Genomic DNA, 144,179 nt, shown 5'->3' on the forward strand with positions numbered 1-144,179 from the left:
AAAAAAGAATAAAAACTTTTAGAATTTTGGACAGTTCTCTGCATATTTGCTAAGAGCATTTGTCATGCATTTAGTCCTAATACTATAAATATGTTCATAGATTCTTTATCTTAACTGCCATTCTGTCTTTCCTATATAAAAACTCTGACAAGACAAGCAGATGATAAAGCATTGGTGGAGAAGTAGGATTATTGACTGAGATATTTAAGGAAAGGGGTACCCAAATGAGCTAGTAAATAATTTAGTAGTAGAGATTAAAAACTGAAGAGCATACAGATTTTCCTGTATCCTTTTACAACTAGATCCTTTAAAAAGAATTCTAAAAATAAAGGGATGATTAAATAGTATTAAATGCATCCGTGAGTGTGCCTTTTTTGTAGTAAAGAAATATTATGAGAAAGATAATTCAAAATAATTGTGACTTGCAGGAATAATTTATATTGACACGTTATTGATAACACCCTGCTGCTTGTGAATAAAAGACTGCTAACCTTAAGAACAGATTCAAATAAAAAATTCTGTGCCTTTCAGAAACAAAAACAAAAGGATGACCAAATGTGGAAGCTGTAATCATTTCTGGTTTATTAATGATACAACATGCATATTGTTTCCTGAACATGCAAGTAATATTGGTTGCACAGGTTATTATAATTTTACAACAAACTGTGTGTTCTAATTGTATACAAGGAACTATTGTGGTAACTTCATTTAAATGTGGGATTTTTTTTCCCATAATCAGTGACAACAAATTTATCAGTTGTTTCTTTAAGATGTATGCAACCAAATTATAGGATATATTAAATTTTTATGCCTTAGTAAGAAATGTTTTATGATGTAGTTTGTTCATGTATTTTTATTTGTTGGTTTTTTTGATTCATATGTTTTAGGGTGTATAAAGCACTGTGAGATTGGTTAAATTTCATTCTGATGAAATCAAAACAAAAGAAGCAATGAAAGAGCTCAATGGTTTGATGTGAGTTGGTCTATGTTTTTTTTCCTTCCTGTTGTGGATTTTGGTTATTAAAATGAAACCTGAGTGGGTACTGACAATGGAGGGTAGGGATTAAAATCCATTTCACAAATTGTCTGTTTAATTATATTTTTTTAACTGTGTGAGTAAGCTGCACCAAAGATAAATTTTCATTCTTTTTTTTAAAAACAATTTTATTAGAAGTACTGTTAAAATGCAATCCACATATAACAAATGAACCATTTTCAATTATATATAAAAGAATCATGTACATAATTAAACATTTTTAACTATATACAAATTGTTCACCATAACTGTTAAATATCAACTGAAATAGATTCTATATATACAATTTTAATGTAAAAATAAATTATTTTTGTAATAGTTCATAAACTTTGTTCCAACTTCTATATGTACAAGTATTCCTAGAACATCTGTTTTTGATGGTCAGTTTTTCCAAACAACAAATTTCAATAAGAACATTTTTAAATTCATGTAATGACAGAGAGGAGTGTTATTTCCAATTCCTCGTAATTATTTTTCTGGCTATAGATAATATTGACCAAACCAAAGGGTAGTTGGAGATTTTTATGCAATCTGGTACTGGAGTATTAAATAATATCAGAGATTTAGACAAGACAAAGTTATCTGTAAATATTGCCTGCATAAAATTATTTATGTCTTCCCAAATTTTTTTTAATTCAGTACAGTCAAAAAACATATGAGGCCAATCAGCATTCATTTGCTTATTACATCTCCAGTAATTTACATCTTTTTTTCAATTTTACTCATTATTAAAGGAGTAATAAAAGATCTATTCAAATATTTCCAAGTAAATATTTTCCATTTGAGATAAGACATAGCTAAACTTAATGATTTTAATATATTAGTTTTATCTTTATCTGTAGGAAGTTGGCCATTAATGGGATAGAAAGTATTCCAATAATTATCAGGAATAACATCTAAGTCAGACTTTATAGCCTTATATATATATGTGATAATTTGTTAGTTTTTGGTGAGATACTTTGAATTGATAAAATAATATATTGTATTAAATGGGGTATTACTTTCTTAGTTGTTGATGTCATTAATTCCATATTAATTAGAATAAATTTCCTTCCCTCTTGCAAATCTAGCCAAAAAAGTAAATCAAGTTGAAATTTAGTATTGAGAGAATCAGTTGATTTCAGTTCATTGTTAGACATCATTTGGTACCAAAAAGTTAAACTTTTCTGTTGGAAAGTTAACATTTTTATAGAATTAGAAGTAAAAAGAATTCCTTGTGTAACGGCTATGGGAAAAAATAAATGACCAATATTTATATATATTATGTTTAAATATAACATTTTAAAGGATTTTAATAGAAGTGTTAAATAATTACTTTTAATTTTTTTGAGAGGAGAAAACAGAAAGCTGATCTTTCAAAATCCAAATAGAGGGGTTATTTAAAGGTGATAATTTTTGTACATTAATATTTGATGTGTCCACCATTAAAATTTCTATTAATATTTTCCATTTAGTTTGATATTTAACATCTATTAAAAAGGATATTGTTTTAATCATGGATGCGATTGAGTAAAAGTCTATATTTGGCATAGCTATACCCCTTTTATCCCAACTTTTCATATGAAGTGTTAATGCAGTTCTGGGTTTCTTTGGGTACCATAAAAATTTATGAAACATTATGTTTATTTTTTTAATTACCAAATTAGGGGGGGTGGTAAAGAAATAGATTGAATAATATAGAGTATTTTCGGAAGTAAAATCATTTTAATAATAGTGAGCCTTTCATCCATGGAAAAGGGTATTTTATTTCATCTTTTAATCAAATCTTCTATTGTTGTTTGATTTTTATTATAATTAATTTGTATGATATCATTGATATTTTTTGCTATTTCAATACCTAGAGAATTTGATCAGATTGTGCTAAATAATCTTTATATTCAGCTTGGAGATTAAATTGCTTTGGTCCAATTAAGAGAATGTGTGTCTTATTATTGTTAAAAGTTAGACCTGATTTTATTTGGAATAGATTCATGTTTCTAAAAAGAGCTTGAATAGATGAATTTTCATCCGCCAAGGTTAGAAGAATATCATCAGCAAACATTTGTATTTTAGAAGATAGCTTGGAATTTAGGTTATAACCAATTATATCATTACCCCATCTAATTAAATTTGCCCATGCTTCCATAATTAAGGTAAATAATAAGGGGGATAGGGGGCAACCTTGTTTAGTGCCTTTAATTATTGGTATATTCTGAGAAATACTAGTTCCTATTTTAATGTAAGCTTGGCTACCTAAGTAAAGCTGAGAAATGAGATTTATAAAATTATGGGAGAAGTTTAGTTCTTCTAAAATAGTGAATAAGTAATGCCAATTAATTGAATCAAATACACAATTAATGTCTAAGCTAACTAGTGTTTTTTAAATGTTTGACCAATTTAATCAAACTTAATGTTCTTTTAACTTTATCATAAGAATTTCTATTCACCACAAATCCAGTTTGATCTTCATTTACCAAATTTGGTAAAATATATTTTAATCTATCTGCATATATGGACATGAACATTTTGTAATCAATATTAAGTAAAGAAATAGGTCTATATGAAGAACATTTGGTGGGGTCTTTGGTGGGTTTAAGTATGAGGGTAATAAAAGTATATTTCCAGGAGGGTGGGATTTTGTTAAGATTTTTTGAGATATTAAAAATTTCATGCAAAAAAATTTAAAGCTATACTAGATAATATTTTCTATATTTCAGGTATAATGCCATCATTACCTGGGGCTTTATTAAGTTTTAATTTATTAATTTGTGTTTGAATGTCTTTAAGAGATATAGATTTGTCATTTTTTTTGTACTATAGATAATCTTTTATCAGTATATTTATTAATAAAGGCTCTAATTTCTTCCTTTGGATCAATAGTATTAGAATGTTGATTAATATTATTAAAATACTTCCTAAATTCAGATAGAATATTATGTAAATTTGAGACCAACTTTTTTTTTCTGGGGAGGTGAAAATATTTTATTGATATGATTAATTTTATTTAATCTTTCAGTTTTGTTTGCTAGCAACTTTAATGAATTAGGATTCATAGTAAAATTTATTAATTTAAACTTTTATAGAATTATTTTTGTTTTATGATTTAGAATTTCTAAATATTTATTATTTAAAGAATTTATTTTTGATTGTCAGTTATATCTATTCCTTTGATTTGATTAAGCTTTATAGTATCTAATTTAAGTTGTATATCACAAAGTTCTGTGTCCCATAATTTCCTTTTATTTTGATACCAACTTATAATTTTCCCATATAAATTTGCTTTTAAAGCATCCCAAACATATATTTCAGATATGTTTTTGATATTAAGTTCTCTAAAGTTTTGAACTTCTAATGAAATAAACTCTTTAAATTCTTTTAATTTTGTAATATAAGCAGATATTCTTTTGATTTGAATACTATATTTATTATTATTGAGTATTTCAAAAATTATAGAATTATGGTCAGAAAGGGGACAAGATATTACTTTTGATTTGATTAGGGAGTCTTTTAAATCTTTAGAAACCAAAACTCTATCTATTCTAGACTGTGAGTTATGTCTGTAAGAATAAAAGGTGTAGAGTAACGAATTTGGGTCAGCAAAATTATTAATATCTTTTAGTAAGAATAAGTCAATAAAATCTTTTAATTTTTTTGCAGAAGCTAACATTTTCCTTTTACCTTTATTAGTAGAATCATTAGGATCAAGAATACAGTTAAAATCTCCTGCTAGTATTATGTTTCCTTTTGCAAAATGAACAATTTGGTCCAAATGCTGTCTGTGTTAGTTCCTATATCTGGGATCCAGTATATATTGATTAAAGTATAATTTTTTTGTATTTAGTTATATAATTATAGTACAAAACATTCCTTTAATATCCTTGTAAACATCAATTATTTTAGACAAGGGTATGGAATTATTCCAAACAATAGCCACTCCTCTTTTCTTTTGAGTGTGTTCTGAGCTAACCAAAACAGAATAAGATTTATTATTAAGTTTAGATATATCTGCAGATAATAAGTGGTTTTCTTGTAAAAATATTAGTTGTGATTTATGAACTTTAAGGTATTTAAATAAATTTCCTCTCTTACTTGGATTATTCAAATCATTGATGTTGATTGATATACCTTTTATTACTGACATCTTAGAATAAGTTATATGGAAATATATTGACCATCTAAATATATAATTATAATAATTTATCGGAATACTACACAGTATTTTCCATTTGGATGAAACAAAAATATTTATCTGATAGTTCTGAATAAATTTTATAGATCATGTTAATGGTGAAAATTAATAAAACAATTTAAAAACTTTTGTTATAACCAAACTTTAGAACAATATTTACAACCCAGTCCCTTCTGGAGTTTAAAACTTCTAATTTAGGTGACATCAGATCACCTAAATTAACCTCAAACTAGTAGCAACATATAACCAAATTCAGCCTTAATAAATTATGTTAATCTTCAAACAGAGAATGTTTTATCTTTATATTATTATTTATATGAGTAAAGATAGAACAATTACTTATACATCTATAATATTCTCCCTTTGTTTTTCCCCTTTTCTCTTTTCTTTTCCTTTTTCTTTTTTCCTCTCTTTTCCCCCTTCTCCCCCCTCCCTTTTTATGTTAACCAGAACACTAAAGTTTGTGAACTAAAATAACAGATATTACATAAAAGTAATTATGGTATTTTACACACTTCCAATTAGAAATAATGTAAGTAATCAAAATCAAAAAATTTCACTTGTAATTAACTAATGCATATTTCACTATAAAATAACCTTACTATTCCTTTACATCTATTTAAGAAGATTGCTTCTGATTTCACAACAGATTTTCATAGAAGTTGCTAATTGCTAATTATAATTATAGTCAATAAGAGTTTAATAATAAGAGTAAGCGTGATGTGAGAAGGCTGACTTAGGAGAAAAACATGTAAGATTCATAATTACTGTTAGATGCTTCCTTATATTACATGTCATGTAAACAGCAAACAAAAATGTATTAACCTGGCTATAATTTCTTTTACACTTATTGGTCAGACAACTAAGTAGTAAAGAGTCAAGATGTAACAATTCTTAGGGTAAGAAACAAGGAGGTGAATAGTAAAAACTAAAAAGCAATAATGACTGTTAAATGATCACTGAAACAGCTTGTGTGAACAACCAGCCCAGGTATATTAGAACAGCATGTTGAAATATGCTAGTTTAAATTATGATGAAAATAAAATAACATTCAAACACATTACATGCAGATGTTATTATTTCATTGTGTAGAGATGCATGTGAAAACATGGTACAGTAACATAACTCCTAAAAATGATCACTATAATGATGTGTTGAAGCAATGTGTATGCCTGAGAGGATGAGATGAAAATGCAATACAGAAACCATTGTTACTCTCTAGTTCCATTAGACCTAAGCATTACAAATGTTTGCAAAGTGACTGTCTCTGGATGGATAATAAGACTATGTGTAACTGCAAAAAGCAGATATATAACTACTATTGAAATATCATAGATATATCTTGATGGCATGCAGTACATGTGTTGACAAGCATTTTCTAAAGGATGTTATTTCCAAAAAGTAAGTAACTGTATTTATTTAGTGACTCCAGTTCTTAGTGACCCACTAGAAAATCACAAACTTCATAAGGAATAGACTAAACATGGGGCAAAAACCTGAGTTTCTGCAAGGATCTGAACAGTTGAGTGAAGTGTGTGTTAACCAACAAAGAATTTTATGTAATCAGAATATGAGTTTATTAATTTATTACTGTGACTCATTTTACGCTTAATAGCTTCTGCATATATATATATATATATATATATATATATATATATATATATATATTTTTTTTTCTTTTAAATATTGTTTAATTTGTGTATTAAAATATCTATATTATGGATACAGCAAATGCAGACTTTATTGGCTTTGTTTTACAATACTACCCCACCAGATGTACAGTAGCAAGGGTCGTCTAACACCCTGTACATAATGTTTTCCTTTCTACATGTGTAAATAAATATAAATAAATCTGCTTCCTCCTCATGTATGTTTATTTTGGTTTGCTGGTTATACTATTAATAGTAATTTATAAGTGGTATTTTGCTGAAAGAGTATGTTTATGAAATGAGATGCAAGTTGTACTTGCTGTGTTTTCATAACAAATGTTTACAATTTACTAGACATCCTTTTATAGTATTCTATGTCAGCCTAACATGTAACAATAAACAAAACTCTCTTCATAAATGGTATTTTCACATTAGTTTTCACATTGGTTACTTGATAGTATATATAAGAGTTTCAGTAACTGATTACAGGATACAAGATACCATTTCAAGATTCCAAGTCTACGTAGATTTTGAAAGCCAGGGTCAAATGTCATATGTAAATGCTGCTAGATGAGTCATGACTGCTTCTCACACACTTGGATTGTAGTTGCTGTGATGGGCTTCTTGAGCTTATTTTAAATGAAATGTTTAGTGCGTACTGGCAGGAAACTAACTTTATGTTTTAACACATTTTCTTCTTTTGAGCAACTTGTTCAGCTCGAGACTTGGCCAGCGCTTCTCAGCTGTAATTAAGGAGACTCATGTAATGTAAATAATCTGTTTTTACATAAAACCCATTTCACAGGCACAACTACTCAAAATCCTATCAAAACACCATTTCAACAACCACAGCATTCAAATACACATCAGTAGGACAATAAATCCCACCATTTTGGACCAGTAAACTTTCACCAACTCATTCACTTTACCGGTAGTTATCTAAAGTCCCAAAACAACGAAAATTAAGTTTGGTAAGCACAAACACACCCTGGAAACAAACTTTTTTATCATTATAAGAAAATTAAAACAAAACCCTACACATCTGCTCTTCACTCAAGCCTCACCATTTTACTACATTAATAGTAATTCAACAAGCCAAGCATACAGGTATATGAACTGAAATCTATCACTATAAACAGATCAGTGCACTGAGAACAGCATAGAGAGAGAAACAAAGTGTCTTAACTCAGTATCTATGAACTGACAACAGAAAATCATGCAGCACAAATCACTACAATACTTCCTTTTAAGACCTTATCAGTGAGAAGAATTCACAACTGTTACTTTTTTTTTGTTAGAGTTAAAACAATCATTAAGCAATACCCAGTTATTCCAGGCGAGCTATTTTTAACCCAATAAAAGAAAATCTGAACAGGCTATCTTTATAACTAATCCACCACTCAAGAACATAGCACCAAGACATCCAAAGATTGCTACAAATGATGCACTGAAGTAGTCAAACAACAATAAATAAATAAAAATCATAACCAACCAAGCATTTTAAGATAAACCCTAGAACAGAGGCATATTTCTGCACAAACTACAACCAACATTTAATCATAATTCTGATATAAGAAAGTGGCTTAACTTAACTATCAATATAATAATTAAATAATACAGCTCACCTGGATGTCTGGTTTCTTTTCCTCGAATTATAGGGTCATTCTAACTGAAAGTTTTAGATTCAATTAAGGTTTTTAGTACTGATTCATTGTTTTGATGTCAAGGGGCTTTAGAAGGGAGATATATTTTGTATCTATTACTGTTAGATAATTTTATGTAAATCTTTTTTGAGCTTCTTTTTAGGATCAAAGGTTTTCCAGGAATTGTTGTCTGCAATTCTTTTAAGGTGAGTATTTGCCCATTCAATGTCTTATAGGTTAATAGGTTGGTACTAGGCTATCAGCCCTAGGGCCTATACAAGCCTAGCCATAACAATTCCCTGGCTATTTCTTCCCACACTATTTACTTCCCTGGACCCCTGTCTAGCAGGGCGACTGACGTGATCCCCGGGGTGAATTTCCTTTCTTCCATCCAATAGTCAAGGTTCCTTTTAAAGAGGGCCAAAGAGGCACTCTGCTTGACATGTATGAGCAATCTATTCCAGAGTCTGGGGAGTCTCTGGGTCAGGAACCTATCCCACCAGCATGTTTTGTTTATTGTGATGACAAGGTTTAGATGCCTAGAGCGTGTGGCTCTGAGGGATTGGGATTTCTTTATGTGTAGCATGTCCAACAGCTCTGGGTTTGTCATGGTCTTGTAAGTTAAGCAGAGATCGCCTCTGAGTAGACGATATGCGACAGAGTATAGCTGGAGGTTTTTAAGGCGGTCAGCGTAGGGCATCTGCTTTAGGCCTATGATTCTTTTAGTGAGGTATTTCTGTGGCCTTTCCACTTGTTGCAGATGTCTTGAGAGGTACATACCAAACGGGGCATTGTATTCTATAATGGGTCTAATGACAGATGAGTACAGTGGGACAATGACCTCCTTTTTTCTGGATGAAAAGCCCTTAGTGATGAGGTGTGCCACATAGAAGGATTTCCTGACTGTTGTGGCGATGTGGTTATCGAAGGTGAGACCACTTTCCACCTGTGTCCCTAGGTTTCTTATCACACTTTCAGTGTTTAGTGTACTGCCACCTATATGGTAATTCACGTGTACATGTTTTTTCCCAAAGAGGATAACTATACATTTCTTGGCATTGAGCTTGAGCTCATGGCTCTGGCACCAAGCATCTGTCTTCAATTATTTCTATTATTTTGTTATTCTTAATGAATGAGATGGCAGAATCTAAATCTTCAAATATTTTATGTCCACTTTGATGGAAGATTTTTAGTTTTGCTGGGAATAGTAGATGTGTTTTTATTTGATTTTTCTTCAGTTCTTTAAGTAAAGGCAAAAGATCTTTCTTTTAGAAATCACAGCTGGATCAAATCTAATGACTTTGTCTTTTATTTTGATCGGTGATTTTTCCCATGCTGTTTTTAAAACCATCTCTTTGTCATGTGAAGAAAGAAATTTCACAATGACAGATTTAGTAAAATTAGATTTCTTATTTTTTAAAAAAAAATTTTTTTTAAGCCGCGGTGGTGCAGCGGTAGCATTGTTGCCTCACAGCAAGCAGTTCTTCTGTTTGATTCTTGGCTGGAGTGCCTTCTGTGTGGAGTCTGCATGTCCTCCCCGCGGTCGAGGGGCGTTCGAAAAACATGAGTGAATGGGCATGCCTTCATTGAAAGTTGGGTGTCGGGTGGCAACTCGGCACCATAAAAATCTACTGCCAATCATTACTGGACCGGAGTTCCACTGTGGTGACCCCTAACCGGGAAAAGCCAAAAAGACAAACAACAGATTTCTTATTTTTCGCTGTTACCAAGGATCTATGCACCCTTTCAATACCATATGAAAAAACCTCTGGAAGCTCCACAATTTCAGGAATCCAAGAAGAGAGAAATTTCACTATGTTGTCCTAGTAAGCCAAATATTCTTATGTTATTTCTTCGTGATCTATTTTCAAGATCATCCACTTTTGATTGAAGAAGGGTGTTCTGCTTTAATAGAAATTCAATGTTGTGCTCATTTTTTTTGTGTTCTGCTGTGTCATTCAATGCTGTTTCTGTTCCAGATATCTGCTTTTTCTTTTAAGTAAGGTCATCATGTATAGGATCCATTTGTTGTGTACATTTTTCCTTGAAGTTGTCTATTTTCATATCCATTTTATCTAGGTTTGTTGAAAGTTCTTGTAAGTTAGTTATTAAGGACTGAATTTATTTTTTAAAAGTAGATTCTTGATGTGCAGATTTATTGAAGCTCATGTTGTTCTGCTGCTGAAGATTTCTTGTAAGTTTTGACAGGAACATGTAATATTTATAAAAAAAAATTATATTATCCTAATATATTGTTTAAAAAATTAGTCTGACAAAAAATCCAATATTAGGATAAATATGATTTAAAATTCCTGTCAAGAAAAGGTCTGAAAGGCAGAGCTGGTAAAAAATGCTGCTACACCGTGGACATCTTGGCCAAACCCCCTGTCAATACATTTTCATTCTTGAATGAGACCAGTTAGGCAAGAAATTTCATGAGAAAATAGATATGACAGTACAACATGTATACACAAAATATAACACATTACTGGTATTTATAATACTTTGTACAGGTATGCAGTATCATGCTATATACAATTAAATTTAGATAAAAAGAGTTGCTCACAATGTATTAATCATATATAATATTAGGTATAGTTGATGTTATTTCAGTAATTTGCCTGGATCACTGAAACATTTGCATGTTGCATCATTACCAAAGTGTCTAAGTAATGAGTTCCTGCATGAATTGTACTGGGTATTGTTTTAATAAGTTGAAAAAGTGAGTTCCAAACTGCAAGTCTCAGATGTAACTAGGGAAAAGGAAAGTCCTTTTGTTGTCAGTTTTGACAACATTTTTTGATCTTCAAATACAATGATTGGTAATAATTGAGAGTTTCTTTGGATTTCTGCTGAAGTGGACAGGAATGGTAGTATGGGAGGTTGACTGTAAGATGGGATAACAGGAAAATTAGCTCAGAAGGCAATTTTCATCAACTAATCAAAGGTGTTGATGATGCCTTGGAAGAATAAGGGTGGTAAAAAAGATTTTTTGAAATAAAGTATTAAAAGGTGTGTATTTTAAGAGGATGACAATATAATTTGATTGCTAGTAGGAGACTCCACAAACTCAGTACATTCATTTGCTAAGAAGTAATGCATGTTCAACTAAATTAAATACCCTTTTAAAGTGGTAAACAGATGTCAAGTAAGTAAGCCATTATCAATGTTTGAATAAATTACATTATCTGTTGTGATGGCAGCTATTCTGGCACTAAATTTATGACAAAATCCATACTGGGAATGATGAAAGAGACCACTGTAAGGAATAAAGTCAGTGATCTGTTAAACAAGTTATCCAACGATCTTTACAGGTGGGTCAGTTTACTGATCAGTTTAGAATATGAAGGATCAATTGAGATACTGGTTTTGAGTATTCAAATTCAAATTTACATTCATATTTATCTAACTACATTTATCTGACCATTATTAGAAAGCATAAAAATAGTAAACATACATAAAGAGGAATGACATTGCAACAAACAAGTACAGCCCTAGCAGCTAGCTAGGCATTGCACTAGTCCCACCATGAAGAGACCAGAGATAAACCAGCTGATGGAATAAGATGCTTAATTTGGGAGATAGTCCTCATATGACAACATGATGATTTAATGATGGCAGACAAATGGGCCAGTCATTAAATATCAAATGCAAACTACACATCTTTGACACAAAATTCCAGTTTGTTACCATTGTAGGCTATATCTATGGACAAAACTGGGACTAAAGAATTATGCAACTGATGAGAAATGGACTTATGTTCTTGATATTAATTATTGGGTTACTATTAATAAGGTTTGTTGGCATCCTGGCACAGAAGCAAGGTGTCCATCTACAATGCTACTGACCTGGGTTCAAGAATGGAAGAGGGACTAATAGTGAGGGTTAGCCAGGAGAAAAACATAGAAATCTACTCGTGACTCTGCCATAAAAAGTCTATGGATAATTGGGGTAACTGGCAATAAAGTTGCAGAGTCAATCATGACTTGATGAAACTACACACACACACACACACACACACACACACACACACATGCAAGTGCGCCTGCACACACATTAGTAATGTTTGTTTATTTTGAAAGTAGTAAGATTTTATGTTTTTAATAGAGCATTGTGGCATAATCCAGAATGAAGACCTTAGAGAAACAAACACAGACTTTTTTCTCACTACTGCCTGGCAATCCAGACTAGACACACACACACACACACACACACACACACACACACACACACACACACACACACACACACACACACACACACACTTGCAACATTGTTGCTGTCATTTGCATTCCACACAGGTTATTCAGAATGTATCCTGACTGTTGCGACCATTGCTGCCATTGTTGCAAAGGCACACCAGGCGAAAGCAGGTACATAGTTTAGAAAGTCTTGACCCTGTTTAATTCAGGAAGAGGTTCAAAGAGCTAGAAGAATCATCTGCTCTAATGAAATAAGCTTCAGACATACCTTAAGATATTAGGCATTCTGTTTCCAGAACTACTAAATCTGGTAGAATGTTCACCATGAAGGAGCACACTCACCATTGTCTATAAAAGCAAAATAAAATCCTGAAAGAGGTTTAGCCTTAAAGAAGTAATGCTATGGAAATAGCTTGACTTTAAATACTATAATTTGGTGCTAGGCTTAGAATAAGGCATGCACTTCTTTGGATAAAGCCAGGCATGTACCTAGACAAAGCTGAAATATAACGTTGGCCATGCTGTCTGTTGTAAATATCTAAAAATGATCCTTTGTAGTAGCTTTATACATTGTATTCATTGTTAATCACTGTCTGGTTATTTTTCCTCGAGAAATGTAGTTCAAAAGACTTATATTTTAGCAATTTTACTTTGAAATATATTATGCTAGCAAATGTTTAATATGTTGCCTGACTGAGGACTCTGTATCATCTTTCTTCCCTTGTTAACTCTTCCTTTTTCTGTCCTGTTGTGTTCACAAATTTTTTTCTCATAAAGACTCTAAAAAGATATGTGTTTCCCGAGGTGCCAGACTTCCTCACTTTCCCTTAGTAGAGTTTTAGTTTAACTAGCAAATCATGGACATCTATCTTCATAAGTTAAATTGATTGATGTGGGAGAAAGAATGAGTTAATGGTAGGGAGTCTGTTTTTAAAAATTTCCAATGAAAATTGAACACTGGATATGGTGTAAAATGGGCTATAGTTAAGGGCAGAAGGATGCAGATGTCCTTGTGAGACAGTGAATGAGTTGTTGACAATGTGTATAGCTGGTGGTGTGAACAACAGAGTGCTGACACCAGATAGGTGTAATAATAAGCATAATATCAAAGACCTAACCATTTCCAGAGCTAGTGCTTGGTCTAGCAGGAAATGGAATCATCTAACTAAAGTTGGGGAAGTGCATACAGACATTAAGTTGCTTTTGAACTGGTTCTGGATACTAATATTCTAGAAGGATAAAAGTTGTTTTAGAGGTTTGCTGAGTTAAAGGTTTAATAGTGAATGCAGGATATTAATGGTAATGAGGATTACATATATACTGATGCTATGGAGAGCTTAATAGCTCCTCCTAGAAGAATTTGTATAAACAGCCAGATTGGAATAGAGGGTTTATGAGAAATATGCGGAGTGATAATGAAAGATGTTTTTATCCATAACTCTTACAGGTATGTGTTCTGCATGAAAAGTGTTAAAGTTCCTCATCTGTATTAATTTCAAGTACTGAATTTTTAAATGTGTTGTAGTTGATATTTATAGAGGCTGCTAGTGGGTATTCAGATTTCAGCTATATTTCTGACACTACTAATATAGCTGAAATTTCTAGTGAAATCCAACAACTGAAATGTTTAATATGTTGCCTGACTGAGGTCTCTGTATCATCTTTCTTCCCTTGTTAACTCTTCCTTTCTCTGTCCTGTTGTGTTCACAAATTTTTTCTCATAAAGACTCTAAAAAGATCCATGCTTCCCGAGGTGCCAGACTTCCTCACTTTCCCTTAGTAGAGTTTTAGTTTTATTGTTGAAGCTCACTGACTTTGTATGATGTATGTTTATACTCTGAACATGTAACTGAATAAGCCTGTTGATTGTTATGATCCATGGCCTTTCACAGGTGAGTTTGATTAGCTGAAATGAGTGTGCCTGCGGAGAAGAGGGATATTGGTTTGGTTATACAAGTAGTTAACTGGGTTTGTACTGAGTTTATTGGGTCAGGGTTGATATAAATATCTAGACACTGTAAGTTCAAAAGGTGTTGTTTCTAAAAGACACTTAAGGAATACCTGAAGTGTAGTACTTTGTTAAGAATAAACATACTATGAAGTACATTTCATTAGTGTCTAATTCAAGCAAGTTCTTTCCTTATGATAATTTTGATAACACTGCAAAGTTATATCTGGAAGTTTAGCAGACGCCATGAACATAGTTTGCTACAGTTGTTGTTATACTGAAGATAAAGCTTGTTATGAAAGTTGTCAGATCATTTTAAGGAGTTTAGACTTTATGCTGAATATCAAACACCTTGATTTTTAAATATGACAAAGTTTACAAGAATTAAAGAGTTCATCACTTGAATCAACACAATGAAGGGAAACTCAAAGCAGAAAATGGCAACTGAAGGTACCTTGGCTGCATTTAACCCCAGTCCTGAATAGACTGCTGCAAAATACTGGTGCTTTTTTTTAGCAAATGACATTAAGAAATGAAGAGAGAAAACAAAAGTGCAGTTGTGTAAGTAAACTTGCCATAGCAGTAGATGTTCATAAGATCACTGCTGCAGTAACCTAAGTGATATTGGTTATATTTTGCCAAAGATATAATGTCCAGCCAGCTTCCAAAACTTCAGGATAGCTTCTACTCACTCAGACCAGTAGTCTGCCCATGCTGAGATAACTAACAGGTTTGGACACAAAGCCCTTCAAAGTTTTCATGCCAACACAGAGAGAGAAGCTAAAGCCTGAGAAGAAGAATGCTAGGATAATAATATTAAAAATAATAGTAATAAATATCCACATCCTGGCAAAAAACATACTAAAACAAAGGTGGGGTTGGAGGGAGGGAGCATCTACTGCAGCAGTGGTCATTTGAACATCAACTGCTATGTGAAGTGCTTACACAACTGTACTATGTTCACCATATTGGTCACTGCTGCAGTAGCCTAAGCTGTATACGTAGATTGCCATAGATTAGATAGACTAGGGGGGTATGAGGGTCTATAAGCCCCCTGGAGAATAGTCCTAGCAAAGCCTGTCTTAGACTTAGAAAAGGAATCTAGTTTATAGTACTCTGTAAAAATATACACAGAGGACCAAGTCTGGAATACATCCAGAATCCAGCCCTTTCCAAAAAAGCCACAGAAGAAGCCAAGGCACTGGTAGAAGGAGCGGCGTCCCTGCCTGGAAGAGTTTTGTTGTGGTGTGAATAACAAAAAGTAATAGCATGACACAAACATTTGGGAATAGTCTGTTTTGATACTGTTTGTTCTTTCTTTTTACCTTACCAAGAAATGAACAACTGATCAGAGGTTATTAATCAGAGGTCTATTAAGACTGTACCCAAGTTGCCTGTGAACATACAAGGCATGAAGTAACCTTTCTCCCTTATTTTTAGGTTCTAGAAAGAAGAAATGGGCAATAGTTTGGCTTAAAGTAAACCCTAATACCACTTTAGGCACAAAAGAAAGATGTATTCTCAAAGAATCCCAGTCTTTCTGTAAAGTAAAATAAGGTTTGCCCCCTATGAGATCCTAAAGCTCACATACTCTTCTCTAGTTAGAGTGAGACTGTTTTCCATGTTAAGAACCTCAAGTCAGGCAGATGAGCTGGTTCAGATAGAGCAAGAGTTCATTTTTCTACAACAAAGGTAAGATCTCAAGGAAGAGCAAATTGTTTTTCTGTACATCACCCCTTTCAATAATATTTTCACAAGAGACTGTATTGAAGTAGGGGGATCTATGGGCAGACATACAGATATGGCCACCAGATGAAGCTTGTTTGAAGAGTAAGACAGGTCATAGACAGTAACTCACACAAATAATATAAAATCAGATAAACACAGGCCTTGAATTGGTGCTCATTATGTTGTTAGCAGCAAGTAGAAAACCCTTTCCATTTCTTAATATATGATTTTCTATTAGCAAATGGTTTTGCTTCCATTAATACCTGCTGAATGTCCTCATAATAAAGATGCCTAGAAGATATTAAGATGCTGTCATCCTGTCAGTCAGTTGCAGTTGTTGGGGTTGGAATGTATCAAACAGTCCCGGTCTTGTGTGAGTAAATCCAGTCTGTGAGGAAGCTTATGGTACTTGACCATGGCCATTGTTAGAAGAAGGGAGACTCACTCTTGCATGGGCCAGAGAGGAGTCACTGCAGTAATCTTTAGGTAGTCCTCCTGAATCTTCAGAAGTACCCTGGATATTAGCAGAAAGATGGAAATGCTTACGGGAACATTCCTGCCCAAGCAAAAGAAAATGTATCTGTCTTCCAGATCTTCTTGGATGGAGTCCTGGAGCAGAATTGTGCCAGTTGATTGTTTAGAGAGAAGACAAAACATCTATTTGAGGTGTTCCCCACAGATAGATCAAATAGATGAAGACCTCCTGATTCAGATTCCATTTGCATGAGTTTCCTGATCCAGCTCAACTTCTGCTCCAGTTTTGCTCTGATAGAATATAAGGTGCCTGGGGAGTGAGATTGTGCTGAAAAGATACATCCCAGGCTACCATGTCTAGTCTGTGCAGAGGTTAAAACCTGGTACCCTTGTTTGCTTATGTAGTACATTACTGTGGTGTATGTAAACACTTGTAGAGGTCCCAGGGACCACACATGATTTAGAGAGTTAAGACCATTTACAAGAGCTAACATCTGTCTTATGTTGATGTATTTTGGTCGGGCTCTTCTGTTCCAAAGACAGTACACTTTTCTCCCCATAGATACTGCTCCCCAAGTAAAGTCTGAGGTGTCAGTTGTAACTATGCTACAGCAATATGCGAGAATGGGAGACCTGGATCCTGAGAGATTTGGTGTCTCCCACCACATTAGTTCCCTTTTTACAAATCCTAGAATTGAAATTTAAAAGGTCAAGGAATGTTGGATTTCAGGTACCATTGTAACATTCTCATGTTTTGTCTTGCAGGAGGCATCATGAGTATCTTTGATGCCATGAGACTTAGAATTCCTTGCCAAGACAGACATCTGAGTGAAAACCCTCAGAAATAGATCTAAATACAGATCTATTTTTTTCTATAGAAGAAAAGCTGTTTGAACTAAGGACAGAATTTCCAGAAAAAAACAAACCTGTGAGAAGGAGTCAGAAAAGACTTCTGAATGTTCTATTGGAATCCCAGACTATGTAGTATATCCTTTACCAAAGTGAGAGATTCCTAACACTTTGAAAAATACTCTGCAAAGATAAGCAATCATTCAAATAAGAAAATGCAGATACCATGGGTTTTGCATAAGGGTTGTAGGTTTGGCATAATGACCAAGGTCTTCACCTCATAGATACAAGGTACAGGGTTTGATTCTGAGCTTGAGTTATTGGCTAGGTTTAAAATGGCCTCTCAGGTCAGTTAGACTAGTATTCACCTAGGAACCAGTCTACAGTAATCCATCGCAGGAGCTAGACACTTTGTAAACACACTTAGAGCAGTAGATGCCCCAAGACAAAAACTGATAATATGATACAGACATACAAAATGTTAAGAAATACCTGAAATACAGATCTGTAGAAATGTGATGAAATGCATCTTTTAAATCTAAAGTCACTAGGAAACTTAAATGGGGAATAAGGGGAATAAAGTGGTGAAGTGATAGTATTTTGAACTTGGGCATTATAACAAACTGGTTCAGAATGGAAAGGCCAAGAACTGGTCTCCATGAAGCTTCTTTCTTTGGTGCCAGAAACATCCTTGAATAATATTCTCCTCCTAACTGAGAAAAATGGACAGCTTAGGCGCCCCCTGAGCCAGCATATGCTGGATGACAGAAGTGAAAAGAAGAATTTCATCTGTTAGATGAGGAGGAATCCCTGAAAAGGAGTAAAAGACTCCCTCTGCCACCTGTAACCTTGATGGATTACACTCAAAGCCCTTCTTTTTGAGAAATCTGTTGCTGAAGAGACAAATGGAGATGTAGACTTCCTGTAAGAATTTAAGAACTACCAGAGTGAGGAAAGTCCATCATATAGTCATTCTGACTTACTAGACTGTCCTTTTGTGCTATGGGATTCCTGATTTCATTTTGCAGTGTTCCTGTCACTACCTTTTTAAACATCTGCTTACCAGCAGATTGCTGCAACAGTTTATTTTGATTTTTATTGAAACTGGACAAGGGAGCATAGAATCCCTTAGCAAACTTGAAGAATGAGAGCTGAGAGATCCCTTGAATCAGGTTTTCCCTCTTATCACAGTTTTTAATGACCTGTGTATCATGAGGTCCAAAGACTAGTTCTCTACTCAAGGGAGAATTCAAAATTTCATTTTTGACATCTTCTGTGAAGTTTTGTGAACACAGTCAGGAAAAACTCATAACAGTTCCAGTGGCGACAGGTCTGCAAGTGGCAGCAGTAGACTCATATGCACATTTTAGACAATGGGCAACATCTTGAGAAACAGTATAAGCCAAGTTGCAGAAAGCTGATTTTAATTCACAAGAGGAAACAGATGTCAAAGTGTTCCTCATTCTTACAAGTTATCAGGATAAACTCCAATGTATGAGCCAGACAGCTGAGAATTCTAAAAATCAAGAGTTGCACAACACATACACTTTTTTCCAAATATATCGAAACCTTTCCCATCCTAGTTAGGAGAATGAGTATTAAAAAAATGCATAGCAGCAGGTGAGTTTGCTAAAGCTACAGATGCTGAGTCAGATCTAGGCTTAGAGTATACAAACTTTAAAGACTAAAGAATCTTATATAATTTATCAGCTTTCTTGGGGGCAGCAGACTGAATGTCAGAGGAAATGGCAGGCTTTGATAAACAATAACTTTTTCCATGAAAAAAGCACAGAAACAAGCAATTTACAAAATTACCACAACCCCAAAAGCAGTACAAACAAAAAGCTTCCATGTAAATGTGAACAAAAGTCACATCGCAGTCAACAGAAACACTTCTTCCCATCAGCAGCGGCCTTTGGCCAGCTGGTGCCCTAGGCAAAAGGTCTCCATGGTGCCCCCACACCACACATATGCCCCCATCCTGGTCTACCTACACCAAATAAATATTGGAAAAGCGCCACTGCTACAGCAGTGCCCTAGGCGGCTGCCTAGATGGCCTATGCCTAAGGCCAGCTATGCTTCCCATCCAAATAAGTATATTTTACAGAAAAAGTAAGTTTTCTGTCACAAAAATAAAGTGGAAGTTTTTTCCCCTCATTGGGAAATTCTCTGCCCAGTAAAGGAGCAATTCTAGCTGACCTTGTATCCTCCAAAGCTCACAAAGAATGACTCTCATTGGTGACAGGAAAGTTCTGAAACACTTGTTGACATCTAAACCCAGCATTTAGTTAACTCAGCTCACGCAGACTCTTTGGGTGCATGGAAGGTGCCTTTTAACTTTGGAAGCTGGTTGGCCTTCATGTCCTTGGGAGAACATAACACATAAAGCCTAGGCTACTGCAGCAGATTTTAGATGAAGAACATCCACATTTCTTTGTGTTCATACAACTGAATATAGACAATAAAGAACAGCCTTTTAACAGCTGACAGAACCCTGAAGTTGCATCCATGTAGGTGATAAATGTATTATTGAATAATTTTAATCCTATAGATGGTGATACTGCAGCATTAAAAATTTCAGTCCTGGGCTTAATTAATCTGTATCTTAGAATATAGTGTCACCATGAAAGCTAGCCACAGACACTACTTGTGGTGGAAAGACATTGTAGTAGATGCTGAAAGAGAGGATTGTTTGTTGCAGGCATACTGAATACATTCAGAAAGGGCTATAGTTAGATGGTAAACTAATATTTAAAATCCTGCATCACTTTGACACGTGAAATGAGAAATAAGAATGTACAACATATGAAAGTTAAGCAGTTTGTTATATCATGAAGACAGAGGAATTGAGAAATAATGATTTACAACATTTGAAAGTTAAACAGTTGGAATATCATGTAACGAAGTAAAACTATAAATCTGTACAATGTATAGTCCCAAGAATATGGATTTCAGCAAAGCTGTAGTTGCATGGGTAAAATCAGTGTACATTCGGATATAAAGCAAGAGCTTGTAGAACAAAAATATATCCTTATATGAATTCTGTGTTAAAAGAGCTGAAATGCAAGTTACCACAATTATTCACATAGTTTTGCTAAGGAGGAAAGTACAGTGTCCAAAGCAAACACTTCCTTTTAGTACAGTGGATAAAGATAACCCTTCATGATTACAAATGAAGACAGAAGACATGCTGATAAATCTGGATGTAGATAATTGGAGAAGTGCAACCAAGATGTATGTGAACAGAACATTAGAAAAATTAGTAACAAGTATCTGCAGCCTAAACATCTTGTACTGAAAACAAATATACAGGATGCAAAAGTTGTTTATAAGTATCAGAAAGAAATAATGTCATTGTTGACAGTGAAAGGTACTGATGACATGAGCTTTCCTGGGAGAGGTTTCCTAAGTAAACTTAATTTAGAAAGGGGTGAATTAAAACACATACTTTCAGAAAGTGAAGTTTGAACTAAGATGCATTTAAAGAAGAAATGGCCATGCTTACAGGAGCCAAGATTAGAATCACAGAATATATACATAGAAACCTTAATGATGTCACTAAGGGCAATAATAGACATTGGTAAGATCCTGATATTGTATCTGATACTGGGTTAAGAGACATATTCAGTATTTTAAGTTGAAAAAAATATATAAGTAGTAAAAATGAAAATACTAGCTATTAAGATTATTAATAAAAAAAAATGCAGGAGCAAGACTTGGATAAAGTCCAGTACCATATCCTTGCTAGTTATACGTTCCCATCTATGACAGAGGATGACCATATAACATACTTGAAAGTACTGGTGTCACTTACAGCACAGCCTAACATCACAGTCACGAGTGATTTCAACTATCCTACAATTAACTGGACACATGCACAACCACTAATATGCAGGGTTAAAGATTCCTGAAGTTTGTCAATACAAACACCCTGGAACAGCTAGTCTGTACACCTGCTAGGTGTGCAAATATACTGGATCTGGTTCTCATAAGTATGACAGAACATTGCACCCCCCTTGTATAATGTCCTCACTGGTCAGATCAGATCATAAAGTGGTAACCCTTGAAATAAATATAAAAGATGAAGTACAAGCAAACCCCAGAACCTTTAAGAATGTTTCCTAGGCTAATTACCTCCTATTAAGTGAAGGCACAGCTACATTCCAAGGACCCCAAATTTAGAGAACATAGTGGCCTATGCAGAAGTATTTCCAGAAACCCCGTACCAGAATGTAAATAACTACATAACTGCATAGAAACAGCAGTTCCAAACCGAAGTAAACTTAGGACAAACACCTAAAACACGCTATCTTGGTGGACCCCCAGTATAAATAGGTTGTACAACAAAAGAAAGAAAATCCTGTCCAAAAAAATAGGAAGGACTATGCTCAAAATACAAAAAACTCCTGCATCCATCTCAACAAGCAACTCATGGGATTAATCAAGTCCCCCAAAGCCAACTTTGAGACAACGATAGCCTCCCAGGCTAAGGATAACCATAAAGCATGTTTCATTTGTATACGTAACCTTAAAGGGAAAACCCAGCAGTATGCTTAACTAATAGTAAATGGAACTTTTGATACTGAACCAGGGAATCTATAAAATTTTCTGGTTGATAAATTTAGCTCCATCTTCACCAACCATCACACTCAATTACCCCCAGGAAATACCTTCTATTTTTTATTGTACTGATAAACAAAGACATAGGAAATCTTCAAACACTAGACTCATCCCAGTTCAGTTTCATCAAGGGCAGGTAATGCCTACTAAAGATGTAGATATTCTCCAAGGAGGTCTGACATAGACAAATAACTGGTGCCAGAACCATTACCTAAATCACAATGCAAAAATGTATAATTATACCCTTTGAGAAGACGACTACTCCTGCAAATTACAACATTGATAACATTCTCTCATGGCAGAGATAGCCACCCTGCGGTGTGAACATTCGCTCTAGATGATTGTTACTGTTACAGTGACACACCAACCCTTGTGCAAATATGGGAAAAAGGAGTTGTGGATGGATGGATGGATAACACTCCCCTAAGAGTAGTCCCAGTGGTAATGGACTTGGGAACTCAGGTTGACAGTAAGCTGAACTTTATCATAAGAAACAGATAAGGCTCACCATGGCTGAAGTAAAAACATGTATTTAATGACTGCAGTAAAAGTAAGTGCTTTCACATTTTACCAACGCTTCCTCAGACTTCAAACAAATAACATTCAAACATTTTCCATTCAAATAGTGTTGTTAAATGAGATCAACCAATCACTGATATCACAATATTGTCACATGTTATCTCACATAAAATTCATTAAAAAACAAAATGGTTTACTACTGAAAATGCGAACAGCACTTGGGCGACAGTCGGATAGTCAAACGTATAAGGTCATAAACACGGATGTCGAACACATAATAATCAATCTAGGAATGGTTTTAACATGGGTCGAGGTAGGGAAGATGTTTGTAGTAGGGAATAATACTGAACACCTACCTCGACCCATGTTAAAACCGTTCCTAGATTGATTATTTTGTCTTCGACATCCTTGTTTACGACCTTATACGTTCGACTATCCGACTGTCGCCCAAGTGCCGTTCGCATTTTCAATAGTAAACCAAACAAAATACATACATATGTAAAAAAAACTACTACATGTATAAAAAACTACTGCAGCCATCACATAATGCATATATAAATGCGCTTGTATATAACCATAATCATAAAAATACTTTCATAAAGACCTAACACTAATGTTTATAGGGGCGTGCAGCTAGAAAAGGTTTCAAAGTAACCTTTCCATTCAGCCCACGTCCCTTGTATCCCTGAAGTCTGATAATCCACCTATTTTCACATTCTTCCATATGGTTCTTTACATTACCTAATCTATTTGTTCTTTTAATTAATTGTAGCACAGTGAACTTAAATTTATGTGATGTACCTACACTCAATACATGTCTAGCTAAGGCATTATGATCATCTTCCTTATTAATAGCATATACATGCTCCCTCACATGTTCCCTCAAACTTCTATTGGTTTTTCCTATGTAGAAACATAAGCATACCTGGCAAACAAGTCTCTGGATCTACAATCAGCATAAAAATTTAATTTAAATACATCTCCTGTATCCAGGCGTGTAAAGCAATTACTACCAGACATATAAATGCATTGATTGCAACCTCTACAAGGTAGAGTACCTTGTATATTTGATACAACTGTACCCTTCACGTCACTTTCATAACAAAGCAGCCTTTTCAAAGATTTTGAATTCTTATAGGCAAAGCTTGGTCTTCTTCCCACTATCCCCACAATTCTATCATTAGTAGTGAGAATACACCATTTTTTATTAATAACATCCTTGATCTTCAAATTCTTATTAGAGTAGGGAATCATTATTCTGTTCACATTGACCTGTTGCCCTCCATTGTTCACATGTGAATCATGGATCTCATGCTTAAATAAATAGGGCTTACCTTTCCCTTTTCTCATAGAATTATTTACTTGATATACGCCTTCCACTTCCTTTTTACTATATCCCCTTGCTAGAAAATTATCTACTAACATTTCTTGTTTAGCATTGTAATTCTCATCTTCAGTTGTGAGATGTGACACTCTAAGGGTCTGACTTTTCACTATATTTTCATAAATATGCTGTGGATGCATACTACTGCGATGTAAAATATTGTTCCTCCAACAAGGCTTTCTATATATTTCGGAGTGCACTGCATCACCTTTCATTAATATCTGAACATCTAAAAATTCTATCATAACATCTGAACTTTTATATTCAAAGTTCAGAAAATCGGTCATGCCATTTATATAATCAATAAATTCTACAAGTTCACTTGCTTTTCCATCCCATATAAAAAACACATCATCTACAAAACGTTTGTAGAATTTAATATTCTGACTATATAAGGTATTGGCCATAACATATGTGTTCTCCCAATATGCCAGCACCAGGTTGGCGTATGAATTTGCACAAGGGGTGCCCATGGCGACCCCTTTTCTTTGTAAATAGTATGTATTGCCATATATGAGCACATTGTTATTCAATACTAATTCTAGTAACGTTAGAATCCTAATAATCTGACCCCTTGGTACTCCTTTCTCAATTAAATAGAGTCTCACAAATTCCATCCCTGTGTCATTTGGAATTGTTGTGAATAAAGATACAACATCTAACGAAACTAATAAAATATCATTCACATCATTACTAGAAGAAAGATATTCACCATAACTTTCTAAAATCTCCTGGGTGTCTTTTAATATGGTTATAGTATTATCAACAACATGATGCTTCTCAATAAAAATGGATGCAGGTTCGGTGAGCCAGCCACCACCTGAGACGATGGGCCTCATGGGTGGATTTATGAGAGTTTTGTGTATCTTTGGAAGGCCCCTCAAAGTGGGGACCACCGTTGTTCAACCAAAAGATATTTATATACTTCACCATCTATAGTGCTACATAGAAATGAATCATACAATTCAGAATGCATATTTTTAATCAATCTATCTAACGACATGCTGTTTAGCATTAGGTAGGTGTCAGCATCCTCTAACATAGTCATCATAGTGTTTGAATATAAATCATAATCCAACACTACAATAGCTCCTCCCTTGTCGGCCTGTCTTATTACTATATCATTATTATCTTGTAGCTTCTTAATAGAAACAATATCATCATAAGTTAAATTATAATAGTCAGGTTTACTATTAGATTGATACAACTCAAATAAATCATGCTCACATGCCTTTTCAAAAGTGTCAAGCAGGGGGTGACTTTGAGGTATAAAAGTGGACGGTCTCTTGAAAATGTTTCTATTGTCACCATCACTATCACCAAATAACATCTTTAAATTCACATTCCTGATAAACATTTTAATATCCAATAGGACATCAGTAATATCAACAGATCTGGATGGTATAAACGAAAGGCCATGATTAAGCAAAGACCTTTCACTTCTTGCTAAAACATAACTAGATATATTGACTACTAAGTCCTCACTGTTGGTTTCAGTACTTTCCTTTGAAACTCGTACCTGTCCTCTGATGTTTTGCGCTTCCTGGTATGCTCCTGTGGCAACCAGTTGGCTTTGTCCATTTGGTGAATGGGTAAAGGGAAAGAAACTGATGTATTGGTGGCTCGTTGATCTTTAGATGCTGTTACTGAATTAGTGTCCACAGACATGCGGACTAACTTATTTGCCATTGTATCAGTCATCATATTAGCGATTATGCTATTGGTATATCCAGAAGAGCCTTCTCCTGTGTCTCATTCTGCATCACTCAAGGAGATAGTAGCAGTAGATGTAGAATCCATCTTTGCCGTTGTACGTGATGATATCACAGCAATGGGTGTCGCTGCTCGTATGATGTTTAAAGGTGTATCTGTTTCATTACAATTAGTGTGTACATTATGGGAATGGTTCATAGCCCTATAAACATTGTCCCTGGACTAAGAAAAGACCTGACCATTACAGAAATCATTTAAATCACGTTCTAGTTTCTTTTTTTTTTTTTGTCTAATAATTGTTTGTTATCAAAAACAGATAATCTGAGTGTGATATCTGCCACAAAAATGTATTTTTTCTTCAACACTCATAAGATCTTTAAGGTCGCTCTACATTGCCATAATGTCCTGGATTAATTGTATCTCTATACTATTATATTGCTCTACTAACCATATAACCAAATAACCAAATATAACCATAGCTGGTATCCAAATTTAATTTCTGCCACTTTGTCAATAAATCAGGCTAGGTAGTCCCAAACGTTGGCATCTTGAAAACTCTCAACCCTCTAGGTACTACCTTAAACATTAAGCATGCCTCCATATGTTGCCGTTGCCATTGAGTAACCCTCAGCTTCTGTAGAGTTTTTCCAGCTTGCGTGTCAGCTGGATAACCTCAATATTCCTTTCTGTATTCAATGTGCATTGCCCATCTCTGGTTAACTCCTGTGAAGTGAATTTAAGGACTGGATTATCAGACATCACAATAACTCCTTTTAACATACTGTAATCGCATATTCCACCATCCAATCATTCAGTCATGTCCCAGGAACCGTGAAGAACCAAATTGCCGTATAAAACACACCACTAAACAGTTCTGGATAAAGAGCCTCTTCAGAACAAGCAAATATATCATAAAAAAACAGATAAGGCTCACCACGGCTGAAATAAAAACAAGTATTTAATGACTGCAGTAAAAGTAAGCGCTTTCACATTTTACCAACGCTCCCTCAGACTTCAAACAAATAACATTCAAACATTTTCCATTCAAATAGTGTTGCTAAATGAGATCAACCAATCACTGATATCACAATATTGTCACATTATCTCACATAAAATTAATTAAAAAAACAAAATACATACATATGTAAAAAAAAAAACTACTACATGTATAAAAAACTACTGCATCCATCACATAATGCATATATAAATGTGCTTGTATATAACCATAATCATAAAAATACTTTCATAAAGACCTAACACTAATGTTTATAGGGGCGTGCAGCTAGAAAAGGTTTCAAAGTAACTTTTTCATTCAGTCCACGTCCCTTGTGTCCCTGAAGTCTGATAATCCACCTATTTTCACATTCTTCCATATGGTTCTTTACATTACCTAATATATTTGTTGTTTTAATTAATTGTAGCACAGTGAACTTAAATTTATGTGATGTACCTACACTCAATACATGTCTAGCTAAGGCATTATGATCATCTTCCTTATTAATAGCATAGACATGCTCCCTCACACGTTCCCTCAAACTTCTATTGGTTTTTCCTACGTAGAAACATAAGCATACCTGGCAAACAGACAGATATACTAAGTCTCTGGATCTACAATCAGCATAAAAATTAAATTTAAATACATCTCCTGTATCTGGGTGTGTAAAGCAATTACTACCAGACATATAAATGCTTTGACTGCAACCTCTACAAGGTAGAGTACTTTGTCTATTTGATACAATTGTAAGTAAGCTGAACTTTGATCACCATGTGTCCCTGGTAGTGAGAAAATCCATCTACATGGCACAGCTTATAAGTAAGGGCATGTCATCCAGATCTAAGGAGATCATAGTACTGTTATACTCAGTCATCATTAGACCAATAATTGGAGTGGCCACAGAGGTTCCTCACTAAAAAAAAAACACAGGGTGTACATAATATTTCCTATGCAGACCACCTCAAAGTCCTGTCCCTGTACTCAGTCTCCCACACACTACATAGAAGAGCTCTATGCCTAACCTACAAGGTATTCTTTGATCCAGCTCAGATGGATCTGATACACATTCTCAAAACAAGCAGCACTAGAATTACCCAATCTAAGGATCAAAACCTTGTTTGTGATATAAACAAAACATGTTGGAGGGATAGATATGTGTCTCAGACATTACCTGTTCTCTTGAACAGACTCCCCCCCATTCATGTGAAACAGAACTCTTCCCTAACCCTATTAAAATACATGGGAAATTGCAAATTCACCCCTTTCTTCTCACCCGTGTCAGTTTTGGACAGGTGCAGTTTGTAGATGCCCTAAGTCACAGGCCTATACCAAAGCTGTTCTAGCCAGTGGGCATTGATAATTGGGACATTTGAGGCATGAATGGCTAGGCTGAAAAAGACTCTAGGGCCATTAGCCTAGCAACCTCCTATGACCATATAAGACCAGGTTTGAAAGGCAGGATGGGAAAGAGTACTGAAGCCATTGTAAATAAAATAAAAGATAAAGATGCAAAAGTTGTAAATAATGTTGTACAAATATCCATGGATCTCAGTAAATATTTTACATCAGAACATACCATTACTGCAGATAAATTGCTGTATTTCAATGTGTAAAATTCCCAAACCACTCTGCATTTTTTAAATTAGAAAACATTTTTGATGGTATTTTATATAGTCTCACTAATTATTTGTCTCCATACAGCACTGATAATTAGGCATGGACTTTTTAGTCTAGCCTGTTGCACATTTTTAATTTATGCACATTAAGCAATAGATTTCCTACACTGTGAAATCTGACACAATTAGTACCTGTTCATATAGTTAAGAAGGGCCGACCCAGTACCAACCTATTATCTGGCTGATGTAACGTTTTCCAGAAAATGTCTTTAGGGCTCATAAGAACTCTAAACATGGCTTAGTACTGTTTATAGAGTTAACAAAAGCCTTTATATGTTTTCAGCACTTACATGTCATATGTGTTGCAGAAGATTTTGGAGGTAGGCCTCTGACCTCTCAGTGGGAATTGTCTTATCTTACACTTAGAACAACTGAAAATTTACTGGGGATTTTATTCCATGCACTTTTATGGAGAACAAAGGGAGCATTTTGGGCTTTTCGATCCTTCTGGTAATTATAAGTACCACTATGCACCAAGTACTGTAGTCCTTTACTACAGCATATGGCATAAATTACTTTAAATGCTCATAAACAATAGCATGAAATCCACTATCTCAAGTATAGTTATACTGTAGGACATGAACGCAGACTGTTGCAGATGTTGTGGAAAAATAATACCTAAAACATTAGCACAGACATTTCTGAATCACAGACTCAGTGCCTCACAGTGTTGGAAGCTTCTCTGGGCCAATAATCAAGGAGCCTTAATCCTCACCATTGATAATGGAGAGGGCTGCTAAAATGGATACAGTCAGTATTTCCAGATGCAGCCATCTCCATCAAGCACAATTTCCATTAAGAGCAGACAAGGAACACACTCGGCAGGGGTCTGGGTTTCTCTCTCTCACCAGGTCCCCAGTAAGGCTCCCCACGGGCACAGCTGTACAGTTAAGTTCTCAGCTGACTGTCCAAGCCAAGTCCTCCAGCATCCTCTCTGTGAAACCAGTGCTTAGCTGACGCACACACCCACTTTGAGATTTGATTTATGCACACACCTGGGAAATGCTGGCACAGATTTTCTAGTTATGCCCCCTTCTGCCCAGACTATAAGGTAGTTACACTGATATCAGACACCCCAAAGCCAGCTACTCTAAGGCTCTTGTAAGGGTACCTAATTTTACTAAGTAAAATTAATATTAATACAAATGGTAATGTTGACAAAACAGCCAGGTTTTCAGGAGTAGCCACAATATCACCAATAGATCTACATACTCACAAAGGTTAAAATATTCTCTAAAGGACCAGCCACAATGAGAAGTTTAAAAAATATTTAATAATTAATAAAATAGCATGAAAATTCTAAATATCTGTTTACAATAAACACCAGAGTTTCACTGACAGGAACTATTAAAAGTAACACAGATGAACAGGTTCACTAAGTTACAGAAAAACAATGCTTAACTAATCTCACTATATTTTCCTGACTGATCTAAAGACTTATTATCCCCTGGTTATCTACTAGAGCAAGGCAAGATGAAGTAGGTGAGAGATCTTTCTTTGTCAGCTTACAAAACAGTGCTATGAGACTTCAGTCTCACCTAGTATTAAACATTGAATGACATCACATACATCTGGTCATCTGACTTCTGATTCCTATGCAACCCCCCATTGCTAGAAACTGCCATGATTTAGCACCTATGTGTCAATAATACACACACACACACACACACACACACACACACACACACACACACACACACACACACACACACACACACACACACACACACACACACACACACACACACATGCACGCACACACACAGCCTTGATAATATCTGATGCAGCTCCTGGAAGTCATAAAGCAATTTCAAGAGTAACAATTAGTTCACCCTAATGACAATGCAGAAAGCTTCCTAATACAGACTTTTTGTCTCTGGCTACATCGAGAACTGTAAGATGATATATTTGTGGCTTAGGCCCAGTAATTTCATTTCTTACTATTTTACAATGTCAGGTGGATTGAGATTAACCTCTTCTCTTCCACTATCCTCTGTTAAAACATACAATTGAACAGTTCAATAATACATGTATATTTCTTTTTTCTGTCCAGAATGGCACACTGTTGGTGCATTTTTAACACAACCAGCTTTACAAATACATTTTTCAACACACGCATCTATACAAATGACGTATAATTCTTTACAAAATTCCAGCTAGCTGTAGTGGCATATGTTACACATCCACAGCCCTACTTCTCCTGGCTTAGCTGGCAATACTTCACTTCATCAGAGATGGATGGATGGATGGATGGATGGATGGATGGATGGATGGATGGACAGACTGGAAATAACCCAGTTTGGTTTTATCAGTGGCAAGTCATGTCTACTCAGTCTGCTGGACTTCTTTGAGAAGGTCACTAAAGTAATGAACTAGGGTAAAATGGTTCCCACTACCTTGACTTGGCCAAGATATTTGACAAAATACCCCATTTGGGCATTGTTAAAAAACTCAAGAGATTAGGTATAAACCCTTGTGTCACACAATGGACAGCCAGCTGGCTCTCAGACAGAACCCAGGAATTTACTTTTACCTCTACAAAGAGGCCATTCACAAGCAGAGTCCCTGAGGGTTCAAATCTGGGACTGCTCCTTTTTGGCATCTAGTTTTTGGAAGTCAAATCCGATGTCAGGGGTCTCTGGATGAATAATTTGCAGACAATTTTTAGTTAGGAGCAGGCATAGAATCCTCCATGGACACTAATGTTCTGCAAGGAATGACACAGACAAATAACTGCTGCCAGAGCCATGGACTTAAACAAAATGTCAAAAGTATATAATAGTATCCTTCAGAAGTCAACCACCCCAGTAACTATCATATTGACAACATACCCCTAAGAGGCGAACTAGCAATCAGAGACTAGGGAACACATGACAGTAATCTTCCCTTTGACTATCATGAGATTATTTGAATATACCAATTTTCATAATTTAAAGAACAGTGATATATGTTTCCTAATGGATATCTTACTTTCTAATATATTTTTAAATTCAATGGCTTATTATATGAACAAACTGGGGGGGGGGGTAGCTGTGGGGACTAGTGTAGCACCATCTTTTGTTAACATGGTAATGGTGTGGTTATTGACACAAAGTTTTAGTGGCTCACCTGTTGTTTTCTTTGGTTACACTATTTAGAAGATGTATTGATGATTTCATATTTCTATGAGATGGTATCAAAGAACGAAAGAGTTATTTATGGGCTCACACTAAGTAGTTTAGGGAAAGATTTATTTTTGGATATTAATATCAAATTAAATATTGGTTGCAATAGGTTTGTCAGTAACATCCTTAGAAAGGACACTTTTGTCAATAATTTAGTCTTGTAAGCAGGTCAGGCATATTTTCATCATCCAGAGGAGAAGATGTGGATACCAATTAATAAAGAGCTGAAGGACTTTATCTGGAAGGGGAAAATAGCAAGAGTCTAGTGGGATAAGCTGTTTCTTCCAGTAGATCAGGGTGGATTTGGATTACCTGATTTGATGTGTATTTCAGAGCTACACAGCTAAGGCTCCTATATAAAGCACAAGCAGAAACCTATAATTTGAAGTGGAAAGGGATGATGATTAAACAGGGGAAGCTCAATAAACAGAGAGAGACTGTGATTTTGGATGCAGATCTATAAGGAGAATAACAATACTAATATATAATATTATATTCATAAGATAGCAGAAAGTAGTCTAAGAACTAAGCCAACATGGGAATGGAGAAAGGAGATTCAGCTGATGACTACAATTAGGGATGCAGACAATGGGTAAGGGGGTGGAATTTATTGGAGAGAGCTGACAAAGGAACCAAGGTATTGAGAACAAATAACTAGAGATGGAAAGGTAATAGAATGGGAAGATGCCAAGGGGACTGCATGTTAGAGACTGCCTTCCTATCAAGGATTGATGTGAGAGTATAGCCAAAAGAAAAAAAATAGAAGGGTCCTAAATGAAATACCAGCACTTGTAGAGTTTTTAGTAGAATCTAGAACAGAAGCTGCTATTAAAAAGGAATAATTAGTAGAGCATATCAAATATTGCATGATAACTATAGAATTAATCAGAGGAGGTTAGAAAGGATTGGAAAGTGAGATTGGATAAGTGATTTACAAAGAAACAATGGGGAGATATATGTATATCTCCCAAATATGCAACAAACTCTAGAAGATTTAGAATTTTTGCTTGGAAATGTAGACATAGGTATTTTTATACCCTAAGTAGACTCCAGAGATTTTTTTCCTCCGGCACACAGCAAATGTTGGAAGTGTGATGAGAAAGAAAGAAGTAATTAGGAGCATATTTTGCATTAGTATAATGAGTAGACAGACACAGACTACTCTATCAGAGATACTAGTTGAGCAAATTGGTGTATCTATGGAAATTATTTTTCAGAGCTATAATACAAAATAAGAATTGCCTAGACATAGTAAGGCCTTGTTGAGTCAAACTATAGTGGCTGCCAGAAAACCAATTGCTAGAAAATGGAAATCAAAGTCTAAACCAATTGTATTAGAAGTAGTGAATATAGTAACATAGATAAAGCAATTGGAATTAGGATTTTAAGAAAGGATAGGGGCAAATTACAAAAATTAAATGGGAATTGTGGGAACAGTTCATACAGGGGAGGTATGAGGTTTAAAAGAAGGCAGGATTTGAATGAGCTATGTAATGTTTGACTGGCAGTGATTGGGTAGATTATAAGGGATGTATAATGTTTGCAACTATAGTTATGTCAATATGGTTTGTGATGTATAATGCTTGCGACTAAGATTATGTCAATGTAGTTTGTTTTCATTTTTATAAATACAATAATTTAATAAAGATGTTTCTTCTTTTAAAAAAAGTAATGATTATGCAGATTATCCTCACCAGTACAGTGCCTCTTTAAATGTCAATATCGTGAGGGGGCAACTTGTTAGACTTAGTAGACTAGTTAGCAAAGATCATGGTTTTTGACATGGTAATTCAGTTTTAATTCACTTGTTTATAGACAGAGGTTATCTGCCAGCTGAACCTGATGTTTTGGTGAAAGAAATTTTGGCCATTAAAAGGGATAAATTTATGCCCATTCATAGATTTGTTTTTTTAATCAAAAGTAACTGCCAAGTAGTATATTAGAACACAACCAAGTCCTTGCAGTTCCTAATTTGTAGAGTTTTAGGCTACATTAGGAAAACAATTAAGGGAAATTGGTAGATTATTCCAAGTAATAAAGAATTGTTTAAAATTTTAGGGAATACCCCAAGATTTACACATAAAGGAGGTATCAGTTCGATGTGGTTATTAGAACATCCTATGCAGAAGTTGAAAATAAAATGAATACATTCCCATGCATTGGATGCATAGACTGCAGATTCATTTATGCAGGGTTTTCTATTGTTTTACCACACAGCTGTAAGGAATATTTAACCAAAGGCTTTTACACTCACAACAGTACAGGAGTTGTTTATTTAGCCAGGTATGGAGTATGTAAGAATTTCTATACAGGCAAAACCACAAGGAAGTTCTCATATAGGATATATGAACGTAATCTGACTATTAAAATAGGGATATTAATAATGCTTTAGCAAAATGCACTTTTGCTTCAAAATAATATCACAAACATTTGTTTTTTATATTGAAGCAAGAGAAATTGGATTAAAAGGAAGGATTCTAGCATGACATTATTCATATCAAGTGCTTACTCAAAGAGCATCAGAATATTGACATTTAATGCATTTTAACACATTAAGTAACTCTATTTAATTTATGTTTATGTTATTTATGTTTATTTACAATACATTTTTCACATTTTTTTTCTCAATTTGTGTCATTTTTTTATGAATGGTTGTACCTAAATGTTATACGCAACAATGTATCAGCTGGATTTTGATCATGTTTTTTCTTCAAATGCTATTGAAGTTATTGGATAACTGCTCTTAGTATTCTGACAGAGTTCTAGTTATTAAAAGAACAAAAGCACTACAATTATTTGGTTTGTCCAGTGTTCTCATTCTGTAATTTGTTTTTCTTATTTTCCATTGACCACCATGTGTCTGTAGTAATGAGGAAATCATTCTGTGTTGTGCAATTTATAAACAAAGGCATGGCATCTAGGACTGAGGAGGTCATTGTTCCACTGTATTCGGCACTCATCAAACCTGGCATTAAGCACACATCCCACTTTGGTATGTACCAAACTAGGCACATGCAAAAATGTCAAAGTCCACAGAGGTTACTCACTAAAATAATACAGGGAGTAACTTGTCCTCTGCAGACAGCCTCAAAGCCCTATCCCTGTATTCTGTCTCTTGCAGGCTTTTGAATGGATATCTCTTCCTGGCATTCAAGGCATCACTGGAGTCCAATCTGGTGGACTTCCAAAATATCCACATAACAAACAGCACCAGAATTATCCATTCTAAAGACCTTGCATGTGATATAAATAGAACCTGCTGGAGAAACAGGCATGTATCTCAGAGACTACCTCTTCTCCAGAACAGGCTCCCCATCCATGTGAAGGAGAGTTCCTCCTTAGCCCAATTCAAGTTTGGACAATTGGATGAGGAACAAGAAATTTCTTTCCTGGTTTGACACCTATGTATATAATGAATGTAGGCAGCCTGTAACTAGTTAATCTCCCAGATCCTTGCTTGTAAATCTTTCATCCCTAAGGCCCTGCTTACACTTATCAAGGGTACCAGAACTTGTCAGAGATTTGGGGTGCATGGATAAACTTAAAAAGGCCTCAGTGGTCATTAGCCTAGTACACAACTTGAACCTTTGTACGAGAAAATGAATATGCATTCCATCATACTTTTATTTCCTGATTTTATTTCTTCTTTAAACACAGCTGATAACTGCATCTGTCTCATAGCTTATAAGAAGAAAACTAAATATTAGACATTTTCTTTAATGCCTTCATCCGTCTTTTTATGTAAAGACACATTTTGTTTTTCTTTAGTTATTTATTTGAACTAGTGCTAAAATTACAGTAAAACAATGTCTGTTTTGTTCACCTTTGTGTCAAATAAATATGTGTGCAATCTGCAGGATTAGAGTAAAGGACTGTATTCAAATCTGGTAGATATGCATTTCTTTCAAGATGTGTGTGTGTGTGTTTGTGTGTGTGTGTGTGTGTGTGTGTGTGTGTGTGTGTGTGTGTGTGTGTGTGTGTGTGTGTGTGTGTGTGTGTGTGTACCTGTGTTTCTGTATGTGCTTGATTCTCTGTGTGTTTTAAATTGAAAGGGTCAGTTGTTGAATTGCTAACATGGTTTGTTGTGGGTTATAGTACTTGCTGCCTAAATAATTGCAAACTCTGATATATTATATGTGCATTATACATGCCAAACTAGCTGTGTATTAGGTATAAATGTAATCGTCTTTGCCTAAAACAGCAAAGGAAATGTTGCCTGTCAGTATATGCCCGAAGTAAAGTTTCATATTCCACATTTCTAAACAATGTTTTCAAGACTGAGCCAAAAGTGGGGGAGAATACTTACTTGCTCTCTTCACTGTTCAAAGAATTTAAATGAGTAATACTCCAAGACAAATGATGGTGATACAGCGTAGGTATCTTCAACATGCGGATTCATGTTATATTTTAAAGGATTAAAAGAAAACCCTGTACGCACCTCTCTACCTAGTTCCACAAAAAATCTGGACAAAGCCAAAAATAATGGTATCTACTAATTTTTAATATTAACACCAGAAGTATCTGCAACAAACTCCCTGACCTTCATTTGTTTATAACCCACTACTCCCCTGACATACTTACTATTACCGAGTCATGGCTAAAACCAAATATCCCTAGCGAAGAAATCCTCCCAGCAGGTTACAATATCATAAGGTTAGGAACAGGTAGGAAGGGAGGTGGGGTAGCAATTCTATTCAAAGACACACTAAACCTCCAGTCACTCCGTACCCCTTTACCAATATTCCAAAATGCAGAAACCATAGGTTCTACCCTAGCACTAAATAATGACAAAAAATTAACATCCTCTGCAGCTACATTTCCCCTGGAAATAACACTCCTACCATAGAAGAAGTCCTTCAATGGCTTAGTCAGAATTCTCCTCAAGAAAAAAATTTATTAAGTGACCTAAATACCAACTGGTTAGCCTGTAACTCAAGCAACCCTGCCAACCAATTGAACCTCTGTGGATTTACCCAAATAATTCAAGAGCCCACCAGAATAGACAAAAAGACACAGAAACAAACCATTATTGATTGGACATTGGTGAACAGCCCCAAACATCACTATCAGACTGGTTGCTTACCAGACGGACTTAGTGATCATCACCCTACTTTCCTCCTAAGGAAATGTATCAATATTCCAAAGCCTATAATCTACAGACAAATCAAGGATGACCGCAATCTAAATCCAGAGGACCTAAACAACATTCCAAAGCAATGTAACTGGAAACATGTAAGAAATTTAGACCTAGATCTAGCAGTAGATTATTTCAACAACACGTTCATCGCAGTTCTAAATTCAGTGGCACCAATTAGGAAAGTAAAAGCCAAAGCAAATATACTCCAAGGTTGAGTAGGGACACAAGAGCCCTACTAAAAATAGAGACAAGGCATGCAAACAATGGAAAAAAGACAACTGCAATCTCACAAAACAATACTATAAGCAACTTAGGAATCGAGCCAAAAAACAAACCAGACTAGATAGACAAAATTTCGTTTAGGTCTCCAAAACAAATACTCCAAAAATCCCCAAAAATTCTGGCACCGCATCAACACCTTGCTAAAACCTGGCAAAATTACCACCCCTGCCCGCTCCAGCCCCAATAACAATAACAAAGATATAGCTTCCCATGTTAACTATCATTTTATTAACTCAATCCAAACTCTATCAACCCAAATGTCTAATACTGATAGACCCCCCCCACACTACAACTTCAGACAATTCTAGAAACAACTCTACCACACACCCAAATGAACCATCCTTCTCTCTCTCTCCCCTGTCCCTACAGCTAAAATTAAAAAACTCCTCTTTGGCCTAAAATCTAGCACTCTTGCAGCAGACAGTGTACCTGCTAACTTATGTTAATTGTGGAGCTTTTCTTCCCGGGCATCCACTGAAAATGAACTTGGTCCAGCTGAATTTTCCCAGTTAACAAATGTAAAATAAATACAATAAATAAATAAAGGCCCAAAACAGGGGCAATGTTTAAATATATTTCTTATTCTGTCACATTTCTAAGTTAAAACAGCTTTTGCATTAGCATGCAATTTCTGAAGGGTATGAAGTCTGAAATCCAAATGTTTGTCATTATTTAATTACTTCAATTCTCAATGATTTGCCAGAAAACCACAAATGTTATGAGGAACACACCAAAAAATGAAGCAAAAATCTGGACATTCTATGAAAATATCTTCATTTGAGAAATATGACACTGTATGGCATGTTTCTAACACCATTCTAATGCAAACAGTTGCCTTCATTAGTCCTTAAATTGCTGCTATTAAACTTGTGTATGATGATAAACTCAAGCCTTGCTCATGTCAATCCCCTTACATATTCTTCTTATACATCATTAAATCTTAAAACTTAGCTGATTAGAAGGTAAAGGCTATTTAAGAAATCACTGAAATACCACCTATAATAGAATTTAAGTAACTAGTCAGAAAGTTGCATCTGTCTGAACTCAGACTGTTGTTTGATACATATAGCAGACATGAGCAGACTTACAGATGATAATTTTAAGCTGGCTTTATTCATGCAACTTGTTAAAGCACATAATGTAAGGTTATGATGTATTAATAATCTACCTGCCTAGACATTCTTGGATTCTCAGTAATTAACATCATATCTTACTCTACAAATATTAGGAGCTTTCCCCAAATCTAAAAAAAAATCAGAGTTGTGTACAGAAATATGTAGGGATAACGATATGATAAATACATTTATCATATAAGACCTCCCTGAAGGTATAATGAAAGAAAAATTGTTCATATGTTTATTATCATATGCAATGCAACTAACTCATCACAATGTACCGCAACACGTCCGTTCATTAATGTTCTGCCACATGCACCATGTTGCACTGCACGCAGTGCTCAGCAACTTGAGTGGCCATGTTTTTAAAATCACGTGAAATATGATACAAGAACCTTTATTCCCAATATGTGTCTGATCTCACTCTGCCTATAAAAAGTGTCAGCTCTACAACTTTTCCATAATTTGTTGACAAGACATAATTAATTATTCAGACTTCAGGTACCTGGTATTGCTTCACAGTAGCAGCTGTCCACTGCCAAAACTGGCCTAGTATTTGTAATTTTTTTATATGCTGGCATACCCTATATAAAATGCTGTCCTTCAAGATATACAACTTTCACATGCTTCATAAAAGTCTGACTATTTTAAAACGCATCTAAGACAAATAAGCCAAGTTTATACTGATGTGACACATATTCGTGGTTTTATACTTCCCAGATATGCTCACCATTATTTCTTCTACTGTTATTTCCTTTCTATGACTCTTTTCTTAAAAGGGAAGCAGAAGCTGTATACATTATAAAACATGCAGTTTTTTGAAGCAGCACATTTATAAATGTGGCTTGCGGTTTCATTTATAGAAAAGCAGCGAAAGCTATTCCTAACTAGACTAAAAACATTGATCTTACTTTCCTACAACAGTTTTCATAACTCAGAAAATGTTAACGTGAGCTTAGAAATATATTATATAATTAAATCAAATAGAGTATGGTACAATTATTTTATGTGCTGATATGTTTATGACAAGTTGGGTATAATTTAAATCAAACAGATTATCTTTATATATATATATATATATATATATATATATATATATATATATATATATATATAAACATTGATCTGTATAGCAACTTTTAAAAGTAAGAATTAATGAAAACACATTTGTGCCTACAGCTTTGATTAAATGATCTGTAAGAACTCCATACGCATGCCTTCTAAACACAAATAAGACATGGGAAACAAATGTTGTTACTCTTACTTCAAAGGTGAACTTAAAACAGTTTTTTTTCCATTTGTAAGCATATCAACTCTCATGGCTTTAGAATTATCTTTATATGAATTGTTCCAGTATCTCTCTGTCTCTGTATCTATCTTTGTCTCTCTCTCTCTCTCTCTCTCTAGATATATATATATATATATATATATATATATATAGTGTGTGTGTATGTATGTATGTATATATCTAAATATCTATCTGTGTGTGTGTGTGTGTGTATATATATATATATATATATGTATATATATATATATATATATATATATATATATATATATATAAAATGCTCTGCATCAAATATCGACATTTTAAAGGTCAACATTTAAACGGTAAAAACATCAACAAGATACTGTGCATGCTCTGAGGATTAACTTCTGGACACGCAAAATAAAAGTCTTTTTTGCAGGGGGAGCAAGCTCCCCATGCACCCCAACATACTAGCTCCAAGATCACACAGTGTCTGGCGATTGTCGATCTTGCACACCTGTCAGTCATCTCTTTCTGTTGACCAAAGCATGCCAAGTAAACAGATGTGCACAAAAGAACCAAAAACTGAACGTTCAATGTTTAAAAGTTTTAATCCAAAATGAGCAGTTAAAGCAGGATAGCTTTCGAGTACAACTCTTTTTATAATACAGTCACTTGTACGCTTTCCATTTTATACTTAAACCAGCCTATCAAAATACAGTCATAAAACACAACTTAATTAGTAACGCCTAATAACATATATAAATAATTAAAACAATTGATTAATCATAGAACACAGCCCAATGATAACAGATACATATTTTTAATATATTGTATGCTCACCCTGATAATTAATGTTTAATTTTTAATACAGATTTTATAGTATTCATATTATTTAAAAATATCAGACGTATCAGCTCTAAGTGGTTAATCCACTTATATTCAATCATTTCAGTTCTAGTAGTTAAATCTCCACCTCTAATGCTTTGCAAAACTCTAAACTTACATTTGTGGTCTTTACCCATAGACATAATATGCTTACATAACGCATTAGTTTCAACCCCTCTACATATCTCCAATAAGTGTGAGCTAATACTCTCTTTTAACTCCTGGTTAATTTTTCCTACATAGAAGATTCAAAGAAACGTTATTGTCATTTAAGAAACACAAGTGCTACCTAAATTTAATTTTGAGTGTCAGCTCTTTTACAGGAGAACACAAACACAAAAAGACAGACATGATAGGTATTAAAGAATAAACAATAACTATAATACATAAGTAAATACCTAGGTAGCTGACCCACATGCTTGTACACTATTTATATACACTGGACAACACTGACTTCTAGATGATTAACACATGAAAAGAAAAGTACACTATACACAGGGGTGAGATTGCACATAAGTAAGTGATTGGAACTATTGCAGGCAACACAATTCGCAAGATAAACAACATTATGAGTATAGTAGGTGGCATAAGCCATAAAGGTAAATTCTTGCTTAGTAATCGGATGTATAAAATTAATAGCTGTATTGATTTTATTACAAAACACACAATTATAACATGGGTAGGTGCCTTTTTTCTCAAAAAGATGGATTTTGTGTGGCACCTACGTGTGGATCTTTATAACATAAATATTGTTTACAATTTTTTCTTTTTTAAATATAAATCTCGGTGCATTACCAACAATATTTTGAATATCTGTATTTGATTGCATTATTGCCCAATTGTTTTGTATAACTTATTTAATCAAATTAATATGCCCATTGTATTTTGTTATATAACCAACATGCCCAATATGAGGATTTCTAACTAACTTGTTGTTACTGACATTATCTTTACCATAAAGGTAGGGTAGTCAAAGTCCTTCATGTGCAATTGACACAGACTGTCTAGTTGTTTCAATTAATTATGTGCTATATCTTCCCCTCTATAACCACACTACCTTCTTGCAATCACTTCAAGATTGTACTAAAAACTCACTTAAAAAGTCTCTGGTTATGCCCATGCACTAATTCCAACTAGTAACCCTCCTTTTTACCTCCCCCTCCTCTCCCCTCCCCTAGCCACCCTGCCTCACACCATCTGATCATTGCATTCCTTTCTCTGCAGGCTCTGGCTCACCCTTTACCCTCCCCTTCCCTCCTCACTCAGTCTCTCAGACCTGTTATAACATGCTTAACTACCTCACTTCATCTCAAATCCAAATACCTATCCAACTGACTTACACCTGGCTTCCTCTCACTACCACATATACTACTCACTCAGTCACCTCTCTTACTTCTCTATCTTCCCCTTCCATCCCATTAGCCCTTCTAGCTTGTTCCACCTTCATGTGGAGCTTCTGCTTTATATCTGTTTCAGTTTAGTGCAATATTTGTATATAAGATTTGGATATATGAGTTTAGAACGGTATCCATTTGAGCTTAGTACTATCTGTACATATATCCTACCTATATTCCTAGCCTCTTGCTAGATATTGGTATATCTGTTCATTACTATGTTCCATATTGTATGCACAGCTAATGTTTGCTGTTGTATGTATTGTTTGCTATTGTATGTATATTCAACTGTTCTTCATGTACTCTGCTGCTCATTTATTGTTCTTTGGAGCTTTTATCCCCCGGCCTCCAATGAAAAAGGACCCGTGTCTAGTTGGAATTTCCCAGTAAATAAATAAATAAATAAATATCCCCTTGTATGAAAATCACTTGTCATGTTATCTAACTCCTGATGGAACTTATCTTCACATAATGTTAGTTTACTTGCTCTCAAAAATTGGCTTTTTACTACACTCCTATAAATATATATTTAGGTACCTACTGTCTGAATGCATATAACAAGTTGCCTGAACATCCGTTTTATGAATCATAGTTTCAAATTTCTTATTATTAACCATAATAGTTGTATCAAGAACATTTTTTTTCAATAGAGAAGTTTAGATCAAACACAAGAAAGTCAGTGGTACCTTGAAGGTAGGTTACAAACATTTAAAGAGTTTCTACATTGCCATTCCAAATGAAGAAATTGTCATCCACAAACCATTTAAAATATAACAGATTCTCATTTCTTAAGGGGGTTGTCACATCATTATTAAATATATACTTCCTTTCCCATCTGGACAATACTAAATTTGCATAAGTATTTGCAGTTGGGGTGCCCGTAACTACACCCAGTTTCTGATGAAAAAAAATTATTAGTACATATAAATATATTATTATTCAACACAACATCCAGCATGGAATGCAACATCTCTACTTTAGAAGATGGAAAATCACTATGTGAACATAAATATTCTCTTATAGATTGCAAACCATAATCATTTGGTATGACTGTGAAAATGGACTTTACATCCATTGTAACTAAAATAAGTTCATCATTAAAGTTAATATTATACTGTAACAGATCATTAAGAGACCTTAAAAAATCATTGGTGTCCTTTATAAAACTTTTACTGTAGCATAAAAGGGGGCTAAACTGCTTGTCTACATATTTAGATGCAGCTGTAGTTATTGATTTATTGCCATTTACAAAGGGTCTCATAGGTGGAATAGATAGGTTTTATGAACCTTAGGCAGACCATAAATAATTGGGATGGTAGGGTTGGCTATGTATAAATAATTATACATTTCAGGAGTAACAAATCCTTCCATTAATAAATCCTAAAAAAAATTTTTTTACATAACTAATAATTAAATTAACTGACAGTCTATCATCCTTTTTAAAAGTATATGTAGTCTCCAGTAGTAAATTACACATCATTCATTGTAGGAATTGACATCCTTAACCACAGATGTTCTTCATTCCACATTGCTGCAGTCCTAACCATTGGGTAGTCCGCTGTCCCAGTCGGCCCGAATACCAAAGTATATGGCTGACGTCGGTCACGGCACATTAGTCTGACGTCAGGATGTCAGGGTACTAATGCGCATGACCGACGTCATATCCTCAGTCTTTTTTGCCGCATGGTCCGATGCAGAAGCAGTTTTGCGAGTGCAGGTTGGCGTTCTGAAATTTTCTGAAGTCGGAGTTTCAGACCGAATCAAAGTTGGCTAAGTACCCCGTTGGGGAATATTTTGGTTTTTTCTTGCCTCAGTATTTAACCGGATGTCAGAAAAAGTGAATAACTGTATTTCTTGTGGGAAACAGATACCTCATAGGGATTACCATACTTTGTGTATACCTTGTTTAGGGCCTGAGCACGGCGTTGTTGGATGCCGCTCTTGTGCTAGATTTAACAAACGCACTATTAAGAGAAGGTTAGACTGTGCCAGGTTAGTTTTTGGGAAGCGTTGTAATTATAAAATGCCGTCGGATGCTCCGACGCCCGCTTCGTCCAAAAAGCGCAAGGACAAAGCAGCAAAGCCTAGAGGGGAAGAACCGACAGTCCCGGACGTCGGTTCTTTAGAAGGCTCAGTGGAGCCGGAGGTTCTGCCAGGACTTTCTTTGGAGTCTCAGGGAGAGACTTTACTGTTACAGGATGTGTCCTCTCAGGAGGTAGGCCAGGCTGAAGGGGCTTCTCAGGTGGCTGTTCTTCCCTCTCTTCCTAAGGTGGTTAGAGCCTCCCCTTCTGTTTCCAAGGCTTCTTTGAGAGGCAGGCCAGGTTTAACTTCAGTGGGGGTTTCTCCTAGCTCTTCAGGATCTTTGCCTAAGAAACATATGCTTAAAATGGCAGAGGATTTGATTACTATGATTAGAGGTTCTATGCCCCCTCCTGATAAGAGGCCTAGGGTGGAACCTGAGTTTGAGAGTTTTGAGCAGTGTTCGGAGGCTTCTGAGTCTTCGGCTGAAGACTTGCAGGAGTATCCTCCTTATTCTGATTCTGATGTGGATGACTCTACTCCTTCAGCTTCTCCTCCTGAGGATTTTTCATTTTCAGAGACTCTTCATTCCATGAGGGAGCATTTTAAATGGGAAGGTCAAGATTTCTCTGATTCCAGGAAGAGGCTTAGGGAATTCTTGTTTTTACCCCAGCATAGGCCTTTAGCTATCCCTCCTGTTCTGAATGTGGTGGAAGATGTTTTTGCAGAGGCTTCCCTGAACCCTGATTCTTTGCCTCCTGCCCCAGTTAAACCAGATAGGTACTATAGGGTGCCTGAAGCTCATAAATATCTTTTTAAGAGTCCTAGGGCAGACCCGGAAACTGTCTCTCAGGGGCCTAAAGGTGTTAAGGCTTCTGTTGTTAAAAATCCTGTTCCTCCTGATAAAGAGGCAAGGGCTTTGGATAGATGGGGAAAGAAAGTGTATACTTCTTCCACTTTAGCCATGAGGGCGTTGAATTGCCAGTTTCACATGTTAAAATATCAAAATTATCTCCTTTCACAATTGAAGTCTAAGGTGGATGCTCTGGCGGAAGGTATTGAGTGTAAAGAGTTGCAGGATTTAGTTCATGTGTCTGAACAGGTGGGTAAGCATTCCTTGCAATGTGGTTTTGATGCTGTGCAGGCCTCCTCGAGGGTGGCTGCCACTGGTTCTGTTCTTCATAGGCACGCTTGGTTGAGGGATCAGAATTTAGCTGAGCATGTTAAGACAAGGATTTTGGATGCTCCTTTACAGTCTGACGTGTTGTTTGGTTCGCCTGTGGAAGCAGTTTTAAAGAAAATGGAGGACAAGGCTAAGTCTATGCAAACTGTTAAAGATTTTTTGCAGGTGCAGCCTCCGAAGTTTAGTAGAAATTGGCCTACTAAGGGATGGACATATCCTGCTTATGATTCCCAGTCTAGGGGTAGGTCTAGGCGTGGTAGGGGCAGAGCTCAAGGTTCTTTTAGGCCTAGAACAGGGAGTTCACCTGCTCAGACTTCTGGTGAGGGCAGGGGTCAGTCCTTTCGTAAACAGACCCAATGACCTGCCTTTTCAGCTGCCAGAACGTTCTCGTCTGGCAGCACCTTTGGGAGGAAGGTTGGCTCTTTTCAAAGAAAATTGGGATTTAATTACCCAAGACAGATGGGTTTTGGATATCATTCACCACGGTTACAGGTTTTATTTCCATACCTTGCCTCCTTTCAAAGGCATGCCAGACATTCCTCCTCTACAAAGAAAAGAGGCTCACAAGCAAATTTCTCTGTTACTCCAAATAGGGGCCATTCAGCCAGTTCCTGTGCCAGAAAGGGGCCTAGGATTTTATTCTCGCCTGTTCCTAGTACCAAAGAAGGGGAACACATGGAGACCAATTTTGGATTTATCTATCCTCAACACTTATCTGGACATTCCCAAGTTCAAAATGTTGACGTTACAACAGCTTTTACCTCTGCTGGGCAAAGATCACTGGATGGTAACTTTAGATCTCAAGGAGGCTTACCTTCATGTGCCTATCAGACTAAGTTGCAGGAAGTATCTGCGTTTTCGAGCTGGAAATTCCCATTATCAGTTCTCTGCATTGCCCTTTGGCTTACCTACTGCGCCCAGAGTATTCACAAAGGTTCTGGCTCCAGTGATAGCTTACTTCAGGCTAAAAGGAATTCAAATCTATCCTTACTTGGACGACTGCCTGATTCTGGCTCAAGAAAAGGAAGACCTTTTACAGCATTTGGAATATGTGATAGCAGTGCTAAGATGCCTAGGGTATTCTGTGAACGAAATAAAGTCCAGTCTAGTACCCTCTCAAGACATGTGCTTTCTGGGTGTGAGACTGAATACAGCAGCCCAGATGGCCTTTTTAACCCCGGACAAACAAAAGAATCTTTCCATTTACTTCCATCAACTATCTCTTCAGTCCGGGCTGACTGCAAGGACAGTCCTTCAAGCCTTAGGGTTCATGGCATCTTGTATTCTGGTGCTTCCCAATGCCAAACTGCATATGAGGAAGCTGCAATGGTATCTCAAAATGTATGGACACAGCACTGCCAGGATTTGGACACTGTCATTCAAATAATACCTTGCATTCAGAAGGAATTTTTGTGGTGGGCTCAGGAATGTCACCTAAACAAGGGACTCTCTGTGACCCGGCCAGAGGCGAGTCAGATTCTAACGACAGATGCCTCAGACATTGCTTGGGGAGCTCATCTAAATGGAAAGTGGATACAAGACAAGTGGCCTGCCAGACTACAGCATCTACATATCAACATGAAGGAGATGTTAGCAGTCCAGTTTGCATTAATGGCTTTCAAGGAGTTACTTTTTCCAGGGCAGGTGTTGATTCTAACAGACAACACAACTGTCATGTGGTACATCAACAAACAAGGGGGAACACATTCTTACCCGTTGTGCAGGCAAGCAATGATTTTATGGGAGACTGCGCTCAGCTTGCATATAACTCTTCAGGCAAGGTTTCTGCCGAGCACAGAACTCCTTAGCAGATGTGTTAAGCAGACAAATCATGGATCCCCACGAGTGGAAACTGGATCTTCATGTATTTCGAAATTGACAGTGTCATGGGGAACTCCAGACATAGATCTGTTCGCTTCTCCACTAAACCACCAGCTGCCAAAGTTTTGCACAAAGAGGTTTCATCACACAGCTTGGAAGGTGGATGCTCTTTCTTTCAGTTGGAAAAATCTTCATGTGTATGCCTTTCCACCTCTGCCTCTTCTCCCAAAGGTGCTCCTAAAGGTCAGACAAGACAAGCCAAGGATGATTTTAATAGCTCCAGATTGGCCTCGACAACACTGGTACCCATTACTGAGGAGTCTGGTAAGGAAGCCTCCATGGCCTTTACCTTTGATTCCACACCTGTTGTCTCAGAGGGACGGTCACCTGCTCAATGTCAAGCTTCACTCTCTTCATCTAACAGCCTGGCATATTCTGTTTTGAAACACAGCAGGTCTCAACTTCCTCAACAAGTTTTAAATGTGATTATGGAAGCCAGAAGACCTAGTACAAGGAAAGTGTACGCAGAAAAATGGAAGAGATTTTTATTTTGGAGTGCAGCAAAGAATTTGGAGATTTCTGAGCCTAATTTGAGTGTGGCTCTTCAATATCTTACTGAGTTATTGGACAAAGGTTTGTCTTTCTCTTCCATTAAGATTCATGCTGCAGCAATTTCAGCTCACTATGATTGTGACCCACCTTTGTTTTCGCATCCTTTGTTCAAGCAATTTCTTAGAGGGGCAAAGAATATAAGACCCCACGTAGAGCTCCTACTCCTGCTTGGGATCTCAATTTTGTGTTGGAGAAACTTACTCTACAACCTTTTGAGCCTGCGGCTACTGCTGAATTGAAATACTTGTCATGGAAGACTGCTTTTTTGTTGGCCATTACTTCTGCAAGAAGGGTTTCTGAATTGCAGGCCCTTATGGCGGTAGAGCCTTTTTGATTTTCCATAAGGATAGGGTATCATTACGCACTAATCCTTCTTTTATGCCTAAGGTGGTTTCTAGTGTGGCTTTAAACCAAACTATTCATTTGCCTACTTTCTATGCAGATCCCCAAAATAAGGGGGAAAAGATTTTGCACACTTTAGATGTACACAGGCAGTTGCGTTACTATTTAAGCAGGACCAAGGATTTTAGGCAGTCTCAGCAGTTGTTTGTTTCTTTTGCTTTGAGTTCTCAGGGCAAGCCTGTGTCAAAACAAACTATTTCTAAGTGGATTGGGTTTTGCATTGCATTTTGTTATTCCCATCATGGCAAGGAGATTCCAGCTGGGATTAGGCCTCATTCCACTAGGGCTACTGCCACTTCAACAGCATTTCTAAGGGGGGTGGCAACTAAGGATATTTTGGAGGCAGCTACTTGGAGTTCAGTGCATACTTTCTCTAAGCATTACCACCTTCCTCTCTACTCTAAATCTAGGGCTGGTTTTGCCACAGCTATTTTGCAAGGCATGTTGACAGCTCCTGCTTCTTTATGATTTGCCAGCCTCCCTTACCTCTGCTTTGGGATTCTACCCAATGGTTAGGACTGCAGCAATGTGGAATGAAGAACATAGTACAGTTTTGTACCTACCATAAATGTAGATGTTCGAGGATCCACATTGCTGCAGTCCAATTTACCCTCCCTCCTTCCCCTCTGTGTTTAGGGGTGGTTGTGTGGGTGAGGTTGTACTCTTGTATTTTTGTATATATTGTACATATTTTTGGTGCAGGAGTGTTTGGTGTTTTTGGTTTTGGCCTTGTCTTTTTAGGGTCTTCTAACATCTGGGGCAAGAAAAGACTGAGGATATGATGTCGGTCATGCGCATTAGTACCCTGACATCCTGACGTCAGACTAATGTGCCGTGACCGACGTCAGCCATATACTTTGGTATTCGGGCCGACTGGGACAGCGGACTACCCAATGGTTAGGACTGCAGCAATGTGGATCTTCGGACATCTACATTTATGGTAGGTACAAAACTGTACTTTTTCCCTCCTTTATCTGCTTGCTTTATTATTATATCACTATTAGAACATAAATTATGCAAAGCTTTCCTTTCATTGTTTTTAAGATTATAAAATTTGCTACCATTCTTACATTTATAATAAAGGTCATAAATATCCTTTTCACACATACTTAAAAAAAGCTTTTACTGTTGGTGTGCTAATAGGAATAAATTTACTAGGTCTCTTTAGACACTGGCTAGTCATATGAGATTTATTCTTATACAACAATTTTAGATCAGTATTACATGCAAATAATCTAAGTTCAGTATAAAGTTAAGACCCTTATCCATTAAAGATACGATATTAGTGAGGGAACATTTAGATAAATTAATAATAGCGGAGCCAGGAATAATTATATTTTCTTGTGTTTGCGCCTTGTCATGGGTCCTATTTCTGTGAAGGCTGATAGCATTGTCCCTTCTTTTCCGTGATTCCTTCTTCTGGTCTTGCTTCGCCCCCTTGATTGTTGCCATATCTGTATTGGCAGTTGTAGATGAAGATGAGATGAACCCTATAAAACATTATTTAATCAACTTCCACTATCAGTTGCATTCATTAAAGGTAAATTATTTTCAACATTCCTTGTAGTTTGATTAGTGGCACTCACAGAGTGCTCTGTGTTTGTAGAACATGTAGCAAAACTGTCCAAATCGCTCACAGCTTTACTACATCTCGACACATTATTATTATTAATAGTGTTACTGTTGCTAATATTATTATCTAAATTGTAGCTACAGGCAGGTAATACAAATTTATTTATAGTAAATGTATCATTATCGAAGTTGCAAAGTTTGAAGATGGCAAGAGTGTAGCAGGGTCTATATTAGAACATCGAATGTTCTAAATAGCGAATGCTGACATGAGCGAAAATGCAGGGCCTCAAAGTTTTTTTTTTTAATCACAGTACAGTGAAGGTCGAAATATTTGCTCTTTCTTCACTGCAGTGCGATCCCAGAGTTTGAATATATGTTAGCGGAGGGTGTGGGGGGCACAGCCCCCCACAATAATGTTTTCAAGGTCCTGCATTTTCGCTCATGTCAGAGTTCGCTATTTAGAACATTCAGTGTTCTAATATAGACCCATGTAGCAGTAGATGGAATACCGGCTAATGACATCATCCACTTTGCTTCCCTAGGCAAAATCATTGAAATTGTATTTTATTTATTATTTATTTATTTGACATTTGTTGACCAGGTATGCCCATCTGGGCATGTGCCCTTTTTCAGCGGAGTCCCGTGGAGATATGCTCTAGAGTTAACATAAAACAGCAGTTAGACAATAAGTAATACAATAGGTAGATATCAGACTAACAAATAGTGCAAATTAAATATTTGCAAAACCAAAGTCAAACAATGATCCGCTTGACAAGTAATAAAGCATAAAACAAAGGGGCTTCCTAGTACAAATAGACCAAGTGAAGATATTCTAAATACAGATGATTAAGTCAGCACATACTATCAATGTTGTAGGGAATATTTCAGAGGAAGTATGGAGGCCAGTTATCAATGGAGAAGAAATATTAGTGAGGAAGAGAATTCAAATGAGAACAAGGTGTAATGAAGAATTGGGTTTGAGCAGGGTGAAAAAGCAGGCGGGTTTGGAATTAGTTAAAAGACAGTATGACTGAAGAAAGAGAGACAGAGAGGTTAAGGAGGAAAAGGAAGACTAAGAATTAGATGAATGAGCAGGAGTAGGAGGAGCGAGGTAGTGAGTAGGATGACGTTGGATGTTAGTAGGGAAGGAAGTGCAGAGAATAGTGTGGGAGAGGAAGAAAAACAGGTGGAGAAGGAGGAAAGGTGGGATTGGGGGAGAGGAGGGAATGTTTTTTTGAGGTGGTTACACTGACATTTCCTTGAGCTAAGTAGGTATTGTCGAAGAGCTGTTTTAAAAGCTTGGGCATGAGTGATATTTTTAAGAGCCAAAGAAAACATATTCCGTGAGAGAGATGGAAGGTAGCAGTAAAGGTTTTGTCCATAAGAATTTTTTGGCTTGTGAATCTGTAAGAGGCATTGGTCAGAACTTTTAAGGCAGTGGAATAGATTATAGAGAGAGAGACAAGAGAAGATAGACTGGGGCAAGAAGAGAAGATAGACTGGGGCAAGAAAAGGGCTTATTAAGGACGCTGTGGGTGAGAAGAAGTTGAGAGTAGCTGAGTTGGTTAGGAAATTCTAACCAGCTAAGATTCTGGACAGCAAGGCAGTGATGAGATTTAGGATTTAGGTAGCATGTTATCAGCAAATCTGGCAACTTTGTTATATGTAGTTTCTAATTTAGATAGAAGAGAGGACTGTAAGTTAGTTAGGACTTGGGAGCAATATAGGAGGTTAGGGAGCAAATAGGCTTGGCAAATGAAATTCTAGAGTTAGGGGTGAGGATTTTTTTGTTTCTATACAGTAGGCCAAGCTTTTGGTGGGTTTTCTTTATACAGTACCGTACATGGTGGGTAAATTTAAGTTGGTCATTAATGATTACACCAAGCAGCTTAGTGTAGGGTTCAGTTGACACGATGGTGTCGTTTAGAGAAGTAATGGTGAAAGATGATTTTAAATCATGTAGAGTTTTGGGTAGAAATAGAAGGAGTTTAGTATTTTTGGGGTTAAAGATGAGTTGGTTGTTAGAAAGCCAAGTCTCAGTGAGATTAAAGGTTTGAGTTGGGAAAGTAGATCAGATGGATTGTCAGCAGTGGTAAGGATGGTGGAGTCACATCTGCATATTGTATAAGGGAAGACTGAGGACAGGATGTATTAAGTTGGTTAGTAAATATGTTAAAAAGAAGAGGGCCCAAAATGGAACCATGAGGGACACCCATTTTAACTGGGAGATAGGGCTGTGATCCATTTGACTGATTGTTTTCTGTTAGTAAGGTAGCTGGTAAACCAGGAAATAGTGGAGGAGGAGAGGTTTAGTTGAGTTAGTTTAGTAAGGAAAACAGAATAGAAGACAGTGTCAAAGGGTTTGGAGAGGTCTAAAAAGAGGCAAGACAAGTTTATTATTGTCTCTAGCAAGGGAGATGAAGTTAGTAAAGGAGATATGAGCAGTAGTGGTGCTATGGTGAGGGAAAAAACCATGCTGAGTGGGGTAATGAGGTTTTTAAGCATGAGATAAGACAGGATTTGTTTATAAACACAGTGCTCAAGTTTTTTGAGAGACAGGAGATAGAATGGCAATTGGGCGGTAATTAGAGAGCTCTACTGAGTTGCCTCCCTTGTGGATTGGAATAGTGTAGAATGTTTTTCCAGAGAGTTGGGAGAAAGGATTCATGGATAGAATGGCTGATAAGGATGGATACAGGGTAAGCAATGGAGTCAGCTGCTAACTTTAAAAAAATGTGCAGAGCATGGTTTAAGTTTGTTAAGACGTTTTTTAATGTAGCTGGTGGGGATGGGACTCAATGAGAATGGAGAGTTTTGTTGTGGGTGTATGCTGAGAGGTGGGGGATTGGTAGTGTTGGGAGAAGGCATGAGTTATGGTATCAATAAAGTAAGTGTTAATGCAGCTTCTTGAGATGTGTTATTAGGCAGGGATTGGGTGTTGAGAGCTTGCCAGAGTGGAAAATATGGTTGACAGAATGCCAGAATTTTGAGAGTTTTTAGTTTGAGTGGTCAGGGGAACTTGAAAGAATGTTCTTTTGTCGACATTAATGTTTTTTGGCTAGGTTACGGAGTTCCCTATATTATTGGTAATGAATGGTGGATTTGATTTTTTGCCAGAGTTTCCATGCAGACTCTCTATTTAGAATGTGAAATCGAGTTGTCTTGGTGAGCCATGTTGAGGATCGTGATTTAACTCTGACTGTTCTGGGAGGGGCAAGGGAGTTAAAAGTGCTTAAGAAGATGCAGTTGATGTGATCAACATCATCATCTAGAAGGAGGTCAGAGAGAAAGGGACAGTTGATAGCAGAGAGATAACTATTGAAAGTAGCAGGGCTGAAGTTTGTTAATTTATGGCACTCTTCAAATTTGTGGGGTCTAGTGATATGGGAAGAGAATCTAAAGGCATGTTTTGGTGAGTGGTCACTGATTGCATCTGTTATGGATTCAGGGTTATGGTAAAGGTTGGGGTGGGAGAGTAGGATCCAGTCCAGTGTGGAACTGGTATTTGTAGATGTATGATAAAAAGTGGGAGAACAGATAAGCTGGGAAAAGCCATATAGATTAATGCAGGTGGAAGGGGAGTCAGAGCATAGAGTAAGCCAGTTAATATTGACATCTCCTAATATCATAGCTTTATTGGAGTGGTGTCAGCCATCCAGTGAAGGATCTGTTCAAGTGGGAGTATGTTGTCTCCGGGTAGAATGTAGATGGCAGCTATAGGTATCGTCTTGTGGTTATTTAGCTTGCAGTTAGCAAGGACAAGTTCTGATGAGTGAAAAAGGGAGGGAGGGTTGGTTGGGGGGGAGACAAGGTTAGGAGGTCAGAATACATAATTGCAACACCACCTTGTTTGTGTGTTCTATCAAGTCGTAAGATATTGTAGTCTGGGGGGAGAAACTCATTGTCAGTGTGTGTTTTTAGCCAAGTTTCAGAGAGTGAAATAATATTGGAGGAGTACTGAGATATCCATGAATGAAATTCAGTCATTTTCTTAATTATGCCGTAAATATTAATGGACTAAAAGGAGAGTTGCTTGAAATTAGGGTTTGGTAATTGCTGGAGAGTTGGAGTAATGTTATAATAGGAAGAGGAGATGTTGTGAGGGCCTGGGTTAGGGTGAATGTCTCCAGAGAGTAGAAGCGTGTTCCAGAGGTGGAGGAGGACTGATGAACTGGGGTGAGGAGTAACTAATTTCAGTTTAAATTTACGATATGGAGGTTTGTTTTTTTTTTGGAGGAGTTTAATTTTGGGGAGGGAGTGATTGATGCAGGAGAAGAGGGTGGGTGATATGGGGGAGGGGTTGAAGGCAAGGGTATCAGTTAAATAGGAGGAAGTTGGGGAGTTAGGGTGAAGATTGAGATGAGTGTGGTAAGATGTAAGGTGGGGATAGGATGGAAATAAGAAAGGTCAAGATGTAAAGGGTAATCATGGTAAGGAATAAGGAATAGGAAAAAGAAGGAGGTTTTTACGTAATGGGAGAAAGATAAAGTTAAAGTACTGGAGCAGGGAGAAATAATTAGAGAAAGTGACAGAGTGATAGAAGAAGTGTGTGGCAAAGGGATGAAGGGTGGAGTAGGATTTGACATTGTTAAAGTATGTGGGAGTGGTCTGGAAACAACGTTAGCTATAAAGGAAATTGATTCAGGGGTGTGTGAGAATGTCACAAAGTATCTTCCATTTTTCACAGCTAAAAGTTTTTAAGCTTTTTTACCATTTCATTGTATTCTTATATTATCAAGGAAAGATTTGCAGAATTACCTATCAAATCTTCAAAGATTCGATCTCTGCTGACAGCTCAGTCTCAATGTTTAAAAAGAAGTCATTAATAAAATGCATGTAATCAGCACTACATTTGAGATTTAACTCTTGCCATTGTTTTAGTAACTCTGGATATTTATTACCGTAAGTCGGCATTTTAGTAATCCTAAGCCCTCTTGTTACAATACCTAACTCAGTACAATACCTAACACATTGTAGCAACTTTAAAGCCGGTTTGCCTCACCCCGGCATGGAATCTGCACCCTCTCGGGCCTACTTTTAACAATATCACTTCACCTCTCGGTACGAAGACTAAGTTTCATCACCATAACTTCAGAGTTAGTATTGTGACAGGGTACAAGCAGCCCTGTATGATGATAGATATATACATTCCAAGCGTTTACAACATATGATGTATATGAGGGCCTGGGTTTCAGTTGAGCTAAAATAACTTAGTTGAGAGACCATTTAGCTAACTTCTAAAGGTCCCTTGTTCAGTCTTGGGTTTTGGCATTGAAAATGTTGTCTTCTTCGATAGCATAGTGGTGAGTATCCCTTCTGTCATGCGGGAGACCAGGGTTCCATTCCCCAGTGGGGAGTACATGGCCTTTCTCTTGGGTGAAAGGTTGGCATAATGGTTAAGCTGTTTACCTTAGAGACACAATGTGCAGGGTTTGATTCTCACATGGGGTAATTGGCTAGGCCCATAAGTGCAATTAGCCTAGTACTAATCAATGAACCTATGGTTGTGCTATCATGCCATAGAATGCAAGAGTACTTCTTTACTTTGCCCTATCCAGAGTGCATGCAGGTCCTTAAGATCAGGGCTACAAGAAAGACAGTTTTCATTGTGGGGTTATAAGGAGACAGCGTGCTGTGGATCTATGTGAAAAAAATTAGAAGAAAATGTGTTTTGGGGCAGAACTGAAAATTTTGTTTCTGCTTAAATGTTTGCATTCTGAAACTGTTGAGGACTATTACCTTGAGTCAGGGCTGCTTCTGCTGACTTGGACATGAGACAGAACGGATCATAGAATCATAGCAGGTTACTAGGCTGTTGGCCCTAATGCCTCTACAAGCCTAGCCATGTTATACCCTTGTTCCCTTATGGACCAAGATATATAGTGTATGTTTGTGTGTGAATCTAAGATCAGTACTGACTCCCCTGTCTAAGAATGACATCAGTGAACCCCCCCCCCCCCATGTGAAGTTATGGTTTCCCATCCAGTTTTCCAGTTTACACTTAAATAGGGTCATTGAGGAGCTTTGTTTTACATGAACTGGGAGTTTGTTCCAGAGGAGTGGCAACCACTGGGAGACGTATCTGTTTCTCCAGCATGACCTGTTAATATCGCAGGCTAGGTTAACATCCCTAGAGCGAGTAAATCTTGTCCCATAGGATTTGCAGATGTGCAGCAGCTTCATCAAGGCAGGGTCTGAGACTGCTGTGTAGGCCAGGTACAAGTCACCTCTAAGCAGTCTATATGATACTGGGTAAAGTGATAGGGCCTTCACTCTGTCCTTGTAGGTCATGTGCTGTAGGCCCTGAATTTTCTTGGTGAGAATCCTCTTGAGAACTCTCCGGTTGCTGCAGATGGCTTGTGAGGTACATACAGAATGGAGCACTGCACTCTGTTATTGATCTGATGAAAGCGGAGTACATGGGATTTATAACTTCCTTAGCTTTGGCTGCTATACCCTTGCTTATGAGGTGTGCAATGTAGAAGGCCTTTCATACTACTGTGGACACCTGCTGATCAAAATTAAGGCTACTATCAACTTGCATTCCTAAATCTCTCACCACTGTGTTTGAACATAGGGGGCTATTATTAATGTTGTAATTAGAAGGGGTTTCTCCATTGCCGAAGGGGATGAGAACGCATTTTTTTTGCATTTCTTTAAGTCTGTGACTTTAACACCAATCGTTTGTCTGTGTAAGCCCATTTTGTATTATGTTGACAGATTTGGGGGATTTAATGATTGCACCTAGTTTGCAGTAATCAACAAACCTGATAAGCCATAGGCCATCTATTTTTGCGTACACTTCTGAAAAATAGATACCAAGCAGTAGGGGTCTAGCATAGATCCCTGTGGAACACCACTGGTAACAAGTCTGCTAGTAGAGTTAGCATCCCCGATTTTGCCTGTATGTGTTCTGTCTGTGAGCCAGTTGGCAACCCCTCTAGCTATGACCTGCTCTCTGGAGATACTAGGCAGAAGTCTGGTGACAGCTATGTTATGCTGTATGATTGCTGAGGACAGGGGGGTGAAGTTTTCACCAAACCTATCCTTAAGCAGATTGGCGATGACCTCAGGTTCAGTATAAATGTTACCATCCACAGCTAGTTCGGCACAAAGCTGGGCCTTCTCTTTTAGATTTTGGACATAGCTAAGAATGCTTTGTGATTTTTCTTAGCTAGAGATGCTAACTTAGTTTTGTAATTAGCTTTAGAAGACTTTAGAATATGTCTATTCTTCTTGTTTATGCTTCCTTTGCTGGGACCATTCTCTCTTGTTTTTTGACCGCAGTTTCTTTCTGTTATTGTATAACCTATTTATGCTGGATTTCTACCAGGGTGGTGTATTTTTTCATGAGGATCTTGATTTGATCCATTCTAGTACGCCTGAGTCTATACAGTGCAATGGAAAAGTATTTGCTCCCTTCCTGATTTCTTATTTTTTTACATGTTTGTCACTCTTAAATGTTTCAGATCATCAAACAAATACAAATTTTAGACAAAGATAACCCAAGTAAACACAAAATGCAGTTTTTAAGTGATGATTTTAATTATTAAGGAAAAAACTATCCAAACCTACATGGCCCTATGTGAAAAAGTAATTGGCCCCTAAACCTAATAACTGGTTGGGCCACCCATAGCAGCAACAATCATGCCTTTGCGATAACTAGCAATGAGTCTTTCACATCGCTGTTGAGGAATTGTGGCCTACTCTTCTTTGCAGAATTGTTTTAATTCAGCCATATTGGAGGGTTTCCAAGCATGAACTGCCTTTTTAAGGTCATGCCACAGCATCTCAGTTAGAGTCAAGCTGGACTTTGACTAGGCCACTCCAAAACCTTAATTTTGTTTTTATTTAAGCCATTCAGAGGTGGACTTGCTGATGTGTTTTGGATCATTGTCCTGCTGCAGAACCCAAGTACGCTTCAGCTTGAGGTCACGAACTGATGGCCAGACATTCTCCTTCAGGATTTTTTGGTAGAGAGCAGAATTCATGTTTCCATCAATCAGAGCAAGTCGTCCAGGTCCAGAAGCAGCAAAGCAGCCCTAGACCATCACACTACCACCACCATGTTTGACTGTTGGCATGATGTTCTTTTTCTGAAATGCTGTGTTACTTTTACACTAGATGTAATGGGACACACACCTCCCAAAAAGTTCAACTTTTGTTTCATCAGTCCACAGAATATTTTCCCAAAAGTCTTGGGGATCATCAAGATTTTTTTTGGCAAAAGTGAGATGAACCTTTATGTTCTTTTTGGTCAGCAGTGGTTTTTGCCTTGGAACTCTGCCGTGCATGCCATTTTTTCCCAGTCTCTTTCTTATGGTTGAGTCATGAACACTGACATTAACTGAGGCAAGTGAGGCCTGCAATTTTCTAGATGTTGTTCTGGGTTGTTTTGTGACCTCTTGGCTGAGTCGTCCCTGCACTCTTGGGGTAATTTTTGTAGGCCGGCCACTCCTGGGAAGGTTCACCACTGTTCCATGTTTTTTTCTATTTATGGGCAATGGCTCTCACCATGGTTCACTGGAGTCCCAAAGCTTTAGAAATGGCTTTGTAACCTTTTCCAAACTGATAAATGTCAATTACTTTGTTTCTCATCTGTTCTGGAATTTCTTTAGATCGCAGCATAATGTCTTCCTTTTCTGGATCTTTTGGCCTACTTCACTTTCTCTGACAGGTTCTATTTAAGTGATCTCTTGATTCAACATGTCTGGCAGTAATCAGAACTCAGCTTTCCCAAAAATGTGATTAACCACAGTTACTTCATGATTTAACAAGAGGGGACAATTACTTTTCACATAGGACCATGCAAGATTGGATAGTTTTTTTCCTTAATAAATAAAATCATCACTTAAAAACTGCATTTTGTGTTTACTTGGGTTATCTTTGTTTAATATTTAAATCTGTTTGATGATCTGAAACATTTAAATGTGACAAACTTGCAAAGGAATAAGAAATCAGGAAGGGGGCAGATACATTTTAATTGCACTGTACATGTATATAGGTGTTTATACAGGACATTTGTGTACACCTCAGTAAAAGGGATCATTGCTGTCAATACTGGCTGGGGGTCTGAAACTACTGATTCCATCACCCAGTAGGCTAAGGTTTGCTTTGGAGAAATTTTTTAAACTTTTTGCTAACAATTTTTACTTCAAACAAGACTGATTTATGATCAAACTCTACCAGGGAGGCCCCCACACATGGGGTGGTGTAGCGATCCCCCATGTTGGTGAGCACTATGTCAAAGATGATAGAGCCCCTTGTGGGGGTGCTGATATTCTGGAACCTTTGGATGAGCATGTTTGTGCTTATATATATTACCCAGTCGATGGAAGGATAGTTAAAGTCCCATGACCAGGATATTCGGCTGTACTGACAGTGACATAAGTAGGTCCAGGTAGGCTGTATGGTTTTCATGGTTCATGGTGGAAGACCTATAGCTAACAATGACATGGAGGGGGTCTTTCCTACTGTTAGCTGAACTTGGAGTAATGCTAGGGAGGTGTACTGTTTAACCAGTCTAGAGGTGTATTTGTCATTAATGAAGATGGATACGCCTCCTCCCTTGTGTTTTTACATTCATTGTGCAGTCTGAATATGTACTAGGCATTATAGCCCTGCATGGTTGGGGTACTCTCTGAGGCCATAAACCATGTCTCTGTGGCTGTGCAGACATTAGCATCTCCCAAGATGAGAAGTGCTTCAAGTGAGTGCAGTTTCTAATTTAGACTCTTAGCATTAAGTAGCATAGCCCTGAGTTTGTTTCTGGAGGATATTTTTACATCAGGAATTTTGTTCTTATGACATTCCCTAAAAAAAGACACTTTGGGGGAGGTAAGTACCTTTGCCAGCATCCTAAAGCCTAGAGGCAACAGGTGAAGACCATCTCAGGCAAAGCAGTGTGGTCTGTCGACCAAATCATCCCAGGTGGTCAGATACTGGATCTCCCTGGACTGACACCAGAAGCTAAGACAATTGTTGAAATCACTCATTTTTTGTTTGCATTGTGGCATCATCCTTGGTGAGGAGAAGTATGCTGCTTAGGGCTAGGGACATACCTGCCTGTGACGGGTTCACTTTATAATCTCGAAATACTGAAATATCGAATTTCAGTATGTCGAGACTATAAAGTTGAATGTTCATAATAGCGAAAGTGCATAACCGCGAATCCGGAAATGTCAGATTCACTGTTATGATTTTACAGTACATGACGTGGAATGTATTGTGTGGATGGTGTATAGTATAGTGTGTGGATTTAGGTGGAATTTAAGGTAAGTGACTATTTTGTAAGGGTTTTGGGTAGGTGTTTGAGTGTATGTGAGTGTGTTTGGAAGTTCTACGTGTGGGTTAGGGTAGGCAGGTAAAAGTATGAGTGTTTAAGTGTTGAACGTGGTGGTGTTTATATGTATGTGATGTATGTGCGCAAGGGACTGTAGAATGTCTAGTTGTGAGTTTACTGTCTTTTTCTGTTTGATGCGATCTCGGAGTTAGTATATATAAGTAGCGGGGGTGTGGGGGGTGCAGGGGGGCTTGCCCCCCTGCTTATTTCTAGTGTAGGTTTGTTAATTTGTGTTTTTGTGTTTGCATGTGTTTTGTTTGTTTTTTGTAGTGTGGGTAGACTGGTGTAGTGTGGTGTATGGTGTGTTTAACTTCAGGATTTTTACTTTCACAGTTTTGGGGTTTCGCTATTTTGCAGATTCAACTTTATAGTCTCAATATACTGAAGTTGGATATTTCAGTATTTCAAGATAATAAAGTGAATCCCCTGTGACACATAATCTGAAAGCTCCATCATGTCTGTCTTCATATCATCCATTGAGGTATGTCTAAAGTCATTGACTCCAATGTGGACTATGACAGAGTCATAACAGTACTTTGTTGTTGAGAGACTTGAGTGTGTGTGTGATTTGGTGGATCCTGCCACAAGACAGGCAGCTGACTGTGACATTCTCCTTGTCCAGCCTAGAGAGGGGGATGTCTGTGTGTCTCACTGTGGAGTCACCCATGACCAAGGCATGTGGTTTAGATTTGTTTTGCCTTAGGGGCTTATTGGGTTAGACACTGATGCATATGTTGTTATGTGTAGTGGGTGCTGTTGGGACCATATTGTGTGCAGAAGGTTTGCGATTGGGAGTTCTTTGCTCTTTTGTTATATTTCTAGTGAATATCTCCGTGTTTGTGGGTTTATGTGTTGTGTGGTTGGTGTGTGTCTAAGGTGGACTGTGGGTGCTGACTACCTGCTTGGAATTTGGTATGTTGTTATGTGTGAGAGAGAGAGAGAGAATTGATTCCAGATTCATAATATAGATACATCTCTCACATATTGTATTTGCATCTTTCAGGAGTAGTAGGTTGTCTGTATACATGAGGCAATTACTACATTGCTTCAGGATGCCCATGTCAATTTAGCCGACTGGAGAGACGGTGGGAAGCTGACTTTCCATTATGTATTCTGTTATAAGTGATGGAGAGTGGGCTAGATGGACTAGGTTCTGCTGTAGAACTAGTAAAATCAGCAAATCTATGAGAGGTTTACAGGTAGAAACCTGCTCCAGTGCCTCACAAAGTGCAGCTGGGTTGCTCTCTGGAAAGCAGTGTTCAACTGCATTGTGCGCCGAAAAACAGGGAAGCTTAGGAGGGTCCCCTAGCAGCTATCTAGGGAAAATATAACTTTTTAGCATATGAGTCTATGCACAGCAGTGCTAACCCTCACTGTGCAGTGCCCAGCTATGCAGAAATGGCTGTTTAAATGTCAGCTAAATAAAGCGGTTTTCAAACAATCCGACCAATGGGAAAGCACAATACTGAGCCTCAACTCACATTGGTGCTTGACTACACTCTTCTGCTACAAGGGTGCAGGAGGGCCGTCTTAATGTGAGATTGTTGGCTTTAGTGCTCAGAAAATGCCAAACAGTCTAGATTCTGCCAGTCTGAATCTAGCCTGTGCTACAAATTGCTCAAGTACTGTAAATAGCAGTACAGAAAACAGAGGCTGCAGAGTAAAACTTTATTTTTTGACTATACTGTGCTTTGATTGTTGCTTAACATATTAACACATTACATTCCTGAACAGGTTGCAGGTTGGACTGTAACTGCCTATAGCTGATAATCATAAGCAAAAAATAAATGTGAGAAAATCTTTTCAGCTGGAAAAGAAAAGTCAGGCATGTTTTTAAATTTCTTGAGCAGCTGAAGTTGTTCTCTTTTCATAAATGTGTTTATGGTGCTTCTTCTTTCTTCTTTTCCCAGTTAGGGGTCACCACAGCAGATCATCAGTCTGCTCATGATTGGCAGTGGAGGTTTTAGGGTGTTGAGTTGCCAGCCCAGCACCCAACCTTCTACCGAAGGCACACACACTCACGCACTCACGTCTAGGGCCAATTTAGAGTGTCCAATCCACCTACAGCATGTCTTTGGGATGTGGGAGGAAACCGGAGCACCCGGAGGAAACCCACGTGACCACAGGGAGGACATGCAGACTCCGCACAGAAGGCAGCCCAGCCGAGGATTGAACCGGAGAACCTCTTGCTGTGAGGTGGCAATGCTAACTGTTGCAGCACCATGTGTTTATGGTGCTGAGTGCCACAAAATCTGTACCATAGCAAATTTACATTGAAACAAAAGCACTGTGCGGTTCCCCTCATGTCTCGTATGAAACAAGGTGGCTCATGCCACTAACATTAGAGGCACGGTTAACACCACAACATGATCAGCTCTGTCGGCATTAACGAGATGTGAGGCTCCATCAGGTTACACTGAGGCGATTATATCCTTCACAAACAGTTTGTGTATGAGCAAGGAAATGTAAGCTGCTATTTTAAGAATCTTTTGTTGGGAACTGAGAAAAACTAATTGTCTTTTTTCCCTGGGGTCTGAAAAGGATGAGCATCAATATGTTTAAAAACTGCTTGCTGGTGAATTATTTACTTTATCTAGAACATGAAGATATTCTATTCTTGTTCTTAACAGTTTAGTTTATTACATTAAGAAATTGTGCAAAGAAACTCTTTGTGTTTATCCTTTAGTGCAGATGTGTAACCTATTCCTTTGTGGTTTGAACTGGTTCCCTTAAGACTGAACTGAATAAGAAGTGAGCAATCTTGTAAACATTACATCTTCCCCTTCAATGCATATGCAAATAAGCAACACTGTGTTATAATTAGTGGAGATGCTTGCAGCCATCTAAACTACTGCCTGGCCTAGGGAACTGTGGTATCTTCTATTGAAACAATTTTCTGGGCTAAACATTGACAAGGCCATAGAAGCATTGCTTCAAAGACCTGTTTCAATATAAGGCACTACCTGGACTTAGCAGGAAACTGAGCTCAGCAAGCAACTAACTGAGACCTGAAAGCCCTGTCTGACCATTATGAAGAACATCTCAGTACCTTTAAAGTAGTGCAGCAGAGAAATACTGAGACTTTGAGAAGAGATGATGAGGAACAGTGGAGGTCCACTCAAATGCTGCAAAAAGATGACTGGCTGAACGGTGAGGACACATAGAGGAAAAACTCAGTCTTGGGACAGAGGTAATAAGGACCAGTTGCATTCTACAAAAAAATAAGATAACTTATGACGTCAAGACATTCCTACCAGTATTCAAGCAAGCATCTGAGTGTGAAGGTTTTTTGACTTATAATTGGGCTAGGCTGATAGTTCTCTTTTAACTGAAGAATCCCATAAAGTGTACTTTAATTAGGAACACATTGAAACAGAAATCTTCATCTGTTTGAAGGCCACTCCAGCAATATGTGCTCAAATATTTCATCTCTGGACCTGTACCATACACAAGTCAGTATGTCTCAAATGTTTGGTTTATAGGTTCTTAGGTTCATAGGAGCCAATTTGACTAGCAAGTCAAGTAGGCCACTGGGAACCTACTTACTACAGTTACCACTACTTGCTTCCTCTGTCCAAAAATCCAAAAGCATCTGAGGAATTAAACCAGATGTCATTCTGCATATCCCTATCTACTCATCTTACCTGAATTTAAAGTATATTGGAAGCTACTGTGTTTGATATGGAGTGGAAACATATTTCATAGCTGGTAGATCTTTTGAGAGAGGTATCTGTACTAGCAGATTTTTTTGATATTACCCATTATAGGGACATAAATGTAAGTTGTATTGGTGGTTTTATCTGTTTTATGAACATGCAAAAGATCAACCAGGATAGGGTAATTTGCAACTCTTTAATCTAAGAAGAGATCACCACATAGAGGTCTGTAGGAGATGGAGCAGAGTTGTAGTGCTTTGAGATGTTCTGTGTAACTGAGGGAGTTTATACCCAAGTTTTTTTCTAGTTTTTAACTGCACTAAATTGAAGGATTTTCCAACATTAATTCATATGTAGTTGTCAAAATAATTCACTGTCCTTGAATGTACTTAGACCTCTTATGACAGCATTTGTTTTGAGAGATGCAATTTATATGGTAGGAAAAGGAATACTCTTACTTTCCAAAGTGAATACTGACGCATTTCTTAGTATTGAGTTTAAGACCATGGCCTTGATATCAGGAATTAATAGGGATTAAGCTTCTTTGGAGGATATGGTTGTCATCTGGTGAGTTGATGACAGCTCCTAGGTTGCAGTCATCAGCAGTCTTTATTATCCAGAGACCCCTGATGTCAGCTTGGGCACCAGTGAAACTAAGTTGAAGAGAAGTGGCCTCAAAACAGATGTCTGTGGTATATCACTGGCACTGTGTCTTTTTAAGAAGAGTATGTCACAATCCTTGACTGCATGGGTCCTGTCTAAGAGCTAGTTTGCTATCCATTGACTTACGGAAGGGTTAACATTTAATTGGTCAGCTTCTCAAAAATGCTTGCATGTGGGATCATTTTAAAGGACTTGGCTGAATTCAGGTTGATAGTATGCACCACTAATCTGCTATCATCCAGTACTTCAGTCACCTTTTCAAAGAAATTTACTATATTTAATAGGCAGGGTCTGCTTTTTACTGGCAAACTAGTTATAAATGAGGGCTTGTAAACTGTCAATATCATTGTTTTTGAGCTCCACAATGATATGCTGTATTATTTTGCAAATTATGCTGGTAAGGCATAATTTTTCTTTAGTTCCCTGAATCAGTAACAGAGCTGCTCTTGTAAAGTGGTATGACATTAGCTGTCATCCAGGCTTCGGGCATATACAAGTTGGAGAAATTAAGAGTATACAGATTTAAGGGGGAATTAATGAGGCAATGTTTTTAGCTAACAATGAAGACAATCTGGTATAGTGTCTGTACCCATGGACCTAGGGTTTTTGATTTTGGAGAGGGCTTTTAAGACTTATTCTGGAGTAATTATATAGGATGGTAAAGGCTAAATGGAGTGAAGTCATGAACTGAGAGAGGACATGGAGAAAAGCTGAAACTCTAGTTATCCACTAATAAGCTGCTGATGTGGTACCCCTGAAGGTTAACTCAGGAAAGTGCTGTGCATTGCTCTACTATTCCTGACATAGTATAACATGATTTGGTGTTACCTTTGCATGTGGTGGTAATATTTAAATTGAACCTGACTTTGCAGGTGATACTGTACCTGAGTTTAGTTCTAGTGTGGGCTAGTTTGGGGTTACCACTTTTTCCCTTTCACTGTAAAGCTTGTTAAAATTGACATTTCACCATGTGGCCATTTTTCTAAAATTAGCATTTTATTTGTGACAGATAGGTATAGCTGCTTCTATGCAGGGAATTAAGTGGGAGTAAAAATCAGTAGCATAACTCTTGCATTTCTTATGGAGTCCCACCAGAGTGGATAACTTTTAAATCTCCTTAGATCATGAGACCATAAAAGAAGATTAGCATCTTAGACAGCATTCTTAGGGAAAATAAAAACGTAGCTTGATCTCATTTGATGAAAAATGGGGAACTCTAGGTGTGGAGCATATTGGTGGTATATTTGTAAGGAAAAGGGGAAATTAGATTTCTGCCAGTAATTGGGACGGTCACTCTGTGTTCCAGAGACTTAGCATTGATGAAGTCCAGGAACTTCTGTTCATATCTGTTTGCTGTGATGTGCATGTGCCAGTTTATGGATGAGTACTTGAAATCTTTCAGATGTAATGTGTTAGGCTCAATAGCTAAGGACTCTAACATGTTTATGTAAGTGTCATGGGCCTTGGCAGACATAGGAAGAGGCATAAGAAGGGTTTATCAAGTAGCAGTGGTAAGATAGGTCGTCTTTTTATTGGCTTCAAGCTCAATGCCAAAAAAGTGCATTGTCATCCCTTTTGGTAAAAACTCTGTAACCATGAACTACCACATAGGAGATAGTCTACTTAACACCGAAAGTGTGATAAAAGACCTTGGGACACAGGTGGACAGTGGTCTTCCTTTGATAATCACTTTGCCACAGTAGTCAGGAAATCCTTCTACGTGGCACACCTCATCACAAAAGGTTTCTCATCCAGGAAAAAAGAGGTCATTGTTCCCCTCTACTCATCAATCATTAGACCCATTATAGAGTACAATGCCCCTTTTGGTATGTACCTCACAAGACATCTACAACAACTGGAAAGGCCGCAGAAATACCTCACAAAGAGGATTACCGGCCTCAAACAGATGCCCTATGCAGACCATCTCAAAAAACTCCAGCTTTACTCTGTCACATATTGCCTACTCAAAGGCGATCTCTGCCTAACATACAAAGCTATGTCAAACGCAGAGCTGTTGGACATGTTCCACTTAAAGAAATCCCAATCCCTCTGAGCTACACACTCTAGGGACCTAAACCTTGTCACTACAATAAACAGAACATGCTGGACGGATAGATTCCTGTCCCAGAGACTTCCCATACTCTGTAACAAACTACCTATCTATATCAAACAAAGCTCCTCATTAGCACTCTTCAAGAAAAGTCTTGATGATTGGATGGGAGATAGGAAATTCACCCAGGGGATCACTTCTGTGGCTCTGCTTGACAGGGGCACAGGAAAATAATTTTCTTGGGTAGCAAAAGCCAGGGTACCATTTGGCTAGGCTTATGTAGGCCCTAGGGCCAATAGCCTAGTACCTACCTATGAACCTATAATAGGATATGCATGAATTCTAAGTTATTATCTGCTATTTTAGCTGTAAAATGATGACAGTGTAAATGATTACGAAAATGTCTTCACCGAAAATGCAACCAGGAGATCAGAACAAGTGAAAGTATTAAACTCCAGTAATGAACACTTAAGTTTTAATTAACTCATATAGCATGGATATGGATAAAGTGCAAACAGAATTCAGCACTGTGATTATGAAGCTCACAGGAATGATCCATTTGCCAAGAAGTCAACCCAAAGGAACCCCAAGAAAAATAGTGGAACTGGTAAAAAGTTTTGAAGAGTAATGTTGAAGAAGGAAGACATTTTCCTGTTCAGTAATGTAGTGACTGTCCATTCAACCCCTATCAGGGGACAAGAGCAAAACTGAGCTTCAGAAACTAAAACGTTTTAAGTGTTCTGAATTTGGACATATGGCTAAAAGCTGTCTACTAAATGTGCAGTGTGATAGAGGTGTTTCTATGGAAACACATTCCATGTTTGCAGATGGTATAAAAGCAGCTCCTATTAGTAATGCTGAAGCACAAACCGCTGAAAATTTAGCTGTATGGCTAGATGGAAAACCAGTGCAAGCTGTGTTTCAATTTAGAAGAATATAAACTTTGATAAAACTTTGATAAATGAGTCTTTGGTGCATAACAGTAAGGTAAACTCATAGAGAATATTGGGGTTGTCTGCAAGGGGAGAGAAGAGACAATCCCACAGTTAATGTTTCATTCCCGCTTGGAACACTAAGTTATTGTAGTACCCAGACTTCTACAAGAAGTAATTCCAGAAAAAAAAATATTTTTCCCCAGTTCCTTTATCTGTGGGCAAATACGCATTGTGCATCCTAAGGGTCCAGGAATAGGAGAATGGAGAGGAAGATCTACTATTTTCAAAAATGATCCTAGAAGAAAATCAGAATGGCAGTAAGAAAAAACAATAGCCTGCTTGTACTGGTAGGGAATGAATCAAACCAGAATAAATGTTGGTCAAAAGACAGTAGCAGAACCTAGGACCTAGTAGGTCTGGACAGTAGTCACTCAAGTTTTATGAAACTACTGCGGGATATAAGCTGTAAATCAGATTGCTGCACTGCTGGGTCAGCCACTTGTTTACTTCTTCTTTCTGTCAATGAGCCCATTTTAAGAGGCATTGAAACAGGGGGAGGATATGGTTAAGAACTAGTACCTAAGCTTTCTGACGTAATATATTGAACTTAACTCATAACTATGTATATTAGGGGATAATTTAGAATTAGAAAATATGTGAATGAGAGAGAGAGAGAAAATAAGTTTTCCAGAAGTTCTATTGGAGTGAATTTTTTCTGGAATAGAGTCAAGATTTCTAGGATTTGTCAGTATATCTTAGTAGTTTCAGGCTTGGCCACCACTTATCCAGCGATGTGCCATTAAATAGGGCCTCTGCCACACCCATTGCAAAAGAAATGATGCTTATGGTTTAGACAAGTGAAAATGTCTAAGGAAATTCTAGCAGATCAAAGGATCCCTTTCATATCTAAGTTTATGAAGAAACTCCACCAGGTGTTACAAACTAAACAGGCTAGGACTTTTTATATCAGCCCAAAATGGATGGTTCTGTGAGGTGTTTTTAATAAAGACTTAATGAATATGTTGAGGGAGTGGTTGACAAGGACAGGAAAAACTGAGATACCTTTTTACCACATCTGTTGTTTGCGATTAGAGAGGTACCACTGCCAACCGGTGTATTCACCCCCTGCAAGCTACTTTATGGAAGATATCCTAGAGATTTATTGGACTTTATAAGGGAAACATGGGAATAGTACAATACCTTTTTTTTTAAATGTAATTCAAAACACTGCTGATATGCAGACAAAATGGCAGCAATGTCCATAGTGTGGGACTACACTGGATTTTTTACATAAGGAGTTTGGATCCCAGTCTAGATACTAAAGTATGTCATCTTGAGGTCTTCTGCTGGAGCCTTTTCATCCTTACTTTGTAAATTATTCACCTAGAAATTAATTCACACAGATTTTTTTTATAATCTTAATCGTTTATGCATATCTGTAAATCTAGTTATATTATTTCTTGGAACTTTTCAAAAGTTTATTGGCAGTATATTTTTATGACTGTGAAATTTCTTAAAAAGTGCATGCCATACATTCTATCAGGTTCTTCATTCAAATAATTTTGATGTATTTGTCTGTTTTTATTTAGTCCATTCAAAGTTATGTGTGGCAACTTAGACCACAGATCCTTCCTTACCATTATCATCTTTAACCATCTTTTCCAAAATTTGTACCTAGGTCAGGATGTTGAATCAATTGTTACCAGTTCTCCTTATTCAGATCCACTCTCCTACATTCTTCAACAGTAATGCCTACTTGTTTCAGGTCTTTTTATGCAAATGATCCATGTCTTTGTAAAAGGCTTTTTGTCTCTCCCAAATTCATTTTTCCAAATTGTCTTCTGCTTTCTGGTACATGTAACTAAACCAAAGTAAACAGGGCTGTTTAAGATTCTGCTTTGATGTCCTCATTTTCACATCTATACCACAGTGTTCATCATACTGCCTAACTCAAGCATTTCATCTCTATCCCCTTCAAGCTTCCTCAGCTGCTCAGCCTTCACTATCCAAGTTTATTTGTCATACAGAACTATTGTTTGCACAACTGTTTTGTGCATCTTACATTTCAACTTATTTGGCATTCTTCTCTCATATATTATCCCTTGCACACTGTGCCAGTTGGCTGTGACATCTCTAATTTTTAGCTTTGATCTCCTCATTCAGACTTCCCCTCTCTTCAACCTGGCCTCCCAAATATCTGAAACTGTGTACTTTTTTGATTATTCTTCATTCTATCTCAGTTTTAAGTTTGTTTTCATTTCCACATTTGTTGCCATGCCTGCTGTGTTGATAAAAGATTATTGTGCTCTTTTAGCTGTTTCTAGGACTTTTGGCTTAACAGCATTAGCCAAAATCATTAGTGGATTACAACTGAGAATGTCTGAGAAATCAGACATATTATCATTGAACTATCATATGGAAAAGGAAATTCCATATCATTAATGTATATCTTTCTCATGCGAAAACAAAAGATGGACATAATAGAAGGTTTGAGCAAATTTATATGACATAAGGAAATTACAGACTAGAAAAAATCAAGGCGAGATCATTATCTGTGTATTTGTGAAGACCTAAATGCCATGACAGGTTCATATAACTTAAGTATGAAATATATATGAACAAGACAACTGGTAGACAATAGCAAGATCTCTTTGTGAATACAAATGGTACAATAGTATTACAATTTGTTGAAAGACATCACGTGTGCATATTATATGTGGAAACTAGACAAAATGGGGTCTCTAGTTACATTTTCAAATCAGGATAATTGGTGATAGATTATGAGAGATTACATTATTATATATCAAGATGTAATATGTTATGGACAGACTATAGAAATGAAAGTAAATACGTATGTGTGTTTGTGTGTGTGTGTGTGTGTGTGTGTGTGTGTGTGTGTGTGTGTGTGTGTGTGTGTGTGTGTGTGTGTGTGTGTGTGTGTGTGTGTGTGTGTGTGTGTGTGTGTGTGTGTGTGTGTGTGTATTTATATATATATATATATATATATATATATATATATATATATATATATATATATATTAAAGGGTAGGGGAGGCCTCAGCAGAATTTATAAAATGGATAACAAATAAATAAGAGTATTGAATCAAGACGTAAGATACCCCATACAAGGTTCAATCAGGAATTTAAGGAAAAGAAAAACAGATTACAGAATTTAATGAAGACTTGGGCTGGTCATTTGATCTCAAACACAATTATTTTTTTAAAAAGAGGCAAAATACATTATAACAGAATAAACCAGGGAAAAAAAGAAATTGCAGAGTGATCTGGGAGTGATATTAAACATATATTGGATATTAATTGCTAAGGAATTGGCCAAAAGAAAGATCTGAAGGAGCCTGATACATGAAAAAGAAAGTGAGGACTAATTAATTAATAAATATATAATAGTAAAGAAAAGTATCAAAAATATCATTTGTGATGCCCTTGCACTGGCCCAGCAATCAAGGAGCCTCAGTCTTCACCACTAACACCAATGAGGGGCGTCCATATAAGGAAAGGATAATAAATACACACACAGTAAAGTACAATTTCCCTTAAGAGCACACAGAGATCACAGTCAGTCTGGGGCTGGTTTCTCCCTTTTTCTCCACATCCCCAATAAGACTCCCCACTGGCATAGCTATAAGGTCCAAATCTCAGCAGGCTGGGCAAGCTAAAACCTCCAGCACCCTCTCTGTCCAACCAGTGCTTCATGTCCCTGTCCAAGTAGCTGACACACACACTTTGAGATAAGAGTTTATACAACCACACAGACATTCCTGGGGAAGGCTGGCACAGGTTCTCCAGCTGTACCCCTTTTACTCAGGCTATACAGTAGAAATCACTGCCACAACCCAGCTAATATTTATCAGCTACTCAAAGCCCCTTAAAAGGGTGTCCACTTATTACTGTGCAATATTATTATCCAAATGGTAAATGTGACCTAACAATCAAGACTTATTTGGAGTGACTTGGTACAGCATCACTATATACATGCAATGTACTCTTAGAGCTTAAATTGTCTCTACACAAAACAGCCACAGTTGAAAGGTTTAAAAATATTTAATAAATAATAAAAACACAAGACAATACTTCTAATAAGAAAGTGCCAGTTAAGAGTTCAGGGATCACAGAGAAATACTTAAAATAATGCGGTAGTTCTGACATCACAGAAAAAAACTAGCCTAATCTTCCTATTTCCTAGCCATATCTAAGAGAAAACACAGTTCTAAATAACTTACATATAGAGCAAAGCAGTGCTGCTGATGTTGGATGTTCTCAAGACAAAATGCTCTGAGCTCTCTGATTCTCTCTCTTTAAATTGATAACACAGAGCTGTTTCACGTCACATCATTCTTCACACTTTTCTGGTGTTCCCAGGCTAACAGAAACTGCATTTACATTCTTTACACCTGGTCAGAAACCAGAGCAATAAAGGACATTTATACATGCAAATTCTAGCCATTAGCTCTGGCCTCCAAACAATAGCCAGAATTCATTCATCCAGAAATATTAGAGCCGACTTTAAAGATCAAACAATTCTACCATGCTTGGCTTAGCTTTCTTACAGCAGAGTGCACTGTTGTTACATTTTTGCAGTTCAATATCCAATGCAGTCTTTTCACATTTAAGAGAACAAGCCTGTGGCTTACATTAATATTTACAAATGACAGAATTATCTACAGAATTATATCTGGCTAGGCTGGCAGCCTTCACCTATCTCCACACATCTCCCCCCCTGGAGAACTCAAGCTAGCTTTTCAAGTGACCCTTGAGAAACATTGCTTGAGAGGGTTAGGTCTATTTGAGTGTTCCTTACCACATTCCCTGTCTTGATAGCCCATCTGCATTGGCATTGCTAATCCCACTGCAGTGCTGCACTGACATATCATATGCTTGCAACCCTAGGCTTCATCTTAGCAACTTGGCATTTTGCTGGCTGTCTTTGTTTAACCATGTTAGGGGATTGTGATCTGTCACTACAGTAAATTTTCTTCCATACAGATAAGGCTGAAGTTTCTGCAGTGTCCATACAATGGCTAGACATTCCTTTTCTACAGCTGCATAGCATTCCTCCCTGGGTTGGAGCCTACAACTCAGATAAACCACTGAGTGATCTTCTCCCTCTGAAGAAATCTGGCTAAGTACAACCCTCACCACATGGCTTGAAGCATCCACCTGTACAACAAAGTCTTTGCTGTAATCTGGACTAGCTAACACAGGGGGTCCTCCCAAAGCTTCTTTAAGCTTCTGGAATGCCTGTCGACATACTGTGGTCCACACTACCTTATCTGGCCTGTTCTTCCTTGTCAGGTCTGTGAGGGGAGCAGATATGGTACTATAACTGGGAACAAACTTTCTGTAGTACCCTGCTGTCCCTACGAATGCCCTCACCAGTTTTTTGCTAATAGGTGCAGGCCATGCCTGAATAGCTTCCACTTTGGCAGGTTCTGGCCTGATCGTACCACTCCCCACTATATGTCCCAGGTAGAAGACCTCTGCCATACCCACCTGATATTTGTTCAGCTTAATGGTCAACCCTGCTGTCTGCCCAGCATCTCCCTGACATGTTGAAGGTGCTCTTGCCAGGAATCGTTGTAGATGGCAATATCATCTAGATAGGCAAGGGCAAACCCTCCTGTTAGGATATGATCTACCAGCCTCTGGAAAGTTGCTGGGGCATTTTTCACCCAAAGGGCATCTTTGTGAACTCATACAAGCCAAAAGGAATCACAAAGGCTGACCTCTCTTTAGCACTGGGAGTCAAGGGCACCTGGCAGTAACCCTTGGTCAGATCAATGGTTGTAAGATACTTAGCCCCACCCAGCTGCTCTAGGGCCTCATCTGTCCTAGACATGGGGTAAGCATCTGAGTCTATGTGGCTATTTAATTTCCTGTAGTCCACACAGAACCTGGTGCTTCCATCCTTCTTTGGCACCAGCACCACTGGGGAGGCCCAGGGATTGTTGGACTCTTGAATTACCCCTAGTTCCAACATCTCCTGTATCTCCTCCCTCAGAGTCTGTTTGACTCTCTCAGGCACCCTATAAGGGGCCTGCCTAATAGGCCTTTGGGGTCCTATATCCACTTGGTGCTGCACCATGTGGGTGCACCCTGGTTTCCCAGTAAACATGTCCCCAAACTCCTGTAACACTGCTCGGATTTCTCAAACCTGGGTAGGCGATAGCTGCTGGGACATTACTACCCCTTCCACTGAGGTGTCTGTCCAAGCTTCACTGAGTATATCAGTCACCAGATCTCCCTCAGACTCCTCCTGCCATCCACTGCAAATGCTCAGCACAAGGGCCTCCCTATCATGATAAGATTTCATCATGTTAACATGGTACAATTTGTGCCCCTGCCTCCTGCCTAGCAGTTCCACCATGTAGTTAACATCACTTATCTTTCTTACCACCTTGTAGGGTCCTCCCAAGCTGCTTGCAGCTTGTGTCTGACAAGAATGAGAACCATTACCTGCTGCCCCACAGCATACTCTCTAGCTCGACCATTCCCGTCATACCACACCTTTTTCTGTTGTTGCGCTTTTGCCAGGTTCTCCTGGACTAAGCCCATGAGTTCCCTGAGCCTTGTCCTGAGGTTTAGGACATATGCCACAACAGACTTCTTGTGAGGTTTACACTCACCTTCCCACTCATCTCAAATTAAATCTAGAGGTCCCCTTACCCTATTCCCATACAGCAACTCAAAGGGTAAAAAAAACTGTGGATTCCTAGGGAACCTCTCTATAAGCAAACAACAGATAGGGCAAATATTTGTCCCACTCCCTCTGGTCTGCAAATCCCATAGCATGGACTTAATTGCAGAGTCTAACCTCTCAACAAGACCATTAGTCTGGGGATGCCAGCAGGTCAGACATGAAATTGGCACCTGTGTCAGTCAGTATTTCTTTTGGGAAACCTACCCTGCTGAAAATCTATAACAAAGCATTTGCCACCTTTTCTGCCTTAGTAGAGGACAGAGCCACTGCCTCATGGTATCTTCTAGCATAGTCTACTACCACAAGGATATACTTTTTCCCTGTGGAACTTGGGGTACTCAGAGGTCCTACAATATCCATATCTACCCTCTGAAATGGCTCATCAATCACAAGCGAAGGCATCAAAGGAGCTCTCACCTTGTGTCCTGCCTTGCCTACCTTTTGGCACTGCTCACAGGTTCTGCAGTACCCTGTTACATCTCTGGAAATTCCAGGCCAATAGTAGTTCTGCATAATACATCTCTCTGTACATTTTATGCCCTCCCTCAAGGGTCCACTCTCTATACAGTAACCCTTTGTCCCAGTATACAGATTCCCCCTTCCCTTGAGAATCAGGTGCCTCACTAGCTACCTGCCTCAGGCCTTGCAATGTAGGGTCTGAGAGCTGAGCCTGTCTCAACTCTCTCTTTTTAACTCTTCCCCTTCCACAAGAAGTCTGGCATCCTCTGCCAGTGGTGCCTCACTGTCAGCCTGGGTACTACTCACCTCTACCTTTGCAGTCACTCTGTCCAAGGGAACATCAGTACCCACAAATAGCTGTGGCTCACATTCAGTCTCACTGCTACAAAATAGCTCCCTCCCTGAAGCAACCACCTCACCAGTCCTGGCTGTAAGTATACAGTCTATCTGGGTCTCCCCCATGCTACCAGATCCACATGCTTGTCTCCTAGCCTGACTGCATGCAACTGCATAAACTCATGGTACTGCCTCATCCAAATCCTTCCCTATCAGGACATTTGCAGGATGGTAATTTGGTACCCCTGTTGTCTCAAGACAACCTACTATTGGCATTTTGTCTTTCCCACTTATTGGCTCTATCACCTTTTGTTCTCCACCTTGCCTCTCTGGCCATCTGTATGCCACATGGTCCCACTGGTTGCATTCAAAACATTTAACCCTATGTCCTGCATGTGTACGTGGACTAGTGGCTTCCCCTGCTACTGGCAGAGTCTGTTGGGGCAGTGTGTGCTGCCCACCATGGGTTCCTTTACACCCATGAGCAGTACTGGAGTCCCTTTCCTGTGCAGGGATGCCCTGCTTGCTAGGTATAGGTCTCCCTTCTTCCCCCGCTCATCTGAAGTAGCACATTGTCTATCAGCTAACCAGATCCTCATGTCCTCAGGCAAAGTGCTAAGGGCTTGTTCCCTCACCAAAAGTTCTGTCAGCCCTTCAAAAGTGCTGACCTGACATCCACACACACACCTATGAAAGTAAGTGATCAGTTCAGCAACATATTCACACACACTTTCATCTGCCTTGCATTTATGCTTATGAAACATTTTCCTAAATGTTTCAGGTGTTAGCATAAATAATTCTAACAAGTGATTTTTAACAGCAGTATAATCAAAATATTCACAATCAGCAAGTTTAGACAATGCATTTACAGCTTTACCATGGAGTAAGGAGGTCAGGAACTGTACCCAGAGCCTTTGGTCAACATCATACTTTTTACATATGCTGTCAAACATATCAATGAAACTATCAAAATTATCACCCTCTTTAAACTGCGGAAGAAATTTACTGAACTTTGTGCTTCTGGGGTCTGGTTACTCCCTTCCCCATTACCTCCATGACTCTAGTGAAGAGTCAGCATCTCCTTCTTATGCTGCTTCTGTCTCTCCTTTTCCTCAGCTTCCAGGCGTAGCAGTTTTTCATTCTCCTCAGCCTGCAGATGTCACAGTCTCTCAGCTGCTTCTATTTCCAAATACCTGGCCACCAACTCAAGTCTCTTTAGCTCCTTATGGATTTTTAAGTCCTCTGCAGAAAGGTTGAGCTGTCCATTCTCTGAGGGTGGTACATCTCCACTGCCAGTCTGATCATCCTCCTGGGTGCTGTTTTCTAATGCAGCTGTGACCAAAGCTGCAATTATGTCTGCCTTAGTCACGTTTCCATGCACCAGTCCCCTAGCTTGGCACATGTCAGCCAGCTGGCTCCTTGTCAGCTTTCCATACTCCTCTCCTGACATGTTGTCTGCTCTCCCTGACTAAATAAGCTAACAAAAGAAATAAAACAATTGTAATCTGAACTCTGAGTATTCACTGCATGGCTGGTTTAGAGTACAAAAATACCTTCAGTGATCACTGTACACAAGCTACAGGAATTAACTCTACCCACACCACTACAAGCCAATTAGTATTTGCCAACCAATTAATATGTAGTGTGGATATTACACCACTGCCAAATAATTAATATGTGAAATCAACCGATTATCTTTTATAATGTTTATGATAGAATTACTATTAATTGTGAACACCAAAATATAAAGAACTCTAGCATCACTTGGTGTAGTAACATTATTCTTTATCAATTCATTAGAATTAAAATATAGACACATACTGTTATTTAGATGCTGTCTAAGTTCACCCATTTCCTTATTTGCTTCATTTTGGCCATAGCCCTGTTTAAAAAATCATCAGATATCAATTTTGCTTCCATATCAGTAAGTCTCGACTGTCCAGATTTTCACAGAATGTCCAGATTTTTGGCTCATATTTTTGGTCTGTACATCATAAAATTTGTGGTTTTCTGGCAAATCATTGGGATGATCTGAAAACTGAAGTCACTAAATAATGACATACATTTTAGTTTCAGACTTCAAATCCTTCAGAAAATGTATGTTAAAACAAATCCTATTATTCAAACAACTTTCTAAGTTTATAAGAGCTATATTTAAAATATGTCCCTATTTTTGAGCCTTTGTCTCTATTTTGTTGGGCTTTGTCCAGATTTCTTGTACTAAGAGTTTGAGAGGTATGAAAAAAAAAAAACATATCATCAGATGTTATTGTTGACACTCTACAAAACTGTCACTTTAAAATATTCTTTAAGTACACACTCTGGATATATACAGTGATGTTGTAAATAACTATGCCTTCCAGTATCCTTTTTGTATATCTTAATAGCTAAACATTACAGTTCATTCCAATATATTAATATAGCTAAAAAATGAATACTTCATATCAGCATTTCAACAAAAATTTCAAAAAGGTAATACTAGAATTAATATATAATATGAAATGTTCAAGATCATCTTCATTTGAACCCAGTAACATAAATATATCCACAAATTGTGCATAATGTAGAATGTGTTTTGAAAATTCATTGTTTGTAAATACATAATTCCGCTCCAGTCATGTATGGCTAAATTAGCATATGTGTTCACTACAGGAATACCCATAGCTAGACCATTTCTTTGTAAAAAGATTTTATTACTACAGCAAAAAAAGATTATTCTCAAGTACCAATTCTAGTAATGTGCAAGTAATATTAATAAAACTATTTGTGTTAGTTCCATTAGCACTCAAAATATTCCTTATAGAGGAAACTCCATCATTAGGAATAGATGTAAATAAGGACTTAACATTCGGTGTAACAAAGATAAAGGAAGAACATGGTGTAGACCTGTGCCATATGCTAAGTTTCCTTATCGTGTTCCCCTGTATCAATTACTATATAAGCAATAGTATCCAAATATGTTCTTAACATTTTTTCTAGATATATAGTAATAGATTCCATCAACAAAACACGCCCTGATACAATAGGACACATAGCTGGATATAATAAATCTTTATGTAATTTTGGAAGACCATATATAGTTGGCAACAGATATTCCATAACAGAAAAATATTCAAACAGATCTGATGTAATATAAGAATTCAAATACATGTCATATATGCTTAATTTAACTTTAGAAGTAATTAAATCTACATAATTTTTCTTCAAAACAGTATAAATTAAAGCATCATTCAACATTTCATTTCTACTGTCACCATATTTATTAGTATCCAACACCACAACTGCTCCTCCTTTATCTGCTGAATGTATCTTAATATTCCTATTAGACTTCAACAGATTCAATGTTCAAAGCTGATTCTTGTCTAAATTACAAAAACTAATCTTATTTATCAATTTATTTTTTCAGAAGTTCAGAATAATGAGTCCCATAAGTAGGCATTTACAGTACTCAAATACCATGAGGTATTTATGATGCGTTCCCAAAGATACACATCAAAACAGAGTCTCTGCCATTTCAGATGCTTATACTGTTGTGTCTTCTGTTCAAATTGCACAATCTTGGCAAAGACATTAACAGTGGAGGGTGACAAAGTTAAAGTGTCTGCACCAAATCCATGTACTTCACAGGATAATGATACCAAGGGATTACCAGACACATTTAAAAGTTTAGCAAGTGGCCTTGTTTTGGGATGCGTACATGGCGGAGCATTGGAAAACATACTTGGGGTATAGTCCTATTCAGGTACTGGTGAAGTCAAGTTCCCAATAAATATAACAACTAAATGATAAAAATCAAATATTTCTCAAGAAACACTAACTGTTCACAAAATCAGAATAAGAAACAACATAAACAGAATTGTTCAGGATAATGATAAAAATTTAATAAATAAATACAAGCTTTCCCGTATAAACGCTTTCATCAAGTATTTTAAAAACTCCAACATACGCTCCTTATATAAAACAATTAATTTAAATTAATCACATGTTCAATTATGTAAAATCATTTGCTTTAAAATAGGATTAAGACAACAGTACTCATTAATTCCAGGTTTATTTAATGCATTAAATCTACTGATCCATTCATATTCAGATACTTCTGTTGTATTTACAATGTCACCCCTCCAAATACCACCAGCAATTAACTGGAGATCAAAAACCTTAAAAGTATGAGATGTATCATACAACGAGACATGCTTATCTAAGACATTGGTAATATTCAACTTTTTATATCATAAATATGTTGAGTTATCCTATTACTCAGCCTTTTATTGTTTTTTCTCATATAGAATGATGAAGAAATTGTGCACTTTGCCTTGTATACTAAATTTATAGTATCAGATTCAGAATGATGAGAAACCTCATAGATATAATTAGTTATAGGGCGTATAAAGCAAGCCATAGCATCAATACTTGAAAATACTTGACAAAGTGTTTATACATGAAAGCTTGTGTTTATTTATTGCATTTTTATTACTGTCGCGAACTACTACGTTTATGTTGTTTCATATCTTGTTTTAACATTTTTAAGGAATATATTTTCAGAATGCCATCTTTGGGACTGCAACTTATTACCTGTTACTCTGGCATAGCTCCAGTCTATTATGAAAGGTAATTTCACACACCAGCAGTAAAAATCTCCATCCATCAATTGTGCAATCACAGTTTCTCATGTAACAGTACAGCGATAGTCTCATGATTTAACAGGTATTACCATAAAAGCAGTGTGTAGAACATTTTTGGAAAAAAATTGTTTTAGATGTTCAAGTGTCAAACGTACATGTATATTTAACTTCATAAACATACAAATATAAATCTTTAATTTCATGGATCATAACTTTAGCAATTCCTGAAGATGTAAAACTTTCAAAATCCACATTTCTTAAGAAACAGAATTATTTCAACACCAGCCTTATAAAAAAATCTAGAGAGAACTTTGTTTTTACTATCTCAAAAGCATGTATAGCCTTTCATGGCATGGCTATTTTAAATTAAAATATAGTATCAAATAATTGAATTGATTATGTTATATAAAAGTCATTTAAATGTTAATGTATAACCATATCCAGTGATGTAGTCATGTAAAGTTCTGACTGTAATCCAGTTAACATGAAATCAAGTATTGGTCAGATACCTGTTGGTAAATTTATGAGTTCAGAAATGAGACTGGCTTACAAATCAGCGTGATGTGTCATTCTAGAATACAAGATAGAAACTGATATAGGTTCTGTCCTTCCTTATCTGACCTATGAACTGTTGCTGTTTTTTACTGGTTGCACAGCTATGCTGTCTCTGGCCAATAAGGATACCAGCTGAAATGGTATTTGCAGATATGATCTTGCCATTCTCCAAATGCTGCATCGTTATGTTTTCTTCTATGGTATACACAGAAACGTCTTCCTTAGTTGCTTAGCAGTTTCTCTTAAGTATTCTGAAGTGTTGCCAACCTAATATGAACAAAAGCCGTAGTTTCATTTGTTGACCTATACTGACCTACCCCACACAGACAGAACAAGAGCTCGGGTATTGTATGTTTTACGTATATATTCTTTCTGCTACATCAGCACAGATGAGAGTACATTTTCATTTGCAATACCTGCTGTTTGGTGCTTTTTTCCACCATGAAAATGATTGGCCTCTCCTGTTCAATTTTCCAAAAATTCTTGAGTTTACCTAAAGCTACTGTCAGTCTGTATTTGCCAATGGTATTTATTCAACTTTATATTTCCAAAACTTATTCCAGTCTCTATAATGGGAATGTATGAAATGTTATTTGACTCTCTTGGCCTGAATGCTTATGAAACATAATCTTGTATATCTAGCAGAGCAGGCTTTGCAGTTTTTCTGAAAAAAAAAAAATTGAATACATTGTTTTATTTGATTTACTATCATTATTGTAAAAGGCAAAACATTTGCCATTCGCAATAATGAAAATAAACACCAAAACTGAACTCTCCACTCCTACACAATGTTGACCCAAATGATTGACACATTTGAGTCAACATTGTCACCAAAAACATCATGTGATAGCCATATAGGACCTAATGTAAATCAAACTCCTATACGACATATCACATTTTTGCAGCCCCCACACCCCCTGCTAGTAATATAATCCAACTCCAAGATCGCACTACAGTGGGGATATAAATGAATTTCCAATCCCCACTGTACCGCGATCTCTGTACATATAGTCGAACACACCTATGTGACTGTACTACTGCATTCGCATAAGTGTCTTTGACTATCCCATACATTTTTCATTTTGTGCACGACATTCTCATTTTTGGCAGTATAAGTGCCGACAGAATATAGTTCACACAAATGATAGTAAATCGTTTATTTATCTAGTTTTGGTAAAGTGTTTTGGTACCGATATTTAAGAATAAGGGTGATGTGCAGAGCTGTAGTAACTAAAGAGGGATTAAATTGATCAGTCACAGCATGATGTTATGGGAAAGAGTAGTGGAAGCTAGGTTAAGAAGGGACATGATGATTAGTGATCAGCAGTAAGGTTTCATGCCAAGAAAGGGTACTACAGATGCAATGCTTGCTCTGAGAGTGTTGATGGAGAAGTACAGAGAAGGTCAGAAGGATTTGCATTGTGTTTTTGTAGACTTAGAGAAAGCATATGACAGGGTGCCTAGAGAGGAGTTGTGGTATTGTATGAGGAAGTCAGGAGTGTCAGAGAAGTATGTAAGAGTGGTACAGGATATGTACGAGGGTAGTGTGACAGTGGTGAGGTCTGTGGTGGGAGTGACGGATGCATTTAAGGTGGGATTACATCAAGGATCAGCTCTGAGCCCTTTCTTATTTGCAATGGTGATGGACAGGTTGACAGACGAGATTAGACAGAAGTCCCTGTGGACTATGATGTTTGCAGATGGCATTGTGATCTGTAGTGAGAGTAGGGAACAGGTGGAGGAGACCCTGGAGAGCTGGAGAGCTGGAGATATGCTCTAGAGAAAAGAGGAATGAAGGTCAGCAGGACTAAGACAGAATATATGTGTGTGAATGAGAGGGAGAATAGAGGAATGGTGAGGATGCAAGGAGTTGAGGTGGTGAAGGTGGATGAGTTTAAATACTTGGGATCAATAGTTCAGAGTAATGGTGAGTGTGGAAGAGAGGTGAAGAAGAGAGTACAGGCAGGATGGAGTGGGTGGAGAAGAGTGTCAGGAGTGATTTGTGACAGACGAGTACCTGTAAGAGTGAAAGGGAAGGTCTACAAGAGGGTAGTGAGACCAGCTATGTTAAATGGGTTGGAGACAGTGGCATTGACAAAAAGGCAGGAGTTAGAACTGAATGTGGCAGAGTTAAAGATGTTAAGATTAGCACTGGGTGTGACGAGGGTGGACAGGATTAGGAATAAGTATATTAGAGGGTCAGCCCAGGTTGGAAGGTTTGGAGACAAAGCCAGAGAGGCAAGATTACATTGGTTTGGACATGTGCTGAGGAGGGATGCTTAGTATATTGGGAAAAAGATGCTAAGTATGAAGCTACCAAGTAACAGGACAAGAGGAAGGCCTAAGATAAGGTTTAAGGATGGTGGTGAGAGAGGACATGCAGGTGGTTGGTGTGACAGAGCAAGATGCAGAGGACAGGAAGAAATGGAAACAGATGATCCGCCGTGACAACGACCCCTAACGGGAACAGCCGAAAGAAGATGATGATGATGGTACTGGCATCAGTATCATTCTTTGCATTTTGTTCTTATGGTATGCAGTAATGCCCCATTATAACTACTTTATTGCCATAGTGTTTTACCACAGAAGGATTTTATTTAGAGGGTAAATTAACAAATTGGTTTAACCAGGAATTAATGAGAACCACAGAAATCCTGTGTTACCATTCTTCATTCTGGTGTAAGAAAATATAATGTTGGTGAAATGTATGATGTAATATGCTGGAAGGATAATTCCTGATCATAAAATGCAGTTTCTCATTCCTTTGATTCCATGTATGTACTAGTGCTACTTCTTGTTCTGCATGGTTTATTACCTATAACACTGATGCTGAACCTTGTGGGTTTGGAGTGTCAAACGCTCTTGGCACAAAATAATTCAGTGCATGTCACACGAGCAACAAATGCAAAAGCAGTCACTTTGGTAACTCGGGTGCTGGTGATTCCTGATGTGTCATCCAAAACATTGTGGCATGTGTCACCTTTGTCACGCCTGTCATAGGTTCGCCATCACTGATCTATAACCTCCTCTGGTTACTTGAAATGTTTTCAGACATGTTTATGAGTTTAGGGTTAGTGTATAATTGGTCAAAGATTATCAAGGAATGTAGATTACTCAGGTCATTGCAAATGTGTAGTGACCAACCCAGAGAGCAATAGTCTTTTTAAACTCAGTCAAAAGCCTTATAGTTTTAATATTCTGCAGACTGTTGTTCCAAAGTCTGAAAATGAACTATGCCTATGAGGTGTGGAGCTAGTGTATAAATAATTACAAACAAAGCTGATAGTTATACATAACACAACTTGCCTCTTACAGGCCTAGACTAGACTATTGTTTTGGAACATGTACATTTCAAATTTATGTTGAAAAAGGGCAATTATGGTACTAGGGGCATTGTTTATCTTGTCTTGTGTGCCACATGTGTATTTTCCTATATATAGAAAACATAATGTAGCTTTAGGAAGCGCATTTGCAAACATCTATATGCCATTAATAAAGCTAATACAAATAATGCCCTTTATAAGCACAGTTTAGCTTGTAAAGGTATTAGTAGGTTCCAATTTTGGATTTTGGACATTGTAATTTACAATATAAAAGGAGGTTGGTGGGAACAAGACCTGGTGATTGGCAGCTAAAACTAAATGCTATGGTACCTCCAGGTATGAATGACAACTGTACTATTGTCCCCCTTCCTAAAAAAACATGCTCTCAATTTATAAATATTACTTTCAACAAAATATATTGTCCTTTTATACATGTTTTTCTATAACAGAATTGATTTTTATGCCTTACTTTAACTACAGGATGCATTCTTTTTTATGCTTGATTCACCCTATCCAGAATTGTTATATGCTTTATATGTCCTGTACCTTTAAGTGCTTCCATACTTAATTATCTAAATTAGTAACAGATTGTTATATAAAGGCTCCAGTTACTACTGGCATTTGCTCTGATGAAGTCTCTTACAGTTCAAGACGAAAGCGTTTAACCTTTCGTATGTTTTATATTAATAAATAGTTTTTATTTTTACTTTTTTGCTTCAATGTTTTTGAATTTCTGCTTACTGGATACTTTTGGCATTTGTATTGGACTTAGCACAGTCGTGCGGGGTCAGTTACTTGCTCAGGATGGCTTTTTATGTTTTATGTTAGTTTTGTTTGAGTCATCTCTGGTTGATACACTATGTCTTATAGGCCTGTGTTTTACATTATAGAGATTGATAGTAAGAAAGCAAGCTTGGTAATCCTTATTTTTGATAATATTATCCTCTAAGTAAACTTCTTTTAAACTGAATTCAGGAGGTATACCTCAGATTATGTGCATGAAAAGAGTATTGCATTAAAGTCAGTGGTAGCTCATATTAAAATGTCTTGCGAGTTATGCAGAACTGAGTTTTCCTAGAGCTCCAGACATGGAAATTTGTGAATCTTGTTTTTGTTTAGTATTGCATTTGATCTAACCTTAAAATTGTGCTGCATAGTAATGTCAGATCCTGTAGGTGTGTAAAAATGTCTAATTCCTATTGATTTAGGCATACGGATTTTTATCAGCTCTTTGGTAATCATGAACATGACGTATCATGTATTGGCAGTAAATACTAAACCTAAACTTTTTTGTCTGTTGACTTATAGCCATTAAATAATTGTTGATGTTGACACTATCTTCTTTGGAATGCAGTGTTCCTATTTTACAATCATTCTCATATTTTGAAAACGAAGATTTATAATTTCTAGGAAAGGAGGAAAGTAAAAAAAATGCAATTTTACAAGATTACTGAATAATGAAAGAAGAATATTACAAAACCATTGAGGAAATGTGGTTTAAATGAAGCAAGTAACCTTTATTAAAAATGTTGACATGCAGAAATGTATAAGAAGTAAAAAAAATAAAGATTTGCACATACTGTTCTACAGAACAGCACACTTCCTAGTCTAGGATTTAAGGTCTGGTTGACTACCGTTACACCCTAAGAAAAACAAAATATTTTCCATAGTGTATATCGCATACTGGTTTGATATATTAAAACAGTGCATGTTATTCATTCTGGAATTCAGAAGTAAGTGATACTGAGTATCCTGGAATGATTAACTGTCAGTAATCCTGATTCATTGAGCTTTTATTCATTCATTCATTCATTCATTTATGAGGAGATTCTGTTTTATATCAGTGCACATATGCCTCTGCTTTCCTCATTATCCAAATATTTATTTAAATCAGTTTACCTTCATGGCCTGTGGGAATCTGTTTTACTGATTTGATGTTTTCTTGGTAATTCCTTTGCAGCTGCAATAGATCATTTTTTTTTTCTTTCTTGTACTTTTGTTTATTTTAAACATAGAAATAAGGTCTAACATATTACTTTTCATAACAAATTCCATGTATAATTACATTACACTGAAAATTAGAAAATAAATCTGGGGATAGCTATAAGCTGTCATCATGCTGCCGTAGGTAACAGTTGGGGAACTGTCCAACAAAAGAATAAAAACGTGATTTGGTCATCTGTGGTTGTGCACCACTAATGAATAATGAATAACTTCCTTGTCTATAATTAGTTGAAGTACGCAAGTTGAATTGTACCTCACAAACATAAAAAGGCAACAAAGGCATATAATGGCATGTATATGATTTCTTGCCTCCTAAGGCATCATATTATTGATTTTTGTATTTCTGACCAGTATGGTAAATGCTATGCTATCAAAGTCTACCAAGTATCATTTAAATGGAAGAGAAGGCTTACAGGAAGCCATATTTTATTGTAATAACTGAACTTCTGCTCATCAGAGGAGAAGACTAGACCTTCAACACCTCATACACACCTCCTATGCTCTAAGTCTAAAATGGGGGAATACACTCAGTGGCCCTTCTCCAAGGTTCTGTAGCATTGCAGTTTGAATGTAAAATAAGGTGGTACAAGGTAATGCTCTCCCACATGGAGTACAGAGAAGAATTACTACAACCTACATAAACTTGAAATCTGTTTTTATGTTGGGTTATCAGGGTTTTTATTCTCCCTGTTTTCCACATCCTGTTTATGTGGAATATAACGTTCTGTCTTTCTTTGTTATTTTCTTTTTTATCACAGTTTAAAAAAAGATAGAACTGTGGATATATTGCCAAAAGAAATAGCAGTTGAAGAAATAAGTGAGACTCTTTCCATGATCCACCTGACTTCTCCAGACCGAATAAATAAATAAATAAACAGTGATTGTATATCACATTGTGGGATTCTCATTGAAAGTAAGAATTAAAATAATTAGACAAGTCTAACACAGGGAATTCCTCATTCTGAAAAAAAAATCTCCCTGTTCTAACAATCCAACAGCAATCTTTTAGGTGTTAAACTTCCAAAAAGAATATTCCTTAACAATGAAATTTGAATATTCTTGCCAATACCTAAAATCCATAGATCATATGAAAAGTGAATCTGTATGTCAGTTAATGAATAAATTAGCCTATATGTTCTGATCCACCAGGATATCATGAGAGGACAATCCCATCTTAGATGTTTCCAAGAGCTCAAACCAACCAAACCACCATAGTCATGACAGCACTTTTTTCATGAAATAGCTTTCTTAACCTTTGCAGACTTTAATAGGCCCTCAGTAAAAATGTCTGCTGAATGATCATATTCCTACATAATTTAGTTAAACTAGTATGATGCTTCTAATGACTAATTAGATCATTACATTGAATGGGCTGGTTTAATTCCATATTTTACTGATTTATAATAGCACTTAAATTCTGTGGCTGTGAGTTTTCTATGAATTGATAAAAAGATAGACGTTTAAAATTAGAATTAAATATTTCACAAGCCTTCTTTTGAACAGAAAAAAGAGACATATATTTTAATTCTTCTAATTAACATATGTTGGCATAAGGAAAAATAATTGTATATACCCTGTCATAACTTGATTGTAATTAAAAAATGAAACCATTACAGAAATCTTAGACACCTCATCTAAACGCTGCTGGCACAGAGAAAGCGATGTTTCTGGGTTAACAGCATATTTTGAATATAAAGACTCAGATATAACAGATTTTCTTTTTATCCTTCCCACAAAATATATGTTAATGTTAAAACAGGAGTTAATTGATCTGTCCGAAATAAAGTTTCTTTCATTGGGGAGAAGCCAAGTATTCATGCTTAGTATTGAAAATCACCCTAAAAATTTCATGTTATCAACCACCATAAGGTTACCTATAATTCTACTTGGGTTATGTCTTAACATTATCTTCTGTTTAGCCTGATTTATCTCAAAATCTGTAAACTGCTGAATAACATGTAATAATTTAAATATATGAAGTACTATTTGAGCAGTATGTTCTATTACTTTGACCTGATTATCTGCTTAAGTCAGAATTTTAAAGGAGTGATTTTAATATGAAATGGAATAATATTCGCTCTTGAAAAATAGCATTAATTATTGGGTTAATGGCAAAAAGAAATAAAATGGGCGATAATGGACAACCTTGTCTTAAACCAGAAGTCTGTGCATTTAATTCAGAATCATAACCACTAATGGACAAATATTATCTAATCTTCTGAAATAAAGCAGAAATTATTTTTTATATAAATTGGAATAGCTGCATGTTCTTAAATATAGAAAAGGTGAGCCCTGTCTATTAAAGCAAATGCTAAGTTAGCATCTAATTTACATAAAGTCACAATCCTAATTAAATTATTTTTATTATATAGTAACATAAATGCCTGAATTAATTGGATTTGTATAAGTTGAGCTCTTCCAGGAAAAATGGAAAGAAGATATAATATCCTTAAAAGAATTTAGAAATATCTCATTCAGTGATATTTTTCCAAAAATGTTATAATCATTATTTCATAATGAGAACTGGCCTATCGTTTGTCATTTCTAAAATGTCTTTACCTGATTTATGAAGTAAGCTAATTCTTGCTAAAGAAAAAATACTTTTCAACTTGGTTTGGGGAATCCTGCAAGTATAAATAAAGTTTGTGCACATAAGGGGCTAGAATATCAGCAAATATTTTATAAAGTCTACTTTTACAGCAAGTCACTATCAGCTGATTTTTTATTTTAAAAAGTAAATTTGATCTGCTTAATAAATTTCACTGTAGGACAAAAATAGTTACATTGTCCTACTCACTTCACATTCACATCAGTATAATGATTGGGATTATATATTTCATTGAAGTATGAGAATATTTCATGAAAAATAATTTATTGATATGATACCAACTTCCTCTCAGTTATTAATTAATTAATAGAATTGAGAATGCATTTCTAAAAGAATTATGCCCTGAAAAGGGAACTGTGTAAATCTGCTGACCTTTACGTATTTCCGCAAATTTCCTGCATATCTTTATCCCAATCCCACAATAGCTTTGAGCATATTTCATTAGCATATTCAGAAACATATTTTAGGGAATTAAGCTTATAAAATGTATATGCAATGTAGAGAAGAAGAAATTCAAACTTATGGATCCTAGGAGCCATTTACGAGTTTGCCAACAGTTAGATCAGGAATATTAACAAAATTTCTATAGCATTTATTCATCAGAAACATGACAAGTTTGACACTACCAACTCCCCTTATATATTTATGGAGAGAGTTCCATAATGTTCCTGCTTTTTGATAAAAATACCTGTTCCTAACTGATGTTTTAACATCTAGCAGTCTCTCAAATCGATTCTTATTCCTTGAACTGATACTGTGTCCCAAAAATGTAACACCAGAACAGGCTGCTAATGCTTCATTTCTTAGTGATTTGTACACAAGAATCTAGTGACCTCTTAAATGCCTAAAGCCGTCTGAGTACAGGGACGAGGCTTCAATTTCCCTTTATAGCTAAGGTTTTTCAATCTTATCACTCACCTATTGATTATTTCCTGGATTCTCTCAAGTCTTTTTATCTGGCAAGTGTTATAACAACCAAAATGCCCAGAATATGCAGGTACAGTAGAGGTGAAAAGCAGAAGCAAGACTTTGTCTCTGTAATACAAACTCTTCTCAGCATGACTTTAAAAAAAAAATAGTATTTCCTCACCTAAGCTGGTTAAGCAATGGGCCAGTTTCCTGACTTTTCATCTTCTTTTCCCTTAAAGTGATTTGGACGAAAAAAAAACTGCCATAAAAGACGTGAAGGCAGCCCACAGGGAAGTAAATAAAGTATGATACATGTCTTTATCAGACCAAAAGTCAGAAATAGCAGATAGAATCTCATTTTATGAGAAAAAAATATATAGTTCCCAATGAACCCCCCCCCTTTGTCTTCTTCTTAGATCTAATTGATAAAAACAGAGCCAAAAAAACAATTGTTATAGAAGCATAAGCAAGCAGCCCCCTGAAGTCAAGAGGCAATAAATCCAGGCTGAGAATATATCCAAAGATATAAATAAAGTCCACAGAAGATAAATCAGGTACCAGTTTAATAGAAGACACAAGCGCTTTCACATAGCTTCATCAGGTGTAACCATTTAATCTAAAAATACACCTTTATACATGCATTAATTGATCACATGACTGAAACTTGAGTTTTATTTAAGCTACGTTTTAATAGTAGTACTCATATTAATATTTATATATATATATATAATTCATCTGTTTATACATTTTTATTTGTATTTGTATTTGTTATTTGTATTTAGTTATTTGTTTATATTATATTAGTATAAAATGAGTTTTGTCTCTTTAAAAGTTTCATTCAAGACAATAGTGTGTTCAACGAAGATATTACCTCCAATAAGCCTGAGTCCGCAGGCATATCATCTGAACAGAGCATTAATAAGCTTCCAGTTCCTCCTAGCTCACATGCATGTCCACAGGGCGCTAGGAGGAAGGTCGTGACAGTAGCGCAGGTTCACAGAAGTGACGGCAGCATTTCTACTGTTTTACCGACGGCTTCCAATACTGTTTGCTTACAATCCAACGAATATCATCTAAATTTTCCCCTGCCAGTGAGAGACAACTCACTGGTGAGAACGGATGGACAGAGGAAGCAGAACCAAACACGGGGGAGAAGCAGTACAAGAAACAAGAGAAAACACGAGGAGGAAACAAACAATGTTTACACTATCAAGAAAGCCTTTCAAAAAGTAAGACTCTAGTAGTTAATCTTTCTAAACATCTGCTTTCTGACAATGAATTAAGTGTTTTAACCAGAGGTTTATCGTTTATACCTGCCTCTGATATGTCTATCACTGATGCTATATTTGATTTAAAGATTTTACTAGGAATCTAAGTTTGAAATTAATGTTTTTAAACACTAATAATAAACAAGAACAAGTTGTTTTTAGGAGACCTAGCACTTTTATACCGAAAATGAATTCTGTTGTAAATGCATTTGAACAGTTATGTATTACTGACTTTTACAAAGTTATAGATAATAACATTAATTTTTACAAGAAGCATAACCTTAGCAAAGATGAACTAGATACATTGAATAAACTTGAGAACGATTTCAGCTTGGTAATTAGACCAGCTGACAAAGGGGGACAAATAGTTGTCTTAGATAAAATAGACTATGATTCATTGATGTATGAAATGCTCAGTGATAATAATTTTTATCAACTTATAAATAGAGCACATGTAGATAAAATGATTTTAGAGATTATTAATGCAATAAAGAGCATGCAATTTGAATGCCTTATTACTGATGAAATGGTACACTATTTTTTGGTTTCTAAACCAGTGGTGCCTGTTATACAAGGGCTTCCGAAACTGCACAAGAATAGTACTAGATCACCTATGAGGCCCATAGTTTCTGTAAGGGGATGGTCAACAGAGGCTATCTCAATCTATGTGGAGAAAAAACTGAGACCTGTCCTACATACTATGCACCATGTCTTGAAAGACACTGAACATTTTTTAAGAGATTTATATGCATTTACTAATCAAGGAACTGCTGATGGTGAATATATTTTGGTTATGTTAGATGTTGTCTCCCTCTTTACAGTTATACCCAACACATTGGGTATAGACTTTATGAGAAAATTACTGACAAAAGTTGGCACATATAATGCCACAGAGTTTATAGTTATACAAAAATTGATAGCCCTGGTACTCTATAACAATATTTTCATTTTCAATGATAACATCTACTGGCAGAAAAATGGAGTAGCAATGGGCAGCTCCTGTTCAAACAGCTACGCCAATATAGTTATGGTCACATGGGAGACAGACTACATTTTTAATAGTATATATGCACCGTACATCCATTTCTATAGAAGATTTGTAGACGATTGTTTCTTTCTATGGAAAGGCACCTTAGATGGACTGAAGCTGTTTATTGAATACCTGAACAAAACCACTGACTTTTTAAAATTTACTTTTAATTATTCTTATACAGGAATTAATTTCCTGGATGTCTATATCTATAAGGACATATTAGGTAACCTTAGTACCAGAATGTATAGGAAGGAATGCAGGGTTAACAACCTTCTTTCTAGACAAAGTATGCACCCAGAATTTGTTTTTGACAATGTTGCACGTAACCAATTTTTTAGAGCATCAAGACTCACAGTAGACCCGGTTGAGTACGAACAAATGATGCATACTACCAACTTGGAGTTAAAGGATCGGGGGTATCATACCTATAGTATCAACAAGAATGAGACGATGGTGAGACGTATGAGATTTAATAAAGCCAAACCGTATTTTTCCAATGCTGCTCCCAGATATAATAAAAGCAAGGAACCCAAGCTCAGTCTCTGCCTTACCTATGCTAGAGATATCAAGCACTATACAGACATTATTAATAGAAACTGGCAGGTATTGGTTACTGAACCCACAATTTCCTCTTTAATTGGTGCTAGACCCCAGTATACATTCAAGAACAAAAAGAACTTGTATAGGAGATTATGTGGGGTAAGAACAGAGAAACCTACCATGGAGTTTAAAGGCACACGACCCTGTGGTCACTGTCCACAGTGCCCACACATAGATACTTCTATAATATTCCATCACCCTGACACAACAAGAACATTTGATATCAGGGTAAGTGCCACTTGTGAGACCACACATGTTGTTTATCTGGCTGAGTGCCAACAATGTCATTGCTTCTATATAGGCAAGACAGACAGAACTCTCAGAGAGAGAATGAGAGAGCACCTATATCACATTAGAAAGAAGTCTAGAATCAATGCTTTGGCAAAACATATTAGCACCATGGGTGAACATCATAAATTTACTTTCAGAGTTCTATCTGTTATCTATGAGAATAATAGAGGGGGTGATGTGATAGTTAAAACTGAAGAGACAGAAGCAAAATGGATAGTTAGACTGAGATCCCATATAGGACATGGTCTCAATGAATGTGTTCCTATCAAGCCCATATTACGTAACAGACCACTAAATAGGAGATGTACTTTTTAGGCACTTGAGTTTTATTTAAGCTACATTTTAATAGTAGTACTCATATTAGTATTTATATATATATATATATATATATATATATATATAATTCATCTGTTTATACATTTTTATTTGTATTTGTATTTGTTATTTATATTTAGTTATTTGTTTATATTATATTAGTATAAAATGAGTTTTGTCTCTTTAAAAGTTTCAGTCATGTGATCAATTAATGCATGTATAAAGGTGTGTTTTTAGATGAAATGGTTACACCTGATGAAGCTATGTGAAAGCGCTTGTGTCTTCTATTAAACTGGTACCTGATTTATCTTCTGTGGACTTTATTTATATCTTTGGATATATTCTCAGCCTGGATTTATTGCCTCTTGACTTGAGGGGGCTGCTTGCTTATTCTTCTTAGATCTATTAATAGCCTGTAAAATAGGAAAGTGATCAGATAAACATTCTGAATATTCAACCATATTGCAAGCCTCATAAACTAAATTTTCAGTAATAAAGAAATAGACTAGCCAAGAGCCTTTTTTGACTTTTGAGATATTCAAAGTATAAAATTATAAATTCCAAAAATCTATAAGAGCATAAGTATAAGAATTTTTTTTTAACAATTTTGCATTTGTTCCATAGATGAATATTTATGATCAAGATTAAAATTACTATTAATATTTTTCTGTCTGCTTTAAGATACTGAAAACTAGCTGTGAGATCCTGTAAAATTTTTTGGTAGTTGTAAAAAGAGGTATAAACAGAACCCAACATCAAGTTACATACATCAGCAGAAAAGTTCACCAGCATAATTCCATAACTGTCATCTGAAAAATAGTCGAATACATGAAATCTGTCTGTATGAAACAAAATATCAAACCCACATGTTTTGAAACAAAATATCAACTCTGTATGATTTAACTGTAGAATTCATGAGATAATATTTAACTTTTTGTCAAATACTTTAGAAATGATCAGAGCAAAATGATTTCTTCCAGACAGGTTGTATAAGACTGAACAAGTTTTAGAAAAAAAATATATATATATCCTTGTTTCCCATCCTTCCTGACCTAGAGTAGTCCAAATACAGGCTTTGCTGTACTCTGGACTTTTGGAAAGTTCCTGTGTTGCCCATTTCCTTTCTTGGATAAAGGGAGGCTTCTTTGTTCACCAGTGGCAGTGGGGAGCTTGGAGCAGCCTATCTATCACTGGAGGAGTGTTCCCAGCACAAGAATGTGGTAGTCTATTGGCTGTTTTGGGCCAATTTCTAGCTCTTTCAAGTCCCCCTGTATAAAACCCGCTTTAGCGCATCTTTGCGCATAGCGCAGCGCTGCTTAATTGGGTTTAAACCATTCTCGGCTCAACAAAGTCTGCTCTTCACTTTTTCCCTTAGAACTGATCTAGTTCTCATAATAAACACCGTATTCCCACTCTAAAGCCTGGCACTTGCTCACTAAAGCAATTATATAAGTCAGCACTAAAAAATTAAAAGCACTACATCCTCACAAACTCCCCTTGAGTACTTTGTTCCCCACTGGCCCTTTTTTTCAATTATAAAGGAATTCCCAATACTATTCTAGCATGTCCAAAGGTCAGTTGTCAATCTGCTCTCCGGTCCAGCTGGTGAATATGGGAATCTTGAGGCAATGTTACAACTGCCTCATGTACACAGACAACCCTCTCCTCCTCCCAACAAATTCCAACACATGTGTGAGAGATGCAACCATATAGCCAAACTGGAGGCTAAGCTCTCTCAACTCAGTACTGGTGTAACCAGTCAGGAGGAGAAGGAAACCACACTCACTACAATTCCAGTCTCACATAGACTTACCACGACAGCAAACCAAACACATAAACACACAAAAACATACTCGGAGGCTCTAAATAAAAATCTGCCTAAGCAGCAGAGACCACCAAAGCAGACACCCAAGCAACCGCTACCCCAAAACAAAACACGTGCAACACATAGCTCACAAAGCCAGTGTGCCGAACAGTCACAGCCCTTAAGGCTAAACAACACACCTGATACACTTGTAATAGGTGACTCTATCGTCAGGCACACTGACTTCCCGCTCACCAGGCTGAACAAGGAGAAGGTCACGGTGAGCTGCCTTTCGGGCGCTAGGATCCGCCACATAACACAAGCACTCAGGTCACTCCAAGGCAAGTACAAATATGACTCAGTCATTGTCCATGCTGGTGTGAATGACCTGAGATGTACCTCCCTGGACTACATGAAATGAGACATAGAGGAGCTCTCTGAGCATGTAGCCCAGGCCAGTATGACCCTGACCTTGAGTAGCATCTTACCCTCACCAAGAATGATGCCACAATATGAAGACAAGATGATCAATTTCAACAATTGGCTTAAGTATTGGTGTCATTCAAAGGGGATCCAATGCCTGTCTGCCTGGGATGACATGCTCGACAAGCCACGATGCTTCGCTAGGGACGGCTTGCACCTGTCACCCCTGGGCTTTTGGATATTGGCAAAGGCTCTTGCCACCTCCATAGTGCCTTTTTTAGGCAAGGCTCAAAAGACAAACCCACCTCCATAGGTATCACAAGGGATAAGAAACTAAGAGTAATGCTACTCAACACCAGAAGTCTAAACCTCAAGATGCACACACTCAAAACTCTCCTTAGCATGGAAAACATCGATATCTGTGCAATAACAGAAACCTGGTTCAAGGCTCCCGAGAGCACCCCAGCACTACCAGGTTATACCTCATACCATGTTTTTCGGCCCCAAAACTTGGACCAAACCACAAAAGGAGGGGGAGTATCAATATTCGTCAAAGATACCCACACCTCCAGGTTGGTGGCACAGCACGAAGCATCAGAGACTATCCATGTGCAACTAACAGTGGGTAAAACTGCCTTCCAGTTTATAGCCTGCTACAGACCACCCTCCCAAACCCAGGAACCCCACTCGGCCTTCCTGAGAACACTGGAAAATATGAAGGTCTCTCCAAGCACCATTATATTGGGCAACTTCAACTACCCTAACATAGACTGGGAGCATTACTCTAGCTCCAACACCCTAGCCCAAAGGTTCCTAGAATTTATAAACTCAAATGCTATGGAACAACTTGTTGACACTCCCACAAGAGGGGAAAACATACTGGACCTGATCATCACCAACATGGGGACTCTATGCTCCATACCAGAAGTGTATCCCTCACTGGTAAGATCAGACCATAAACTAATCTCACTAGATATTCACATCCCGACCCCAGCCCCTGCCCAGAAAACCACAGTGAAAAACTTCTCTAAAGCAAATTTCACACTCCTCAAAACTAAGGTGGAATCCTTCAAATCCCCCAGGCCTGTGGAAGTACGGCTCAGACCGCAGAATCCTTTATAAATGCATTCTATGAACACCTTCAGGAATGCATGGATCATGCAATCCCAAATAAAACCAAGACCCAATTCTCCAAAGTTAGGCGTCCTGTCTGGTGGACCCCAGCCATAAACAAACTATACAATAGAACGAGGAAGCTGCTACATCATAGAGCAAAATCCCAAAAAGGGAAGGCATCTCTGATCAGTATTAGCAAAAAACTACAGGCACTCATAAAATCGTCTAAGGCCAGCTTTGAAAGAAAAATTGCACAGGACACTAAGGATAATCACAAGGCTTTCTTTAGTTATGTTATGAACCTGGGTGGGAATTCCCAGATATGCTCAGAATTAATCCAAAATGACAAAAAATACACTGAACCCACAGACATTGCCAACATCCTAGCTGACAGGTTCAGTGCAAACTTCTCCCCTCTTCCCCACCAAAAGGGCAAATATCTATCCAGCAGAGTGCTTCCCCCCTGACATCTCAGATGCTCAGGTAAGAGCCGCCCTCTCCAAAGCAAAAAACACAGCATCAATTGGACCAGACAGTGTCCCGGGCTGCGTCCTACATGAACTCCAAGAAGAACTAAACCCAAATATAAAACTACTGTTCAATCTCAGCCTTACTACAGGATATGTACCCAAAGAGTGGCGTACAGCAACAGTGGTCCCTCTCCACAAAGGTGGTGCCTCAACGGATCCTGGAAACTATCGCCCCATAAGCTTGACTAGCTTGGTCTGCAAAGCTATGGAAAGAATCATCATGGACCTCATAAATAAAGATATTGGGGACCTACAGACACTGGATCCTACCCAGTTCGGCTTTGTTAAGGGCAGATCCTGCCTCTTAAACCTGGTCAATTTCTTTGAAACAGTCACTAAGGCCATTGACGAGGGGAAGGTGGTCCACACAGCCTACGTGGACCTTGCAAAAGCCTTCGATACAATACCCCACTTGGGCATTATAGATAAGCTTACCAGCTTAAATATAAACCCCTATGTCACTAGATGGGTTGCAAACTGGCTCAAGGACAGAACCCACATGGTTAGAATTGCTGGAGCCATGTCAGACTCCAAGCCAGTTACAAGTGGCGTCCCACAAGGCTCAGTCCTGGGACCTCTCTTGTTCGGTATATATTTCTCGGAGGTACAGGCTAACAAGGAAGGACTGTGGCTGACCAAGTTCACAGATGACTGCAAACTGGGCGCCATAATAGACTCTCCAGCCGACACAAGCATCCTACAAAAGGGCCTCATAGAAACAGACAACTGGTGCCAGAGCCATGGCCTCAAGCTAAATGCCAAAAACAAAGTGCCCACAAATTACCACATAGGTGGTAATCCATTAAGTACGGAAGAAGTAATTAGGGACCTAGGGACCCAAGTTGATAGCAATCTCTCATTTGACAACCATGTGGCCAAAGTGGTTAGAAAAACATTTTATATAGCCCACCTAATCATGAAAGGATTCACATCTAGATCAGGGGAGGTCATCGTGCCTCTTTACTCATCCCTCATCAGACCCATAATTGAGTACAATGCCCCTTTTGGGATGGACCTTACCAGACACCTGCAGCAACTGGAAAGACCCCAAAAGTACCTCACCAAGAGGATCAAAGGGCTCAAACAGATGCCATATGCTGCCCGGTTAAAGAAACTCCAGCTCTACTCAGTGGCATACCACCTGCTCAGAGGCGATCTGTGCCTGACGTATAAAGCCATGTCCAACCCGGAATTAATGGACATGCTGCACCTCAGAAAATCCAAATCCCATCGAGCTTCGCACTCAAGAGACTTGAACCTCAGCACTGAAATAAATAGGACATGCTGGAGGGACAGATTCATAACCCAGAGGCTCCCTTCACTCTGGAATAAAATCCCAGTCCAGGTTAGGCAGAGTCCCTCATTGACTCTCTTCAAGAGGAATCTTGATGAATGGATGGGAGATAGTAGGTTTACCCCGGGTATCACTTCTGTGTCACTGTTAGACAGAGGCACAGTATACTAACCTCGAAAAAGGGCATATCAAAATTCATTTAAAATGGGTGGCGAAAGCCAAACACACGCTGGCTAGGCTTATAAATGCCCTAGGGCAGACAGCCTAGTATGAACCTATGAACAAATCTGTTTTTGTGGGGTTGTTAATCCTAATTCACATTTAGAGAGACAAATCATATTAACCTGTATGATAAGACTTTTTAACATAAAGATCAGAAAAAGCCCTTAACTAATCTGGAACAGAAATTGCATCCCCCCTCAAAAAATAGTCTTATTGAATTAACCCTTTGAATGGAGAACTCTCCCTAAAAACTACAATCGTAAGTTGATGGCCTGCAGTTCTTTAGAAGCTTGCGTGGATGAAGTAATTTTTAAGCATGAAACTTTACAATTAATTTGAATGATGGTAGGAAAGATGAAACTGCAATTAATTTCCTTTAATCACAAAGTCATTCTAATCAGACTTCTTTTTTTTTGTTTTTCAAAACGTCTGAAGGCAGATCCTGGAAAAATCTGACTGGGATCTGGTTAAAACATTCTTTTAAATAACATCTGAGAAAAGTTGTTACAATCAGTCATTGAGAGAGAGAGAAAAAAACTTCATTTTAACAGTCCTGTTATAAGAAGGTCTTTGGAGGCTAATGCAATGATCTACATCTAGTTCTATAGATAATAGTTTTCTTGTGGCCAGTCTCGTGCTAAAGCAGTTATAATTTGTTTTATACATACCTTTAGGAACCGAGAAGTATCCGAGTATTCTTGCACACCAGTAACATTTATCATAACTTCTCTGGCTCTGAATTCTAAATCTGTAACTTTATTTTGTAAAGTTATTATTGTATTCTGAATTTTGGAATTTTCAGTGGTAATTAGGTCATAAGAATGTTTCAAGTCCAGTAGGTCAGTGCCTATTTAGCTTCTAATTTAGTGCAGGAATCATAAATACAGAGAATGTCTTCCTTTTGATCCAGCAGTAACTGATTAACTTGTGTTAGCTTGTCAGATATGTGAGCTAAAATCTTAACTTCATTACTAAGCCTGTTTAATTTCTTTAGAACAGCTTGCACCTAGTATGGACCTTAAACATTCTAGTCAATATTCAAGGAGGCTGAAGGTACAACAGGAGGTGTTAGTACATAATTAGCCACCAGAGAGGACTGAGAACTAAAGCTGGCCATAGCTGAAGAAGATGACCATGTTGGCAAGACTCCTCCTTCATTGTTCAGTTGTTCAACTCCTGTTCCCATTGTAAAGGCAGTTGAAGCTATAATAGTCTGATCTATGTTTGCCATAGGGAAAAATGAATTATTTTTCCCAGAAAAAAGATTCACTATTGTTGGTTCACAGGAATGCTGGAAGAGATTGTGAACATCGGACACATGTTTAGTGTCCAGGTGTTGTAAGTGCTTGCAGGCATATTGCTGTGCTGATTGTTAAGGAGGTTTCTGTTGGGTTTTTCATTTGTCCATCATATTATGACAATATGTCCATGTAACAGTATGGTCCTACATTGTCATAACCAAGAAACAGGTAATGTTTAAGAAAATGAAATAAATGAAGCTCAGTAAGCTTGAATGACTACTGCACATTCAAACTTGCTATGGCTGGATTGACTATCACTCATGCGTCATCATGCCACCCAGTGCCAGGCTAGCCTCCATCTACCTGTAAAGGTTTAACTTTCATATTCACCACACCATGATTTAGAAAGCTAAAACAAAAAAACGCTGTGCCTTTATTTCAACCAGCAGCAGTAATACTGAATAATAATAATAATAATATTAATTATGACTGGCTGTTATCAATTATTCAACCATTTACATTTCTAGCTTTTTCTAATATTAAACTAGTTAAAAAAGAGAGTCCACTTTTATTCTTCTTAACCCATTCTGCTGATGTAAAGGATGCAACGTCATCATTTTATAATGCTGTTAACCTAGGTTCAGCTAGGGACTTTACAGCTTAAAGTTTAGTTGTAAAAGGACTTAACATATTGAGTGTCTGGTCTCTCTCTTTAGGAAAGGTATGAGAGTTATTTTCCATTAAAGCATTCCCTGTTGAATGCTAGCAGATAGCTGCATGTGTGTTTTGGAAACAGACTAACAGGTACTGGCAGATGTGTATGCTGCACATTGCATATGCACACTCTGATAGTTAGCAGGGTTAAAGCTAAATGCTGTTTACAAACTGCTTCCTTTAGCTCAGACGTTGATTCTGTCATTCTCAAATTGTCTACTGAGTGACTCTAAACAAGTCATTTAACCAGACAGTGCTCCAAGACTCAGTCTGAAAAAGGTATTTGTGGGTCAGTGCAATACTTTGGCTAAAAAAATAAAAATAAATAAAACAAACTGCCTTCATAATGCCTTTTATGTAAAGTATCTTGCTTCATCAAGGGGAAGTTGTGGTATTACTTTCCTCCCACCACATTTACATAAACTGCAGGCAGTATGACCTTGCTGGGATATAACATAAGCTGGAGCAAATGCCATCTACAAAAAGAAAAAAAATGACTGGCCTTCTGTTCAGGTTCCTTCAAAATCTCCCTTATTTTCTGACACTGACTGATCATGAATGGGCCACTTAAGAAAGGGTTTCCATTCTGAATGTAATAAACAGACGCTGGACGAGAAAAGTCTGTCTCCTGTCTATATTCCAAATAAAACTGAACTGTCAGAGAACTAACTCAGTGTGACTCTGACTAATGCACTACCTTGCATGCTTGGGGAATTCTCTTTCAATGAGCATGTACACAGTGTTCCCACCCTGTGAAAGATGCAGTTTGAATGAGAAAAATTCTATGAAGTCGAATCCTGAACCATAAGTGAACAAAAAGTGTGCTTTTTTATTGCAGCAGTAAAACCTTTCAGATGAGAGTCTGAAATATGAGCAATGACAACAAGAGGAGGCCTGTACAGGTTGCTGTTTTCTTCAAAAGGGAAGTTGTTGTGTCTTTCGGCTTTTCCCGGTTAGGGGTCGCCACAGCGGAACTCCGGTCCGCTAATGATTGGCAATAGATTTTTACGTGCTGAGTTGCCAGCTCTGATGCACAACCTTCAACGAAGGTGCGCCCATTCAGGCATGTCTCCACACAGAAGACGCTCTAGCTGAGAATCGAACAGGACAACGTCTTACTATAGTCTAGTTTAAAAAAATAGGCAGTGAAGTGGTTAGAGCTTGACTGTTAGCAGACTGTCCTCAGACTGTCTGGAGGCTGATTGCAAAGTATGGGGAACCAGAAAAGCATGTCAGAAAGAAGAACAAATAAAGGTGCCCAGGCTGAGCTAAGCAGCAGAACCAGATGAGGTTGGCGTTAATAGCAATAATGCATTAGACTCCTTGACTGTCAGACAGTCAATGAGCAAACAAAACATTTACTCTGATTCTTTAATTACAGTGGATCCAACTCATCATATTTGAATTAAACTGAAACATGATGTTGAGAAATAAATGAACTAGAAAAACACTTTAGGTTATCATATAGAACTTGTGTCATTCTGGCATGTGGCAATTCTCATACTATCTAAGTTTGGTAGCAAGTCTGTGATGCCATGTGATACTGTGTAGATAACAGTTTTTGACAAATATAAAGATGGTATTGATTGATTGAGTGATTGGATGTGTCGCTGATCTTTACTGGTTGCAGATGGAACAAGCCATTTGTTTAGAAAGTAGGTGCACAAAATGTCACTTCTGGATCACAGTTAATTTATCTGAAGAAAAAGAAGGCAATAGAACGAATGAGAACAAAATGAAAAGGAAGCGAGACTGATGTTACCAATGTCCCACAGGAATAAAAATAACTGCTCATTTCTCTCAGGTGTCAGAATTTGCTGGCTTAGTTGGTTGATGCAAGACAATTCCGGTAAATGTTACAAACCTTATTTTATGACTTTACAGTTGTATTCTGTTTTGTGATGACTCACTGGGTACACTGTGTCGCAGCATTAATAAGGATGAACAAGGGACTGGCACAGTAAATGAATGCTGCCTGGCAGCTGTTCCTGTATAATTTTACATATTTGCTACTGAAAAATGAGAAGGTCTTAAAGCAGGTGAAATGATAAATTAAGTTAATGGTTACTAGGGTCAACAAATTAAGTAGCCAGTACAAATACCAGGACATGGAGTAAGGATTTCCTATGATTTCTCTAATAAGAGGGGTCTGAGCACATTATTTTGAGCACTAAATATAAATGTAAAGATTTCAGAAATGTGTCTATATAGGATGGAGGGAAGGGGTCATACACAATTAGTTGAAAGTTCTAATTGTCAAATGGAAAAAAAAGTACAGCTGATGGAAAATCAGCTGGTCAAATGTGCCATCTTTTTTCTGTGCAAGACTGCGGTGCAGTGGAGATCATGGAGTCTGCTCTTTCTCCACTGTAGCGGGATCTCAGATTCGGTATATATGTAGTGGTTGCAAGGGGGCTTGCCCCACTGTAAAAAAAAATGTTTTACTTTTTTTTGTTTAAATTTCAATAGGCTGCTGATTAGCAAGTTGCGGCTGATCAGGTGCTTTTTGTTATAGGGAATTTTTGATATCTGGATATATATCCAGGATGAGATGTCATGAAAAATAGAGAAGAGAAACACTGAAAAAGTTAGCCATGTCAGCTTAACTGAATAACAGAGCAAACAGAAATACACATAAGACAAACAACTGATTTTGCTCTTACTGAAGTCTTCAGTAAAAATGTAACTGACTGCGCAGACAAAGAATAGTGATATGAATGGTTTTGATTCAAAAGTATATTATATCAAAACATGGCAGTTCCTAGGTGAGTTTCACAGAAATGGTGTGTGGAACTTCAGAGTGACTGTAGGACATGATGTGGGAAGATGGGATGCTGGTAGGAATACACCATATAGAACTGATATTTAAAGTTGTGATAGAGTGTTTCATTTGTAGACCATGATCAGTTTTCCTCTGGTTTGGTTTTCAAACTGTGTAACTTAGTAATTCACTCAGCCAGAACATTCTCCTAGTCCATCATTTACAAGCATGTGTAGCCTGTTAGGTTAACTGAAATAAATAATAAGGGTTTTCATCATGTCAGTAGTGGGAGAGTTATAATAGTTTTCTGGCACCTGTTACCTTAGTGTAGGTTCATTGGTTTATATTTATAGGTAATAAGTTTACAGTCTGTGGGCCCTTGAAAAGCTTAGCCAAAACACTAAGTTATAAAGCATTGTATTAGAATTACACCAGGTAGGAAAATCATTACTATGAATCCTGAGTATAAATTTGCGGTTTCCCATCCAGTTATCCAGACTGGTTTTGAAGATGAATGAAGGTATGTTTAATCTGTAAGAAAATCTATCCCATAGATATGGGCTGTGTTGACTAAAAAACTTGTCACCTCAGCAGATGGTGGGGATTCTGTGGTGGAGATTGATATTATTAGTGCAAGCTGGATTAATAGTGTTATTAAAGTGAAAGAAATCAAAAGCCTGGGGTATTTTATAACTTTATATGCCAAACAAGGCTCACCTCTCAGATAGAACCATAGCTAGGCAATCAAGCAGCACCCTGTGCAGTTCTCCGATGTGGCACCTCCCTGCAATGTTAAGTTAAGAATTTAAATGGGGGTTCCTCTCTCAGTCTTATAGACCAGAGGAAAAAATCCTCTCCTTGCAAAACTGTAGAAAACCTCTTGCTATAAATGTAACATGTGGTTTACTACAGCTAAATACCACACATGAAGTGTTGAAATAAATGTAACGCATAGTTTACTACAGCTAAATACCACACATGAAGTGCTAAGCATGTCAACCCTGACTGCAAATGCAGTACCAGCATTCATTTCTGAATGATTCTACTGCATACCACCCGCTCAGCATCTGCTGTTCCCACATAGTAATATCTTGTGCAAGGGATAACTGCCTCCTCTGCCTACCTCAGCTGCTCTCTGGTGATTCTACGAAATGGAGTATAATGTGGGGGGTTTAAGTCTCTCACAACAGCTTATGTTGCCTAACCCCAAGATCTACTTGATTAGGAATAATTGTGATCTTACAAACTGATCTAAGTGTCTAATTAAGTACATCCCTACAGGAAAATTATATTCCAGGATGGACCTAATAAAGTAGGAGTATATTGAGGCTAAGACCTCTTTGAACCTGAAGGATAAAACTCAGCAGACAAACTGGGTTATAGAGAAGGACTTCCTAACTCTTTTGAGGTGTGATGGTCAAAAGAAATACCATTACCAACACAGACACTGACATTTGTGATAGTAGTGTCCCTTCTAAATGGAGTGAGTGGCAGAAATGGTGTCTGAGGATTGGGATATATCTTTAACAAAAGTAATTACTCAATATTTTTCTTTTCTATTTGCATTTAGGGTGAGCCCATGACTGACACTCCATATATGAGTAAGATCTAGGCTCTGCTGTACAATTTCCTTATCTAAATGGGGATATCATTACTGTACCCAGTTTAAAATTGTTAGTCATAAATCATCAATATTTGGCTTCACAAGGTTGATTGGTTATATTTCCAAGTTATCCTCATTCAGAAAAGAACAAAATCCATCTGAAACTTCAGGCCTAGTGAGCCTTTCACCCAAAAGGACACCACCTAATTCATCCTTGTAAACTTCTTTTCCAGTTGCATACTTACCATACCTCTCAACTTTCCAGATTTTCACAGAATGGCCAGATTTTTGCCTCATATTTTTGGTCTGTTTCTCAAAAAATTGTAGTGGCTAATTATTCGCAAATGACTAGGAAATGACATCAGAAAATATTGAAAAGACATTTGAGTTTGAGACCGCATATTTTTCAGAAAATTCATATTAATGCAAAAGCTGTTATACTATCCACTTTCTAAGTTTGTAAGCACAATATTTAAAAATTGTCCCTTTTTTGGGCCTTTGCCCCCCCCCCCATTCTTTATGGCTTTGTCCATATTTCTTGCTCTAAAAGGTTGAGAGGTATGATACGTACTCTTAATATATATGCATACATTACTAAAGTACTCTCTTTTCCTCTGTACCCTCTGACCAACGTATTTTCTCATATATCTTTTCCATTCCATTCCTGTGGTGTTACATTCAGCTATGTTGTGTACTTCATTTCCATTGCACTATAAACATGTTATGCTGACTTGACTTTCTTTTGACCCGCTTCCTTGTATTTGTTACTTGTACAGACAATATTTTGTAACTTTATGAGTCTGCTAGCTATGCTGCATTTTTCTAAACACTACCCAACCCTATATCTTTACTTATGAATCTCTTTCATCCTCCAATACTGTCATTAGTGCACTACTCCCAGTAAACAAACATGCATACATACACACCTACATATATACATACACACCTACATACGTACATACATACATACATGCATAAATATACAACCAAACATCAAAGAAGTAGATGCCAGCACGTCGGTACCCAACGACAAGAGTCTTGGGGGGATCTAACTAGTAGCATTTCACTGGTGAGAAAAGCAACCTGCCATTGTCAGTCAGTGAGTCCTACTAGCCAGATAGTGTGCTATCACATATGAAGAGACTGTCTGTAATGCCAGCATAGGGGATGGTGTCATTGGCCCTGACTAGGCCATGATAGAAAGTAGAAATAATCAGTCCCTTATCCAGTACTTCACTGACCCTGTAAATAAAGCCAACCAATTAAAATAGACATAGCCTGCCTTTGCAAAATCAAACTGATTTGGTTCAAGGATTTGAAGGCCACCCATCCCATCATTCATCAGTTCAGCAGTTATGCACCCCATGACCTTGCAGACTAAATTAATAAGGCTAACAGACCTTCAGCTACAAGGGTTAGATGTGAGGCTGTTTGTACGTAGAGGCACACAGTGACAGTAGGGCAGCTCTTCTGAGACAAAGACCATGTATAACCTAAGGATGAAGAAGTTATATTGATTGTTGGAATACGTATCTGCTTATATTAGACAATATCTCTATTTTATGGAAGGGTTCTTATGAATGTTTATTATTGACATAAACAATACCACTGAATTTTTTAGTTTTACATATTCTTTTCATAAGAACAGAATCACTTACTTAGATTTGACACTTTTTAAAGAAGACAGAGGTTTTGTTTCCAACAATGGATATATACATTTTAATAGTTTCACCCTGTTACTTATAAACCTAAAGGTCATTTTGTATGGAAGGCTGAATTGACCTCCAGAAAAGAAGTATTTGATGATGAAAGTATGAAATTGGAAGGAATATTTCTGATAGAGGTTATCCCTTTGATTTTGTTCATCTCATATTAGTGCCAGTGTTACTGAAGGGTGGGCAAACAGATATAAACCATTGTTAGAGGATGGATTTTGAAAAGAAACTCATAAAGACACTGATACTAGTTCTGAAGGTATATTAGATGACATTTATTTTTTAATATCAATACAGCGATTGTTTTTATATGGACCTGCTACCAATCTTTTAACTGTGATCTGCATAGAGAATTATTAATTGTTTTTGCCATTGGTAAGCACCTCTGGGTAATAAGAGATTTAAGAGGGGTTTGGCTTGGTGATGCTTAGCAATTAATACGTAGCCAGAAATATTACATGGATCCATGGAACTGTTATTTTTAGTTTTGGCAAGAGCTTATATAACCTGATATAAGGTCATTTTGGGTTTGTGTGGAAGAAGTAGGAGCAGATTGCAATATCCATTTCAAACAAGGTGATGCAAAACAGCAAACATGAGGAAAAGAGAGGCAATACTGAAGCAAAAAGAGGATATGCAGAATTATTGATTTAAGTTTACAGTGGGGATCTGGAGATAGAAAAGTCAACGGGTGATAGATGTAGACATGGCAGGAACTGGATAGAATGTCATTTATTTAATCCAGAAGCCTAAAAATCCATGCTGTACCATAGCAGATCAGTACCATATGCCAAGTTAAAGTGTAAGCAGCCTGTATAAGAGGGCATATTAGTGGCCTGAAGACTGAGTGACGTAAGCCCTTATATGGTAAGCTCACTCAGGCCACATGATTAAATACTGCAACATCCATCAACCTTATATATTTAGGACGAATGTGATTAACTCATTTCTTAAACGCAAGTTTCAGAATGACATCTTTGTGTGGTGTTTTTTGGTTTTGTTCGAAAACTACGGGAAAAATGGTATCTTTTTGAGTAAAAACTTTAAGAAAGATCCAACCAAGCTAGAATATTCACTGTGTGTAACACCCTAAACCTCCTATAATGGAGGCCTATGGGATATCTGAAAATGTTTTCTTACTTCTAAGTCACTAGCAATAAATAATCTTCAAATGCCACCTTGAACAGTCTTAATTTTTGGTTCTCCATCCTAAAACCTTCATAAAGACCCCTACCCATCAAGCCCAAAGGTGGCTTTAAAATATGTATCGAACCTCTTCAGGCAAAGCACCATAATGTTGAAGAAGATTTTTTATAATTCATGCAATTTCCTACAACTGGCTTACATAATTTGATGTACTGACCCTTTTATGTACTTGCTGTCACACGTAACTTGACACAAAACAAATGGTTTTAAGCACCTACAATCTGGCATGTGCAAGCTGAATGTAAGGATATTAAAAATGGAAAGGGATCACAGTGGCAGTTTTACAACTTTTAAAATGAAGAATAACAGTTTATTCATGTTACTTTAACCATGGCTCTTGAAGCAAATATTATATTGAGATCAGGACTTTCTATATGTTGTGAATCTATGATAATCTTACTTCTTGCCTTTTTTCTTGCCTGTTTCTCTGAGAAAGACTGATTGCGCCAAAGTGCATTGGTACAAAATATAGTGCTTAAGAGAATACTATATTTGGATTACCAATATTTTTAGATGAAATGCTAGCTTAGCTCAAGAGATTGCTTTGGAATATCTCTAAGTAAAAGGCAGACCTTGAATTTTTATTTCTATTTTGCATTGACAGGCACCCTAAAGGTTGAAGCTGTGAACTACAGAGTCCAAAGAAAATTTCAGAGATCTAGATTCTATAACCAAGCCTACTGTTATCCTGCCTCTTTTGGAAAGGACTTTCTGCCAGCTTTGTAAATATGCAAAACACCCTAATGCTGAGATCTGTTGGGGTTCCTGCCCTATATTTAACTCTGTAACAATATATTGCACTGCCATTTAGCCTATATGCCAACTTCATAATATTTGCTCAATGGCAAAGGGAGACAGTATACCTATACAGTCTGCCATTTAAGATCATTTAACATTCTGCTTCCCAACCCTCCAGCCCTTTTACAACTGTCTAAAACCCTCCTGCATTTCTTTGTGAATTAGTTTTCTATTCTTAGTTCTTTTAGGCAATTCATTGAGTACATAATCCTCTCCGTGAAGAATTGTTTTCACAGATTCAGAGAATAGTTTGTCTCCACAATCCCTTCTCTTTGTACCACCTCCTCCTCAAATTGTCTTTCCTCTTTAGGATAATACCTTTAAATTCCCTGATATAACCTTATGCAACAATGCAGTGATCCTTTCCCCTCCACCTTCCTCTGCTCTGTGCTACAGTCCTAATGAGCTTTTTGGATATTCCACAGCACCACCCTTTCTTTGAAATAAATTATCAAACAACCCTCTACCTAACCACTTAATATATTGCCTACTGACCAGTTCCCCCTCTTAAAAATATAACCTAATATCTCATTCCAGTTTTGTTGATTTGATTCATCATGCCCACTTCCTCAATTAATTACAGAACTGTGATGTCACTATGTGTTTCTGTAGTTACATCCTACTGATGCCTTTAAGCATCTAGTATAGCCTATTCATTTTTACATTAATAATTCTATAACCATGCTACATACAAGTTATTTAAAATTTTCACATTAGATGTTGGGTGATGCAATTGATTTGAAATTTGTCCTCTGGCTAGAGCTGTTAAAGAGATATTAATAGTTGTGTATATAATATTTATTTATATTATCATAATGTTCCTATTTTAAGTGTCTCAACAACCAAGTAATATAGTAAGAATTGCATTGCCTTATATGACAGCTCACAGATGGAAAATGCTGCTATCAGTGTGCATAACTTGAGTGGTTACTGAAATATTGAAAGTTGTTTATAAAATATTATAGAATTAATATTTAGTGTGTTTATTATGAATTAGAAAATCAAAACCTATAACCTAATGAACATTACCACTGCACAGATTTGTTTGTGCTGAGCAGTTTGTCATTTACATGTCTTTTGTAAATATTATGGCTCCAGAGATATGAACATTTGTTTGAAATGTGAGCACATAACTTGATTTTGTTAAAAAAAACCTCAGTCCTAGTCATGGTACTGTAATCTGTGCTCAAGGCATGCTCCACTCATAGGTCTGTGCACTGTTCACTAACCTTGTTCCTTCATAGGTGTGCGACTTGTGCACAAGGTGTAATCTACTCATAGCTCTGTGACCTTTTCAATAGACAAGTCATAACCATAGGTTTGTGAACTGTGTGCTAGGAATGCCATACTCAGTGACATGTTACCTATGCACTATGTATGCCTCACTCATCGGTCTGTAACCTGTGCAGCAGGGAAGCCCTACTCACAGGTTTGTGCCCTTTACACAAGGCGTGCCCTACTCGCCCTACTCATAGGTCTTTGACCTTTGCACTAGGCATGCCATACTTATAGTTCTGTGACCTGTGTACTCTGAATGTCCCACACAAAGGTCTGTTAGCTCTGCATCAGGAATGCCCTTGTCATAGTTTTTTTACCTATGCACTAGGCATGCCATACTCATTGGTCTGTGTCTTGTGCAGAAGGCATGCCCTTCTCACAGATCTGTGACCTGAACATTATGCATGTGCCACTCATAGGTCTGTGTCCTGTGCGGTAGGCAAAACCTACTTGTATGTCTGTATTCTGTGTACAAGGCATGCCCTAATCACATGTCTATGCTGGGTGCACAAGGCAAGCCCTACTCATGAATATAAATTATTTGTACAAGGCTTGCTCTTCTCTACACAAGTCTTACCTAACTCTTAGGTCTATTACCTGTCCATACTCTAGTCATAGGTCTGTGGCCTGGTCACTAAGCATGCCCTACTCATTTGTCTGTGACCTGTATGCTAGGCTTGCCCTACTCATAGGTCTGTGACCGGGTCACTAAGCATACCCAACTCATAGGTCTGGGATCTGGTCACTAAGCATGCCAACTTATAGTTCTGGGACCCTTGTACTAGGCATGCCTTATCATAGGTCTGTGACCTGTGCACAAGATATGCTCCAATTATAGGTCTGTGACGTGCACAAGACATGTCCCATTCATACATATGTGGCATGTGCACTAGGCTTACCCCACTTATACATCTGTGACCTGATCACTAAGTATGCCCCATTCATACAACTGTGACTTGTGTACTAACCATGGCCTACTCATTTGTCTGTGACATGTGTACTAGGCATGCCCTAATTATTTGAATGTTACCTGTGTACTAGGCATGCCCTACTCATCAGATTGTGATCTGTGCACTAGGCATGCTGTGCTCATAGATCTGTGCCCTGTGTTTAAGTTATGCCCCACTTATAGGTCTGTCATCAATGCACTGGACATGACTCACTCGTAGTTCTGTTTCCTGGTCAGTAAGCCTGCCCTACTCATAGATCTGTGACCTGCACAATAGGCATACCCAGCTCATACATCTGTGTCCTGTACTTAAGACAAGCCACACCTATAGGTCAGTGACCTGAGCACACAAGACATGCCCTACTCATAGGTCTAGGACCTGTGCACAGGGCATATAATACTCATAGGTCAGTGACCTGTGCACAAGGCATGCAATACTCACTCTGTGACATGTGCACAAGCAACACTGTGCTCATAGTTCTGTAACATTTGCACAAGGAACCCCCTACTCATAGTTCTGGGTCCTGTGCAGTAAGCATGCCCTACTCATAGGTCTGTGACCTGTGTACTAGGCATGTCCTATTCATTGGTTTGTGACTGTGCAGTTGACGTTCCCTACTCATAGGTCTGTGACCTGTGCACTAGCTATGCCCTACTTATAGGTCTGTTCCCTGTGCACAAGATATGCCCCATTTGTAGCTCTGTCACCCATGCACTAAGCATGCTCACTCATAGGCCTGTGAACTGTATACTAGCATGCATTAATTATAGGTCTGTGACCTGTCCACTAGGCTTGCCCCACTCATATGTCTTTGAGTTGTGTAGTAGACTTGCTGTACTCATCAGACTGTGGCCTGTGCACTAGCCATGCCCCACTCGTAGGTTTGTGCACACAATATGCCCCAGTTATAGGTCAATGACCTATGCTCAAGAACTTCAACAATAGATATGTTCCCTGTGCACTAGGCATGTTCCACTCATTGGTCGGTGACCTGTGCACAAGTCATGTAATAACCATAGGTCTGTGTCCTGTGCAAAAGGCATGTAATACTCATAGAACTGTGACCTTTGCACAAGGCACATCGTGTTCATAGGTCTGTGATCTGTGCAGTAAGCATATCCTAATCATATGACTGTGAACTGTGTACAAGGCATGTTCTGCTCTTCATATTGTTCACTGTGCACTAGAAGTGCTTGACTAATAAGTCTATGACCTGCCCACATGGCATGCCCTAGTCATAGGACTGTGAGATATTCACTAGCCATGTCCTCCTCATAAGTCTGTGGTTTGTGTACTAGGCATGTCATACTCATCATATTGTGAAAAATTCATAGGCATGTCCTACTCAAAGATCAGTGATGTGTGCACAAGCATGCCCCACTCATAAGTTGGTGACCTGTTAGCTAGGCATTCCTCTCTCATAGGTCTGTGACCTGTTAGCTAGGCATGCCTAACTCATATGTCTGTGCCCTATGCACTAGGCATGCCCTATTCATAGCTTTGTTACCAGTGCACTAGGTATGCCCTACTCATTGGACTGTGCTCTGTGAAAATGACCAGCTCAAACATCTGTGACCCATACACTTGGCAAGACCTTCTCATACATCTGTGACCTGTACACTAGAAATGCCCCACTCATAGGTCATTTACCTGAGCACTGGTCATCTCCCTTATAGATCTGTTTCCTGTGCACTGGGAATGCCCTATTCACAGGTCTGTGTTTTGTGCACTAGGCATGTCCAATTATAGGTCTGAGATCTCTGCACAAGGCATGCCCTACATAAAAGTGTGCCACCAGTGCACTGGCCATGCCCCACTCCTTTGTCTGTTCCCTGTGCACTAGGCATTCCCTACTCATAAATCTGTACACTAGGCGTGCCCTACCCATAGGTCTATGACCTGTGCATTGAGCATTCCCTACCCATAACATATCCCACTTGAGAAAAAGCATAAAAACTAAACATATTACCCCTGTTGTTAAAGATCCCCAGTGTGAATGGCAGGATTTTACTCAGGGTTTTTTTTTAATGCTTTCATGACCTTGAACCCTCCTCAAGGGGTGTGAGTCCCTGCTCCTTCCTGGTCTTCTTCTCCTGTTAAGAGCCCTAAGGAATTGGATTCCTCAGATGAGGACTTGGACTCTGGGGTGGAATCCCTAGCTTACTCTTCTCAAACTCCTTCCCTTCTAGATTATGGTTCAGAGGAAGAGGATTCTTTGAGCCCAGATGCTCCCTTGGAAGAATTATCCTTTGGGGATACTATTGCTCATATGATGGAATACTTTAAATGGGATTCTCTCAGGTGTCTGATATTTAAAACGTTGTTATAAGCTTTTGAAAATGGAGTCTACTAAGCTGTTTGCTGTTCCTTCTGTTTTTGGCAGTACTTTTGAACACTTTTTCTGATGCCTCTGTGGCTTCTGGTTATCAGCCACCAGCTCCTAAGAAACTGACAGGTTCTGCAAAGTGCCTGAGGATTGCAAATTTTCTATAAGTGCTGTTCTGATGATCCTTTAGTGGTTTCATTTTTTTCTGATAAGCCTTCTAAGCTTTTGCCATCTATTAAGCTCCTACCTTCAGATAAGTACAGTTGAGCTAAGGACAGGTTGGGTAAAAAGGTATATATTGTTGCTACTTTGTCTTTTAGGGCTATCAATCACCATACCCACATGACCTGATATGTTTTGTCTCTCCTTTCTCAAGTAACTTTTGTGGTCTCTAACTTTCATGATTCTGATAGGAAGGCTTCAGAATTTTCCCTGCTTGGGGTCTCTTCGCAGGTTGCCCATCACTCCATGAAATACAGCTCTGATGCAACTGATGCCTTTTCCAGGGATGCTACTTTTATTTCCATGCTAAGGGCTTATTCTTGGCTATGTCTGCAGGCTTTACCTGGTGATATTAAAGCCAAGCTTTTGGATACCCCTCTGGATAACAAAAATCTTTTTGGTACAGCTGCTGCTGTCTTGAATAAGCAGTGGGATAGCTAGGATGGGGCGTGAGGGGCAACTTCCCCTGGCTCAAAGTTCTGAGGCAAATCAGCCAATCCAAATCTCTCTTTAATGCAATACCAGCTTTTAAAAGTCGGTATTGCATTTGCAGTCAAACCTGAGTGCTGTAGTGCACCATGTGTGGTCTCAACTGTAGCAGCTGCTTGCTACATTTTAAAAAGGAGAACATTTTTTTTAATTAAATCATGAGCTCCATAGTACTCTGTGTAGGTAGGGTATAAACTGTAGCAATTGTTGCTACATTTGTAGCAAGCAGTTTAAAAATATTTTTTTAATAAAATAAGTTGAAGGTGTTTGAGGGCAAGGGCATAGAAATCGGACCAGAGGAGGGGACATGTCATGCATCTGGCCACCATGGTTGATGTGCCAGAAGAAGGAAACACAATTTATTTTTTTATTTTTTTGCTCTTCAACAGGGTATAGATGTAACTGTTACAGAACATTGGCTGCAATCAGCTTATTACAGCAAAGTGCTTTTTTTTGTTCTTCACTTGAGTGGAGGAGGTGGATAACTGGTTCATAGTACTGACCTAGGGTGCTGGTTGTACCCTCTATGATAAGCATAAGGCCTTGCAGGAACTCAAACATATTTTTGCCTTTCATCCACAAATTCCAGAAGAATTACCCTTCTAAGTCCACCTTTGTCTGTAGGCAGAGTCAACCACCACCCAAGGATAAGTAGGGGTCTGGGTGTATTCCCACAGCTAAATCCGCTCAGTCCCCTTTGTCTCAGAAGCCTTTTTTAAGGACAGGCCTGTCTTCATTTGACATTTGTCATCCTTTCCCATCTGCCAGGTCTCCCTGTATCTCTGCCTTTCTTTGTCTCTTCTAAAGTGGCATCACAATACCTTGGACTCCTGGGTGCTGTCTGTCTATCATTTGTCAGGGGTATTTGACGGCTTAGATGTCCCGTCCCCTCTTTTCAGGCATTTTAAACCCTCCTCTGGAACAGTTCCCTAGTGGTTTTGCAGTCCATTTCAGATCAGGGCACAATTCAACCTGTTTCACCATCTCCAAATGGGGAAAAGGGTTTTACTCCAGAATGTTTTCAGTTCCTGGAAAGGATGGTATCTGGAGAACAATTCTGGATCTTTCTCTGCTCAACACCTTTTTTAAGATCCCTTCAACCTGGATGATGTCTTTTCAGACCTTGTTTCCTCTTCTTTCCCAGGCCTTCTTGTTTTCTCTGGACCTCAAGTATGCATGCCTTCACCTTCACCCTCTGTTCAGGAAAATGTTATATTTCTCTGCATCTTTCTCTCATTTTCATTTTTCTGCTTTAGCCTTTGGCCTACCTTACTATCCCAAGGGTATTCACCAAATCTTTCATTCCTGTCATTGCTTTTTGCAGATTTTGAGGGATACAGATTTCCCCCATCTGGAAGACCTGCTCATTCAGGCTCCTTCTCCCAGCAATCTGTTGAGATCACCACTTTACCACTTCTCTTTTGCAAAGTCTGGAGTTCACCACAAATCTCAAGAAATCAGTTCTGATGCCCTCCCAGGATCATATTTTTCTGGGGTGCAGGCCTCAGATTATTCTCATGCTGGCTTCTCTTCCTGCTTCCAAGGTTTTGTCACTGACACCCTTTTTCTATTCTCTCCTTCCTGTGTCCTCTGTTAAGGCAAGAGAATTTCTCAGAGTTCTGGGGTTTATGGTCACCACTATTCCCATGCTTCCCCTCCCCAGGCTCAATATGAAAAAACTACAATGGTACCTCAAATCAGTGTGGCTTCAAGATTGTCACCGTCTAGATTCCTCTCTTCCTTTACTTCCTTGTCTCAAACTTGAGTTTCAGTGATGGATTCGACAACTCTCTCTCAATCTGGAGCTTCTCTTCCACTCTCCAATTCCTTCTTGGGAACTGTTCACAGGTGCCTCAGACTTGTGTGGGAGGGTGTGGCCTTATAAAGGTATATGATCACTGACCTTTTCATCAGAGGTCAGATCATATCAGTGTAAAAGAGGTGACAGTTCTGCTTCTGGCTCTGCAAGCTTTTCATTCCCTTTTCCACCCTAGTCCCATCAACGTCTTCACAGACAACAGCACTGTGATGTGGTACATCAACAAACTGGAGGGTATGAAGTCCCTTTTTCTTTGCAGATTAGCTCTTCAGGCATGGGATTTAGCTACCAGTGACTCTTCAGGTGGTTTATGCTCCTTCAGAGCACAAGCTAGTGCCGGACTCATTAAGCAGGTCCAGAACACAGGCTCACGATTGGATGCCTCACAGAGATGTGTTTTTGGACATAGTCCATTGGTGGGGTATTCCTTAGGTAGATCTTTTTACCTCCTCTCTAAACAAACAACTTCCTCTATTCTGTTCAAAAGTAGCAAGTCCACTGACTTGGAAGGTGGATGTCTTGTATTTTTCCTTGGAAGGGAATGTTTGCTTTCCCCCTTCCTCTGTTGCTCTGGGTTCTGCACAGAATTAGGCAGAACTACCTCAAGATCTTGCCAGTAACTCCCTTTTGCCCCAAACAGAATTGGTCCTCCCTTATTTTTAACTTGGTCATGGGCAATCACCATAAGTTACCTCACTACGTGGATCTTCTCACATAAGACAAGGGATCTCTTATCCATCCTCATCTGTTCACTCTTAAATGACACTGTGGGTGATTAGGTTTTGATTCCATTTAGGCACATCTTTTTTGAGGACATACTCTGGCTTCTGCAGGAGGCCAGGAAACTCACTACGGGAAAAATCATACTTGTCCAAATGGAAAAGATTTTCTGTCTGGCGCCTCTCTTGCTAACAAGATCCCCAGTTAGTGAGTTTTCCTATAGTTCTCTTTTATTTGTATGATACATGCCCTGCTGGTTTGGCATTTTCTTTAGTTAAAGTTCACCATTCATCAATTTATGCTCCTACGCACTTGGATCCTTCTTTGGCTTCTTGGTTGAGGTCAAGCAATTTCTTATATTAATATATTATATTCTATATTAGGCAACCCAGGAAGCCTATTCCACCTTCTTGGAACCTTAATTTTGTGCTTAACAAATTAGCTCAAGTTCCTTATGATTTTGAGGCTACTAGTTCAGCTTCCTTGCAACATTTTACTTGGAAGACTATTCTTCTCTCGGCCCTTACTTCTACCAAGAGAGTTTTTGAACTTTAGGCACTTATAGCTGTTCCCCTTTTTTAGTTTTTCACAAAGACAAGGTGTCTCTCTGAACTAATCATTCTTTTATGCCCAAAGTTGTTAAGTTCTCCCTTAATCAGTCTATTCAGCTTTTTTTCATTTTTCCTTCTCCACAGTCTGACATAGAGAAGGCTCTTCACACCTTGGATCTACACAGACAGCTTTGGTATTATTTGGATAAAACAAAGGCAGTTCACAAGTCTGAGCAACTTTCTGATTCTTTTCTTCTCAGGATTTTGGGTTTGGCTCTTTCCAAGCAAACCATCTCTTCCTGGATTTCTAAAGCAATTTCTTTTTGTTATTCTTTTAAAGGCAAATGTCTTTCTTCATCTGTAAAGGGACATTCTACTAAAGTGGCTGCCTTTTCTGGTGCCTTTTTCAGTGGTTTGGAAACCAGTTCCATCCTTGAGGCTTCTACTTGGTCCTCTGTTTATGCTTTCACTGAACATTATACATTGGATGTTATGTCCAGGGGCAGGGCAGGTTTTGCCAGGGCTATTCTGCATGGATTTGTTGAGGCCTCTTCTGTGCCTTCCTCCTCCTCCCAGCCTTCATCTTAGCTCTTGTACTCTCTCTTGTGTGAAGAATACTGCAACAGTGTTATGGAAGGACATAGTATAGTTGTGTAAAATCTTACGATAACACTAGTTTTATACTCTTTACTGTTTCTATATTCGGTCCCTCCCTTCTTCCACTCCTTTCCTAGCTCTTGTCACTTTGCTTTTGTTACCATCCTGGCCAAGGGGGGCCCTTGCTTCTTTTTTTCTTTCTGTCTTTTTTCCTTCCATATGTGCATGTTCTGTTTTGTCTCTGAGGATATTTTTTTCCTCCTGTGGCAAATCAGTTCTGAATGTTTTCTTCTGTACATCACCTTTATGCCCTGTGCCTTATGTGGGGAGCATACACGTGACATATGGCACCTATAAGAGCTAAAGGCTTTGGTATACTGGCCAAATATTGGACTGTCCTTGGCAGGATATCCCTTATGTAAAGAATATTGCAACAGTGAAGAGAAGGACATCTACTGTTATGGTAAGATTTTGCACAACTGTACTTTTCTGTCTAGTATTGCCTAATTATTGTACCTTGGGGAATAATATGTAAATTCTCCCAAGTTCCTGAATTTGCATCTTCCACGCCAAATATTTTTATAAATTTCTTCAGAAAGCTACCATCTTTTGTTATATTTCCCTTCTAGACCCTGCATTTTTATTTATTTATTTACAGTTTATTTTATATTTGTTGACCGGGTTTGTCCAACTGAGCTGATAGCCCTTTTCAGTGGATACCCGGGGAGAAAAGCTCCAGTAAATTTTACAATACATGTATACAAAAGCAGTAAGCAGAATAGCTTAAACACTTTACAGGAAAAGGTTCAAATAGGAACAAAAAACACAATGTCAGAAAACAAATAAAATACATAGTATCAATTCCTGTTAACATACATCAAGACTGAGAGAGAAGTGAAAGATACATAAATTGAAAATAAATCTAAGGAGATTACCTTTTATGGATAAAAATGCCAGATAAAAGACTAGTTAAGAAGGCAAGAAAGAACAAACAGATAAAGGAAAATAGAGGTAAAAAAAGTAGTAGGCAGGTAGTGGACTATTATTAGGACAGTAAGGAGGTTTATGGAGGGTGAGTACAGTGGCAATAGTGGATTATCATTAGGATATTAAAGAGGTTTATGGAGGGTGAGTACAGTGGCAATAGTGGACTATCGTTAGGATATTAAAGAGGTTTATGGAGGGTGGTGAGTACAGTGGCAAGAACAGTGACTTAATAAGTATTCTTTAGTAGCTGCCTTAAATTGTTTAAGTTGTTTGAGGGACCTAATTTCTAGTGGGAACCTGTTCTAAACAATGGAGGGATGGCAGCTAAAGAGGCTGCATCCAAATGTAGTCTTAGGTTTGTAGATCAGTAGTAGGTCTTGGTTAGAGCTACAGAGAGATCTAGTGGGAGAATAATGAGTGATGACAGGAGATAAGTAAGGGCAGTAGGAAGGCTTGTATAGGATAGAGTGTATACTTTAGAGCTGAGAGAGGAGAAGCAGGTAAGGTAATTCTAGCCAGTTTAAGTGTTTTGGTGGGAGACAGTGATGAGATTTGTAAGTTTTTTGTGCTGTGAATCTAGCTACCTTGTTGTAAACTGATATTAATTTAGCTAGGGAAGAGAGGTTAAGATATGTGTGAATTCGAGAGCTATACAGTAGACTAGGTAGGAGGTAAGCATGAGAGAGGGTTACTTTTGCTTTATTGGTAAGAATTTTTTTCTGTAGAGGAAGCCCTGTTTAAGATGAGTCTTCCTGATATAATTATTTTGCAGATTAAGCTCTAGTCCCTACCTATAAGTAATATTCCCTAGTGAAAGCTGATTATTTCTCCCCAAATGTTCCTAATCTCCATAATAGCAGGTTTAGATGGCATATAAATATATGCCAGCATAATCCTCCTCCCTTGCCACTAGCACCTTACCACCCTCAATCTACCATTATTATATGTGCCCCTTATATTCTGCTGAATATCAGTCCTGAAATCCTTTCTTTAGGAAATTTACATGCTCATTTCTTTCCAAGTGTGTGTCCTTAGCATTGGTATTTGTACTCTGTATTTCTTAATATAATTCAATCTTTCCTTTTTGTCTATACCTGTGAGGCTATTCACATTCCAAAATAATATGTTTAGTGTATCCATTATAATAAGTTATTCCCACCTATTATATATGCCAGCTGTTTAAATGTTTATGTCTCGCTTTTGTGTTATATGCACCCACTAATTTTTGGGAGGCTGATCTTTTGTATAGTTTTTCTTATAAGCTCCATTAGAACATTTGTCACATTTTAAAGACTTTTTTTACTTAAAACAAACACACAAAACTATCTACATTTCAAATATTGAAGCTTTACCCTCTTGATAGGAATAATTGTCCCAAACTGAAAACTGCCTACACAGGCAAGTCCTAACTCAAAATTAAGGTTATCCATAGTAAGACACCTATTACAGCCTGTGCTCCTACTTACACTAATTTCTGTCTGTTCTTATCTTTATTGCCCTTCTATATAGGAAAAGCAGCTTATATGCTTTCAGAGAACATTAACTTTTAACCTTAAGAAAAAGTGTACTGACTATCTTTAAACTATCTTTAAATAAAACTAAATTATACAGTATTCTAGTAAATACATTAAGAGATTTAGATACTAGAAAAGCTGCTATTTTGTATCTACGTCCAATAAATTCAAACTTTATTTTTTTTACTGAATTGCTTGTCCTTATACCATTTAGTTTTACATTTTTCTCAGTAAACAATATTCAGACCTCTTGATTTATTGCCTTTACCTTTAGTCATCTTGTTTCCATGTAAACATGAGATCAAAATGTAGAACTGCCATCAACTTTGAATTAAGTGGCATTGGACATGTATTTGCTTAAAGAAAACTGTTTGAAAAAAGAGAGACCACAATGTAATAAATCTCACTTGCATTCTCAAAAAACTTGTCATTAGGTTAAACCAAGGGCATTAATCCTGACATTTACCTATGCAAAAGTAAAAGAACATATTTCAGTTTTACATGTATTATAATCAGTGCTCTTTTATACCCAGTCCCTCCCTCCAACAGCCCAAGATTACAACCTTGAGGGACCTTCAGGGATTTAGGTACACACACAGACAATAATCTAGCCTTTAACCATACCTCATACTCAGCCACCTTTTTTTTCATTTCAACCTTTGATTTTTGCATTTTTATCATTTATTTTTATTTATTTAACATTTGTTTACAAGGAAAGTCTGACTTGGAACAAGCCAATTTTCAGCAGAGGCCTGGTGAAAAACACTCCAGACATATGTCTTTCTAATTCATTGATCATTAAAAGAGTACGACAAAAACAACAAGGTAAAAAGTCCAAACACACCATGGTCTGGTGGCCAATAGCACTGACTAACTGCCCGGCTCGAACAGGTGACAAGAAGTTTATTGTCAAGAACGAAACAAACAATATATATTTAAAATTCACCAAAATATGTAATAAAAACCTCCAGGTTAAGCGCTTTCATCTGGTAAAACAGGCTTCATCACAAGTTCTTGCAGACCAGGCTCATCAGGCTAATGGGGCAGTAGTTCCTGGGGTCCCTGGTGGCTCCCCCTTTGTGGAGTGGAATAATCATCGATGTGCACCATTCAGTGGGCACAAAGCCTGAGGTGAGGCTATGATTGAACATGGTACTTAGGTGGGGTGCCAGATCATTCTGTAGTTCATGTAGAACGCAGCCTGGGATGTTGTCAGGTCTCATGGATGCTGTGTTCTTGGCTTTGGAGAGTGTGGTTTTTACCTGTGCAGCCATGATTACAGGAACTTTGCATTCTTCCAGTATAGAGATGGGCCCTATATGAGGTGAGAGTGGGGTAAAGTGAGCACTGAACCTGTCTGCCGGCATGTTGGCAATATCAGTTGGTTCTGTATATTTAGTGCCATTGTGCTGTAACTCAGAGCAGATCTAAGTGTTGCCATTGAGATTCTTGACATAGCTATAGAATGCTCTGTGGTTGTCTTTAGAATCAGTGGCAATTTTGTTTTTGTAACTAGCTTTGGAGGATTTTATGAGGGATCTCAGCTTCTTACTGAGGCTGACCAGGGAGTTCCTCCAATCATGGGATTTTACTCTTTTTTTCAACAGTTTCTTTCTTCTGTTGTAGAGTTTGTTTATGGCAGGATAGCATCTTGGTTCTGTTAGGAATAGCATGATCCATGCACTCATGTAAGTGCTTATAAAGTGCATTTGTGTAGGATTCAACAGTCGTACCTCTATTGTCCGTCTGCATGGGTGTCATGAAGTTTGCCACTTCTGTCTTGAGAAGGGTGAAGTTGGCTTTGGAGAACTTTTTTATGGTGGTTTTCCTAATGGGGGGTGGGGGCGGGATGTGGATGTCTAGAGTGATTAGCTTGTTGTCGGATCTGACCAATGAGGAATTGACCTCTGGTGTGGAACATCGGTTCCCCCATGTTGGTAATGACCAGGTCTAGGATATTGCTGCCCCTGGTGGGTGTGTGGATAAGTTGATCTAAGGCATTGGAATTTATGGATTCCAGAAAATGTTGAGCAAAAGAGTTGGTACATGAGTGCTTTTCCCAGTTAATGGTGGGGTAGTTGAAATCACCCATTATTAGAGTGTTGGGTTGTACCCTAATATTTTCCAGTGTATCAAGAAATGAGGATTGGGGATCCTGGGGCATGGTGGCGGATCTGTAGCAGTCTACAATTTGGATTGCGGTCTTGCCCAGAGTTAGTTGCACTTGGATAATCTCGGATGCATTATGTTGAGCAACTAGCCTGGAGGTGTGGATATCCTTAATGAATATGGACACCCCTCCACCTTTAGTGTTTCAGTCCAGGTTAAGTGGCCGAAAGGTGTTGTATGAATTATAGCCTGGTAATGCAGGGGTGCTCTCTGGAGCCTTAGGTCTCTGTCACTGCACAGATGTTGATGTTATCCATTTTAAGGAGTGCCTCGAGTGAGTGCATTTTGAAGTTTAGACTTCTAGCATTGAGTAGCATTACCCTCAGAATTTGCTCGCTTGTACCTTTTATGGTGGTGAATTTGTCATTTGATCCTTGCCTAAAAAAGACACTATAGGGGTGGCAAAAGCCTTAGCCAGTATCTGTAATCCCAAGGGCAACAGGTGCAGGGCATCTCTGGCAAAGCATCGTGGTCTGTTGATCATGTCATCCCAGGCAGACAGATACTGGATTCCCTTAGAATGACACCAGAAGCTTAGCCAAATGTTGGTCAATCATTTTGTCCTTGTACTGTTATATCATTCTGGGTGATGGCAGGATGCTACTCAGGGCTACGGTCATACCTGCCTGGGCTACAAGATTGGACAGCTCCTCCATGTCTCTTTTCATGTAGTCCAGGGAGGTATGTCTCAGGTCATTCACAAAAACATGGACAATGACAGAGTCATATTTGTACTTGTTGTGGAGTGAACTGAGTGAGTGCATTATGTGGCAGATCCTGGCACCCGACAGACAGCTGACAGTAACTTTCTACTTGTTTAACCTGGTGAGTGGAGCATCAGTGTGCCTGACTATAGAGTCACCTATGACTAGAGTGTTGGGTACGCTGTTTTGCCTTATGGTCTATGGTTGAGTGCCACACTGAGTTTGTGGGCTATGTGTCATTTGGGTTGTGTTGGGGGGTGGAGGTTGCTTGCATTTCTGCTTTGGAGGTCTCTGTTGCTTGAGCAGATTTTTATTGAGAGCCTCAGTGAATGTAGGTGTGTGTTTTGTGTTTTTATGTGTGTGCTTTGGTGGTGTAGGATTTGAGGGACTATGTGATAAATGTGGTCTGGTGCAAGTGCTTACTTTCTCTTCTTGACTATGTAGTCCAGTCTTGGGTGAAGAGAGCTTTGCTTCCAGTTTGGCTATATAAGTGCATCTCTCACAGGTTGTAGTGTTGGGTGGTAGGAGGAGAGGGTTGTCTGTGCACATGAGGCAATTGCTGCATTGCCCCAAGATGCCCAGATTCATCAGGTAGATATGAGAAAACACCAGGAGCTGACCCTTAGACATGCCTGGATAGGTGCTTATTTATTAAGTATTAAAAAATGTTTTCCTCTAGACAAGTGAGGAAAGTTGAGTGCTGTAGCAATTTGTAGCTTATTTAGTACTTACAATGAGTTCTGAACAAGTGATGAGCTCAAAGAAACATATTTGAGTGCTAAAACTAAAAAACTGGATAGCTCTAAGGGAAAATTTGAAGAGCAGACTTTATGGCACTGGGAATAGTTTAACCCTAGCTAATCGGCAATGCATAAAGTGTATTTTTTTTTAATATAACAGTAGCAAATGAGCAAACTGATTTAAACAAATTAACCAATTAACTAATAAAAAGCTAAAAACGGAGCCCCGTTCCAGCAGACTTCGCTCAGACAAGTTCTAACTGCACACTCTTGCCATTAGAGTGCAAAGGAACCTTTTTCAAAAAAAGATGGCTGGATTAGTGCTCAAGTTATACAAATAAAGCTAGATTAAGCAGGTCTGAATCTAGTCTATGCTACAGCAAACAAGGCGTACCATTTTTAGAAAGAAACAGTTCAAATAAGCAGGTACAATAAGCCTTTAACAAGAAAATCCCAACTCAGAAGGGCAGAATCTATCCTCTCCTCCCACAAGAGTGCAGACCACACCTTCTTAATGTAAAATAACTGGCCTGAAGCCCAAGTACTTAAACCAGAACTAATATACTTTTAGAATAACAGACAGTAAGCCTTCAATCAACAACTCTCAGCTTAGAAGGACGTAAGCTACCTGTCCTGCCACAACAGTGCAGACCACAAACCTTCTTAATGTAAAAACAAAACACCACAGCCACTGAGCCCAAATAAATCCAATTCCAAGGGAAGAGCTGACAAAGGCTTAGTGTAGAAGGTTTATTTAATAACGCAAACAGCACCACATTTTCGTCTTCAACTTTATCAAAACAACATGTAGTGTGAAGAACACTTATGCTTTATACTCTCCCAGTCAATTACAAATTCAAACTAACCAATCATTATCCACAGTAATGCTAATTGCTTAAAAACCTGTTTAAATACATTGTTAAAAGGCTTGAACATAACCTTGGATGTTTGTTGTTAAGTTAAATCTATGAAAACTTGCAGCCTGTAAAATGTTTAAAACATATACATTCAATTAAAATTGTTGTTAAAAAATGTTAAAACATAATAAAACAAGTTAAAACAATGTTTCATGTTTATGCATTGAATTTAATTCATTTTGTAAAACAAGTGGTCTGAAGCCCAAGTGCTTAAACCAAAGGCTTAGAATAACAGCTACAATTTAATCAAGCTACTAACAAGCAGTAATAAATGCAGCACAATAAATGCAATTAAGTACTTTTAAGAACAGGCAGCAAAAGCAAAATAAAGTAATAAAGTAGGAAGAAGCACAAATACAGTAAAAGCAGATGAATAAACTGCAATTTATATATATATATATATATATATATATATATATATATATATATATATATATATATATATATATAACAATAGAAAACAAGCAAATGGATTTAAACAAATTACCAAATTAACCAGTAAAAAAGCTAAAAACTGAGCCCTGCTCCAGCAATCTTCAATCAGACAAGTTCTAACTGCGCAGTCCTACCATTAGGATGCAGGGCAACCTTCTCCAAAAAAGATGGCCTGGATTAGTGCTCAAGTTATACAAACAAAGCTAGATTCAGCAGGCCTGAATCTAATCTAAGCTACAGCAAACAAGGTGCACCAATTTCAGAAAGAAACAGTTCAAATAAGCAGACACAATAAGCCTTTAACCAGAAATTCCCAGCTGAGAAGGGCAGAATCTAGCCTTTCCTCCCACAAGAGTGCAGACCACAAACCTTCTTAATTTAAAATAACTGTCCTGAAGCCCAAGTGCTTAACCAGAACTAATACACTTTTAGAATAATAGACTCTGAGCTTTCAGTTGACACTTTCAGTTGATATACTCCTAGTGTAATAAAAAAAATATATTAGTATATATAGATGTGTATTTTTCTGTATGGATTGGCAGAGTAATTCCTGTTAACATTTGCTTGGGAATGAATCACTAACCTTTTTATTACTGTTAATATGTTCTAATCACATAGATAGATAGAGAGATAGATAGATAGATAGATAGATAGATAGATAGATAGATAGATAGATAGATAGATAGATAGAAACAGGCAAAAATAGAGAGATGAAATTATAAACTAAACACAAAAATCAGAAACAATGGAGACAGCTAGAACTTCAGTTTAGTGTTTTTGTCTTTATTACTGTGACATCATCAAAACTGAAGTAAAGGCAAGTGCTGAATTAAAGAGAAAAAGTTAAAAAGTTATGTGACTTGAAACAACCAATAAAATATAAATTGAAGTTCTAGCTGTCTCCAGTGCAGGTTTATACATATATGTGTGTGTGTGCGTGTGTGCGTGTGTGCGTGCGTGCGTGTGTGTGTGTGTGTGGGTGTGTGTGTCTCTCTCTCTCTCTCTATATATATATATATATATATATATATATATATATATATATATATATATATATATATATAGATAGATATATATTATATATATATATATATATACATATATATATAGATAGATATATATTATATAGATATAGATATATATATATATATATATATATATATATATATATATCTACTACTTTACAACGTAATTTCACTTAACCGAAAACTAAAAGTAGAACTCCACTTCAACGAAAGTGCACTTTCACTGAAGTCTAGGCACCCGATCGCCTCACAAATAAAAAAAAATAACAAAAACATGCTTTTGCAGGGGAGCAAGCCCCCCTATGTGGGGGAGCTATTCCCCCACACACCCACTACTTAAATATACCAACTCCGAGATCGCACTACAGCGAGGAAAAGGGAATATTCCCATTCTGCGCTGTATTGTGATCTCCGTAGTCAGTTTTCAAAGGCACTGACACAATAACAGAAAGTAAATGCAATGGAGAAGGAGACATCAGTCACACAGAGAAAATACATGGTGATGGGAAGGACTACACAATAAACAGGGGTTGGCATAGACACAAAAGGGAGGGGAACACAACGATGGTTGATGGGCTGGTGTACTCATGCAGTTTCTGCCAGCTGCAACCTAGTGAGAGCTTTTCACCCCTCTGGGCTCCCTCACCACTAGTCCCTGACTGGGATTTTGGAGTCAGTGCAGGGCAGGGATGCATATTAGTGAGTCACTAGAGGAAGTTTCTTAAAAGGCTAATATAAACATCAAGCCTTCTGTCATTGAGTCCCCTCCCAACTATTTCTTCTAGCTGCCCCTGGGTGACAAACATGCAAAGTCCACTGTCACTGCTACTTGCTGGCTGAACAGCAGCTCTGTATGGCACAGGGCTGGTTGCTGTGCCCAGTGCAGGTGCTGCAGGAGGTGTGGAGGTGACTGCAGCAATCTGGGACCCCAGTGTTTTGAGTGGCAGTGGCAGTGATGCTGATGGCACTGGTGGTGGGCTGAACGACTTGCTGGAGGAGTGGGTACAAGTCTAAATGCTGCTGCATGTAAGTGTAAAATAAATGGAAAGAAACAAAATAAAAAACAATGAAATGTATATAATGGAAAGGATAGCAAGAAAGGGGGTGGAGAGAGAGAGAGAGAGAGAAAGTGCATATGCAATGAAAAAATGCAGCTAATACATATCCTTTTTCTAACTATGTTACATGTACTTTAAATGAACAAGAAACAGTCACCCCAAAGTAACAATGACGTCACATTATACAACCTATGGGGGACTTGAACCCACAGTCATCACTGCATATATGTTTGGTTAGAGTTGAACATGTGTTGCTAGTTTGGCAAGTACACTGAAGTCTGCAGTCAAGCACACTAATTTGGTCTGTGACAGGTGTATATGTACAAGGAAATGGGGAGTTCATACATACATACAGACATAAATACATACATACTTTTGACTCATGACAGTATAGGTACTACAGCCGAAAGAAAAACAAACACCAGTCCCAAAGTGCCAGTGACAGTACTTCAAACAACTGAGGGGGGATTTGAACCCACAGCCATTATCATATGCAAACTGAAAGTCTTTAGTCAAAAACATAATAAAGGTGTATGTCAGACAAGTGATGAATTAGAAGAAAACCTCTCACAAAATGTTTATATGACAATGGTGTGTGTCAATTACACAGAATAACAAAAAGCGCTCACTTAAAATTGCTGTAATGCCAGAATATACAAGGAAAGGGAAGGAATCAAACTCAAAGACACTAACATATGCAGTTCATAAGTCAAAGGGCAGGATTCACGAAGCCTCCGTGTAAGAGATACAAGGCTTACACGGAGGCTGCAGTTAAACGGTGTGACGTCAGCATGTCATGCATATGCATGAGGGCATGCTGAATCACACCTAAGGCTAACACGGTCCGTGGAAGACAGTAGGGGGCATGTCCGTAGGCCGAGCCCTGCAAGCGGACACGCCCCCAGAAGAGTAAAAGTGCCCAAAGTAAACACCCACGACAGAGGCCACGGAAATGTGAATAAACACAACACAACACATGCCCCTACAGACTATGAACATAAAATATATAAATGAACATGTTATATTTTTTTTTAAATTGTAAAGATGTTTGCCCGTGAGTGCGCTCGTTTGCGCGGGCATGCCCGTAGCTTAGCCACAGTTAGCAGTCAGTGGAAAAGCATATAAGAACTAAATATGCAAAGTAAGCTAAGAAGCAATAGCATAGCAGTAGAGACGTTGGCTGAAGAGCAGGCAGTCATGGTTCGAGCCCCCACAACATCAATTTTTATTTTTAGTAAAATAAACACGAAACAAGTCCCTGACAAATATTTACACATATAAAATTATATTTTATGTAAAATGTAATGAAATAGTCCATATATTTTGAAGAAATGTGAGATAACAAAACAATAAAAAATGTGAGATGTGCCTATAGCTGAGCTACAGTTTAACAAGGTGAGTGCATCTGACCGTAGGTGAGCAGTGGTTTAACAGGTGTAAAATGAGTGCCCATAGGTGAGCAGTGGTTTAACACGCTGAAACTCTGTGCCCCTAGCTGAGCTGAGCGTAATATGCGTGCTAACAGCCAAATGAAGCGTAAACCAGCCTACCCCGTTTGTGCGGAGCTGCGCACCGCGCCAACAAGCTAACCGATGGGCAACGTTGAGCAAGCTAAATCAAAACTGCCTTTACACAGACACGCCCCCTAGCCTGTCTAGACAGTCATAAAATATAAAAAGCAGTGGCCAGGATCGAACCCAGGATACCATGCACCATAGTCAAGGTACTGAACCACTAAGCCATGACAGCAGTTCCTAGAAATGCAGTAATAGCAAATATATAGGAATGAATACAAAGTGGAGCATGACAAAGCAGATTTTGTGAAGTTGATACAATTCCAAAATGGCCAATCACAGATACGTGCGGGAAAAACGGCATATATAAGCCCCATAGGCGGGAATACACAGCATAAACGATTGTAGAACTAACTTGCAGCCAGAATGTCAGGAGTAGGTGAGGGTAGTTGCTTTCGAGCACAGAGGTGGGGCGTTGAGGAGTCCAGATACATGGTCTGGCTCCTAGTCCACAATCATGAGGCCCAACTCATGCAGGGCCAGGTCCTGTGGGGAGCATATAGGGCTGAGGCGTGGGACCAGTTGGCTCATGATCTCATCAGTGCCACAGGGATTCCAAGGACTGGTGAGCAGGTCCGTCACCACCATGCGGACCTGAAGAGACGTAAGCAGGACCAATTGAACCTTTGGATCCAGGAGGCCTGGCAAATGCCCAATGCCCCACTACTGAGTAAGTTACATTTAATTATGTATGTAAGAAATGAAACTAGCTGATATTATGGAGATGTGTATTCCAATATTACTTCATTTATATTACAGCTGCAGGTGTCCATTCTGCGTACCGCAGAGCCTATGGCGATAGGCTGGTGCGGTTGCGCCACCAGGCAGGTCAGTAATCCACTCCCAGTAACTGTAAAGAAATATAAAAGTATGACAGTTAGCAAAAGAGTGCAGTGTAGTCACTAAGTAATAAAATGTGCAAATAACAGTGTAAGAGTGTTTGCAAGTATTGCTTGATTACAAAAGTGTGTTGCAGTCTGTAATCCAAACAGAAAAATGAAAATGTCTGAAATAAAGTCTGAAATAAAGATGCCCCACCTGTAATATAATAGTACACAACCTGCAGCAGGCTGAAAAGTACAGCTGCAGAAGATGAGCAAATCACATGTGTGAAATATATCCCTGTTGAAATACTGAAACATGACAGAAGTGAGACTGCTGGAAAGGATTGTAATAACTACAGGTAAAACATGTCAATAAAGCCTAGAAGTAAGTACCATCCTGAATAGTAAAATGAAAACAAGTGAGAGAGTGTGAGAAAGAGTTATGAATCCACCAATAAAGTAGTAATAACCCCTGAATAAAGTATACTGCAGGCAGTACAGAATTAAATGAATGTGACAAGTAGAACCAACTTGCGAAATGTGTTCAAAGTGTTGCTGCAGCTGGAATGTGCATCCCAAAATCTGGATATGTTTCTCTCAGTCTGCAATATGCAGATAGTATGATTGTCTGAAATACCAAACATCCACAGTTGTCTATAGCCATATAAAGCAAATGTAGCAGGATGATGTAGCTGAACAAAGCCAGATATGAACGTGTATGAAGAACAATAAAATGTATATTGATGTAGCAGCAACAGTCCTGTCACCAAATTGAAGTAGTTATCATATAGGAAACTGTAGTTAGAACAGTAGTGTGTATATATCTGCAGCTATTAGAAATGTACAGCATATGTATTGGTATTCGAAGGTGTTAATATTATTTTCCTCAACCCACCCTATAACCACATATAATCCATTCCACATGAAATTGGTATGTGCAATCACAATTAACACCCCTGGACATCTGTCCTGTTGGGTCATAAATATTTGCATGTACGTTGATACATCTGCCCTGTTCATACATCCAAACCTGATGGCCTGTTGCCATCAATCAACCCTGCATGTTGTTGGACTGTGTATTGCTGTTCAAATTATGCATGTGTTATGCTCGCTGTTCAATGGTGTGAATATCTGGGTGTTTGGTTAATGGAAATACTAATGCATGCTGTTACAACTAATTGCAAATGGTATTGTATGTTACTAACCCAAACTGTCATGACATAATGCAAAACATAGGACGACAGGGAAGGCGGGTTCCAGCGGACCCACCTCTCCCACCTCAGCTGGCAAGTGCACCTGGCACTAGTGCCCAGTCTGGACCCTCCTCCGGTGGCCCTGTGCCACCTGCGGGTGGAAGCGCTGCATGGGATGGGGCCCGTCCCCCCTCTGCAAGTGTGGCCGGAGGAGAACCACCACTCACCCTCTAGCATCCGGACTGTGGTGCGTAGAGAGATCCGGGACTCTGTTCTTGGGCCCCTACGCCAGTTTGAGGCACAGGTGGCACAACTTACGGGCATGCCTGTTGCTCAGCCTACACAGCCCCCAGCACAGCCCCGTCCTGGGCAGTGAAGGAACAGTGACAACTGCCCATGGGTGGGGATATCAGTTCCACTGTTGCCATCTGTGGGATCATGGGCTCTGGATATCCAAACATCCGTCCCCGTCAATTGTGTAAACCCCCCCACATGTGTCATACACCACCCCTGTATGCGTCTTGTTTGTCTTGTCTGTTGACCTACCCAACCTACCTCCCCAGCTATACCCACATCCTTCACCTGACATACCACTCTCACCTGGAAAAAAAAAAAAAAAAAGGGCACTCTGTACCCACAAAAAAATTACGCCCCATACATAGCTGCCCATTCCGCACACATGTCTGCTGGACATGGAAACTATCAATTACAATTGGCTGTACAACAAGTATTATTGTTGTCCTGACACCTCTCTCAGGGGTGGAAGGTTTCAAATTTCACACCAAATTACATACATATGCACAGCTGTTGCTGATGAAGAAATGGGCAGCTATGGGCCTTACCTACATCCCTCCTGCAAAACCCAAGCTTGTTTCCCTACTGTCTTACCCTCTTTGTGACCCCTTTTTCACCACTTTCCTGTCTCCTCATTTTCATTTCTTTCAAAGAAAATAGCGTGGGTGTGCGCCAGAGTAAGCACTGTTAAGCGGTTGTAAGCGGGTGTGCGCGTAGCTGAACACCAGTGCACATGCGGGAGCTCCGCGCAAACCAGTGCTAACCCGGTTACAACTGCTTAAAAGTGCCTTAGTCACTCTGATTGACAGGTCCTGTAGTCAGTTCAAAAGCAAAATAAAATCCCACTGTCAGTCCCGAACCCAGGAAACAGCGCTGATGCGCCATGTCCCTGGAAGAGAACACAAACAGGATATCAGCAGACTATGTCAGCAATATATGGCACACATACTATACATGATACTCAACTGTGGTGATATACTGCTACTCCCATATGTAGCATGTGTGTGTCTCTTGGTGGATACACAAGTACATGGCCAGATATCAGTGCTCAGCCAACACCTGTGCAACAATACCTGTCACATTCCATACAACATAGTAGCATGCCCCATTGGTCAGCACACTGCGATGGGTCCAATGCACAACCTCACTCTGGGGGTTCATACCAAGGTACTGTATGTGGAACGCCATCCACTAGTGTGATCTGGACACAAGTTACTCGGCCTGGATATACATATCCCACCACCACCACCACCACCACCAGCACAGTAGACTACTTTGATATGTATGTGATTAGACAGTTATTCACTTGTTAGGACTGAGATGGTATACATGCAGCCCACTGGGCCAGTGGAAGCCACAACCCACACTGCTGACCCCTTTGCGAATGCTTCCCACGGACATCCCAAAGATTGCATGGAACATGCACATACATTTCTAACCCAGACCCTATACACAAAGGTTAAGCATCCTGTCCGGTGGACCCCAGCCAAAGGCAGATTTTATAACGATAGAAGGAGGCTACTGCAGGACAGAGCAGATTCACATTAAGGGAAGGCATCTGTGGTCAGCACTGGTAATAAGCTACGGTCTCTCATAACAACATCCACGGCCTACTCTGGGAGGGAAATGGCCACAAACGCTATAGATAACCACAAGGCCTTCTTCAGTTATGTTACACATATAGACCAAATGCCTCAGATATGCTCTGAGTTACTACACACCTACTTAACATTCACCGAACACACAGATATTGGCAACATTCTTGCAGACAGGTTCGGTGCACGTATCCCCCTCCTTCTCCCCCACACTTAGAAATATTTATCACAGCTGAATGTAACCTCCCTATCATCTCACATGTCCAGGTGAGGGCCGCCCTCAGCAAAGCAGAACACACAGCATCAATGTGACCTGATGGTATCCCTGGATGTGTGCTACGTGAACTCCAAGAGGACATACCACCACATATAGGACTGATATTTAACCTTGGCCGTACTACGGGATATGTACCTGAACACTGGCATACAGCAACAGTGGTCCCACTCCACTAAGGAGGCACCTCTACTGACCCTGGGAACTACCGCACCATAAGCTTAACCAGCCTGGTCTGCAAAGCTATGGAATGATTCAGTATGGGACGCATATACAGCGATATTGGGTACCTGCAGACACTTGTTCCCGGCCAGTTTGCCTTTGTGATGGGCTGATCCTGCCTTTTGAACCTGGTTGACCTTTCAAAACAGTCACTACAGCCATTGATGAGGGCAACGCAATCCATACAGCCTACCTGGACTTGCCTAAGGCCTTCAACACAGTACTCCACTCAGGCATCATAGAAAAGCTCATTAGCTTACATGTTACTACATATGACACATGATGGGTTGCACACTGGTTGACATACAGAATCCATAATATCGATATTGTAGGAGCCATGTCAGACTCAATGCCAGTCACATGTGGTATCCCACAGGCCTCTGTCCTAGGACCCCTCTTGTTTGGCATTTATTTCTCAGATGTAAATGCAAACATGTGCGGGTTGTGGATGACAAAGTTCCCAGATGAATGCTAACTAAGTGCCATAGTCGTTACACCAGCTGACACACACATCCTACAGACAGGCCTCACTGCAATGGAAAACTGCTGCCAGGATCATGGCCTAACACTGAATGACATGTAATGTATAGTCATCCCCTTTGGGTGGAACTATGTGCACACAACACGACATGATTGACAGACCACGATGCTTTGCCAGAGATGGTCTGCACCTGTCGCCCCTGGGATTCAGGTTACTGGCTAAGGCTCTTGCCACCCCTATAGTGCCTTTTTTAGGCAAACTTCAAAGGACAAAACCACCACCGTAACAGGTACAAGCGTGCAAAATCTGAAGGTAATGCTACTCAATGCTAGAAGTCTAAACCTCAAAATGCACTCTCTCGAGGCACTCCTAAAAATGGAGAACATCGATATCTGTGCAGTAACTGAGACCTGGTTCAAGGCTCCAGAGAGCACCCCTGCAATACCAGACTACAACTCTTACTACACTTTTCGGCCACCAAACCAGGACCGAAACACTAAAGGTGGAGGAGTGTCAATATTCACCAAGGATATTCACACCACCAGGCTAGTTGGCCAACACAATGTGTCTGAAATTCGCCAAGTGCAACTAACACTAGGTAAGACTGCAATCCAAATTGTAGCTTGCTACAGATCCCCCACCATACCCCAAGATTCTCACAACACCTTCCTAAACATACTGGAAAATATTAAGATAGAACCAAACACCCTAATACTGGGTGATTTTAACTACCCTGCCATTAACTGGGAAAACTACTCATGTCCCAACACCTTTGTGCAACGGTTCTTGGAATTCTTAAATTCCAATGGCCTGGATGAACTAATCCATAGTCCCACCAGGGGCTCCAATATCCTAGACCTGGTCATTACCAACATGGGAAATCAATGCTCCATACCTATGGTCACCCCCTCGTTAGTCAGGTCTGACCATAAGCTAATCACCCTTAACATCCACATCCCACCCCCACCCACCAGTAAAGAAACCATCATAAAAAGCTTCTCCAAAGCCAACTTCATGCTACTCAAATCAGAAGTGACAAACTTCATGACACCCATGCAGACGGGAACTGAAAGTTCAACTGCTGAATCCTACACTAAGGCACTGTACGAGCACATCCACTCATGCATGAATCGTACCATCCCAAATAGAACCAAAATGCTCTCATCCAAAAAAGGAAGCCAATCTGGTGGTCCCCTGCCATAAACAAACTTTACAACAAAAGGAAGAAACTTTTGCAGAAAAGAGGAAAATCCCAGGATGCAAAAAACTCCCTTACTAGCCTCAGTAAGAAACTGAGATACCTCATAAAATCCTCCAAAGCTAGTTACGAAAATAAAATTGCCAAAGATTCCAAAGACAACCACAAAGCATTCTATAACTATGTCAAGAATCTAAATGGCAATGCTCAGATCTGCTCTGAACTAAAACAGAATGACATTAAATATACTGATCCAAAGGATATTGCCAATATCCTGGCAGATCGATTCAGTGCCAACTTCACCCCCCTCTCACCCCCTAAATGGCCCATCTCAATACCGGAAGATTGCCAAATTCCAGTAATAACGGCCACACAGGTACAAAACGCACTCTCTAAAGCCAAGAATACAGCATCCATGGGACCAGATGACATCCCGGGCTGTGTACTACATGAACTACAATATGAACTGGCACCTCACCTAAGTGTCATGTTTAATCATAGCCTCACCTCAGGCTTCGTGCCCTCTGAGTGGCGCAGAGTTACAGTTATCCCAATCCACAAGGAGGGATCCACCTTGGATCCTGGAAACTACCGTCCCATCAGTCTGACAAGCCTTATCTGCAAGGCCATGGTGCGTATTACCATGGAACTTATAAACAAAGACATTGGCAACCTTCAAACACTGGACCCCACCCAGTTTGGGTTTGTGAAGGGCTGATCTTGTCTCCTGAACCTGATTGACTTATTTGAATCAGTCTCCAGAGCCATGGACAAGGGTAAGGTGGTCCACACAGCCTATCTAGACCTTGCCAAAGCCTTTGACACCATCCCCCACTCTGGAATCAGAGATAAACTTACTAAGTTGGGCATTAATCCCTATGTCACCCAATGGGTTGCTAAATGGCTTACTGATAGAACCCACACTGTAAAAGTAGCCGACTCCAAATCCAGCTCCAGACAAGTGACAAGTGGAGTACCTCAGGGTTCAGTCCTGGGGCCGCTCTTGTTTGGCATCTACTTCTCTGAAGTACAGGTCAACATTAAGGGACTCTGGCTAACAAAGTTTGCAGATGACTGCAAACTGGGAGCCATTATTGAATCCCCAAATGATGTGGATACTCTACAAAAGGGCCTTACAGAAACAGATGCTTGGTGCCAGGGCCATGGGCTCAAGCTCAATGCCAAGAAATGTATTGTTATCCCCTTTGGGAAAAAACATGTATCCATGAATTACCATATAGGTGGCAGTACACTAAACACAGAAAGTGTGATAAGAGACTTAGGGACACAGGTGGACAGTGGTCTCACCTTCGATAACCACATCGCCACAACAGGCAGGAATTCCTTCTATGTGGCACACCTCATCACGAAGGGCTTTTCATCCAGAAAAAAGGAGGTCATTGTCCCACTGTACTCATCCCTCATTAGACCCATTATAGAATACAATGCCCCATTTGGTATGTACCTCTCAGGACATCTGCAACAACTGGAAAGGCCTCAGAAATACCTCACTAAAAGAATCACAGGCCTAAAACAGATGCCCTATGCTGACCGCATATCGTCTACTCAGAGGCGATCTCTGCTTAATGTACAAGGCCATGTCAAACCCAGAGCTGTTGGACATGCTACACTTAAAGAAATCCCAATCCCTCAGAGCTACACGCTCCAGGGATCTAAACCTTGTCATCACAATAAACAAAACATGCTGGAGGGATAGGTTCCTGACCCAGAGACTCCCCATACTCTGGAATAGATTGCCCATACATGTCAAGCAGAGTGCCTCTTTGGACCTCTTCAAGAGGAACCTTGACGATTGGATGGGAGAAAGGAAATTCACCCCAGGGATCACGTCAGTCGCCCTGCTAGACAGGGGTCCAGGAAAGTAAATAATGTGGGAAGAAATAGCCAGGGAATTGTTATGGCTAGGCTTGTATAGGCCCTAGGGCTGATAGCCTAGTACCAACCTATGAGCCTATGAACCTATGAACATGGACATACCTATAGATACAGACCTATGACACATATGGAGGGTTCACATTATGCAGACTATTAACCTGTTACTTTACATTACCTGTGTTTGTCGCTGCTGGTTGCGTCACCGCTACTACAGCTTCCTGCTGCTGCTGGCATGGCTTGGTACTGTCACTGCTGACAGCTTCAACTCAGTTTGTGTACTGTGTGTTGTTGTTTGTGTTGTTATTATTATTTTTTTTTCTTTCTCTCTCTGTCTCTCTCTCTCTGTCTCTCTCTCTCTCTCTCTCTTTCTCTCTCTGTCTGCCTCCAGACAGTGCAATGAACGTATTGCATGTGTGGAGTGTGAGTACAGGATGCTTTTGTAGATATCTGCATAAGTCCATGTGATGGCCTCTGCACCAATTGTAAGCCAGCATTTGCTAATTGCATGCAGCCAGTTGCGTACTGATTGCAGTTCTCACTGTGATTTCAGGACAGTGCTATAAAAGGGTATGTGAGATAGGCGTTGCCCTTTCAGTCAGGTTGTGTTGTAGATTCACATTTCTCCATTCCTCTCTCCTGTTTCCTGTAGTGTGTATGCACACTGACACCTACAACTATATATATATATATATATATATATATATATATATATATATATATATATATGTAAATATACATACATTTATATATGTACATTATCTGACATTATTACCTACTAGCTACCAACTAGCATGGCTGTTTCTGTTCACACACTACTATTATGGAAATCCACTAGTTTTGACAGTAAGTATGAATGACATGCTTTGTGTACTACACATCCTATATTCCCTTTACATTCCTACTATTACATGATATATTTGTTTTAGCACAATGTTCTTGTATAAGAGTTATGGCTTAGTGGTAGGTCATGCAGACTACTGTTTCTAAGGTGGTGTAACCTGGTAGTGTTAGGGTGCTGATGTGAGCCTTGACCCAGTTTTCTATTACAGGACTGATATCAACATTCTCCATACTGTGTGCGTTTACACTGCTCGCATCTTGCTGTTTAGACTTCTGGCATTGGGTAGCATTACATCTAGGTTCCTATCCCTTGTGGTACCTATGAAGGTGGGTTTGTGTTTTGAGACTTACCTATTCAGGGCATGCTGTGGGTACTGACAGCCTTTGCCAGTATCCTTGGGGCCTGGACTGATAGGTGCACGCCACCCCTAGCAGGTGGTGCATCATGTCATGCTAAGCATGTCTTCCCAGGCTGAAACACATTGGCTCCCCTTTGACTAACTGCATTACTTCAGCCAGTTATTGCAATTGATCATCCCATCGTCATTTTGTGGCTTCATGCTTGGTGAGAGTGGATGTTAGTCAGGGTCCTCAGGTGTGCATATAGTACATGGTGTTACATTACTTAACACATGGCATTCATGCCTCAGGTGGTGCTGCAGGGCTGCCTCTGTCGGCTGCACATATTACACTCCCTGTACATGTTTGTGAGCAGGTCATGTCATTTTAGGCATCCCTGTTATTATTTGAGTGAGTCAGAGGGGGTATCTTTCCCAGGGTTCCTACTGAGCCAGTGTATGTGCTATGCATTGCCTCTTTGCCAAGGCCAGGGCATACTGGGCATGCCTCCTTCTTCCTACTGGGGCAGGCTCAGGTTGTTCCTCCTCCGAGTCACGCTCTGCCTGTGATGGCCTTGGCAATGGTGGGGGGCTGTTTGGCCCAGCCCTATGCTGGTCCTGCTGCAGCTGTTTTCGCAAGATCATATTATGTAGCATAGCACATACCATGGCAATTTGGGTACATGTAGTTGGTGAGTACTGCAAGGCTCCACCAGATGTGTCCAGACACCGGAACCATGACTTGAGCAGCCCAAACACACGCTCTATTACATTATGTGTTTGTGCACGTGCCTCATTATGGCGTTCCTGTTCAGGTGCGTGTGCATTTCTGATGGGTGTCATCAGCCACGGCTCCAGTGCATAACCTGCATCCCCCACTAGGTGTTCGTGTGGGATGGCCCCATTGGTAAATGTCTGGTACAGCTGCGTCAAATGCCAGATGTGGGAATCATGGTAGCTCCCAGGGCAGCCAGCATACACATTCATTATTATGCCCTGGGCATCACACACGACCTGGCAGTTGATGGAGGGGAAGCCCTTGTGGTTAATGTAGGCCCTACCCCACTCACCGGCTGGTGCTTTGATGCGTATGTGCGTGCAGTCTATTGCACCCACTACCTCAGGGTATTCCGCTATTTGCTGGAAGAGACGCATATTGCTGGCCAATACCTCACGGGCATTGGGGAAATATACATGATCATCAACATGTGCTGACATGGCATCCAGGAACTGGTGCAGTACCCTGGAGGCTGATGCCTGTGATATCCCCATCATATCACCAGTTGGTCTTTGGAAGGTACCTGTTGCTAGTATTCTTAGGCCAACACATACCTTGGTTTCCACTGGGATGGGTTCCCCTCTGTTGGTTCTGTGTGTGAGGCGTGGCCTGCACAGCTCGACTATTTGCTGCAGGAGCTCTCTGTCCACTCTATAGCGCTCTACTATCTCCAACTTATGTAACCTATGGTAGGTGACCCTGGGCCTGTACACTCTTCTCCATCTCTTCACTGTGGGTTGTCTGGCACCATCTGCATTGTCACCACCCTCAGCAAGTCGCCTATGTCTCATTATGACAGCTATGGCAGCCCCTAACATTTCTGCTCTGAGTTCAGCTTTTTCAGTTTTCACTTCTAATAGCTTACTCCTGTCTTGCAGTGTCTCTTGAGAGAAACATCCTGCACTGCTGTTTGCAGAGTTTTAAGTGCTGGGCTGGGCTACTATTCTGCCTGTGTAGTTGCCTGCTTCTAATTGTTTTCACCTGCTAGCTCCAGCAGTATTCCCTGCTAGCTTCCTACTAATTCTGTTGCTTCCTTTTTCCTTTCTGTTTCCTCAGGGGGGAGCAGCGTGCATACCAGCAGAAATGCGCTCACAGTGGCTTACACGCGTGCACAGATGCTTACATGGTTCAGGATCTGCCTATTCGAGTTAAAACGCGCGCACACCAGCGCAAACAGTCTTACAAGTCTGCCAACAGGCTCCCACATACTCAGTCTACCTTACACGCACGCACACTGCCCTACTCGCGCTTCATGGCACGCACACGTGCACATGCACGGCCAGCAAGAAACTTTGGTGTAATTAACAGTGTACACCTTCCATTTCTTGACTTTCCCATGCTTATGTTGTGGCACTCCTCTTTCCCTGATCTGTGTCTGTCATCTGTCATGTTACACTGACCTCCAATGAACTGCATTTCTTTCTACCATTCCCCCCTGTGATGTCACCTATCTCCTACTCTATTCCTCCCCCTTATGTATCTCTTACACTACTCAGACTGTGCTCATTTGCTATGTGACTGTGGGATTCAGTATCCTAACCCTCATTTACATGAGATTGCCTACTAATGCTTAGTTACATGTCTTAGACTCAGCTTCCCCCCTTAGCAACCACTACACGGTGGCCATGTTGTTTTTTGTCTGCTGGTCCCAGCATTGTCATTCCATGTATTGCATAAAACCCACATTTGTGGGTTTATAACCTTCATTTTTATGTTTTATACAGCGCAGCCCGTTTGCGCGGGGCTGCGCTGCGTTTAAACAATTATATTTTTTTAATATTTGCATCGGGTTACCTTGCCAATGGCCACATATTTGGCCATTGACATGCTGCCTGACACATATGCACCCTTTATTTGGAGCTGACATTGCTCCGTTGTGATTTTTGCAGAAACGTACTCAGTTGTCAACTGAGTACATTTCTGCAGCTAAAACGGCTCTTACATGGGCTGGTTTCTGCTTCGTGAATCGCTAATATACCTCATTTGCATACCTTTTGGCTGCAAGTGAGGTATTTAGCATATCCACGCCCAGTCCATGTAAGAGACATTTTAGCTGGTCTCTTACACGGAGTTTCGGGCTGTTCCTGGATCGCGAGGCTTGCATGGAGTGTTACACATCTCTTACACTCCGTGCAAGCCTTCATGAATCCTGCCCAAAGACTCAATGTGCTGATCCATGAGCCACTTGCACAAAGTTAAACATGCAATAATGTAAGTAGACCAGGCACATTGTGAAAGCAATTGTGTGAGATTTATACCAATGGAATGGACACATGCCTTTACACAAAAATTACCATGCAATTCTCTATCTGTCATATTCTTAAAGTACAACAAACATAAAAGTCAAACAACAATGAAATCAAAATAATCTACTAACAGGGGAATCAAACCAACAGACATCATAAGACAGTTTGGAAGCATTGCCTTAACACGTTAAGCTGCATGTATAATTCCAGAGAAGCATGCACCCACAGACATATATAGCATCAACCCTTCATTTCACTCTGAGTATTGAACTTTCAACTTAAGTGTCAACAACAGAATTAAAACCAGCCTGTCTTTATGTAGGATACTCACTATTGTGAAACGAAACAAAGAAAATAAATAAAAAAAAAAGACAAAAGATATTTGGAGAAAAAATATTTTCTTGGAATCCTGATGCAGTTGCATTAAACTACTAGCCTGAACACTTTAACATTACAGGATAGCCCAGAAACAATTGACATTCTACAACACTCAGCTTTCATATAGGGGAAAAAAGTGAAGTCCAGTCATTTTCACTGTTTGTAGGAATGGTTTGTCTTCCAAAATCGTGCATTTCCATAAATAAAGTCTCATTTTGGTAACTTGTTAAGGGATCAGCCCTATGGAAAACCCATATCTGCTATAACAACTAAGAACTAAATGGCTTGTTAACATATACAGCTCTACTGTATGTAGCAGGTGCCAGGTGTACTCCCACTAATATGCTCCAGCTTTGTCCTGTGCAGTTGTGCATTGTCAGTAACTGTGAAGTGGTTATGGATAAAGTAATGGGAGCAGGTTAGATATGGGCATACCACACACTAGTAGTTTACACATAGAAGAAAGACTGAGATTACTTATAGTATATAGGTGGTAGGTGCACTCTAATCTTGGCCTCCCACTGGCTAAGGAGGTCAAAATTGCATTTCTTAAGGTCACTACAGTGGTGATGATACTTTTTCTCTTCGTGGAATGCCTGTGGCACATGTTAATGCCAGGCCCTCATATCTGCCCAACAGGAACCTATGGCTATAATTCTGGTGTGATTGTTGAATGAGTATCTTTGATTCACCCACATATTACCTTTGTGCATGAATACCATCAGTGTTGAAACCCTTTTACACCATTAGTCAGCATATGAGAAGTTGCAGGCAGAAATGGTAAGAAATTCACATCACTCTCAGTTTTTGCTGTACTGGCTTTTTTTTGCAATGGAAGACAGCTCATTTGCATAACCATAACTGTTGGTTGGACAGCCTAATATATGTAATGTATGATGACAATGTCTAAACATAGCAGTTCAAGGTGTGAAACAGTGTAGCACAGTTTGTTTGTATACTTTGCTAGTGAACTATGCATTATAGCAATTCCATTGCTAATATGTGTTATGTGGAATTACAGCTATCACCCCAGATCCATAAGTAGAACCACTTATGAGCAGTGCTGCCTGCAGGTGCCCAGGTGTGTGTACAACTCTGTGTAGATCTTATTGTGGAGTGTGGCCAGTCTGCACAAATTGGAAATTCAGTAATTCAAGAAAAGTTCTGTGTTGAGCCAGCATTTGCATAATTGTTGTACCCAAAAGGAGGAATCTGTACAATACAAGCATGTGGGAAGGCACTAAGCCTCATCACACTATGAAGGAAGACATGGAGTACCAAATATAATTCACACCTCAGCAGTAGTCTCCAATGGAACACCTTTAATGAGATAACTCTCAGCTTTTTCAGTTAAGCTGTGATAACATTTTCATGGGTTATAGAACAAAAATGAAATAATCCTTGGATCTGTATTTGCTGTGCATAAGGATTGTGAGGCCTAATGGGAAACACACCAACATGCACTTCCTCATTTCAGCTCCATCCTGGACTTGGAATACGTAGGTTTTAAATGAATTGACTGTTGTATATTGTATTAATCCGCCACATTTGACAAATTGTTTTTAACAATGCCAGGTTGCATTGATATTATCCAGAACAGTTGAAGTAGTAGAGTCATTGCACTGCAGGAGGAATTCAGTCAGTGCTGTTATGTGACTGACATTGGGTGTTCTCCAACATTACAGGCATTGGAATGCCAGATGTACAGGTAGCACATTGTATGTTTATGAAAACGAACAATGGGAGGGCATATGTGAGCCATTTCACACCTTAATGTTCATACCAGTGTTTTCCATACTTTCAGATCAATGTCTCATCAACAGGCAAAGTACAAACATACTATTGGGTCGGAAGACATAACTAAGTGGAAAGACAGGTTCATGGCCAACATTTGGCTTAGATGCTGCTAAATTAGTCTACCGTTACTGTACCTGGAATGGTCTGGTGCTGGATATAAATGCTTTTAGTGACCAGGGCCATACATATGTCATGGTCCAGCTTAGGGACTGCAACATTATTCATGTTGCAAAGGAACAAGTTGCCCACTAGGCATGGGAAGGTAGTTCGACAGGTTGTGATCCTGTTGGTTGAGCCACCTCTGACAGAGACAAAGGAATTCCTGGCCTTCCTCAGAGGCACAGACATCTGAAATTGGCCCCACAGTGCAGTGCTGGATGTCAAGCTAAAGGTTACTGGGCAACAAGAATATCCAGAGAACATGCCCCAGATATGTACAGCTATTTCTCTACAGCAACACATATAGTTCCACCAGACCCATTCCTCTTTTGCCTAGTTGTTAATGTCTGTTTGGGTCATATAGGAATATTAGGGATTCCACCACTACAACCCTCTGCTCAAGGTACTGTATTTCACTTTAGGGTTCTTCTATAGGTATTATTGTTACACTTGATTTAGTGCATATCTGATACTGGGCTTTATTTACACATTTTGTTGTTCTTTGCAATGTTAAAAGGTGACTCTGTACCCAACAACACCATTCTGGAAATGCCAATGCCTGAGGTCAAAGGATCTGATGCCCCTGAAGATGACAACAAATGTGAGCTATCATGGTCAGGGTAATACAGTGTGTGTGTGTGTGTGTGTGTGTGTGTGTGTGTGTGTGTGTGTGTGTGTGTGTGCGCGCGCGCGCACTGGATACAGACAATGTCACCACTGCATACCCTACACAATCTATGGACACAGCCTCTATTCTTGAGAACACACACCACATAGGGACAAAAGCTTACTGGGGACACCATCAAACAAGGATGTGTGTCATCTCATAAAAGACACATATTGGAATTTGCCAGTAGTTGCCCTTTCCCCCTGAAGTTGTTGCGTCATTGACTGCAACCCGGTGTATGTGCAGTTCTATAATGTAAGATAATGTAAAAAAAGGGTAGTACCATCAACACAGCCATAGCAGAGTTTTTCAGGCTGATGCAAGCTGTGTGGGATGACCTCCATGAAGGATGTCCAGTATGCGTAATTCACTTATTGTAATTTGCATTGTCCTCTTCTGGTCACTTACTGAACATCAGGTGCTGTTCTTAATGCCATTCCACAGGTACGTCTACAGATGGTGATCATCTTAGTTGTGAATGAGGTAGACCACTCTTAAACAGCACTAGCATGTCCACTGCTGCATCTGTTGTGGAGGTGTCTGCACCCAGGAGAGGACTTCCTTTGGCCTTGGCAGTCATAGTAGTGTCACGTCTGGTGATAGACATTGATCACAGTCAAACAACATGCCAACATCCAGCCAGGTACATGTTACAATCAGGGCTACTGCTGGTAGAGGCAATTCCCATGGGAAGGTACATGTATGGGATGTCCATCTCTTTGCCATGCATACCCTGGACCCCTTCATTAGGTCCACATGCAATGCTACACCTAATACTAAGGCTGTTTTCCAGCTAACAAAGTCACACCACCAGTGCTTACAGTACATCACACACACACACACACACACACACACACACACACACACACACACACACACACACACACACACACACACACACACACCACATTTCCAGATGTGAGCTGTTAAAGCACCACTCCCATTCCCCATTAATCCCAACCCATCCAGACACCTGCACTCTTTCACATGCATCACCTAAGCATTCATACATACCCATGTGAAAGGCATCTGCAGATGTATTCTCTCCTCACCTGTGCACATGATAACTGTACCCTGTCTATTGTACATGACTGCTTCATTTTCCCATGTCTGATACACAGTGTGGCCAGCATATGTATGGGTGAGCAGAGTCTTGTGTTTGGTTTGTGTGCAGCAGTTTTAATGTAGTGTTTGTGCTTTACTAAGATCTCCTAGGGGCTGAAGCTTTATGCTAGCCACTGCCTCTTTGCCAGTACCACAGAATACTGTGCCCATCTCTGTCTAGTGTATAGATTTTTTCATCTGGCTCCTCCACTGGATCTGCATCCACTGCCTAGTATGCTGCATTGCACTCCCTTTGTAGCTTGTC

Source organism: Protopterus annectens, chromosome 9.part0 (genome assembly GCF_019279795.1).
Source record: "Protopterus annectens isolate FY-2018-M chromosome 9.part0, PAN1.0, whole genome shotgun sequence".
Lineage (NCBI taxonomy): Eukaryota > Metazoa > Chordata > Ceratodontiformes > Protopteridae > Protopterus > Protopterus annectens.